The 144,179-nt window shown below is 41.8% G+C and overlaps 1 protein-coding gene and 1 long non-coding RNA gene across 3 annotated transcripts; one reads left to right on the top strand and one right to left on the bottom strand.

The window, feature by feature from the left end:
- Positions 1 to 34,374: 34,374 nt before the first annotated feature.
- WNT7B (Wnt family member 7B) lies at positions 34,375 to 130,782 on the top strand. 2 transcript variants are annotated; one of them, XM_026114099.2, is made up of 4 exons: positions 34,375 to 34,993; positions 89,077 to 89,303; positions 115,941 to 116,212; positions 127,438 to 130,782. In XM_026114099.2, the coding sequence occupies exons 1-4, from the start codon at positions 34,923 to 34,925 to the stop codon at positions 127,915 to 127,917; spliced, it is 1,050 nt and encodes a 349-aa protein (XP_025969884.1). In that variant the 5' UTR covers positions 34,375 to 34,922; the 3' UTR covers positions 127,918 to 130,782. The 2 variants fall into 2 exon arrangements, with proteins under 2 accessions (XP_025969884.1, XP_064373145.1); XM_064517075.1 differs by lacking the exon at positions 34,375 to 34,993 and adding an exon at positions 41,585 to 41,927.
- LOC135329189 (uncharacterized) lies at positions 45,032 to 79,579 on the bottom strand. Its single transcript, XR_010390541.1, has 5 exons — positions 79,417 to 79,579; positions 77,111 to 77,178; positions 52,547 to 52,637; positions 51,652 to 51,800; positions 45,032 to 46,926 (listed from the first exon to the last, which is right to left on the bottom strand). It is a non-coding gene; the product is annotated as an uncharacterized LOC135329189 (long non-coding RNA).
- Positions 130,783 to 144,179: the final 13,397 nt, after the last annotated feature.

Below are 144,179 nucleotides of genomic sequence, written 5' to 3'. Positions count from 1 at the left end.
ACTCCCTGCAGTGCTTATGCAGGAGTAGGAAGCAGAAAGGAAATTTCATTAATGATTAATAATTAAGAGAATTAATACAGAGCCACAGCTTTTGCCACTAAAAACAGATTATAGGTGCTGTACACAACAACACATTTGACACACAGAAAAGCAGATTTGTATCAGGTAGAATGCTTCATTTCTCTATGTAATACAAATAAACATGGCCATCAGCTGAAAAGTCTGGGCCAGGTATATGGTGATGGGTCTCCGACCATCCCGCTGTGCTGAGGTCAGCCTCTCCGAGCACTCCTTCCTTTGCTGCATTTAGAATTAATCCCAGATGATCCAGATCAGGGGGAGCTGAAACCCAGATTAGATACCACTCCCATTTAAAATATAAAAACATGAAAATTAGATTAGTATACTGTAGAAGCTTGTATAACAACCCAAGCCCATCTAACTGACCAAAGAAGGTTAAAGAAATGGCAGCAAGTAACGAAGAAGAGACCTAGCTAGGAAGTTGTTTTTCCCAGACTTGTGGACGCCTTACTCATTTCACTATTTTCTTTTACAAGTTTCTTGTCTTAGGCCTTTTAAGAAGAAGTTTTCTTTAAAATTTAAAGAAAAGTTCTTCTCAAGAATCAGCAATATTCTCTGGGGGTTGTTTGAGACAATTCTAATTTTACGGTTTCCTCTTGACATTGGATAAGGATCTTGGATAGTGTCAGCGATTTGGTATGTGCATAAGATCTTGGCCCTGGAACATTGAGTTGTCATAGCTACTTTGGATGGTTTCTAAACATGACCAAATCCACAACAGAATCCTTCCCAAGTTTAAAGGGCCCTTTTGCAAAAACTGGTTCTGAGTGTTTCAAAGCAAGTCTCACTGTTTTGCCTATATGTATCTGTACAGCTGATATGAAGAAAAACAGTCACAAAAATCAATAATGAGGCTTGTTAGAAAAGGGAAGGAGTCCAAGACTGCTCAAGAGCAAAGAGTGTTCCTCAAACAGTACATTTTCATGCTCAGCAGGGGACTTCTCTTTAAAAACCAAGACTCTGCAAGACTTCACATGTAATATAGTTTTTCAGGTAGAGGGTTTACCATTGTTCTTTTAAAAATATACATATTTTACAAATTATAAAATGGAGGAGGGGGGGAGAAAAGAGAGAGAGAAAGAGACTACAAGCCAACCAAGAAAAAAAGAAAATCATCATCTGAAATAGGAAAACGGTCCAATGCTTTGATGCAGTCAGTAAAATAAATTCTAGTTTGGTCACACCAGTGTAAAACAGGAATAAATTCATCAACTCCAGAGAAGCTAAGCTGGAATTATACCAGAATAGTCGAGAGCAAAACTAGGTCTTTAGTTTTTGCATTTTGTTCACCTTGCCTATAAGTTAACCAGAATCTTAGCTCAGTAGCTCATTTTCTCTGGAGGTACGTGGAAAACTAAGCCAGCTTCATCTGGGCCTAAAGATGGAAGAACGGTTTAACTATCTTTGGCTTCACAGCAATAATGTTGCTTTGGAGGCAAAGTTATACCTTAGAATGTGATATTCTAAACCTTCTAATACAGAAGAAAGCAACCTTCTCCAAATTTTGTTTTGCCCTAGATCTTCAGGCAAATCTCCACTCTTCCATTTTCAATGAAAGATGCAGCAGCAGAATAAATTGTGAACTCTGACTGTTAAAAGAAGAATGCAGATTGTTGATTCTAAAGGTAATTACAGAGTAGATAAAAAAGGAAATCTTGTAAGTGGAAACTGGTTTGGAACAAGCTCTTCAACAAGAACCACTGCCATAAAATGCTGCTATTGAAATACAAAAAATTATTTTGAAGTTAGCCCTATTCTGATTAGGAGGTTGGACCAGATTACCTCCAAAGGTCCTTCCAACCTAAATTATTCTATGATTCTAAATAAAATGGAATTTTTCATGTAAACATATTTGTTCAAGAGTTTTCACACTGATATTGATTGGATAGGTATTTACTACTATAGCAAAATAATGTACAAATAATCATAGTAGGGACTATTACTTTGCATATTTTACTTTTACTATTTACTTTACATTACAATAGGGACTATTACTTCCTCAGTAATACAAATAATAATGACATTATTCAAATTAAGTCTGCTCAGAGAAAAGTATAATGTATAACTCTTTTAAAACATTTTCCCTGAGATTTTCCACTGATGAAACGCCACTTTTTGGCCATGTATGTCACTACTTCTCTCTTCTCAAACGGAGTGCTCTTGTTGCATTTCAAAAGGCTCAAGGAAACAATGTTGTTGAAAACAAAATTTTATGAATGTTAGACAGGAAAGGCCCTTTGGAAAATGTTTCAGTGTATAACTTCTAGGAAATTTAGTCTTAATGTGGGATATGCATCACTCATGAACAGGACACTTAATTTTTATTGCCTTGTTGGTTAAGTTAATTGCGTTATAACTGCTAGCAATTTTTCATCAAAACAGGAGAGTATTTTACCATATTTTTTCCTTTTGCTCCACTGGAGTGCACTGGAAAGTATCACAAATGTAGACAGAGAGTCATTGTTAAATGGAGGTATTTGTGCTCATAAGTTCACTCTAAAAAAAAATGCTGTAAGCCAACAGTATAATGGAGTATTAGGGTGACATTAAGGTAAATGAGTAGAATTTGCCACAGTGAAGTAATGAAAAGAGGAATACTTTGGCAGCTTTAGGTTCAGATGGAAATTAGGTGAATAACTAATAATAAGTAAAGTTTTTTTGTACTGATTCTCTCATTGCACTTGTGTTCCTTGAGAGTGCTTCAGGGTTCCAGTTACAAATATTAAGACTATTAGGTGAGGTACTAAACAAATGCAACCACAGAAGAGCCATGAAGACTCCACTGCTCCTAGTGCATGTGTACAGACCTGATCCTGCATTACTTACCTAGCTGAAAACCCCACTGAGATTTGGGGAAGTGTATTACTATAGTCATTGCCATTCAACTCAATCCAATATCCACATATCGAATGCCTTTTTCTGTCAAGGAAAAGGTTGAAGTCAAAATGAGCTATTTTGCACTAATTTGAACTATAAATGGAATATTCTTCCCAATACATTTAGAATATGTCCAAAGAGTGCAATCTGTACAAATCTGGTCATTTTAATGCCTATGTATCTCTTTGTGCAGATACAGTATCAAGGCATCAGGTTTGATGGGTTTTTTTAGTGAATCTCATGTTTCTCCAGTGTTTTGATGAAAAACCCATTTTTATATCTTCATGCAAGTTTCTGAGTCAGCAGGAGTTTGGTTCCCCAAGGTAAGGAAGGCACAACTGGCTGTAATCACTTGCTGTAAATGTTTATGCTCACTCCTCCCCTGAAGAGAGACTGAACTGCTTTCAGCGATTAAAGGTAGATACCAGTAAACACTTTCAGGAAGCAATTACAGCCCATTTTCACTCCTCTTACTGGAGGAACTAAGCTGCTATTGAACCAGAGGGCACTGAGCTGCTGCTGATAGCTATTCTCTATCAGTTGGGACCACTTTTAACCCACAACATGTGAAATACTGATCTATACAGTATCACCACTGTCCTAAGAGAGGCCTGGTTAAGGTTTTCTTCAAGAGTGGCCCAAAGCACAAATAGACGTTTCCCAGCTGCTATTAAATGTACGAGTACCATTACAGGAATATTTTCCATTTCCTCTGCTTTCATCATGGCTTCACTGGTAGTATTTTTTTTTCCTCCGAAAAGGACACGGTCTCAAACTCTATGACAGAAAGATATCTTTCCTTCATATGGTTTTATAGCTTGAAGTTTTTGGCTTTGATTTCCCTGGCAGTACACCTTTAGACATTTCTAGGACTTCCACTGCTTACGAGGAGCAGCAAGGATTTCCTGAGACAACGAAAGTGCATCGCCTTTCTCACCAAGCTGTATGCTGCCCCCTCTCACTTTTACTCTTTCCTATTTTTTTTGTCTCTCTGCTAATCATCATCGTCTACTTGGAAATACAGATTAAAAAAATAGGTGTGCCTTCCTTCAGGTGAGGGCAGCTTATAATCAATATTTGTAATCCTGGAGCACTACATAAGATGCTGAAAAAACACCAACTGCAAAGACAGTTCCTGTCCTGAAGAGCTTACAACTGAGTGTAAAGAGACCTCAGCTGGAAACAACAGACCTGGAATACAAAATACAAAAAGAGACCTGTAGCAGTATTTGGCAAGAGAGGAGGTAAGCTGTGATTTGAACAACACTCTGATGTTAAAAGATCACTGATAAGACCTAAATGAATGCTACTCAGTTGTGCTTATCAAGCCAAAATAATTCCAGAAAAAATAAACAAACAAACAAACTCGTTCATGGAAATAGTGTTTACTTCAATGTGTCCCTATGGGTAAGACAGGGTGCTGGGCTGGATGCAATAGCAACTCCAAAGGACAGAGAGATTCAGGTTTTGAATGTCAAAATCCCAGTATATCTGGATGAGGAAACCCACTAGAACTTCCCAGGGTTGGACTTGTTGAGTGCTCTTTCTGCTACCCTTCTTCCTTTTAAACCTTTCTAAGGCCACCATGTAGGAGAGATGAAGCAAACAAGATCAGATCTTACAGTCCTCTGAGGTCCCAGAAGTAGAAGACTTTGCACAGCTGAAGAAGGTCGTTACCTCCTTCCATTTCCCTCCTCTCTCTCCCTACCCTCTCCGTATAGTTCCTCAGTACTCTTGGGATATTTTGATTTTAGCTTAACTACAACCAAATTCTGCGCTGCACTTCAGCACGGCTAAGCTAAAAGGCTCAATGAGGAAATGCTGCGGGGAAACATGTGCTTTGTTTCACACAGCTGAAGAGTTAAAATTATTTTTGTAAATACTGTAATGCATAAAAGCTGCGAACACCCAACTGTAATGTCAGGCTTCCAAATTTTATAAATATATTTGTCTCTCTTATTAGTAAACGTTACTTGAACAAAAATAGCACATTGTAACAGCCTAACAAGAAGCAGTCTTTCTGATGACGTTTGAGACGTCTTCGCTCCGCTGTATGGAAATATTTAAGACTTAAAAGATTTATATTACAGCATAGCATTTAAAATGGCCCAGTCCTGTTTCCAGTGAAGTCAAAGAGAGTTTTGCCATTAACTTCAATGGAAATGGCATAAGGGCCGAGATGCATTTTAACATGATTTTTTTCTGTTTTGTTCTGAGAGAAAAGAAGTTTCTGTGAAGACCAAAAAAAAAAAAAAAATCAAGTTATCAAGCGTCTTTCACTTTCTTGGACAGCCATTAACCTCAGTTGAGACCTCTATGAAGGTAAAGGTAAGTAGGCTCTGAATACTGCAGTCCTGCTACCCACAGTTCCTTAGGCATAAAGAAACACAGTGTATCGCTAAGTTTGTTATTGCAAAACTGCAATTACCTTTCAGGATTCTTTTCTGCAATATATAGTACAGTGCCTTATTTGCTCTGAGATGAACTAGTGATAAAAGCTGGTCCTTTAAGGGGATTGGAATATTAGTAAATTCAGCAGCCTTTGATACATTTTCTTTTTTTATGATTGATAAATGCCAAATTAAATAAGCTAAGAAATATATCCATAAATTACTAAAAATACATATTTTAATTTAATTAAATACATATTTAATAAAAATATTTTATTTATAAATAATATAAAATATAAATATAAAATATAAAATATTTAATTAAATACATATTTTAATTTAAATAAGGACAAACAGCATTTCCTTCAACTGAGTTTTTCCATCAACCTCCAGTGTTTTTTGTTAGTCTGTTTTCTGCTTGCTTTTTAAAATAATGTTTTAGATCATGCATTTCACATCTCTGTTGAGCCTTAATAACAGGCAAATAGTAAAAGCAAATTTGACTTATTGATAAAAAGTTACAAGTAACATGGAAATAACATGTTCAAATATCTATTTTCCTCTTCCTCCTTCTGTCTGTTTTTTCCTCTCCTGTCTTTTCAATAGTGCTTCTGCTACAGTGTCCTAAGTATTAATGTAATAGTAGAAGGTTTTCTCTGAAGTACCTTCCACTACTTTCCTTACTGGTGTATTTTCCAATCAGCTTGTTTGACACCTCTTCAAAGATCAACTTACAGCACCACACCGGTCCTCACAAAATGAGCGACTATCACCCAGATAAACAACATATCTGTCTGTCTTTCTAACTGCATCCTCTGGATTTATCTATACAGACATTTATTTTAAACTACTGGTTTTCAATGATTTATATTGGCACAACTACAAACTGAAATGAAGAAAAATAAGGATGAAAAATAGTGCCATTTCTCAGCTGCACAATTTTGTATCTTTTAAAGAATACTCAAGGATAACCTTTTAATGAGCTGGGGAACAGGTGCTTTTCTAGTTGCTAACTTGATGAAGGGCTTTCGTTTAAACTTAAGCATTAGCTGTTCTGAAACTCATTTTTTCACAAATCTTAAACGTGAATAATAATACTTCATTTCTCTTCCTTATAATTCTAAAAAAAAAGCTCAGAACAATAAACTGAGTCAGAAAGTACCTAGTGTGCATATGCACAGTGCCTGCACTGATGGGTTCTTCATCTAGTTCGGTAACAAAAATATATTGATCATGAATGAAGGGAAGTTTCTGAGCTTCCTAAAAGGTATATTAATAAAAAAGTCTGAGCACTTTTTAATGTGGTAGCATGCATCATATTACAACTCGAATCACCTGATACCAACATTCAGGCCTGCATGCTCTTTTCTCTAAAATATGTATGCAATGAGTTGCTTTGGAAATGCTTCTGTTGTAGTTTTTGACTTAGCATGTTTCAGAAAGAGTAATGGGGAGGGAAACAGGATAAGCAACTGAATTGCTTCCTGAATCTTTCTCTAGGAGTCAACTGCTCCTCATAACCTGGATTATAATGTTTGGAAGGGGACTGCTAAAATAAATAAATGGATAAGTAAGAAGATTTGCCCACCTGCTCGTCTTTTCTGTCCAGGACTGATATGTATTCATACCAGCAGTGAATAAAACAAGATATACTAAAAATGCTTCCAGATTGCTGTCCTGGTTTTCAAGTGAGTAAGAAGAGAAACACAAAAAATGCTCTAGCTGTAGTTTGAGGTTTATAATCCCTCAAATCTTCCATTATTTCCTGAAATACTTGCTGTTTGGTCTGAGATTACTTTCTCTCAAACTACTTTTTAAACTGTAGCCAACTCCTCTAGCATGGTATTTTCTTTGCCTTCAACCAGCCCCTGGTTTGAAAGCATGCAGGTACCTAGTGCAAGTCACAACGTACAATGATGTGTTTGCCATTACGCACAATGCAACGGGTAGGTCTGAAAATTAAGGCTCTAACAACACCAGCATCACCCACAGTTATTAAGGCACGGAAACAGTATCAGGCACAAATACCATGTACTTGCAACATGCCCGTGCTGCAATTGCCATGGGAAGCCTAACTTCGAATTGCCTCACTTCTGTGCGTTAAAAACTTTGTCCATGTAGCATTAATACCGAGAGGCTGGTTTTGCACCTTTTAGACATAAACGTGAACAATACAGGTGTTAAAGTGAAATCGTTTTGAACGTTTTACTTGCTTATTCCTTCGGCGTTACGCTTCCATGTTGTTCTGTTTAAAAAGCCCTAAGTGACCCTTTAAGCTCAAACGCAGCCAGACAAACTTTTATCCCAGACAATTATGAGGGAAAACACGGTAGTGTCACGCAAACGTGATCCAGTGCCTTAATTAGAACCAAGTTAGTGAAGACAGAGAGAAGCTGTAAATCTCCCGGGACTCCTTTTGGCGCTGCTGCAGGAGGCTAGAAGCCCTCGCAGCACTGTGAATACAACGGTGGCACAACAAAATAAAATAATTAAAAAAAAAAAAAGGCTTGCAGAGAAAAGCTGTTAGAATAAGGGCAGTATATTTCTAAAGGAAAAGGTAAAAGCCGGAAGCGTGAAAAAGCCACCAGGGCAAGAAACCAAAGAGTTAATTTGCAGCAGCACTTGAAAGCCCCAACGCCAGACACGCAGCAGACGCCAGCCTGGGAAGGAGCCCGGCGCCCTCTGGTGCGAAAGAGCAGCAGCAGTGGAAATTTCCTTTAGAAACCAGCTTTGTTGGAAAGTTCAGACAGATTAAAACGACTCTTAAACGTGCCGCGGGGACGAGGGTTTACCGCGCCGAGGGAGCTCGCCGGCCCGTCGGGGCCGCAGCGCCCGGCGCGGCGGTGATGGGCGCCCCGCACCCGCGCAAGGGGCGCCTTGCGGGGGGGGCTTGCTCCCCCCCCCGCCTTTGGTTTTGTTTTATTTCTGCTCCCGAGTCTCAAGTTGACAGGACGAAAGCCTTGAAAAATCAGACAGCGCATGGAAACATCGCAGGCTGCTGGGAATAATGGTTGCAGGGTGACAAACATCTCTCAGAGCCGTGGCCGCCTGCTTCTCTCCGCTCTGCAGTTTCGAAGGGAAACCTAAACACGCCCGGAGCACAAATGTGCTCTTTCTACATGACTTTAATACCAAACGGGCAAGCTCTGAAATAGGTGTTACCGAATTCAAGCAGAATCGACAAGTTCTGCCCCATTCCAGGTGGCACCCTTATTTTAGCTGCCGTGCCAGCGAGATCTCTCCGCTACCATGCTGAGAATTCGTGTTTTTCCGTCTTTAAAATGAAAGCTGGAGCGGATAAAAGCAAGTGAGCGGTAGCTACTTTTTAGAAACATATACACACACAAAGAAAAGCCTACCTACGAACGAAAGGGACGGGCAGACCAAAATGAGCGAGCAAACCGCAGGATCATTCCTCTAGATACCTGCTAGGGAAATGCACCTTGGTTTTAACACCCCCCCCCCAAAAAAAAGGGGGGGGGGAGCAGAGCGGGAGCGCATGGAGACAATTTCCCCGCTCCTCTTTCCCAGCTGTGTCTCGTTCATTCCCAACGCCTGGGAACAACCCATTTTTCAGTGAATGCACCCTGCACCCCTCAGCAGACCTGACAGCAAGCAGGCAGCGCTTTTCCGCGGCGGCGCCCCCCCATAGCAGCGGGGCTGCGAGGAGGCTGCGGGCCCGCCCCCGCGGAGGCGCCGTCCGCCCTCCCTGCGCGCCCGCGGTGCTGCGCTGCGCCCGCCGGGGCGGCCCGTGGTCCTCGCCGCATCTCGGGGCTGCTGGCGCTGCTAACGGGGTTTGCAGCTCGCCCCCGCCTGCATCTCTTCCCCTCCTCACGCTCTGCACAGCGGCAGCAGGCGCTGAGCTTCTCCCTCAGTTAAGGACAAGTTTGTATTTAAAAGGGGGCTTTTAAACAGGTGCTTTCATCTTCTCTCCTGATACCGCTTGAGAAAGTTTGGGGAACCACGCAGCAAGTCCCTTACGGCCACTCTGCTTTTTGCATACCAACCAAAAGGCTGGGAGGCTTCTTCCAGCACAACATTTCCTGCGAAAAAGAGGGTTTCTCTAAGAAAAGCCAGCAGGTTGCTGCTGGCAGCGTGCGGGCGAGGCTCCGCACCTCACCTACCTGCGGGCAGACGCACCCGCAACGCCTCGTCTGCCCCCATCGGACCGCCTCAGAAGGCAAAAGAGATTTTTGAAATTAAAGGACCCATTTTGCAGCCAGCAGCAAGTCAAGGCAAACTGTCACCGAATATATGTAGGAAGGGTCATGTGAAAGCAAATTTGTCCTATTAATAGGACACAGGAAAAGACGGAAGAGCAAACGCATGCCCTGGAGACAATGTGGGATGTTATTTGGGGTAATGGATTGAGAACAGACTTTGGAGCTCACTACTTAGTGGATGCGCAAGCACGTCGATATTTCGTGTTAAATAACATTTTAGAAGCAGCTACCACGGCTTTGCTGGAAGGAAGCGGGGCTATTTGGAAGCAGTAGTAAAATGGGGGGAAAAAATGAATACAGACGACAGCTCCCTGTTGGGAAGCTAATCAGCATTATAGATTGTAAACATTCAACCATCAAGGACTGCTTTGCCGCAATTAGTTTTAAATCATGAACATATAAATACAGGAACTAATTACAAGACCACATCGGAGTTTATCTAAAAATGACTAGAAAGTAAAAGACCACTCTCAAAAACTGGTTGTATCTTACAGTGAACCCTGTTGACACTAAAGAATAGTCGGCTACAAAAAAAAAAAAAAAAGTGTGGAGGGGAGAAACCCATGTCTCCAGCCTTAGAATGCAACACATAGTATGTTTCTAAAAATGCCGATCAGCTTATTAGTATTCTTTCTAGTTAAACATTACAAAATCGAGATTGAAATTGTAGCTGTTAAAGATCTCCTAGTAACACGTTACTGTAGAGGCAAAAGATCATTTAAAATACAACCTCAACAGTTAAAGAAATAAACATTTTAGATAGGAAGACTACGCCAGCTAGTCATTTTCCCTAATTAGAAATAATTGATTTTAATGAAATATTTTTACAACAGAGACTTCACAAACCAGGATTTCACTATTTTGGCTTACAGGTATTTTTTCGAATTCTGGCTCCCACTGTTTTTACTTATTGCCCACTTTGTGTTCATGTTTATTGCTATTTATAAGAATTTCTGGAAGGAAAAAGAATGTACAAGAGGACGAGGGGCCCGACCGTACTCCTTAAGTCAAAGACAAAATTTCTGTAGACTTGGAACAGAATGAGGCCCTCCGAGAATTATCGCTGGATGTCCCCTGTTAAAGAGCTGCATTTATTTTCCTTTCTCACTTCAGCCTTGAGCGAAGAGATTGACGCCAAGCCAAACACATATTACCTATTTCTTCCATGCGGATGCATTATGACTATCGTTTGAAGCTTGGAGGCGATGATGCCTTTCCAAGGCAAGAGCTGTTAAATCGGCAAGAAGTGCTGCTGCTCGTTTGCGGATCTGAGCGACCCAGTCCGAAAAATCCGCGTGATCTTTCCCTACCTTCCCCGCACACATCTTTGGCTTGTGCGGTGCTGGCGAGGCGGTGGGACCGAGCAAAGGGGACACGCGAGGCAACTGCCCGCTGCAGCGGTTGTCACCTCCGTTTTGCAGGGAGCATAGCGTGATCCCCCGGCAGCGACACCGACGGACAGACGTCTTATCAGGCTCACACACCTGCCTGTCCGCTAGTTCCTCAATAAGCGGGTGTTCCCACACGGTAGAAACAAGGCAGTTGCTTTGCAACTGTTCTCACCAAGGCAGAGTGAAAGAAACTTAAACTGTATTAGTAAGCACCCCGAAATATTTTGCTTTCATTCATGCTTCTGGTAATTTTGTTAACGACCCATTAACTGTTTTAATGATCCATATAATTTCCTCACCATTGCTCCGGGAAAATTATTATTTATCTGAAACTTCATTGCGATTTCCAGTCACTCTCCACTTACCGGGGGTATAATATATTCTATGAGGAATGCAAGAGTGCTCACAAATAGAAAAACCCAGAGTTGGTCAAACCTACTGAAAGACGAACACACACTTAGGCTCTCAATTCCATTTATAATATACAAATAAAAAGTATTTTCCCACTTGCTAAGCACTCACTATTCCTGTTGATCTCAGTAGGAGCTGCTGTATACTCAGCCCTTACGAAAAAACAGGCCATCTCTCAATAGAGGCCTAACTATGGATTTAAATAGCCTTTTAAGTACCTACATTAACAAACAAGAAACCCTAACGACTTCGTTTCAATCCCTGATTCACTGTACCACGCTCCGAAGATGACATAAACAGATGTGAGCACTGTAGAAACAGTGTGCAAAAGCTGAAGTGTAAAAAGGTAGGCAATCATATAGGAGAAATGATTATAGACGATGTTAGCACAGTGACAGCTGCACTTTATAGTATGATCTGCAAACTCGCTCATTCTCTTTTTAAACACTGAGAGTCTATTCCTAGAGCGGGTCTAAAAATACATACTCGGAGTGTTAAACTCAGTTGTAAATCGCTACAGAATTGGGACCTACCTGCGGGCAGCGAACTTAGAGAGCAAGGGCCGTGAACTAAGTATCGCATGGAAAAACTGCTGGGGGGCCGGGAAACAAGTAATGCCCTCCGACATCGACAATTTCTTTTTGTGCGGGTCTGGCCTCTGCAACGGATCAGATTTTTGCTCCAAGGCGGGTCATAAATAAAAGCTCAGTCCCCAAATGTTTAACTGTGATGTGTCTGAAATGCAGTCCTGAGCCTAGCCTGCATCTTTCAAACGCAGTAAAATAAATTAAGCTCCCGCGGGAACTGAAGAAAGCGCAGCCCGAACCGTTTTGAAGGGTAACAGCCGGCACTCCCCGCTCCTCCTGCCTCTGCTCGTGTCGGCTGGGCTGCGCAAAACCGCCGCATCGGGCCCGGCCAGTTTGTTCCCTGATTGTTAAACTAGTAACACAAATAGTTTAAAAAAATGACAACAGACCTAAAGGCAAAACGTTACCTCTGTCACGATCTCAGGAAATAAAAAAAGGGGGAAAAGCAGAAAAAGATTAGGGCCAGAGATCAGCAACACACTACTACGTGTTCGTAATTACTGCCCCGAACTGTTGCTCTTCTTTTCTTCCACTACGTTCCCAGCACGGAGGGAATGAACCTTTACTCGCCTTTTTGTCTGCAGTTTCTTTTAGATTTCCTGCACAAGGCAGGAATCACGTATCTCTGTACTAGGCCTCTTACAACGTCCTAAAATAGTTCAATGTTTAAATAACGGGTATACCGAGGATTGAGGTATTTTGAATGACATTTCTGTGATTGAAACTGCATCTTTAAATATATCGGGACAAATTAGTCCCGGGGTAGTGCAAAATCAGTAACAGAAGCAGCTTTTCTAGGCAGGCACTGTCTTTATTTCTAATATATACAGTGCTTAGTAAAACGGCTTAAACACAGGGAGCCCTCAGTGAATCTAAGCCGTATGATAAACTACAGTGATAAAATATGACTGTACCATTCCTTACATAATATCTCCAGATTCTTTTATAATGGTACATTCCTTAGTTATTAGCTATTTTCATGACTAATGACTGCAGGGTTGGCAGAATTAAAATGCACAGCCTAACCTAGGAAAAGTTTTAGATTGTGATAGAGAAAAATCCCAGTAACGAGCTACCTCTTCCAAAACAGTAAAAAATGCAGAGCTTCAGAGATTTACGCACCATCTCCTCTACCAATAAATTCGTAAAAATTGCGACATGGCAGCAATATACATGCTTTAAAATAATCGATATGATTTCAGCAAGCTTGTCTTTAAAATATACTTCAAGGGCCCCTGAGTATTGTGTGCTTTATTACATAGGAGATAAAGGGCTGATAGCAGCATTCTGAATTTTCATACTTGGGTAATTTATTGGAATTAACGATTTAAAAAACGAAAAGAGGTAAGAAACGAGAAAAGAGTCATTTCACATAAGCAGTATGAAGACATCCTTGCAATTTTAAACAGCTAGCACGTATAGGCCCCGGTTCTGCATTTCTTGCATACTGGAATATAATAACAACAATGGAGGGTATGATTACATCAAATAGCAATGAAAGCATTAATTCTGGAATTTCTGAAGGAGCCTAATGACTATTAAGAAGGCGACGCGATTTCTTCTTGCTGCCTGTTTTTTTTGCCCGCCCCCCGCCGTGTAACGAAAGCGGGGCGCAGGCGGCGGGGCGCGTCGGGCACCCAGCACCCCGCCGCGGGTGCGGAGGTTGCGCAGCGGCGGGGCCGCGGCACGGCGGCCGCCCGCGCAACCGCCGCCGGCGAGGCAAATGGCTCCGAGCGCGGTGCGATGGACACGGGTGATTTCTGCTACCCGCCTTACGTCCACAAGCAACTTCGATCGCAACGAGTCGCCACGAAGGAGGAGGAGAGAAATGGGATGTAACTGTCACAGGGCGACAAGGACTTTTCGCGCACACGAGCGCACAAAAAAAGGCACCTACAGCTTCCTCCACCCTGCTTCAGTGCATGCCGTCAGCACCAGCGCTGGAGTTTCATAGTGCCGAAAAGTACCCCACCCCACCCCCCCAAAAAAAGAAAAGAAAACCAAGGAAGGAGGAAATCGCCCCGGTCAAATCTTTATTCCAGACAGAAGACCTAACAAGAAAGTAAGCCTGTCACCTAACCTGGTGGAGGGTAGGGAGGGCCAGAAAGTGAGGACAGTGAAAATAAAGATGTCTGCGTTGTTTCTTCCGATCGCCTCCCTCTCTTGCCGCTTTTAGCTGCTCGGAGGGTTTGTGTGGTTGGGCGCCGGGGCTGCTTTTGATCGCCACGATGTGTATGGGGGGGGGGGGGGGGTGCAGATATACCCGTACTGCTCAACCGTTCTTCGGTCTCCCTGGCCCCCGAAGAGGTGCCCTCCTCCCCTGGGCCCGCTGGCGGCGGCCGCCCCATTCCCTCCCGCCGAGCAGGTGGTCCGTCAGGCGGAGGGCGCCGCGCACTAACGGCAGCGCGAAGCGCCTCGGGCCCCATGAGCGCGGGGGGAGGGGGAAATTTCACCCCTTCCTGCCCGCGGCGGGCAGCGGGACTCCCGCCTCGCTGTTTCCCCCCACCTGGCGGGCCCCGCCGCCTTCCCTCCATGCCACTGCCTGTCTTCCCTCCCAGCCCCGGAGAAAAAGGGCGGGCTAGGCGCGGCCGGGTCCTGTCAGTGTGTGCGTGCGGCCGGGGCGGCGGCGGGAGCCATCTGCCTCGTCGCTGCAGCGTTCGCCGACACGCACGGAGTGGGGAAGGCAGGGCACCGAAAGGGTCGAGGAAAGCCCCGAGCAAGCGAGGGGTGGAGAAAGAAAATGGAGGAAGTCGAGGAGAAGGCGGGTCGGGGGCCGGCTGTGAGCCCGGCAGCGGCAGCTGCGCCAGGTCCTGCAGCTGCATGGCGGCGGGCAGCGCGGCAGCGAGGAGAGCAGCGGCGGAGCCAGGGAAAAAGTGGGGGCACCCTCGCCCACCGTTTCTCTTCCCCATCCTGATGAGGACCGGGAGGTGTGTGTGTGGGGTATCAAGCTGGCAGCGAAGCGATCCCAGCTTCGTGCCAAGCGGGGAGATGGAGCCTCCTCCTCTCGCCTGCCTCCCCTGCTACTCACACACCCTCCCACTGACAATTGGTTTTCAGGCTGAGCTTAAACACAACGTTATAGCAACAACTCGCCCGCCCCCCAGTCCGTGTGTGGTCCGTCTGCACTGGAAACCCGCGTGCAGCCACGCAACGGTGTCGCCGCACGGGGGGGGGGGGGGGGGGGGACGGGGCTTGGGGCTGGCTCTGAGTGACCCGCGATCACCCGCGGGGGGTGCCCAAGCCGCCGCAGGAGCCCTTCCTCGGGCACACGGGCGGCGATGCCTCCCCGCTTCACCGGGTCTGTGCCGGAGGAAAGCCGGCTGCACGCTAATGCCGGCCCGAAACGGTTAAGCCCCTGACGAAACGGTTAAACGCTGTCTCGGACGGGCAACGTAAACAGCCGCTTCCAGAATATTCTCTGCGCGGTGACTGACAGGCTCGAGCAACGTGCGGCGGGCGCGGGGCGCCCTCTGCCGGGCGCCGCGGGCGCCGCGCCGCCGCCCCCCGCCGCGCCCCCCGCCGCTCCCCCCGCCGCTGCCCCGGCCGCTCGGGGCCGTGGGTCGGGCCGGGCTCCGCGGGCCGCGCAGGGGAGGCATCTGTCAAGGGAGTCCTGCCGCGCTGCCTTTGCCTGGGTCCGTCCGACCGGGGCGCCGGGCAGGCAGGCGGAGGGGAAAACGACCTTTAAAAAACGCATTATGGTTTAGGGGAAGAAATACACATCTTTTAACGCTGATTCGATCGCCTGCAGTGTCAGTGCTCCCCCCCCCTCCCCCGCTGTTTCTGTGATTTTTTCTCCAGATGGAAGCAGGTTGGCCTTTTCCCTTCTGTTATTTACCACCTGGGCATTTTAAGACAAAAATGCCGAATTTCTGGCTAAAGCCAAACTGAGCTGATGTGAAAAATCAGCGTAGAATTTTATATTCTGTTTAAAAACATGTAGCCACGTCATTAAATCTTTATTGATTGTTCATAGTTCCTTTGAAAGGGCTGTGAATATTGGATTGCAAATAACAAAAAAAATGTAAATTCAGCCTGTCTAATCCGTGATTTAAAATATTCTTGTGATGTCACAAAATGTTGGCTTATAAAATACTTTCATTTAATTAGGAAGTACTAAGCGGATTTCATCAAGGAAAAAAATGAGGAAACTTGGCTTGAATTATTTATGTGCTGTGAACTACCATGATTTCTGCGGAATCTTTTCAAGTACAAAAATGAAGGCTTTACTCGGTTTTCATTTTTAGGCCCTAATTTTTAAACTATTCAGGCATGCAAATTGCTGTGGACAAACATTAATTGTGCAGGTAATCAGGGTTTTATTCCAAGTTTACTCTTAAAAAGCAAGGATTATCTGATACTATATATATTATTCCTAAAACTTCCATATGCACAGGCTCAGTAAATAGTATTTTAAAGACAGTATTGTTTTGGAATTACAGAAAAGTAGAAAGGGGTGTGTATGAATTTGCACCCTTCATAAACTACAGAACACAACTTCAGTATGGTCAGTTAGAAGAACACTTCTCCACAAGAGATAGTAACAACCTCAGTCAGGATATGATATTCATTATTCACTTCTTTTTGCAATAATGTGTACAAAAATGTGTACCACATCTTATGCCATGAAAAATGCTGGAAGGTCAGCCCTCTTTTAGACTGGGAAAAATTAGGAGGAAGACCCTTAATTCCAAATATTTTTAAAGCTGAGCTGACCTCTGTCTTTGGATGCCATCCAGTACTTTCAGAATCTATCTCCTCCAAAAAGGAATTACATTTATTGCACAGCACCGTAGCACTTTATTTTGCTGCCCTGTTCCCTCTTACTTCACTGGCACTCAGACACTGAAATGGCGTTAAAAATCTCAGTTTAAGTGCCAAAGCACACAAGTCTAGCAGTGGGAGATTTTTAAATGGGGAAGCTCACTTCTGTGCATAAATGCTGCACTGTATCATTCAATAAACAATGCTGTGAGAAGGACTACATCATAATAATACCAACAGTAGGAACCATTTACATTTTAAAGTTTTGCAGTTGTAATCATAATCATATCCTTCGATTGGCAATCCCTTACTTACACTAGTTACACTAGTGTAGTTTCCAGATACAGAAGTTTCACTTTGTCTATAGTATGACTTATTCCAGTAGAACAATACTTCATTAAAAATGGCTTTCTCACAATCCTCAGACTAATATGTTTTAATGGAGAGCACAGCTTAAGTCCCTTCAAATAGTAAGAATTAAAACAGTAAGTGGTGGAAACCTGACAACTTCCAGTATGTATTGCACAGCTTCCCAAAACTCTTACTTGGAGTAATCTGCAGCGCCATCTTGTGTGAAAAGATGGACAAGTTTTTATTACATGTTTTGATGGTTGCCTGTGTCACTTGCAAGCTGTCAATTACTTCAGTGTTTCTGGCTTTAAGATATGATAAGTTATAAAATCAGCATGTATGAATTGACATATTTTGAATACAGCTTAATCATCAGTCCCTCCAATAAGTTAAGGAAATAAAACCATACTATAAAAGAATGCCTTTTTGTTGTAGGAAAAGGGAATTGTTGTGTCACAGTCAGAGGAACTGGATCTGAAGAGTAAGGAGTAATGTTACTTTATTAGTGGTCCAAGGAGAAGTAAGTCACTTTTTTAAATACCAAAGGAATATTTTAAGATGTTAAGAGTTAGAGAGACCTATGAAATTAGTAGTGTGAGTTCTTTGGAGGCTTAGTGAATCCTTCATTTTCCTTCCCCCACTGAATTTTAGTACCATTCCAATTGTTAAAGACACCCTCCAGACAATAGGGAGTGGTCCAGGCCATTAAAAAAGCTATTTTATTTCAGTCTAACAAAAATATACTCCATCAACATGCGTCTCATTGCACACACAGCAACTAGGAAAATCTTTTAGCTCCTTTCTACCAAAGTAGCTTCCTCAAGTCTCCCACAACAGCCACTCCTTAAAGCCGAAAATACAAACAAACAAACAAAAACCCCCAAACCACCTTTCCCATACCGACTAGTCCTGGCAGATATCTAAAAGGATAACGGGCCTCCTATTTTAATTGAGGTTTTATTATCTTAACACACTGACAAGACTGATAATTAAGCAGCATTTACAGTGTGTCAATTCTGACAATAATAAAAGGAAAAGACAGCACAGAGGGCACTGGTACAGCACGGAAAAGGTCTAAGTATTTTCTACACTTAATCAAATTCAGTTAGATGAACATTGTAAAGCAATTAATAATAAAGGTTTATTAGGGGCCTGGGCAGACATAACTTCTCAAAAGCGTAGAAAAAGCGATTTTAATATTAACCAGTTTCTGGTTAGTAGTTTTTAGCCAGCTTATAATATGGAGATTTTCCTTAGGAAGAACTTCAAAGACATCCTGTTATGAACAGAACATATAAGGCCAAGCTTATTCTTTGTTCTAAAGATAACTTCTGCAGTCTAGGGAAAACTGCTCAGAAAATGAACATGACTAAAAGAAATCACCACTAGAGAACCTGTACACTTGCATCTTCTGCTGACATTTTCTTGAGATAGGAAAGGAAGGGGAGAGAGAGGAAGAGGGAGATTAAGCCCACTAAAAAAAAGTCTGACTCAACCCTTTGTTTGTGAAAACATGATGAAATGTTAAAAAATACACACAAATTATCAAAAAATCAACATTTCATTCTTTTTGCTTCACTATAATGATAAGGTATCATATACTGTTGTGCTTTTAGAACAGTTTACAGGAGATTTAGAGAATGCACACACTTAAGACTTGCAAGCTGTAAAGCTGGATGCTGTGCTGCAGTTAAATCAACATAGCCACCATGGTGTAAATCCCGTGTAGATACGTAATATTGGTGTGACTTCTAAAGAAACTTCCTGCCTAGGGAGGGGAGAGAAGGGGGAGATCAGACATTGCTTCTTCTTCCTCATGTTGCCTTCATTTTCTCTATATGCATTGTTTCTCCTTCCCTAGGGCTGGAAGCCACTTCCAGCTTTGGGCGGCTGGAAGAAAGGCCAAGGAGCTGATCTTCAATTGTATGGAGTGAACAGCAACAGATGGAGAAGCAGGAGACAAATGAATTGTTCCTTCCCTTTCTGGATCCTTCCCTGGATTTAATTATCAAGGGGGGTTGTAGCAGTCAACTGATGGATGTGCAGTCTACCAGTGTCTGCTGGCTAATCCACTTTTAGGCTATATTAGATGGGTTGAAAAAAGATTAGACTAGATTAGATTAATTAATTGGATTAATTAACTGGATTAGAATAATATTCTTCTGTAACATAAAACAATAGTGGGAGAATGAGGAAGTCTGTGGAAGAAGTACTGCTGGTATCAGCAGAAGAACTTGAGGAGTCCAAGGAGTAAACCTGACCTTCGGTCACATTGGTATAGCACCACAGAGTTAGAGATACACAAAGAGATGGCCTGGTTCTTGTGAGATTGAGAATCACATAAAAGAAAAAAATGAGAGGCAAAAATTAGCAAGAGACCAACAGGATATTTGGTCTTGTGGTTTAGCTGGAATCCAAATAGAGGATAATAAATTTGGGTGGTGTGGTCAGTAGCATCTTGTAAACCCAGATGCAGAACACACGGAGAGAATGGTAAAAACAGTGACAACTGGAGGAAGAGAAGTGGAGAGTTGTAGACCTATCAGAAGAAATACAAGTGAGCTCCTTTAAAAGAGTATGTGAGATTTACACAGCTGGATATGTCTTATGCCATGAGAATTCTGTGTGTGTGTGTGTGTGTGTGTGTGTGTGTGTGTGTGAGTGAGTGAAGTTGTTTGTTATTAAATGCATCATGTGCCAATGAAAAGAAAAAAAGGAGAGAATAGTGCATAAACCATAATCTATTTTAACCCTGTGTATCCATTCTTCTGCTCTTACCTCTGAGTAATGGTTTACTCTTGAAGCAGTGATTTGGAGTTGAACCCTGAGTAAAACAAGGGATTGTCAGTATATCTTATGGTCCAAGGAAATTTGTTTAGTGTATAGGATTTTTTATATTTCATGCTCAGTGCAACAAAAACATTGGAGTGTTTTTGGCAGAGGTGTGCAAATTGTTTCCTTCTCAACGGTATGTCTTTATCATTTGGAATTCTTTCCTCTTAGATATGTCTACATATCAGTATTGCTGTTATCTTAAGTGAATTTATTCTGATTCAATCTACTCTTCCATTTTTTCTAAGAGACTGGAAAAGTACTTTTTCACAGACTGTTACACTGAGAAGTCATAAGATAGTGTCTTTGGAAACTTCAGCGGTCTTGGGAAAGATGGGCAAATTATCATTTTAGTATCCAATCTTTCTGAAGAGAGTAGAAACTGCCACTGAAGGCTGAGGCCTTGTACTTCCACAAAATTCCCTGAACAAGCCAACAGTGATTCAGGGAATGTTGGTACATCTCCCAAATATATATGGTGTCTTCAACAAGGTAAGCCTGATCACCTTACTTGTTTCCATCTCTTGGGGGAAACAGTAATTTTTTCCCCATTTGACCCGTATCAGTAATTAAACGGATAAAGAAAGATACTGCTTAGGTCAGTATGTGAGAACACTTTTCCCTCCTTTCCCTAGAAAGAGCTACAACTGAGGTGGTCACCGACATCTAGAGATAGCTTCTTCAGGAGTGCTTTCATTGCAAGTCGCCTAAGACTGGCCAATATCTTGCCCTTTATCTACGAAAGCATTAATAATCTTGTCAGTAATAACATCAAAACATCCTTGCTGTTCTTTGCAAGCCATGAAGACAAAGGTCTAGCTCACAATTTTGGCAAAACCATCAAACATCAAACATTCAGCAAAACCATCTCAAACATCCAAAGAGGATGGTAAATTTATATCCTTTGGCTTTGTTATTGCTGCTTTTATATCAGCCAAATGTACTGGATCCATTTAGGTTTCTCACATAATAATACCACCACTGTCCCTCATAGTACCATGTATGAGCAGATAACAAAGCATGTAGAGAAGGAACTAGCATCAGCATCCTCATCTGCTAGCTGAGGCAGGAGGCAATGATGGGAATGACTCATATGAAATCATTCAGGAGGCCAGTGATTCAGTGACAGCACTAGGCATGTCAAGGTCAATATAGTATCCCATTTTTCCAGAGAAAAATTCATTAATGTCATGACAAAAGTGATGAACAAAGATTAGTTGAGGTAACCTGTGAGGAAGAAATGTAAGGTAGAAGGCACCCACTTGCCAGTCTTTTGCGTTCTATGAGTAAGGGAAGTATTATTTCACGACATTCTCAGCAGAATGCTGTAAAAAACAAATACATTTAAAACAACTGGAACTGAGTTGGTCTACCAGCATCTACAAGAAGACCATCAGAAAAGTCACACCAGTCTGAAGGAGAGGTGACAGATTCTCATTTCAGAAAGGGAGCTAGCCATGGAAAATTATCACTAGAAACAGGGCCTTCTAGAAGTACTGAATTTGCTATAGGATTACACTCTTGAACCTAAGCTTTTATTTTTATTTCTTAAAAAAAAAATCCAGCTGCTGAGTTAAAAATAAATTCCTAGAAATGCCAAAGAAGTGCCTTATTTCCTGTATATTTTTAATATAGTTGTTCTTTTTATCAGAGTGCTTCTCTTTCGATTCCAAAATCTTTCTTTCCTTCACTCCCATTCGAAGTAACACATCTATTTTCTTTTCATTGCTTGCCGAGTCTCTTCTCCACCCCATTCTTCTCTTATATCACTGTTCTTTCCCCATTTCTCTGAAAATTATTACCTTACATTTTCTGTTCTTACAGTCTTTTTTGTCAATCAGTAAGTAGGTATAATAGCCACCCTTAAAGTCCTTTGAATACTTACTGTCCTATATCGAATTCTTCCAAAGCATATACTTATGCTACATATAGAAGACAGATTGCTCTGTATTATGCCACCAAAAAGTTTGATTTATTAATAGTGCAATCTCTACAAGAGCTGACACGATTCACTTCTAAGGATTGACAGACGATTAAGATTTGGCTTCCACGTTACAAAGGAGAAGTACCCATACAACAATAGGAAAGTTGAAAAGAAAGTTCTAGAAAATTGCATGTCATTTTTGTGTAAAAGTAAAAGTAAATGGACACCTACAGCTGTCAGCCCAAAGAGTTTTCTTTTCCCCTCTGCCTTTATGCCCTGTTGATTGTGAGAGACATTGTCTGTAGACAAAGTGGAACATTGCCTTTACAATCAAACCAAGTTATGACTTTCTAAAAGAAGGAAAAAGGAGTGCAGAATTCTAATCGGGAGAGATTCAGCCAAGACTCTGTGTTCGGTAAAAGCAATAAAAGCGTTTTCATTTATGGCTCATGGAGCATCAATAGACAATAGACAGCATAACAATCAGCTCTGGTATGAAAGATCCCTATTATGCCAAGCAAAGAGCAAAAGGCAAAAGACAATATTAGCTTCGTCACGCACGCAGACAATACGAGCCCATAATGATACTGTGAATGAAGCTTTGTATCACTTCAGAGAGAACAATTTACCCAGCCTAAGGCTCTCCTGCGTCCAGAGACTGTGCAGAGCGAATGTGAAGTTGGCAAGGAACATTCTGCAGTGTGGTTCCAGCCTCCCGGGCCCCGTGTGGGGTCTGGAAGGAGAGAGGGAACTCACCACCTGTGCCTGGGAACCAGCAATCCTCTATTTGGGTGCCAGTTTGGGGAGGAGGAGGAGACAGTCAAAGAGTCTGGATTACTAAATTCTTGCCTGCAGTTGTTCTGTCCACACCAGACAAAAAAGAAACATAAAGAAAAAGGAAGAATTATTGACGGCTCACATGCATTTGCATATATACAGAGACCTTATCAAACCATTTCCTAGCTTGAGTTATGTTAGATTTATATGGATCCATTTTCTTTGTTTGGGGCCCAATAAGCAAATATAGCTACTTCATAGCTATTCTTTTTTAAATAAAAAATCTCCATGGGCAGATGATATTGTCTCACCATTTTCTATTACTATATATGTGCAATAGCACCAGTAGTGTTGCTTATTAATATATATGTGTAATAGTATCATGTAAAAGTCACAAAGAATTTAGTCTCCTGTTTGCTAGCCCTTGTACGAACGTGTAGAAAAAGTCATTGCCTATGCTCAAAGAACAGGGAAAGAATTTATCTCCTGGTGTGAAACCTGTCTGTCCTACATTTTCTCCAAAGATCCCATAATTTTTCACTTTTCTGGAGGCACAGGTGCAGGTGCACAGGCGCAAGCACAGAGGCACCTATACTTGTTTTCCCCTCTCTGTTAAAAAAGCAAAAAGAAGCCTTGATTCTAGAAGCCACAGAGAACAGAAGGCTTTGTGTTAAGGCAGTGTGTTGGTGACTTTGTTTGCTGAACTCATTAAATAACTGATAGCTGCTCGTTACTTTACGTCTTTCCCCATCATGGTATCGCAGCAGCCCGTTCTGAGGGCATACCTGCACAGCACATGAATGTTTCTACCAGCACCTGCCAGCCCGGTGGTTTACAGGATTTGTTTTGCATGCTCCTGTAGATCACCTACTCCTCAGCTCTGCAGCCTTCGGGAGGGTGGGGAGGGCACGCTACCTGGACAACAGAGACAGGGTCTGTGTGGACCACACAGCGAATTCAGATAATGCTGGAGGGCAAGCGTCATGCCAGACAGGCAGAATGGGGGAGCTACTGCTCTTCTGGGCCTCTGCCCAGTAGATCTGTGCCTGGTTTAGAAATATTTTTTTCACATTATTCATAATGCATGTAAGGTATGTTAGGGCTGTGTTCAAAAGAAAAAAAATGCTGAGAAGCTTCAGCTCCAGTGGAGGTGATGAAAGAGTAGAGGCAGTCAGCACCACTTAGGATTTAAACCCAGGTCTCTACAGAAATCTTGTACTAAGATTAATCAGACACTGTATCGAAGCAAAGAGTTAAACCTGAAAGCTAAAGTGTGCACTTTTAAATGTCTCGTAAATCGCTTATAACTGTACAAAATACCGCAGGGTGCATATGAGCACCCCCACATGTAGCTGAACTGCAGCCAGATAAAATATCCTGCAGCCTTTGCTGATAAAACTGATGAAAGAGAGGCTTATTGTAAGAGAAAGAAAATGTAGGAAAGATTTGTAGATAAGTGATCATTATAATCCAGTGACCTTAAATTGGATGCATGTTGTGGGGGTGTATGTGTAGGACACAGACACAATTACCTGATGAATTGTTTAAAACTAAAGGAAAGAGTGTCAAACCTTTCTAGATTGTTTCAAAACTGACCATTTCTACATAGCTAAGTTAACAGATGTGATACAGTTATATGACGGAACTACAGTACAACAACAGAGCTAGGTTAGTCAAACTAAGAATGGATACGTGCAGGCAAAGATGAAAATGTCAATGTAAGAGGGAACAACAGTTTTGGAAAAGAGACACAAGGGCCAATAAAAGAAAGCTGGACACAGCTTTGTAAAACAGAACTCAGAAGACGTCTTCTTCATCCAGAAACCTGTTTAATGGGGCAGATTTTTTTACATTTAAGACACTAGAAACAGACTGTTTCAAGAAGTAGACTAATGAAGTATATCTCTGTACTGCACTGTACATTTAAATGAAATGCACTTCTTGCTAGGTAGGAGCAGTAAATGGCCCTTGATGATGGCTGGGCGGAAGATACAGGAAGCAAAACAGGCCAATATTCTCAGGTTTTAGGTTCACAGAACTGCAGAACGGTTGAGTTTGCAAGGGACCTCTGGAGATCATCTAGTCCAACCTCACCTGCTCAAGCAGGTCACCTAGAGCACATTGCCCAGGATTGTGTCCAGACAGCTTTTGAATAGCTCCAAAGAAGGAGACTCCACAGCCTCTCTGGGCAACCTGTTCCAGTGCTCAGTCACCCTCACAGTAAAGAAGCTTTTCCTCATGTTCAGATAGAACTTCCTGTGTTTCAGTTTGTGCCCGTTGCCTCTCGTCCTATCGCTGGGCATCACTGAGAAGAATCTGGCCCCATCCTCTTTACACCCTCCCTTCACAAACTTATGCACATTGATAAGATCCCCTCTAAGTCTTCTCTTCTTCAGGCTGAACAGACCCAGCTCTCTCAGCCTTTCCTCATATGAGAGCTGCTCCATTCCCTTCATCATCTTAGTAGCCCTTCGCTGTACTCGCTACAGTAGCTCCATGTCTCTCGTATTGGGGAGCCCAGAACTGGACACAGTACTCCAGATGCAGCCTCACCAGGGCTGAGTAGAGGGGGAGGATCGCTTCCCTCGACTTGCTGGCAATGCTCTTCCTGATGCAGCCCAGGAGACCACTGGCCTTCTTGGCCACAAGGGCACATTGCTGGCTCATGGTTAACTTGTCCACCAGGACTCCCAGGTCCTTCTCTGCAGAGCTGCTTTCCAGCAGGTCAGCCCCCAGCCTGTACTGGTGCCTGGGGTTATTCCTCCCCAGGTGCAGGACCCTGCACTTGCCTCTGTTGAACTTCAGGAGGTTCCTCTCTGTCCAACTTTCCAACCTGTTGAGGTACCTCTGAATGGCAGCACAGCCCTCTGGGGTATCAGCCACTCCTTCCAGTTTGATATCATCAGCAAACTTGCTGAGGGTGCACTCTGTCCCTTCATCCAGGTCATTGGTAAAAATGTTGAACAATATTGGACCCAGTATTGACCCCTGGGGGACACTGCTAGCTATAGGCCTCGACTAGACTTTGCACCACTGAGCATGACACTCTGAGCTCGACCATTCAACCAGTTCTCAGTCCACTTCACTGTCTAGCCCACACTTCCTGAGCTTGCCTACGAGGATGTTACAGGAGACAGTGTCAAAAGCCTTACTGAAGTCAAGGTAGACAACATCCACTTCTCTCCCCTCATCTACCCAGACAATCGGGTTGGTAGCTTTAGTATCATCAGTCCTATGCCTTTAAAAATGATGCCTGGACTCTCCTTCCCCCTAATCCCATTATCAGATTTTCTTAAAAAAATCAGGGTGGTTTTAAAAGATGGCAATTTATATGTGTTTTCTTTTCTTAGAGGGCCATAGTTTCTGGGAGGAGAGAAAAAAAATCACATTCACTAGTTTTTCTTGGTAACCCACATCTACTAAAAAAAATTCGAGAGGTTCTCATCTAATCTTTTGTTTTAAAACAGCAAGCATTGGAAGGCCTGCAGTTACTTTTTGAAATCTGCCAACAATATTCTGTCAAATGTATATTAATATGGGTCATCAGAGTCATTTTTAAAAACAGCATTCACAAAACTGAAGAATGACACTTTTATTCCAAATGGGAGGACACACACTGATACAGATTTACCTCTAAATGGTAAGCGGTATACAATAAAAAAAAAATTAATAGTTTAAATGTGGGCATGAATAAAGCTGACAAAGATCTGCTTTTATGCAGAGGTGATTATCAGGTCCTTTAATGAGTTATTCTCAGGAAAAAAAATGAATGACTGAAAGCTCAGTTACAAGGTATATATAATATGATCCAAACATATGGCTGCTGTTATAAAATTTCTTACTAGTTGCTGAAATTTGGTGAATATTTGCTTGATGCGAGGGCAAAAGATGCTGTTATGTGGTTTCCTATGCTGAATGTTCTCCTTTCAAAATGTTTCCCTGACACGAAACTGCACCTGATAGCTAAAGCTTTCTTATGAGAGAGCTGTGCAGTTTGACTCTAAACTTGAGGTTTCTGGGAAATGTAGTTTAGAAATCAGAAAGAAAAAAGGCAGCTTCTGATATGCTCATTTCCAATTACCTAAATTACAAGATTTTTGTATGCTTAAATTCAGTAATGATTTACTTGTCTGCTTGCAATTCCACAGAAAGCTGACAGAAAAGCATTTATCAGTTTATCTGAGAGATTATGTATAGTATTTTTGAAAGCAATGAGATGAACTTCTAAAGAGAATTCACATGATTAAGCTGTAAAACCAGCAACATATTATAGATAAAAAAGAGGTAAACTCATCTGATTTGTGGTCAGGCCAATGAAAAATTAATAATCTTTGTGTTGCTCAAAATAGAAATGCATATATTCTGCTTGTCCTTTCATGGCCTAGCAGTGGGAGAAGGGGCATAAACAGGAAGAGATGAGGCAGGGTAGGTGGAAACCTCACTGTACCCTGGAGGTCCAAATGTTGAAATCTGATTCACTTGAAGGAGAGCACCTTACCATGAGTTGTACAATTTTATTTATTGCCATTGCTTTCTTTTTTTCGCCTGCGTTTCTCAGGTTTCATTTAAAATGAGTATTCCTACTGTATACCTCAGCCTCAGCCTTTTATGATAAAAAGTAACTCCTTAGTGGGCCTGGAGAGGGAATCTAAAAGGCCTGCAACTCTAGACTCACAGCCTAACTAATAGGGATGTGTAATAGAGATGAAGCTAACACTGAATGAGGGGGCAGCTGCAGTGGCAGAAAGAATATAGTAGCAGCTGGTGATGTTTTCCATTGAGGAACTTAAGGGGAAGAACATTTCTCTCATATTTCTGCAAGGAAACAGAATTTCCCCTTAGCAGTGGTAGAAATGTGCTGTGTTTCCATCTACAGTCTCAGTCCATCCCTTGACACCACGGCCCCTCTGGCCTTATCTACACCGGGATGCTGCCCCAGTTACATACACGGTATGTGTATCCCTGCAGCCGCACCGAGGCAAGGATGCTGTTTGCCTTAGTGAGTTTTCAAGATTTGTTCCTGTGATGCAAACAATAATTTCTAAGCCATATTTGAAACTTACAGTAATGCAATTTCACTGGGACAAGAAATCAGACCAAATACGCAGCATACGGCTTTAGTCTTCAGAGGCTGACTGGCAATACTTACTTGTATGTAACTCATGGGAGCCAGGAAGAATTTTGCATTGAATGGAGTAGGGCTACACCAGAAGAAGATCAGTTAGGAAAACAGACTTGCTCCTATAGATTGCTTAGTAGTTTGTAGTTTCCTTTTTATTATTATAAAATTTCCAACACAGTATACCTGAGAAAAAATAGCTTAATACATCATTCAGCTGTCATAAAACTATTTATCCAGTCACCTAGTTTTTGAAAAGAGGTTTTTAAGAGGTAAGTGTAATCTGAAGAAAACATAACATCTTTCGTACTCATCTTTTGAAAACAGAGATAAATTAAAAAGGTGTTTGCCCACTTGGACATTTCTGAGAATATGATTAGAAAACTTACCTGGAGCATGTCAGTCACAACAAAATTTACCTCTGAGTCTTGATTTTCCTTTGCTGCATCATAGGTAGTTGACCTATGACCTAGAGACCTGCAATGGTTCCTAGAAAAAGGAAAAAGTTTCTCTTTAAAAAACATGAAAACAGTGGTAGAAGGTTGTACTGATTGCAGATTAAAATACTGTACTGAGTTTATTTTATCTCGATTCCAGGATAATCCTTGCTGAACTCTATATTCTGCTTATTCAGTTGGGCTGCCTTAGTAGGGCTGCCTTCAGCAGACAGCAGATTGGGTCAATGAAGGTGCATCACTCTAATACATTACTTGAAATAGGGAATGAAAATTCTCCATAGAGTTTCAAAACCTAAAGTTTCAACCCTAAATCTGTGAATTGCTGATCTAATTAAAAATGTGCAAAGGCTCTTTTTATTAGGCATTTTCCATGCGAGGACCAATGAGAGCACTTTTTACTGCAGTATTTGGATGAAATAGTTCACTTCATGAAACATACTTCAGAGACACCCACTTGGATACAAACTACATCTCTTTTGGCCAAGCTAGATACTTTCTGGAACTCCTCCAGGATAAGTCAGGCAGGCATATTTTATATCTTGCCATGCTTTATGAAAGAGAATAGAATTTTCTCAGCATAGTGGTTGAAAACAGTCATATAATCATAGGCATTATGGCTAAAAGGGCCCTTGAGGCTTGTAGCTTAAACTATGAAACAATTTTGTCTAGATGTTTACCTAACCTGATCTAAAAAGCAACCAGGATTAAAACTTCTGTAGCTTCTTTCTTCAAACTATCATGTCCTTACTTAACCATCTTTTATTGTTGGGAAGAGTTTTCCTAATTTTAAACTAATTTTATCTAACTGCAACTTAAATCCATTTACCCCCATCCCCCACCCCACAGCAATTTATTATCTTACCATCTTTGCACATTTGAAGACTTACTATCCTTTCTCTGCTCAATCTCCTTTTCTGTAAAATAAACAAACACAGCTCATTCGGCTTTTCTTCATGGGTCATGCCTTCTACATATCTTCCTGTTGTTCACCTCTGGGCCATCTGCAGTTGATCTACATCCTTCTTGAATTGTGCTGCCCAGAAGGAGACACAGTTCACCAGGCTAGGCTTACTACTGTGGCAAAGAATACAAGGATTAGTTCACATACAACACTGACATACAACATGCCAGTTTATTCACACCAGCTGGATTTAACTTTTTTGACACTATACAGCATTGCTGATTCATGTTTCAGCAGTTTAACTGCTGAATCTTTTTCTGAAGAAAAACTTTTAGGCTAACATAGTCAATGTAGATAAGAAGACAGTCATGAAGAACAGAAGAGAGGAGCTAAAATTAAGCCCAGTGCAATAAAGCCCGTAAATATCCATTTCGCAAGAGAGGCGTTAGTGTGAAAGTCTGTTAATTCCAGGTGGTGCTGGTGCTTCACACACGTATGATGTACCTAATTATACATTCCTGTGGTTTGAACAGTGTCTCTCAGCTTTGATGAGAAGGAAAGCAAACACAAATTTTCAAGCTAGGATTAACCTGAGAATGCAAAACACATGAAGTGACTAAGCATGGACACCTGTGTTCATTATTAATCTAATTTGGGTGTCTGATGAAACATTAGCAGGCTTAGGTATTACGGGAAGACAGACACCCTGAGAGGTAGAATATTCTGCAAGTAAGGAGATATAAAAGGGAGAAAAGAAGAAGAGGGATAGAAACGGAAAAGCAAAATGGGGCAGGAAGAGAAACAAAGGCCAGTGGTAGCCAAGCCCCAAGTGTTTAATTTGCCCCTTCCATCAGAGGAGTTTCATACCCTTCTGATGAATCAAACTCAAGGACTTTGATCCAGAATGGGACTCGGTATCAGAAGCTCACTGAAGGACAGCCTGTGTCTTAAGAAAAGCCCTGGAGGCAAATAGTGGGGTTGGTGGTCTCACAGAAAATGTGGCCGTTTTACATTTAGGGAATGGTTGGGTAAATGGGAGTGAGCCATCAAGGAAAAGACTTGATGTGCAAAGGCCTGGTAACATACATATAAAAATATTAAGGAGTAGTTGTAAATACATATAATCAACATAGACATTTGTTAAGAACATATGCAAATTGCATGGCTTAAGGTCCTCAGGTGTAAGATACCTCTCCTTCTTGAAGGTTTCTTATTTTCATTTTTCTTCTAATTTCTTTTTCTCTCTTTCGTTTTTGACCTATATTCTCTGTATATTTTTCCTGAGGAGCATTTTCACACGTTTTTTTTTTCTTAATGTTAGATGGGGCTTCATCTACCATTGTGTGGAGCAACAGTGCCAGCCAGTGGCTGGCTGGGATAAACGCAGGTGGATGTTCCCTTTGGGAACTGTGACAAGCATACTAGTTACCTGTGGCTGCTTTGAGCAGTAAGCAAAGAGGAGAACAGCATTTTCCTGTTGCAGAGGACTCACCCCTCTAGCCTGCATTCCCCAGGAATTTCACAGGGTCTGCCCTGATTTTGGACACTATGCTTGGAAATCAGCTCTGCTGAAAATTATGTGAACTGTGACTGATGGTTTACAATTCCCTTTCCCTATCCACACAGTTCACATGTCTAGTCGTAGAGCTGGGGTATATGAAAATTTTATATGTGAGCTGATTTGGGTCCCAGTGGGCTCTTCCCTCCCCATATTCTGGGATCCCACCTCATCCCAAGGCAGAATCTTCCCCCTGTAAGGCCCGACAGCTGTGGTGGTCAAGGCCAGACCAACAGTACTGCGTCCTTTGTGGCACAGCAGGCTTGAGGTGCAGTCTGGAATAAAACGAGACTCATGTCCACGCAAGTGAATCTTGCTCCTGGCATTTCCTTTTTATTTAGATTGTGTAACTGAACGCCCGGCAGTTACCTCCTGTTAACTAAGCTCTTGGACAAACTCGCAGGCTGACTGAACGTGTGGTGACTTCTGAAGGTTAGTTGGGGTTCTGCACTTGTGTGCAGGAAAAGCCTCTCCAGTTTCAGGGAATCTGGGTACATGCATTTGTGATGGGTTGCGAAAGCTGAAGTCTGATAGGCCTTTGAAAGATTTAACCACTGGAACCACATTATCAGATGGCTCTGGGGAGGCATGGGGAGCAGGCACCCGTGTGGTATGGATGACCTGTCCTTCTGTGGGTTTACAGGAGCAAATATTAAGCTTTGTTAGCAGAGGGTAAATGGACAGAAAAATGAATTGCTGATTTTTCAGTTGTCTATTTGAATGCAATGGGCCATGCCTATTATTTTGGGCGAGTGATAAGTAATAATTGTGCACTGGAAGAAAATTCATCAAATGTTTTCAACCGACTTCTACCAATGCTTATGTGTATTTTGTTGTTATGTCTTACTTTCAAGAAATCTTCTATCACTAATGAGGGCATGTTGGTTTAGAATAGTTCAACAAGCTTTCCATACTTTGCCTATAAAGTTAGAGTAACTATGTGAATTTCTGAATACTAATGTGAGAATTACCTATTTTAATATTCTAGAAGGTTTTTTTATTCATAGAATTATTCAGCTTTATGAAATCATATCTTCAGCCTAAGCTTTTAGCCACATTCAAGCTGATATTTGAACGAAAGGAAATCTATCATTTTTCCCTAGTCTAGCATCCGCAAATCAATTAACTAGAGATAAGAGTGGAATAAGTGGTCAGAAATAAAGAAGATTTTGCACCGAAGATGTTGTTATCTCCAAGCTAGTTTGGACAGAGTCTAGTTCTGTTTCTTCTGTTGAGACTTACTTGTTTTGCACAGAAACATGAGAAGACTCACCAGTTCAAAGAAGTAAGTGGGAGGCTTTAGCCTGATGATGAGGACGCATTCATTTGAGGGGAATGGAGGTAATCTGAGTTCCAGTCCTACTTCCATAGATTGCTTCTATATTTTGAGGGGAAGAAAAAACAAACCAAACAACTCCCCCAAACCACGAGATTACGTATATGAACAATTTTTAGAGAGGAAATATAACTATTAATCATTCTGCTACTGAGCCCCTCACTCTTTCTTAATCCCCCTGAGCCAATGAATGTCTAATTTCCGTATACAAAACGGAACAGCAAGAAGAAAAGAGTAGGAGAGGACCTTTCTGCTCTTTTTCAAGCCCTTAGCCTCCTCTGCAGAGGTCAGGGAGGCAGTTCGCGGGCAGACTCGCTCTCACCAACCCGGGCCCCGTGCACCGACAGCCCGGGAGGGCCCGGGGGCTGCGGGCTCGGGCTTCGGCACATCGGGGCGCCCAAACCCCCCTGCCCGCCCCGGGGCGCGCTGCGGCCCCGCGGGGGAAGCGCCGCAGCCGCCCGGCGCCGGGAGTCGGGAGCCGGCGCGGCGGGGCCGCCGCCCGCCCCTGGGTGGCGGTGTTACCCCGCGGGACGCGCCCGCCGCCGCCGCCGGCGGCCTCGGGCTTGGCCCTTGCTCCCGGGGCGGTGGGCGAGGGCGCCGGGATGAGACTCGCCTGCAAAAGCCGGCAGGAAAAAAAAAAGGGGGGGGGGGAGGGGTGGAGTGGGAGTCAGCTGCATCTCGAATGGCCTCCGGGTACGGGGTGAAGACTTGGGCTGGGAGCTCTGGGTGAAGTCAAGGAGACTGGAGAAATGGTTTTGCCCTTCTGAGTTTTCCAAAGGAGAAAGATGGCCTGTCTTGTTAAAAAAAAAAAAGAAAGAAAGAAAAAAAGTGAAAAATAATGAGGATGAAAAAAACAGTGGTATTGTGTCAGGGAAGAAAAGAAAAAGAATAAAGAACACTCATAGGAGAGCGCAGGAAGGAAATACTCAGCATTTTAAAAGGAGAAATTGTCCATAATTAAGCCTTAGGAAAAACGTAGCAGAAGCGCTCTGGAGGAGGGCTGGTTGCCTGCGAGAGCCAGAGCGTTGGTTATTGCAGACTGAGACGGGAGGACTGCGGGGGAGAGGCAGAGCGAATCCGCTCAGCAGCGAGAGCGCTGCGGGCTGCTGCGGAGCGGGCAGGCTCGGCCGTGCCTGTCTGCCCGTCCATCTCTCACACGAGGACTCCAGCTTCTCCCCTAGCTCCTCATGAGTTACCCCAGATCAGGGCTATTCTTTTTCCCTCATCCCTTCCGCTTCCCTTTCCCAGGGACCAGCTTAGGCTCTCTTCGCAGGGCTCCAAGGAGACCCTGTTTTCGGGAGCTGGGTGGGTGATGACAGGGTGCGGGCGGCGCTGGCTGCAGGAGTCATCTCAAAAGGACCTGCAATTTCACGCTGCATCTCTTCAACCACGGTAGCCTGACAGGGCTTTAAAAAAATCCTTTGTTTTCTTAGTCAAGATAGATACTTTACGACGAAGTTCTGTGTTCAGCCTCTTTTGCTTGCTTGTCACTGCCTGCTTTCCTTTCAACCTTTATTGGTGTGTGTTTAGCTGCTGCTCTTTAAGAGATGCCTAGAGCTATCTGTGTTTATTGTTATTACATGTGTATACGACAGTAAGTGTATAAGTGGGCATAGGTGCACAGGTTTATGCATCCATATCCATATAACTTTTCACAGCTCACAAGCGCTATGTGAGTGCTATTTAAGCGTGCATATGCAGGCAGATATATGCCTCCAGACAGGCACACATTGTGTAGTAGACTGGAACAGATAATTCCTCAGAATGTAGGAATAAACTGAGCAACTCTGAAATCAGTGAGAAAGAAAAATAACAAAAAGAAAAAAGAAAAGAAAAAACAAAACAAAGAAAAATAGAAGAAAAAAGAAAAGGAAGAAACAAAAGAAAAAAGAAGGGAAAAAAAGAAAAGCTTATGAACAGACTTAGTGTCTGAACACAGAGTGAGGAGTTTTCGTCTCGCCGATTAATCTCCCCAGGAACACTAAACTCAATATGCTAAACTTGCGTTAAAAGCCAAGTATATGTGTTTCTTAAAGAAGGAAGAATATTTTCTTGTTCCGGAAAATGAAATAATCAAATTTAGTGATAGGCGTTTGTAAGTGTACAACAGGGTCGGAATGACCAGAGAGAGATAGTCTAGACAGACAAACAGACACACACATACACACTCTTTCTCTCATATTTTAGGATACGGAGCTACTAGCAAACGGGGGTTAACGCCTGCCTCTTTTCGATTAGATAGAAGGGAAAAAAAAACCCTCTGAACAATCTCTTTTGCGAAGTCAACGCGTTACAAATCCAGCCGCGTTCCCGTACTAGAGGAAATGAAAAAATGCTTCAATCCGAGACGACGAGTCCTTTATTTCCCTTGTTGGATACGTTTCATGTGTTTTCCCAAACACTCGGGCTTAAGGACATGCCTTCTGAAACACAAATACACACATAACTCTCACACGCACATGCACACAGACAGATAAGATATGTATTAGTTCCTGACACATACGGGGTGGGGGGAAGAGCAGGAGAGAGAGGGAGAGTGAGAGAGAGAGAGATCCTCCTACCTGGAGCCATAGATTGCAAGATACGTAGTGTTACCTGGGGAAGTCAGAACAAGTAAAAACACATTGAACTTCAGGGCTCTATGAGGCAGTTGATCAAGATCAGTGCTTGCTCATTTTCTCCCTCAGACTGTCTGTCTTGGGTTTTTGTGTTACCGTTTCGAGCAGCTCTTTCCATTTTCTTCCCTCTTTAGCTTTAATATCAGAGCCGGCTTTGGTCACCATGGCTCTGGGAAGAGCTGCTTATCTGCCCGTTGTTGATTTTTTACAGTTCGGCCGGCTTTGCTTCTGGGTAGCTTCAGAAATGCTCTTGACTGGGATTTAACCGACAGGAACAGTTCGACTTTTTGTGCAATTTTTTTTATGGCTCAGTCCATTCTCTAGATCATGCACAGAAACTTTCGGAAGTGGATTTTCTACGTGTTTCTATGCTTTGGAGTCATCTATGTCAAATTAGGGTAAGTCCTTGTGCACGACAAATCTCCTTTAAGTCTTTTGGGTCACGTTATTACAGAGTTGAGAAGAAATATGTTGCAACGGGGAAAAAAGGGGGGTGGGAGAGAAAGGAAAAAAAACAGAAGCAGAAGTGCTTATTTCGCTCCGCGCCGTGCGTCCGAGGGGGCAGCCCCGCGGAGGGCTGTGCTGCTGGCGAGGCTGCGGGCAGAGGCGCCCGGCGAGCGGGCGCTGCCGCCGCGCTCAGCCTGGAGGGAGCCGATCGCGGGTGCTGACGGAGCCTTTTATTTGGGGCTGCTTAAGCGAACTTAAATATTATCTCTGGCGTACAGTATCAAAAAAAAAAAAAAAAAAAAAAAAAAGCCTGACAGAGTTAACTCAGCCGCTGCTGAGGAGACAATAGAGCAGAGCTTAAGTATTAAAAAAAAGGAGCAGGGGCGGGAGGAGGGGAATCCCTGCTCTGAACCTGCGCTCGGGGATTTGTTTTATGCAGGCCTAGACACAATTTGCGCTTCTATCCATCACACGGACGTGTTGAAATTAGCTTGACAACTGGTCCGGCTGCCTGCGCGGTGGAGCGGGCGGGCAGCGGGCCGGCTCCGGGCCGCCCGGCCGGGCCCTGCCGCAGGGACCCGCTGCGGGCGCCGCCGGCCGCCTTGCAGCGAGGGCTGTCGGGCAGCCGCCGCTCGCTCCTCGTTCTTTCACCGCAGCCGTCCAGATCGCTCAGCTATTTCGGCTGCCAAGTTTCTCCCTCTGACTCTCCCCCCTTACCTGTATGCCCTTATTAATATTGCTCGTCGCAGTAGGCTGACTTGAGTTGAATTTCCACATTCCTGAGCCCCAGCCGAGTCCTTACCTGTCGAGCTACAAACTCTTTAAAGATCCTGTCTTTGCATAGCTGCGGGATTTTTTTTTTTTTTTATGATCAAGAATGCATAAGGTGAGTTGCAATCTCAAAACGCTTGCTTCCCACCTCGAAATCAATACGGGGACTGGGGGGAGGGGGACGGGACGGGGGGCGCCACGAAAGGGCAGCTCGCCGAGACGAGGAGCAATGCCCGGCAGGGCCAGGCAGGCCGGCCCGCGGCGCAGCCCCCCGTCCTGGGCAGGGGCAGGGGCAGGGGCGGCGGCGGCGGGGCGGGGACGAGCGCGGCGCCGCCGGGACCTGCCGGGGCCGCGCAGCGGGGGCAGCCGCGGCGCGGCGGGCGCGGGGAGGGGAGGGGACCTGCCCCGGGCGGGCGGCACCCGGGAGCCGAGGGTTAAGAAAGCCGCTGGCCGCGGGGTCCCCCGCAGGCTGCTCGGCGGGCACGAGCGGGGCTTGGCTGCGTTTCTGCCGTCGCTCCGTTTCCTCGGCGCGGCTTTGAGCCCGCCCCCAGCGCCGCAGGTGCTGGCGCGGGGGCTGGCGGCGCACGGCGCTGCCCCGCCGGCGACCCGCGGCGGCTGCGCGGGCGCGGGCGGCGCCCTCCGCGCTGCGGGGCGGCCTGCGCCGGTGCGGGGCCCGTGTCCCCCCTGCCCGGGTCCTGGGGGTGGCCTGGGCGCCCGTAGGGCGCCTGGTGCAGGCGGGAGGGTGTTTCGGGGGTCTCCGCGGGGCTTAATGCCCGCGCTGCCCTGTGCTATCAGCAGGGACCGGCTGTGTCACCCTCCGAGCTCAGATTTACGGGGATTTAAATGCGGGGTGGATCTGGTGAGGCTGCATATCCGTGAATTAAGCGCCACGGTGACGAGGGCACCCCATCCTCTTCAGTAGCTGGAGGACTTCGTGCAACACGTCCCTCGCGGAGGGGCAGACCAGCTCAGAGAAAATGGTTTGCAAAATAATGGTATTGCTATTCGCTTTCCCTGCGGTTTTATTTTTAAAGGGAACAGAAGTTTGGGCACGTGCTACAGTCTGGAAGGCAGATTTCTTTTCGAGATTGAGTGTGGCTGTTTTAGAAGGGGATTCGGGGGAAAATATCGCAAGAATGCTGTTGAACTGAGCATGGAAGTAAAACCGAGTAGACAGAAGAAACAGTAAAAGCCCTTATAGAAACCCCATCAGATCCATCATCATGCCTGTAAGGCGATGAGGATACTTCACTTTCTCTGAACAATAAGAGAGAAATTTGCTCTGAGATCCAGGGCTACTTCTAGGCTAGGCATGTGGGATGCAATTATTTCCTCTTTCATCAGCCACTGGAACTACCATTTTGTTGAAACCATATCCTTTGAGTGTAATGATACCTTTTCTAGTGAGCTCTTTGCATAGAAAAAGCGGGGGAGAGATGAAGTGAGATAAAATGTAGTTTGTCTTCCAATGCATTAGCTTTAATTTGCAGGGCGAAGGAGAGAGTCATTGTGTCAGCAGTAGCAAAGAGTTCAGATTCTGCAGTTATTTTATGTGCTGCGGAGGACATGTTCATAAAATGTGGTGAAAGCTCCACTTTTTGGCCGGACAGTGACAAACATGAGCCTGAGCGGAGAGAAAATAAAGCAACACACAAGCGTCCACCCGGCTGTTGAACGGGGACATGGTGTGACATGACAGGGTCCCAGTGTCAGCTTAGCATAAAGCAGCTGCTATTTCCAATTAGGAGGTGAGAGTGAGCCTCCGATTAGAGAGTCCTCCCTCACACCAAATTTCCATTATTCCCATTTCTGTTTTGTATCCTGAGGGGGGAGTCTTGCCAGAGAGAGAGAGGCAGGAGATGGAGAGGCAGGAGGTATCCGTCAATACTTCCCTCAATGATGAGTCTGTCCCCATGCTGTTTAACCCGAAGAAGGGGACACGGAGGACAGCTGCGGTAGTCTCCGCGCTGCATTTTAGACGCTATTGCCTTCTGATGCCACCAGCAGCAGAAAAGAAGCCCCCACGGAGCAAACTTTGACTTGCAGTTTACATCCAGGCACTGAAAAGTAAGGCGCCTGAGACCCTGCTAGCACCAAATATCTCCTCGGGAAAATAAATTAGATCAAACACTGTCCTCGGCTAGCAGCCGGATTGAAACAGAAATCTTTCCTGCGAAGATCGCGGAGCAGACAGCTCCGCTTTAATTAATAAATATGTGGGACGTTAAAAATCACAGCTGTACCACAGATGCAAATCACAGCGGATGCTCTGAGGTTGACTGATGAGGCCATTGGAAAGATGGAGCCGTGGCTGTGGCTGTGGCTGTGCCCAGGCCAGGGCTCTGGGGCAAAACACAGGTTTCCTTCTTTTCTGGAGGCAAAGAAGGGGGGAATTAGATGGCGCTGTGGGAAGCGGAGAGGACCCGACTGCGGAAGGGAGGTCAAGGTGCGGCTCGAGGGATGCTCGAGGGATGCGGGAGGTGGAGCCGGCACTTCCCAAGGAAGTAACGAAAGGCGCCTGGGTCTCTTTTCGGGAAACTGGGCGGGGGAGGGGGGAATCGCCTTGCCTTTGGCGGCGTTTGCCGCAAACGCCAACGAAATCCCGATGCCCTTGCGCCCCGCCGGGGCCGCCGCCGCGGGGATCCCGGGCGCCCGGCGCGGGAGGGCGGCGCGGCGCGGCCGGGGACCCCGGCCCGGCCCGAAGTCACCGGGGAGCCCGGCCCGAACTCACCGGGGGGCCTGGCCCGGCCCGGCCCGGCCCGGCCCGTGGGGGCAGAGCGGCGACCGGGCCGCAGCGGCGCCGGGCGGGGCGGGCGCGCCTCGACGGCGGCCCCACGTGGCGAGTGGGGCCCCGGGGGGCCCGCGGGGCCAGGGCGGGGCCGGGCGAGCCGCGCTCCGTCCCGCGCTGCCTCCAGCCTCCCGCACCTTCGCGGCCGGGGACCCGCTGCCCAGCGCCCCCGGCCGCTGCAGCCGCCCCCGCGAAGCCCGCGGCGCTGCCTCCGCGTCCTCACGTTTGTCGCCAGCCAGACGCCGGCTCGTTTTAAGCGGCTCTTCTTTTTCTCCCCCGCTTCTCCCTTGCACTGGACTTCAACCGCCGCGAATCCGAGAAATACCCAGTTCCGACCGGACAGGAGTCCGGTGCGCTGCGCCCCAGACGCGCTTGCCGAGCCCTCGGGGGCTCCCGAGCGCTCCTCCGCCCGCCGCCCCCCACGTCTGGGGCAAGACGGAAACCGCAGCTGGCAATGGGCAGATAAAAGGAAAGGGAAGCACTTAATTCGTGCCTGCTCGGCTTCGTCTGCTGTCTATCGCATGGTGTCGGCAACCATTTCACTGCCGCTCTGCCTCTGTTTTATCTAGGATACGTATGTTTGTGGAAGAAGAAACGACCGATGCTGAAATGCCCATATTAGGCGTTACTGATAATACAATCACCTACAGTGCCACGCCATTTTACTGACGGGACTACATTCAATTTAAAACACGGCAACAAGTGCATCCCTCGCTGTCTCACACTGACATACGTATGGACAGAAGTTGTATGGAATTTAATACGTTATGAATAGTCTTATTATTGTTTTCCAACGTAATAACTGGTCCGTGTCTTTCGAGTAAAATTTAACTTCCCGAAAGCAAACGGCACGATTGGTTTATTTTCTACAGTTTTACTCCCTTTACATAGTTAATCCCTGGGTAAAACCAGCTTAATTCCGAAGTTACGGAGAATGGCAAACCACGTTCGTTTCAGCTAAACCAAGCCAAACTCTACCAGCCTCATTTCGAAGTTCTCCAGCTCCAGCGTTTACTTTTCATTTTTAGAATTCATTCATTTTCCCAGGCACATCCTTAAAAGCGGGTGCACATTTTAAAATATATCTGAAGCCAAACAAATGCCAGAAATAAAACATCAAAAATTGTTACCAGTTCTTCTAGTTCTCGCTCAGCACAGCTGCACCGACAGCCTTCTACATGTCTAAGAGGGAAAACGGGCATTAGAGGAGATACACACACACACACACACACACACACACACACACACACACACATATAGTCTATCTATCTATCTATCTAGCTTTCTATATACACACACGCACACACTTGAAGAAGAATAAAGAAACCAGACGATTCTAGAATCTAAATAATCGTAACAAGGCTTAAATCTCCATCGCCTATTAAACAAGATTAACGTTTTCCAAAACGACGTTCACTGGACAAGCGTATGCTCCTCGACTTGCAGCCCAAAGGCATTCAATGAAACAAAACCCAGTGAAGGCTCTTATGGTACACTCAGGGGAAGACAACATTTTTACACGAATTCTGTAATTTCGGTTCCACCTGACGGGCTATTTCGTTGCATCGCAGGGACAGCTGCGCCCGGGCGATGGGACTGATTAAGTAGAGGAGGTGTTCCCAAGATGCTCGGCAGAGTTTGGCCGAGAAAAATCCTTCGCTCATTAGGCAAATAACCTGAGACGAACAGTTCCTAACCCTACGGATAGAGAAGACTTGGGAGTCCAGTCCTGGCTGGCACTGCCATTAAATCGCCCACCGCGCACATTGCTCTTTCGGGGATTGTTGTCAAACCTTAACTCCTGGCAGCCGAAGCGCGCGGCTTTCCGACAGCTCTCCCGTCACTCCAACTTTTCTTTCGCAAACAACAACAAAAGACAAACACACAACGAGGCGAAGAGGAAGAGCGAATCGCCCCTACCCGGTTTCGCTGCCGCACCGTTTGCGGCTTCGCCGGGCGAAACGCTCCCCGGGCAGCTCTTCCCGCCCGGCCCCGGCCGCGGCCCCGGGGCGGCAGCAGCCCGGCGCGGAGGAAACGCACGGGAGAGAGAACTAACCTGCGGGGAAACGTCTCTTCAGCCTTGCATCTTCTAGGGGAAAAAAAAAAGAAAAAGGAAAGAAAAGAGGGCGATAGAGAAAGAGAAGAGAAAGCGGCTCTCCCTCCGGGGCAGCGAGTCGCGGGACTCGGGAGACGCTCCCGCCGGCGAGGCGCTGCGCCCCCCGCCCGCCCCCGGGCCCCGGCTCCTTCACACCAGTCCTTTCCTCCCCTTCTGTCACGCGAAATCCAACCCCACCAGGAAGCTACGCGTGTGTGTAGGTCTTTACTTCTCACTCCGGCGGGCTACGACAACATATACGTCTCTTTTTGGAAAGGACCCCCTGAAACCAGAGCTTCCTTTTTCAACACCAGGCGCAACTGCAGCCAAGCCCCCGCCGAGGCTGGAGGCAGCGCGGAGCCCGTCGGGGGAACTGGGGCAGCCTCCCATAATAAAGCAATTAACCGAGACTGGGGCTGGGAGCTGCCAGCTCCCTTGGGATGTGTCCCAGGGCGAGCCGAGGGGTGCCACCCCGCACGCCCGGGGCGAGTCGCCCGCCGTGCGCAGAGGCAGCGCTTTGAAAAGGCGCCGGGAAGCGGGCGAGGATCCCTTGCGGAGCGGGGCGCACCGAGAGGGCTCGGCCGGGCAGCGCGGCTTCATCGCAGCCCGGGCTAGATCCGTGTCTTTCCATTGTCATCCTCCCCTTTAAAAAAAAAAAAAAAAAAAAAAAAAAAGAGGGCGAGAGAGAGCGAGAGAGAAAAAAAGTAGGCGGATTGCAGTGACTGACTGCCCAATGGCAGCCCCGAGTCTCAGGAGAGTTGCAGAGAGAGGGAGAGAGAGAGAGCGAGGCACTTTCTGCCATCCAAATCCCTTAAGCCATCCTCATTCCAACACGAGAACCCACTGTAACAACTTCCAACCACTGAGACATGACAGGCAGGAGCCCAGAGGCAGCAGCAGCAGCGAGAGCAGCAGCAGCAGCACATACTCTGCACAGGGAGCAGCATTAGCACCAGGGGAATCCTAGACCCAACAATACAAACAAACAAACAAACAAACAGACAAAGCCCCCCCAAGCCCAAGGGACTGGATTCCAACTCAGATTCAAGCCACAGCTGACACCAAAAAGGGTGGGGAATTACGACCAGGGGGGGCCAGAAAGGAATAACCAAGGAAGCGAACTCCACGAGTGTAAACGGGACTCAGCCATGATCCTTTTTTCATCTCGCAGTGTGTTACTCTCAGTGTATTACCCTCAGATTTTCCTCATCCTTACCAGTGGGAGTTACCTGTAAGTGATCCAGATTTTTTTTTTGTTGTTCTCAAATACTGTTTGAAACGACCCCGCTAGCTACCTAGGGGCAAACTGGCAAAGCGAGCCGAGGGAGCCGGGACCAGCCGGCACGGGCGGCAGCTCCGCGCGGCGCGCGGTGGTGAGGATGGTGGTGGCGGCGGAGGCGCCGGTCGGACCCTGCCAGGGGACGGGGCACCGCCAGGTAACTGCCGGGGCTGCCCGCGGGCGGCGGCGGGGCCGCGGCGCGGAGCCGCCCGCCCGCCCGCCCGCGGGGCCCGGCGCGCCCGCAGCGGGGCGGCGCAGCGGGGCGGCGGCGGCGGCGGGGCGCGGGGCGCGGGGCGGCCGGCGGCTCCCCGGGGGACCGCGGCCCCGGCTCCTCCTCCTGCGCGGCCGGACACCGCTGCGGCTTCGCCGCTCGCCGGGCGAAGCGCGTTTCGGCGCGGAGCCGCCGGGCAGCGGCAGCCCCGGCGGCGCGGGCCGGGCGAAGGCGGCCGCGGAGCCGCTTGCTTTCGCTCGGGAAGGGCCCGGCACTCCGGCAGCTCGAGCTGGCTCCAGGAGCTTTTCCTTGTGAGGAAGGGGGTGGAGGTAGGGGTGGGGGAAATGAGAGTCGGTGGGTGGGACTGCAAGGAGTTTCGGGCTCTTTTTTTTAATATCTATATCTGTCTCTAACGTCGCGGTGCGTAAGTCGCGTCTGCGATTCCGCGTGGGCTTTGGAGGGGCTGTCTGCCGCGCCGCTGCCGCGGGCCCCCCGGCAGCTCCCCGTCCCCGCCGGGCGCCGGGCAGCGGGGCCGGGGGAACCCGCACCGCTCCGCTCCGCTCCGCCGCGGCGAGCCCGGCTCCCCCGCGGCGCTGCGCTGCGCGGGGCCCGGCCGCGGCGCGGAGGGGCTGCGGGGGAGCTGTCAAGCGCTTCCCGCACTCCAGGCAAGGCGTGAGCACGTTTGGGGGCAGCCGTGGAGAGAGGAGGGCGCTGGGGCAGCCGCCTCCCCCCGGCTTGCGGAGCTCGGTTAAAACCTGGACCCTTCCCCGCCCTTGAGCATCCCCCCCCGCGCCGTGGCCGTGGGAACCGGCGCGTCCCTCCGCGCAGGGCCCGGGAGAGGGGATCGGGCCCTGTAACGGGGCCGGGAAGGGCAGCGGGAGGGTCTGATGGGCGCTTCAGGCTCTGCCCAGCCCGGCTGCCCGGGGACCGGCCCGGAGAGGCTCACCTCTGCCGCAGCAAGGGGTGTAGTGGGGAAAACCTGCTTCACTACCGCAGGCCTCGCAGTCACCTCGTCTTTGGGGTGCGCACGGATTTCCCTTCTCTCCCACCCCCAGGGCGAGCACAGTTTTTCTTTTTTTTTTCTTCCCACGGCGAGTGCAAAATTTAAGCTCCTACCTTTGAACTGGATGTGGATTTATATATATATATATATATATATATATATATATATATCTTTTTCTCTCTGTATGTATGCACGCGAGCACATGCACACGCACATAAACAAGCACGTGTGCTCCTCTGTGTGTGTGTGTATAAGTGTATTTTTTTGCGGGCTATGGAAAAATATAACCCACCGCTATGCAAGAAAAGTAGGAATAAACACTACCCATAAAGAGAAACTAAACGCCTATTTCTACATTCTTAATTCCTAATGAAATGCACATGCCTTGGCTACTGATATTTTAAAGGCTCTTGATTTACGGAACCACGTTAGGTTTTATTTAGTGGGATGCTATTGATTATACCAAATAGCCAGAGCTGTCTGTTCCTATTCACAGGCGGGATACGTCTGCTGGTAGGTGACCACTTGCTTGTAAAAAAAATTGCAATGCTATCTTCTTTTCTAAGTAGGGGGAGAGAGTTGTAATAAATAAATAAACACACCCTTTTAATATAAACGCAGCCATATTTTTCTGAAAACAGTAGGAAATTACTATCCTACAAAGTTTTCCTTCTATAAATAGTTCGAATCTTGAAACAAAAGTTTTAAACCGCACACCAGATGCTGGGATGCTAGCGGTTTCCCTTGCTGTGTGACATAATTACAAGGTCCGAAAGCAAAAGCTATAGAAGTATAATAATAATACTAAGGCGACTGCTGAGGGGGAAATACAAGGGAAGCAATGCCTGCTCTATTTAGAGCTAACTGCTCCGAGAGCTCCGGAGCGCCGGTCTGCGACAATGAGAATCTGTCGCGAGCAAACAGCGCCTTTCCCGGTGCCACGGCCAGCGCATCCCGCCGCGGGCAGGTCGCTGCGGGGCGGGCTGGCGGGGCCGCAGCTGGCGGGGCTCTTGCCGCCCAGCAGAGCAGAAAGCAAAGGGATCAGGAGGGCGAAGCGGGACGAAGCGGAGCCCGAAAGCGGCGCGCCCGGCCCGGAGCCGGGCGCCTCCCCGGGGAGCAGCCGCCCTCCGCCGCCCTGCGCGCCCCTGCGCGGGCCGCGGGGCCGGGGCTCGCTGCGGCTCAGCCCGCGCCCTCCGCCAAGCGCGGAGCCGACAGGCAGTGGGAGCTGGGCACGCCGCGCTGCTTCGCCTCCCTCGCGTCTCAGAGTTGAAAGAGAGGAGTTATTTCAGTGCTTAATGGATAGTAGCCTAGCGAACTTGTGGTGTTTATCTTGTGGGTAAATATACTTCTCTGGCTTACTAATGGTAGCTTTTGAAGATTAAAGCATAGTAGAGCCTGTTCGAGTATTATCTTCTGGTGTCTGTTTCTGCTAGCCCTTGCTCTCTGGAGGGGAGGATGCTTCCCAAGCTGCTATTTAGTGCACTCTCAGGGACTGTCAATGGTTATGTTAATTTTGCCCGAGATCTCGATCGTCTTTTGGCTCTGCGCACGACTCCTCATCTTCGGAGCTGCTGGTGCTGTAGCGATAAAAAACTAAACCAAAGCGGAGAACTTGCAGCGGATGCGCAAACGGAGCGCAGGGTTTCCGTGCGCCGCCTGCGCCGGTGCATGCGAGCAGGGGGAACAGCCCGTTTATTCTGCTGAAAAAGCTGGAAAGCACAAACCCCACCAGAGGAATGAAAAAGGCACCGCGGCCTCAGTGTTTTGCGTGCGATAGCTGGGTAGAAAGTGAAATTATGAGAGACAACACCCAGAATTAATTTCAAGAAACAAACTCCTTTACAAAAATCGATGTCTATATTGTAAGTATGCTATCTGGAAAAGTCATCTTTTTCGGCATGCTTGCCTACTAACCTTTGGCCCTCTGAGCCACTGTAAACATTTTTACAACCAGAAGCAATTAATCTGTGACTTTTTGAAAAAGAAAACTGACTACAGATAAAATACCTGGTTGTAGGATGATTAATGTATTTTAATGCTCTGGACATATTTTGGTAATCCAACTACATATTTAAAGTATAAAACTGACATTTAATAATATCAATGTAATTAGTATAAACGTCTAAAAAACAGGATTATATATAATACAGTTTGGCACCGTTTCTTGCAGTGCATGTTTGAGTGTGCATGTGTCTATACACACATATAGATATATATTTAGCTTCTTCTAAAGAAGATGATGCTACTCTAACTTTCCATTCGCGTATGCCTTTCACTGTTCATCTTCCATAGGGTTGGATGCATTCATTAGCAACATGAGATTCAATTCTTAAACAGCTTATTTTGGGGATTATCTACCAGTATATAGACAGAGTTAATTCAGTTATGTGCTAAAAAGTGATTGAGAATAACCCATAAGAGAGAGACTGCGTGTACATAGCAATAGCTGCGTAAATATTCAAAGCTACTACACATTCTAGCATAACAACATAGCAAATAATGTATATTAGTGAGCAGATTGTTTGTACTGGCTGGTTACAAAATGCAGAGGGAGAAAAATGCATCTGTGTTTGGCATCTCTTCTGTTGATGCTCCCATGTCTATAGTAATTCCACTTTACAAGAGGGGCTTCTCCACACTCGTGGGAAGTGGGTTAGAAGGAATATGTGTTTTTCATGTGCCTTCAGGAAAATACTCTTGCTTAATCCCTAAAGATTAGGACTGCTGGAGGCAGTCCCTAAAGCTTGTCTTTCAATCTGAGCAGAGCAGGAGGGAGCTGTACAAACAGAGAAGGGACAGCATGCTCTTAAGTGCAGCCTCCTCAAGAGGATGGTAGGCACAGCGTTCCCATTAACACCAATCCATGTGATGGGCGCAGCAGTAGTCATGGCTACACCATCTGGCCCACTCTACCCGTCCCAGTTAGATCAGAGCTATCTCCACCTCTGTGATAAAATTGGCTGGTTTTGGAACTGGCCTTGTCCCTGGCTCAATCACTGGACTGTGGTGTAACTCCAGCTGAGCTACTTCATCTCTTTTTCCTGCTCTCACGCTTTGTTCAGATCATCGTCTGAAGCTGTGTGCTCTTCAGGGCAAGCTGTCTCGCTCTTCATCTCTATTTGTGCAGTGTCCAGTGCACAAGGAGAACTCTGTTGGGATCTCTACTGTTTCTGCATGATGCTATAATAATAGTCATTTATAAGAGGATTTGGAATAGGACTTCAGCTCCAGTGTCCCCCAGAGATGTGTTGGCTTACAGACAGAACAGGTGAACCTCGTAAGGACATGGACTATTTCCAGGATCACCTAAAATTAAGGCTATTTCTCAGGAGGAACAAAAAGGATGAAGACGACTTGTACATTGGGCTGTCAAAGTCATTGCAAGCTTGGCTTATCTGTCTGACACTGGCTGTTCGCATGTATCAAAGCTACCATACAGTAGAGTGTTGATTATTGAGATAAGGCTTCTAGGTAGCTCTAAAGGATATGTCCACCATTTCTATGAGAGGTAGCCCAAAACAAAACTCCATGTCCAAAACCTTAGAACTTTTGTTCAGCTCAAGCCTCACGGTTTATATCCAGACTGTAAACATCTGACGGGCAGGCCCTCTTCCTGGCATGGTCTAGGCCAGATACTCACGTTCTGAATATCCCTGACTTCAAATGCATCTGGATGTAGCTGCCTTTCTCCTGCCTTTGTGGCAAGTAGATTTGGGTGGTTAGATTTCTAGCACACCCTACAAAAAGAAAAAAGTAAAAAGTCATGATTTAAGTCATTATTAAGAAAGGCAGTGTGCAAAATCCAGAATTGGTAGGATGACAGCTTGGAATTATTATATACGCTGCTTTATTAACATAACATTACAAATGGGTGTAAAGTAACATTAAATATTCAGATGAATGAGTAAGATGAATTGCAGATATCCTAGCATATTAAACTATGCTACAAGGCTAATCCCTCAGAAGAAAATCTTTCAAAGGAGGTGTTAAAGAGCTAAACAAGGCAAGCTGCACTTATACAGTTAGACTGACAAATACATTTTATGCAACTGGAAAAATATGCCACATGTATCTGGCAATATGGCTTTCTAAAAGGAGAATGATTCCAAGTGTTTTCTCAGTGCATGGGGCTGCATAATTTAGACTGAAATGCTGTCGGAATGACTTCTAACCCCCCAAATACAACTTAACCCCCTAGTCCTCCCAAGTTACTGCAAGCAACAGAAAATGGGAAGAGCTATAGATCAGAGGCATTTGCAGATGCGCTGACAGAACGGGTTAATGTTGCAAGCCTGAGTTCTTCAGCCCATAACCTTTTGCATGTCATTTTACCCTCAGTGGCCTCTCACCAGTGTGTCTTCCACACATGCTTGCAAAACACCTCTACCTGCACTTGACAGATGGCTTTTTCTAACTTGAGGTCCATCTGTCTGCTTAATTCTTCTCATTCTTTTTGTTCTTCCTTCCTCCCTGATGCTTCTTCACGAGCCCTCTCTGCAGCACTACCTCAACCTGCCCGAGTTCAAGCATATACCTTTCATAGTATTATGGTAGCAATTTACATGAAGAGCTATGGAAAAAAACCCAAAAAGCAACAACAAAACCCCTGCACCCAGACTCCTTCTTTGCTGTCTTAGAATGAGACCGGGCACTAGCCAGGCCTCTAGTCATCAGAACAGTGGATCCCAGAATATCCACCTGAAAGCAAAATATCCATGACTTCTGGGCGCTGGGGTTTTGCTGTGCATGTGTGAATACACTGGCAAGGAGCTCAACAAATGTGTCACTGGCCGCTGCAGATTTACAAGCCCAGAATCACTCAGGAGGCTCAGAAAGATGGAGAGCTTGGGTGCAGGAGCGCTGCAGAAGGAAAGCCAGGGATGGCAGCCTCCTGGAGGGGTTTCTCCAGTTCTTTAAGGGCTAGCAGCTCTCTCTGCCTCTCCTTTACTCTCAGTTCCATCCTTCCCAAAAGGTAAAAGTATACATTTCCCCCCCACACTGTGGAGAACTGTGTAGGACTTGGTGGCTACTTCTTGTCAAGACAGCTCCTATGCATTTTCTCCTGCTAAAATGTTGCAGAGGGGGTATTACAAATACTTTCACTAATGCAAATGTGAAGAAATTCTAGATACAGAAGGTCCAAGTATTTTCTTAGGATAGTTCTCTGCCCATATGTGATATACTTCTGTGACTTCTGTCTTCTGTTACTGTCTAAAAGTTGTTAGGAAAACCTTTATATAAAGCACTAAATTCTCTTTTCCATGCATTTCTCTTAGGCTATATTTCCCCTCCAGAAGGCAGTTTTCTTGACAGTGCAATGAAGCTGAAAGTTAGCTACCTCATTCAGTTCTAAAGAAGTATAGACAGTTTTTCTAAAATTGAGCTAGCTAAGGCCAAAGTAGTTGCTGTCATCATAAAAAAAAAATTATTCCACTAGGATTTTACAGCAAGATAATTATCACCTATTAATTATTTTACAAAAAAAATCGTACCTTCTTTAGGCAATCTGAAGACAGGCTAAATTAGAGAGTTGTGGTATCTTTTTCTGGAAATAATCTTAATAGTACACACAGTTTGTAACCATGTAGCAGCTACAGTTTTCAATATTTATTTTCTTTTCAGCCTATGCCTGTGGATCAGATTTCCCTGGTGGCAGAAACCCACAAAGGATAAAATTCACGTTTATGCAAAAATCCCACTTCATCATCATAGTCTTTGTTCCAGCTCTTTGTCCAAGGTCAAATTTCACCCTGAGTTCCTAAGTAATTAGGAAAAAGGACATCCAGTGGTATTGCAAGTGTGCAACTGAGGGCAAAAGCTAGCCTCATATGTTTAAAATGTGGCATAGGAACTTTCCTCTGTGAAGTGCCACCAAGTCCACTGATGACCGTACTGTGTCTCCCAAACTGTTTATTTGTGATACAGCCAATCAGTGGCATCATCTTCCAAACTGCATGAACTCCAGGCACTTTATTGGCAGATTTGTGGTTTCAGTATGGAGAGATGCACAATGCAGAGATGACACTGATGACTTGCTTCTTCCATCTGGACATACCTGGAGTGCATCACAAAGTCATTCAAAAATATTTTCTTCTGGAGGGCCATCACTTTAAATTTGTGCAGCATTTGGCACGTTCTCATATCCTGCCTTTTCAGGCCTGAAGGCACCTCTCACCGAGGGTTACATCCCCAGTCCAGTAAGTTACTGAAGCGGGAGCGACTCTGTTGAAGTCAACAGAGTGCCTCTGGTGCAAGCGAGAGGAGAGTCAAACATGAAGCCAGCATTAGTCTTGTTCTTCCAGTATCCATTCTAGCACAGCCTTGGCACAGGCTACCATATTTCGCAATTTAAAGGGAATGTGGCCATATTTCCCAAGAATATACAGCGAAAGCAATATTAATAGGAGGCTATTCCTCCATGTCAGAAAAAAACCAAAATCAGTTCTAGGGGCTACTGAAAGAATCATTATGGCCTCTGGTGCCAGTAAGAGCTGACATAAAAACAAAACATTATTTATTTTTTGAGGGGAGAAGCACTTCAAAAGCACTGTGGCATTTGCTTGTTATGTGCAAGGCAGTGTGGGGCAGCCCAGCTTTCAGATCTGGAAGTAAGCATAAGCTATAAAGATGTAAACCACTGCCTGCCTGCAAGTAGGGCCTGGAAAACAATTTGAAGTGTATTTAATTTAAAATTGTTTAAGCACAGCAGTTCTGGAACTGGATATGATACCCACCCTCCTAATCTGGCTGAAGTGAGACATAACCATAAAATGTGACTACTATTTAATAATAGTGTCTTTCATTCAAAGATGGTAAGTGAATTAATCCTCCCGATATTCAAGTGAACCGGGCAAGGATCATTTCACTCACCGCTGGGGTGGATTGCAGCAGCTGCCTAATGGCACGCAGCAGAGCTGTATGTGCACGCAGGACCAGAGCTGCTCCTGGCAGCCCCAGCAGCTGCCCGAGGAAGCACCTGGAGAAGCCCACATCCATCTCTAATTGAGCTGGAGCCTGGCCAGGGCAGTGGGATAGCCCCTCTACAGGTTACACTTTTGGAGGCAGGTTTTGTTTTACAGTGAAGACAGACAAGCTCTGAGATTGAATGGGTGCCTCTGACACTGAATAGCAGTATCTTAACTTCTGCTCCCCTCAGTTTCCCACAGCTTTAATGGGGCAATAATGAGGCTGGCATAGCTAGGGAGCAGGGGAGGGGCTGGGCAATGAAGGCTGCCGCAGCACTTTGCAAGGGGAAAACGCAGCCTAAGTGCCATGTCATGACTTCCAGTGACTCTTTTCTGACCACAAGCAGCAGAGACGACATGATGGCGTCTTGTCTGAAACATGGCATCGCTACCAGCCACTGTGCCAGCCTGGTTGGTGCGGCAGTCCAGCCTCGGGGAGTGGGCAGGGGGAAAGAGCCATGTACTGAAGTTGTAAGCGTGACCTGTGATAGGGCCTCCTCCTTCCACGGGACTGTCCATCCGTCCACCCATGGGAACAGGCAGGTGGGGCTTGGCGGAGGACAGTTGCTGGCATTGCGGTGCGAGGTGGCTGATGGCAGCAGGGGCAGCAGGCAGGACATGGTTAAAGGAACGTGGAGGGGAACGCCAGCATCTCTCATGACTCCTTTGGCCTCCTGCCAAGGAGCCATGTGACTGGTTGGTTAAAAGGCTCCTCTCAACCATGAGATACTTTTTTTTCCCCCTCTGGTTGTACCTTTTCTTCTCTGAACTTAAAAGAAAACAAAACATACCCACAAAACTTTCCACGTTAAAGTTATATTGTAGACTGATGACTCAGGGTGAGAAATTCAAGGGGAATGAAGAGTAAGGGGAACATTTCTGAATCAGATCTGTTGTGCTGAGCCTTAAAGGAGAGGAAGATTCGCTGGATGGAGAACAGCACTACTTTACAGCACAGTGAACAGACAGCAAAGAGTAGGGCTTAAACCTATTCCCTGCTGCTGTGGGCTAAATCTGTCAGGGTAACTTCAAATACAGTGGACTTTGATGCTATCATAAGGGCCAAAGGTGGGGGTGCAAGTAAACAAGGCTTCTTCTGATTCATAGTAAACCCCTTTTTCTCCACTCCCATGCCCTAAAGGGTACATCATACAGCTTTACAGTTTGGGGTTGTTTTCTTTCAGTGGCACCTCTCATCACAGTATCCAAGCACCGCCCATAATAATGAGATTGGCACATCCCTACTAGACTTCCTGGAGTCTTTTGTTCTTTCCTCCTCTGTCTCGGGGAAGCTCTGTTGAGCTCTGTTGAGGGGAGGTGCTTTTGAGGGGAGGGCTGGGGTCAAGTTATTGTTGTTAATGTCATTCTGGTTATGTTGCAAAAGATATATCAAAGAGGAAGTTCTTGCGCTGTGACCTAAGGTCATCAGAGTCTGGATTAGTCTAATCTCTGAAAGTTCGTTCCCCAGACAGATCCTTTCGACCGAGAGTAACTTACCTCTGGGCTCAGAGCTTTGTCCTGTTTTTTACGATCTTCGTTACTCCAGAGAAGCTCAACAGGCTTGGCAGAGGCAGAGGTTTGGTCTCTCTGCTGTTGCTGGGCCATGATCTGCTAATTGCTGTAGAGGTTAGGCCTCACACCTTGAACTGGGGATGAAAGAGAAGGGGAGCGGTGCGAAGGGCTTGTATGCAGAGGCCATATGCACAGAGTAACCTAACCTGGACACGTGCCACCTACCTTGAAGTCTGCATGCTGTTTTCATGGTCAGACCATTTTGGTAGTCATAAAGCCTGCATCTCACTTTGCCTTTGCCCTCTTTTGGGAGGGAAGGGCAAAACATTTTGAAAATTGCCAGCAGGGAGCTCATCCACCTCCTTGGAGCCACTCGTAGGCTCCACTGGGTGGTTGGAACAGCTATGGCTGGAGAGTGACAACTTCAGGGACACTGTAGCCGACATAATGCAACCCCCAGTCACCGCCAGTAACACACAATGCAACCTGCACTGAAGATGTGAGGGATGCAGGACAGGATCTAGAAATGTTTTGCTCCTCTGTAACTCCCAAGTGCAGCTGGGCTTCTGAGCTGAACCAAGGCACGGTCTCCGTGTAAATACTTGATGTTAAGGAATGCACTTGGGACAAGTGTGTGTGCCTGCCCCGGTGTACTCCTTTCCCCACATCAAGCCCGTGGTGTGCCAAAGCCAGCTCCTCAACAACAAGACTTGGCAGGTGGCCCCTGATGAGATAATCATGGCCCTAGGGCATGAGGAGGCATGAGGTGCAGCCAGGTGCTCCTAATCTGTCCATGGGTGTGATTTTCTGTGGTAACCACACCCTCAAGTGTTGTCTTACTGCAATTAGGAAATTTGTTCAGTTTAGGTCAAGTACTCACATTAGGGTGCTCTTCACATCTGACATGTGTTGGCACAGTAGGAGTGTGTGGATGTCCCTGGTCAGGCAATGCACGGTGCTAGGCTGTATACCTGCAAATAACAGAGAAGAGATCATAATTCTCATCACTTTGTTCTGTGCTTATTCCCAAGCCTGGACCTTCCCTTTCTGTTTCCTCTCATGAAGACTCACCAACCTGAGCACAAATTCAGGCACAAATAAACAAGTGGGAATGGGTCCCTAGGACCAGACACTCCATTTCAGGTGTGTCACGGACAAGTAACCTTTCAAGAGTTTGAGACTTTTGCTTCCCAGAGTTTCCATTTTACAGAGAATGCTTTAAAGAAACAAAATGCACAAACACTGCACTGCAGTGAAGACCAAATGGCCATGCCTTTTTGTAGGTAGGAAATGCATTGCTTTCGTAGGCTGGCCTGCATTTCATTCTCACTATAGGCAGGTATGGAAGCTATGTGTTGCAATCTCTCAGGTAGGGAAAAACATCAGACAGATACTCATGCAGGTTCCTGTCTTCTTATTAAAGACTTGTTGTTATAAAGCCCCAAAGGTGATGAGGTTCCCTGGCTACTGCTGAGGTGAATAGGAAGTGGTGGGCAGCTGCTTGCAGAATTGTTTCCCCATGTCTTTACTTGGGCAGAGCTGCCGTTGCTTGCCCCGTCTGTTGCTTTTAATTCCAGTGCTGCCCAGGTCCCTCACTACATCTTTGGGGAAATCTTTCTGCATGTGCACTGTGGTTCTTACTCCAACCTTGCCCGGTTAGGCTGCAAGAAGGGGACGATCTCTCTCTACACCTTTGTACAGCAAAACATGTGCAAAGTTCATGCGATTTGCCCTCTACTCAGCCTGGTTAAGTGCTTCCCAGTACACATAATTGTAAAATTTTGGCTCCATCCAAACTTTGCCTAAATGACTGCAGGATTTGGCTTGCAGCACTTTGTTAAGACACCGCTATTTATTGGAAAGAAATGATATAAGTCCATCAGCTCACCAGGGAAGATCTCCCCTGTAGGGTAAGGATAAACGGAGAGTATTTTACCTCTCTGAAAATAAAAACACTTTCAGTGGTAGCAGAAGTCCTCAGTTTGCTTTTCTTCATACGGCACAAATATGTTTTCTGAGGTGTATCCGATCTTTGCTTATATGCTAGTTGCTATTGTATACCTAATTAGAAATCAGCTCTAGCTTTCTGACAATAGCTGGCACAGATTTTGTTCACTCTAAGACATCTTGTGAGATAATTAAAGTGATGACTGACAACACGATACAGTGAAAGGAATGTTTCTCAAAGTGGAGTCACTTCTATAGGTTGCTTGTACATATTTTGTTAAATGCAACCCCAGTATAACTCCCAGGAATTCCCCAGGAATGAATATAGCCCCTTGTTTTTCTGAGAGCTAATCCTGAAAATCTCTCTATTTCTGACTCCTTTTCAAATTCATGTTTAAACACATGTCCATGAATATAGTGCTCATGAAGGGTGCCTGAATCACAGCCCTGGAAAATGAATTCCTCTCCTTAGCCACAAAACCAGTGCAGCACAAGCAGAGGGTGTGTGAGCTTCCCCACTCCACCCCATCCTCGTGTCTCATCCATGACCTAGAGGGGCAACCTCTAGCTAGGCATAAGCGGGTGGCTCAGTCTCTGTACTTATTTAATCCTTGGCCAACCTGCTAAGGCTGCCAATAAGGGTGCCAATTGTGGTGGTGGTTTCTGTGATGTGGACAGTTGTCCACTGGGAACTGGATTAAGACCATCAACTCATTTCAAATACTCTAGGCCACAAAGCATCTGCCAAACGGTAACCATTTTTCTGGTCACTACTGACTTGGGTCATGTTTGGATCAGCGATGAAAGGCTCCATATCCCAATACCAATCCCCTGAGCCATACAGTTTCCCGGAATAATTTTTTTTTTAAAGAAGGACAACATTTTATATTGTCCTAAATTCCCCTTTGATCTGCTGTTTTTCAGTGTGCAGATTAGCCCTTTAAGGTATATAATCTTCATTACTTCATTATAAGGGATTCAGGCACAGGGAGAGATTGCGGAAGATGGCAGGTGGCAGATCCATGCACTGTGATCCAAAGTGAGCTCTCAAAGATAGGAGATACACACTCTGGCGCCTCAATTGCCTTTGTATTTGGACCTAAATCTGATCTTACACCTCCACACTTACTGAACAGTTCCTCAGCAGGGAAACCATTGTGAAACTGAAGATCACACCACTTTCTTCTTTGCTCTTGTTCTTTCTGAGATACCTAGGTATCTATATCGGATCTATGGCATCAGCTAACTTTGCTGGTAGATCTTCCAGCTGTTGCTTATATTGTCTGTGGTCCCTCTGACTACAGTCTCTGAACCCATTACAAGATTTAGCACCCCAGGTTGTAATGAAATGCCTTATTTCACAGATACTGAACTCACTGAGCAGAGACTCATTGAACATTTGGCTCAAATCATGCAGAGGCCAGGGGACTGGAGTGGAGTTTTCCTGATCACAGCCTAGCCCTCAAGCCGCTCTGCACTCCTTCTCCTCAGCATACCTGAAAGCAGAGCTAGGACGAGCTGAAATTCTTAATTTAATTGGCAATGAATATTATTGCCTCCTTTGGCTGCATGTGGATGCTCAAAAGAGATTTCATCTGAGAAAATGTCTAGGATAAAAACCACATGGTCAGCATGCTGAAGAAATGTCATTCTGACCTTTCTTGACTAGTATGAAGCTGTACAGTATTGCCACCACCTCCCTTGAGCTGAAATAAACCTGAAGAGGTGACCGTTTTTTTAGATTTTTTTTTCCCCTAGGGAGTAATTTACATTTATGCTAGCACTAGAGCGCTACTTTGCTTGCATTAGTTGTTCAGAACAGTGGGTCACCTACCATCTTCCCTATAATATGTGGAAGTTAAGCATACTGTCATATCGGAGGAGTGACTATTAAGATAGAAAATCCTGGGCAGATCCATTACAGTTATGCATGATCAGATGCGTTATGCAGAGGGAAAAAACTGATAAGCTATATTAGGCATGGAGTTAACTGCAAGGCCCTGGTAGAATTTGCTTTCTATCACACAAGAAAAGTGCCAGGAGCATATGGGTAGATATCTCACAGGGGTTTATTGCTATTAGACTGTGAAACATATATTTTAGACTTCCTTTTATTTTGTTTAAAATAATAAGCAAAAAATTATTTTAATCAGTGTATCCTTCCACTGTGAAAAGTTGTTTCTATTAGGAGAAATAAAAGAAGCTGTAAAGAGTAGGGAAAAAGATCGGGATTGAAAGATTATATACAGAGATATAGATATGTATAGAATACATAATTCTTTAATTCTTAAAAAAATAAATGTATCACTAAAAAGCCCTCTCTTTTTAAGTTTCTCTGCTTATTTGGAGTCCTTTTATGTGCAATTTCTATTTTCAGAACAGAAACTTCCCTTTCAATAGCAGCTGAGGATCAAATACAAGAAAGCACATGGAGAAATCTAAGCGTGCTGGCTTAGGAGAACTTGTAGTTACATGCATGTATTTAGGCAGACCACCACCCAAATCTAGAAGATGTAGGACGTATGCAGTGCCCAGCACCCTTGTCTGCTCTTCCCTGAATACAAAGGGATTTTGACACATGATTAACTCCTTCCTAAACCAGGTCTTAAATTTAGGTGGTAGCTCTCAGTTTTACTTTTTCACTAGCAAACACATGAAAAGTGAGCTAAAAGAGCTGAGAGCATACCGTATTGGTGAAATTTCAGCTTGGAGCTATGAGTTTATATACGGCGGCTTTTTCCTCTCAGCCTTTTGCCTGTGTACAAAGGACCAAACTTAGCGTCCCAGGAGCTTAGGGATGGTGTATGAGGGAAGTGAGGGAAAGCAAGGGCTGGGGACCTGCATATTCCCAGTGCAGAAGGGAGAACAGAGAGAAGTGCAGGGTGGAAAGCAGAGTGAGTGAGCAAATTAGGAAGAGGAAAGGCGATGAAATGCAATAGCAGAAAGGAAGAAAAATTGGAGGTTGGGGAATTATGAAAACCAGAAAAGACGGAGCTGGAGAATGAAATGGCCTTTAGGATGGCTGCCAGACAGAGAAGCAGTTCTCGGGAAGTTCAGCCTCTAGCCTAACCATCGTTTAACCTGTGTGTTGGCCAAAGCCATGGCCCTTTCAGTTGATCCAAAGTTTAATCACCTGAAAGTGCATTTTTGCGGCTCAGCATCAGGAACGTAGCCTGGAAAGGAGTGTAGTCTGGAACCGGCAGACAAGCACAGAGGTAGGGAATATGAGCAGAAAGCACGAGCAGAGCAGCTCAAGAAACCAATCTCACCCAAGAGACACTGGGCTCTGCCGCTGCCTCTGAATTGTCCCTGAGGAGGGATGTGACTGACCATCACTGGGGAGCAAGAGAGACAACAAAGGCCAGAGCAGACTACTTAGAGGGCTAATTTCAGTAAGCAAAGGATGATCCCCTTTTGAGGAGGGAGGGCAGGGGCAGAGGTGCAGGAAGGGGAATGTAAAAGAGGTGAGAGACAAAGCACAGTTTACATCAATAAGAGAATTTGGCTTTGGAAGAAGATTTTCTGCGTGGCTGCTCCACATAAATTGTGCTTAGCTCCACAGTTGCAGGATTTGGGGGTCTGGTGAAAGGCTCTTGAATATAAACTCTCAAGGACACTTTTACTACTTAGCATCCCAATACCCTATCACCCACTAAATCTAAAGTCCTAATGTCTTATGGAGGTGCACTTTGAAGTTTAGAAATGCAATAATGATACAATAATAATGGGGCCATGGATTAAAGACTTTGTTTACAAGATTTCATTTGTGAGTATTGGGGTACTAGGGAGAAAATGCAGTAACCTGAGATCCCAGAGCAGTAGTGCGTAATGTGAATACATACTATCACAATTCTTCAGTCACAGCAAACACTGGGTAATACTGGTGTGCAAGTGTGAACTCAGACAGTCTGAAGGATGCTCTGCTCTTCCTTCCTCTAGAACATGAATTCATTTCAAAAACCAAGCTTTCAGAGAGTATAGCATTGTTTGCATGCAGCCAAACCATGATTTCTCTCAAATTAAAGTCAGCTCCTTTCTTGCCATCTCTAGAACTCTCTTGAATATTTCAGCTGACTAGGTTCCTGTTTTTAAAAAATATATAGGAGCTATTGCTTGGCACACAACAGAGACCTTGGCTTTTATAGCATCCATGTACTATTTGTTTTAGTTGCTTACTTTGTAGAGTATTTTGGGATATACCTTTATTTATATAAAACTAAGTTCAGTACCATGCATCTTTCACATCTTTTTCTTCTTTTCTGTTGCTTTTCTTATGCACACAGATATAAATATAAATAAAGATATAAATATAAATAAATATATGAAAAGCAGTTTAGAAGCTATAGAAAGACTCAGAAGAAGGCACTTTATGACTTGGAGTGATTTTTGGATATTCTTTTTTGCCTTGTTTAGAATTCTCCTTCCAAAGTTTCACCCAGTATTAGCTGAAATGGATGCCTCATACACACATATATTATTTCAATACATGTCTTATAAGCCTGATTCTCAAGATTTCACTCAGCAGTTTTCACTAAGGACTTATATGCACAGACCTAAGACCAGGCAGATGTTATTGCAAGCTGGCTATTTTATCTCATCCTTTTGAGGAGCTTAAATTAAAGTACTTGAGATGAACAGAGCCAGATTGTCATCTGAAGCAAACTATTTCACCAAAACTAATCCCAGTGTAGCTATGCCAGTTTGAATCTTGTCCCTATCATACAATCACAAAACTGCATTTTTCTCTTTCTCCCTCCCCTCCATGCGCTTCATCATTTTCTGTAAAATAAAATGATTAAGGAAGGAGATAACTGACAGAGAGGCACCCACAGCTGAAATGAGGCTCAGAAACCCCCTATGGTCCATATTGGTGGATTCTGCTCTTTCGAATGAACCTGAAGTCATCCACTCTCACTGAGATGTGAATGCAGAGCTATGTTACCCAGAGACTAGGAAGCACAATCTAAATACCTAGAGAGAGGCTTACGCATGTGTCTAGAAACACACGGTTGCACACGCATGCAGTCACCCAGGCAGAAGAGTAAATGCTAGCTCTGGCGCTTCCAAGCTGAGAACACATATCTGGGCAAACATAGGTTATTATAACTCTGGACAGCAAACCACAAAGGCATTCAAAGAATCACCACCACAACATTTTGCAGAATATTATTACAACTGTCACCAGCAGTTCTGTCAGAAATCTGAAAATTGCAAAGGACAAAATTTAACTACTGAGAGGCAAGGAATTTTCAAAAATTGCCTGGCAGTAGGCAGGCACATTTCAGACCAGATAGACAGAAAAATGCTGGGCTTTGCTGCTAACCACCCTGCAGAGCACAAAGGCAAAACTAATATCGGAATGATACTCGTCTGCAGCTCTTCCCTTAAGACGCTGTCTGCGCACATTCTCATTAGTATTTATATGTCCGCTTTCTCTCTCCCTCTGTATTGCACCACGTCTGGAGTTGGACTAGCTCCAAGGACCAACTTTAACACAGCCCTTTGTCAAAATCTCCAGTCTCACTAGAGCTGTAACTTTGGAAACAGATTTGAATTTTATGAGAGAGAAAGGAATGGAGTGGATAGGCTCATCTGGCCTATACTTGCAGCAGCACAGGCAGGTTGCCTGTGAATACGTCACAGCATCAGTGGTACACTGCAGTTAAACTGCATTAAGAGACCTGGCTGTACATCGCCTCTTGTACGGTTAAAAGGCTTATTTTACAAATTTATATATTCTTTATTTTATATATATAAAATACATGGTATTTTGCATTGCTCTGGATTTTCATTATGCAGTATTAACCCTTTCTCCTTGTCTCCCTAACACAAGAAGGAGTCAAGAGGACAAGCAGAGATTTGGACATAGGGATATAGAAGTTGGAGCCTCTGGAATCCAGGAGGCTTCCCCAGGAAATGTTTTTGGTGGCTCAAACCTTTTGGGCACCTCTTAGAGAGGAGGTGGAGCCGGGCTGTTGTATAAAGGTGGAGAACTTGAATTCCTTCTTTCAGTCCCACAACCAGCCACAGTGCTAAGGAATCTCTCCATTCTGCACCCGTTTTAGCTGCTACTTCATCCAAAAATGATCTGGAAGCACATCTCTAAAAGCTTCTGATTATAGTATTAGGAGTGAAATGCTTAAGCACACCAATTGCCATTTTTCAGGACAAGCAGATTTGCAGCATAAACTGTGTGGCTCCCATTTCTCTGAGCGAGATTATTTCAACCTTTTTGTAGGCTTGAGGTAAAAGCAAGGTTACAGTAGTTTGTATTTGGAAGAGCTGGTGAAATAAATATATTCAGGCTCAGAATGGCACTGCAGTTTCCAAATAATGAGCAGGGGCATGTTAATGTAGGTGGCATCAATCACTGCCTGTGTGAGAGCCTGCCAGTGGGTATGCACAGTGTTGCTGGATGTGTGTAAGCTTTTCCCAACAAAGTCTTGTTGCCATTATCAGCATGTATTGCAGGGCTGGCTTTCCTGGAGCCCCTTGCCTGGGCATGAGCAGGTACTCCTGTATCCTGTGATGAGATTGCAGCCTGACAGTGCCCAGAGCAATACCATAGCCAGGTCTGCCCTCTGCACGATGCCTTGCACAGAGAAAGATTTATCCCAGAATTATCTGAGAGATGTATAAAATATATTATTTTTACGACTGGCTATGAGTCATTTTTTTAAACCACCATGAATTCAGGTACTTTTCTGTACTCCAGCACTGGCATTGTGTTTGAATCCACAGCTGACACTACCCTGAGGACATGGCAATTTGCGCAGATCAGGAAGGTGAAGTTCAGCATCACATCATCTCACCTAGTGGTGAGATGCCACACAATGTGGGATGTGATATTTTGTTATCTAGTGTAATTGTTGGCAACCATGCTAAAATGCAGTTATCTTTTCATATGGGTAAACAATCTCTTACTGCACAGCGCAGAGTGAGAATGAAAACATGTTATTAATAGGAGAACTCTTCTTGAATCAATCTAAAGCAGCTGGCTGTACAGAAGTGCGGATTCCCCCAAAGCCCAGAAATAAGGTTGTATAAGGCCTAGAAATGGCCAGAAGACAATTCCTAGCTCCTCAGTGGTACAACACACCGATTTCCAGTGGTAGTGACATGATATTACACATCAAGCCTGTCAGTGGTCCAAGCCTGACTGTTGCATCTCTGACGTGGGAAATGCCATATCTGGGGGAAATATGTTTATTTTTGTACCAGTGGTTTTCTAACTGCTGCTTAGGTTAGGAATTTTAGAAGTTGCTCCAGCAAGCCTGGGTTAATGGACTGAAAGTATGAGAGGTGCAGGATAAATAATGTATTAGGTAGTTCTGTAGCTTAGCAGTTGGTATCGCCGCAGCGTAAGTGATATCAATGTGTGTGCTGAACAAAGTAATCTTTATATCAGGTTCCCGCCTAGCTCAGTTCTGCGGGAGGCTGACATTGTGTGGCCTAAATTCAGCAAAGTACTTAAACCTGGGAGTATCCCCTTGACCCTGATTTGAACTCAGTGGGAACATATACATGTTTAAATTTTTCCACATGCTCTTAAGAGCATGTCTAAAGTCCATACCTAGTGTGCTCCATGGGGCAAGAATCAAAAATCTGAGTGTCGCCAGCAACCACTGGTGACGTGTGTGCTTCAGTCACAGCGCACTCCCTGGGGTGGGCTGTTGCTTCACCAGACTGTTTTCAGTTACATTTTTTTCTTCTGACCAGGGCCATTCAGTTTGTTCCTTTGCTCTCAGACCTTTGCTTGGACAGTTTGGGTCATATTTTTAAGAGCTGCATGGGTTCAGACCTCTTTGGCAAATTTGCCTGCAATTATCAAAATGGAATGGGATAGACCTGAATGTGCAATATTCAGAATATGTAACATCACTCAGATGCCAAAGTGAGATATGAACTCTTTAGGAAATCACACTGCTCTTGTGCTGGAAATCTGTCTTTCAACTCTTTGGAATATCTGGGCGATAGACAGACTTCCTTTTAATAATCTTTCTCTGCTATCATCCTTGGCACTGTTAAAAGCTTGATGAAGGTAATCGTTTTCATTGAAAGCCTAGAGAATATTCATTCACTCACACATGTGCGCTACTGTCCGTACATCTAGCTGAAGATGTCTGCATTTCCTGACTACACTTACAGTGCTGTCTCCATTCCCGATGCCTCAGCTGACAGAGATGCATCCACAGCTGCCTCATCACACCATTAGATGTGGCACAACCCTTTATTTTCTGTCTTCTCCAGCTCTGCTCTAGGCAGAGTCACTCCTTCCCCTCTGTACCGTCAGTTCCCAAAAGCTGGAAGTGTTCTTTGTCATTGGAACATTTGGTATTTCTTTATTTTTAAGCTGGACCTCTGTAATGTGATTGCCTATGCAAAGTAACTTCTAGCAGGGCTAATCACTAGCATGGGTGAAGTTCATCATCTACAACCCAGCTGCTGATCTAGCACAGAAGGAAAGGGAAAAATGTGCACACAGGCACTGTGCTGTGCAGAACAGGGACACTAAGACAACCCCAGTGACAGCTGCTACTGACCCCAGTTTCCTATTGCCAGGCAACTACCGCAATGAGGACAGTCATTTCTTCGGAGTCCTCAGAGACTCCCATAGACTTAAACAGACTTTAGATAAGGCCACTTTGTTTGATACAATCATTTGCTTTAATGGGATGTGTCAAATTACTCCAGTTCCCTCCTAGTTTGAGACACAGCTGATTGATGTGTAGGGTGGGGAGGTTGCAGAGGGAGGGAGAGAGAGGGAATAGTCTCCTTTGAAAGCAAATAAATGCTACCACTTCTGCTAATTGCATAAAAGTCAAAAGCTAAGCCATAAATGGTAGTGCAAGTCTGAGATTACTGGACAGCCCTGTTATTCAAATGCAGAATACTGTATGAGGCAGATATAGAAGAGCTTAGTGTTAGAAAAGGCTCTTATCTTCACTTGTTAAGCCACTCATGTGTTATGACAAGTCATCCCCAGCCTAACAAATGAAGATTAGCGCACCAAAAGCAGCATTAAAAAGTAGAGATACAGAAACTGTAACAGTGGGCCCAAATGGCCCCTGATCTTTGGAGAGCTGACACCTCAATCCAGTCTTGGCTCAGGCTCTTTTCTCATGAAAAGTCTGAAATCCATCTGTCTGTCATGTACTGATGAACATGCAAAGTAATTTTTTGATACAAGAAGTGACCTCCCAGTCCAATTAACCTAGTGAAAAGACTCCTGCTGATTTCAATAGGCTTTGGACCGGGCCTAAGAGTGGCTGATAGTGTGCAGAGAGCTTTAACATGCCCCAGAAGGATGGCAGATATCACATCTTCTGCTCATATTTGGTAGCTCCTATTAAAGCAGGCTGCCCAAGCATACCAGAGAGGCTCCTCAGAGATGACTTGCTGTGGAGTGGCAGAAAATTGGCCTCTGTGTTAATACTCAGAGTTGTTTTCAAAAGTGAACTGGAATACGTATTTGTGTGTGTTAAGATTTTTCCTTCGAAAAATTCAATATACGGAAACGGCAACTGCTCCATGATAAGAGGTTAACAAAGAGAAGAACAAAAGGAGCTATCAAAGGCAGCTGTGTGTTGCAATCCATTCGAATGTTTATCTGCAGCGACATGCAGAGGTGGATTCATACAACAAAATTTAGGCAACTAAGAGAGGCATTCAAGTTAGGAGCCCGGTCTTCCTGGATGCCTTGTACAGGTAATAGAGAAACAGGCGGGTCTGGGGGTAATTCAGTCCACCTCTGCTCTGAATCATCACAGGAAGTGGCTAACTCTTTCCTTGGTGGCAGAGAGAACAGAAGGCACCTGGCTGCCTAACTCAGGCACTGCTGGGAGCATTGTGAACAGCACAGAAAATGGGGCCCAATACAACTCTACCAAATATCTCTATTAAATTCCTTTTGAAATGAATCAGACCTACTCTGGGTACCTGGCATGGTGAGATGCAAGAGAGCCAGAAGGCAGCAAATGGGAAGCTATAGAGGCAGAGGCCCAAACTCTGCTCTGTGCCCCTGCACAGATTCAGGACAGCACATGAACGCCATGCAATGTAGGGAAAATGCACCACTGACGGTCTTGTGCTGTCTGGATTTTTGGATTGATAAACAGGAGCCCCAGCAAAAATTAAAATAGTCCTGCTGTGTTGCTCTCGGACATTGGCTATTGGACAGAGAAGAGTGTTGGTGGTGTTAAAAAGCAACGTTTCTTGGAAGGTGGGATAGTGAAGACCCACTTATACCAGTCCACTACTGTTCCTGAGGCAAAGCAAATTCTCAGTATTTGTTATAGGTTACCAACACCACGGTCAATGTACAGTTGAGCAGGCAGAACAAACCTGTTTTCTAATTAAGCTAAAGGATTTGGCAGCGGTATGGGGAGAGGGAACACAATCCCTAGAGCCGCCTAAATATGCTTGGGACTTCTGTGCAGCAAGAATGAGTCACAGGGTGGGACAGGGAGAGAGAAAGAGAAGCAAGCTCAGATCTGGGAAGGTAGAGAGTGTGGGTGGAAGGCAAATACCATGGATGAGCAGAGAGCTGCTGTATGAGTCAATTGAATCCTATAGATATTAATATTTATCATAAATACCAAAGAGGTGTTAGAAACCACCAACCCAGTAAGTAGTAAATCACAACAGTTTCTTGTGGTTAGAAGAACAAGAGAGGAAGATGTGAGTGAAGGAAAAAGAGATAATAGGACTGTGAACACAAGGGAAAGGGTATCATGGAAGATGACACAATGGAATATAGATTAGCAGCAATATGTGGCATGGACAATAGGATCAAATGATTAACTTTTCCAGAAAGATGCCGTGTTGTTTTTCTGGTACTCTCTTATTAAAAGGGTGCTAGAATGCATGTATATACAAGAAAAACCCTTCTTACTCAAGTGGCTTTTCTTTCCATAACTCCCTAAGTTTTGCACACAAAACATTGCACTGGAGAATACTTTTTTTTTTTTTTAAGTGCTATTTCATGCTAGTATTATGTTGCTTCCTTGTTTTGGTTTTTACACAGCACCAAATATGAGGCTTACAATCTATGCAGAAGTATTTTTAACTCTAAAAGTTGCTCTGGGGGAGCTCTGTCAATGTGGTGATCATGGTTTACTATTTTTTACTTCACAGTAACATATCTCTTACAAGGGGTAAGGTATTTTCTGGAAGAGAGACTGCAGTGAATTTCAAATATAATTATCAGTGCTGGACTTGAAACCTTCTCAGGTAGTTTCACCAAAATCTACAGGTTTAGAGTACTATTCAGAATGGATATAGGCGTGAGAATCTGGGCCATAGTTTTTATAAGTTAGTACAATACATACTAGCTGATGGAGAGAGGGAGAATGTTTACTTGAAGTTATAGGAGGGGTTGTTATCCATTTAATTTGGCTGAACTTCAACCAGTTGTGTTCGAACTTTTCCTATTATGTGATTGCCTCCCTAATTTCAGACAAGATAGGTTACAGAAGAAGATACTGCCTTCACCGTTGTGTTCACCTGCCTTCACTACTATTTCTTTCATCAACTCTAGAGTGCTCTTGAACAGGTATTTGTAATTGGTATCAGGGTTGTGCCCAAACTGGCATATAAAAGCTCCAAGTTTGCATTAAAATTTCAGTTTAGGAGCTAAATTTTCCAGACAACTTTGAATCCTTAGTGTGCTTTCTGTCTGAGTACACATTAGCATATAGTCTTTAATTTTGTGGTCACATTTTTCTACAGGATCCCTGCCTCAGCAATGTACACTGGGGAATTTAATGAAAGTGCCTTTGGGTGTGTAGGATCTCCTTCACGGGTTGCTGGAAAGGAGAGGTGTGTTGGATGAGCACAGGATTGTGGGAGGGGAGAGGGAAGGTATTGGGAGTGAAGGGTTTGAAGGCTGCTGCTGGGAGCTACATTGTGTTCCTTCCCCTATCCTGACTCTCCATGTATTGCTAGCCAAGTCATTTAAACATCTCGTTTTAGTTAGAAGTAGTAGCTGGCCCCCATATTTGAGTGCTTGATTTGGATTCCTAGGATGCGACGTGCTGAAGTGGGGAGCAATCACAGCTGCAGCCGAAGCCAGTGGGATCAGTATTTCAGACAAAGGCATCCTAAGACATGCCCAACTGAGCTCCTTGAATCAGGGAATGCTTTGTAGCTAAATCCTGCTAAAACTGTAAGGTGGGAATAATTGTATCTCCTCACCTCAGAAGGGTATCGTGAACTGAATTTTCTGTGATTCTCTCAGACATTGTATTGATCAGCACCATACGAAAGCCAAGGTGAAGCTTAGGATTCATCAGTAAAATGGAGTTTGAAGCACTAATAAGGCCTAGGGTGTACCCAGGGAACAACAATGAGAAAGCGAAACAGCAACTGCTCGTGAAAGGAATCCCATCCATTCCTGTTAACTAAGTGCAGAAGAGATCCCGTGGAAAAAAATGTTATGTTACTATTGAACTGAAGGCTGTGTCATCGTGCACACACAGAAGACAGCCGAATTAAAGTTTCACTGGCTGTCTCCGTTCTGGCATTTCCTAACTTCCAAGTGCTTGACCTCATAACCTTAAAATGTTATTTTGGAGTAGCTTTCTGTCAGCTGCTATTATATAATGCTTAGAGAGGTTAAAATGGAAAGATTGATAGAATGACCCAGAACAACAAACTGATGTAAATTGTCCTTCATTTACATTTTAGTGCAAAAGTGCTGTTCATATTTGATTATCTGAGGCTTCCTATATGACTTATCACTATATATTAGCTCAGTCACTCTTAAATTAGCAAGCTAATTGAAGCCTGCTAAATTCTAAAACTTAACAGTTTTGGATTTTAGAGACGTTGCCCAAATTCATCCCTCATATTACTCTAATGACTTTGGTATTTGGCTTATTGCACCCCTTTCATTTTGGAAGGTTAATCCTGCTAGCCTTACGCACAATAAAAAGATACATAGACTTGGCTTATTACACTGGACTTCTTTGTATTAACAATTCAGTAAATGAAGAGACATATTTGGATGCCTTTGCAGGGTGAAAAAGAACTACTCTGTGCATTGCAGAAGAAACAGCAGCTTTCACAGGGCAAATTAAAGCTTTGCCATAGAGCTGATGGAAAACTGATAAGTGATGCTTTCACACGACAGTTTGCTGAGGACTGCATCATGCTTACAAATTCTTGGTTAAATCCAGCATAGCCCTTAAGCTATGTGTCTTATTAAAGTAAGGTATATTTTTAGATAAAGACATTAGATCATGTTGTAATTTCTATAGCTGGCTATACTGCTGAGAAAGTGTGGGCCAAACCCTGTCTTTCGCAGCAGAGGGAAAGCAAGGTGTGTGGCTGGGTACATGTGAGTACAGGTATGTGCAGGTGTTTGTGACAAAGGCAGAGTGTTTTGCTTCTCTTTTTTTATTTTTCAACTTTTTTAATGAAAAGGCTTGTAGAAGGTGCAGCCTGCAAACCCGCTTGGCTCCGTTAGGCCAGTGGAAATAAAAACGGGTGATAGCAGAAGCAGGATATTGTGGAATACGTCTAATGGAAGAGTGATGGACTGAGGTTGACCAAAGCTCATGGGACAGAGATTCCCTCAGCTTCCTGGTGATCAGTCCAAATTCTGTCTAGAGCAACATTAGTTGGAAGATGTTATCACATCACGACTGCTTGGTGGCTGAGGTGAAAATGAATGTGGTGGCTTGAGAGCAGTAAGTAACATTCCGCTTGCCAGTGGCAGCACCGAGGCCAGGAGAAGTTAACAGTTCCCCCTCAGAGGGGCCTCAGGGTTGTGGCTAAGCTCGTAGAGAGGGTAATGCAGTACTCACCATGCTTTGCAAAAAGGAGAGTGGGCAGCTGGGAAGAACCTATGCCATGGGAAGCAATGGATTAAATTCCCTATCTCACTGTTTAGCTAGCCAGAGGGAAAGCAGCAGGATTAGTTAGTGAGGAAAGAGAAGGCAACTATATCTTAGGATGCTACTGCTAGGGTCATAGGGCAGAAAAAATTTCATGCTGCAGAGGTTTCAGTTTTCTTTTTGACTGTCATTTGCTTTCCTGTGAAAAACATTAAGGTCTGAAACAATGACTGAAAGCTGAAAACTGAACAATTCTAATTTTTATGACAGATAATTTTTTTTTGGTAGTAGGAGTGATCAATCACAAGAGTAAACCACGAAGGAAAGTGATGGGCCATTCATCTTGGCAAGCGTTCACATAAAGTCTGGATGTCTTTCTGGCATGTGCTTTAGTCCTAGGTTTCTCAAATGAGTAGTTCACGAGCTCTTTGAGAGGGGTCAAGAAAAGGATTGAGATGGCGGTTGCGCTGGCCATGGCATGGCTGAGTAGCTTCAATTTGTTGGCAAGAGCTCAGCTCCTCCAGATTGTGGGAAGGACTTGCAGCAAGCAAGGAAGGAAAAGAGAGCAAAGCAGAAGAGAGAAGAGTTACTGCCAAGTAGGGAGTCAAGGCTAATAAATTCATCAAACTTCTGCTGCTTTTATACTTGAGCTGTAACTATGAGAAGAATCTGAGATATGGTATATCCAGTAAGTCCTCCTTGTCTCTAGAAGAAGATAATGAACACACAGGATAACAGTTATTTTAGTGTTAGTCTGTTTAACATATTTTACTTTGAAAATGGTCCTTAACATGGTATTGCTGAGCCACTTGAAGGAGATATTTAAAGGTTTTAACACCTACACAGGTGGACCTTCTCTGGAGCTGGGAAACACTGACATACCTTTGGAAGAGGCGAAGAGGTGGCTTATTTTAGAATTACTACCTTGGTAACAATGTCAGCTCAGCTAGGAAAAAGCACAAGGGCAGCTAGCAATACAAAACAAAGCCCAAACCCAATCTCTCTCTCCCCTCCCCCCCGCAAATGAACAGCAGTAACAACAACAACAAAGATCAGGATTACTAAAAAGTATGTGAAAAGGATAATTTGGATGGCAGAGGGAAGCACTAAAAATGACGGTACTCTCTAATTCCCTTCTTTGCTGTCAGCTTATTCATTACTGACAGTACATATGTGGGAGTCAGTTGGTATGTGCCTTCCAATTAATATTTCACTACTAGATTAATGCCTAGCACTGAGACCTTACCATGACAGAGATTACAAGAACAGGCAAGTCACTGTCCTGGCCCACATACAGTCTAGGAAGACAAAATAGATGAAGATTAGGAAGCAAGAAAGAAGTACAAAGCAGTGAAGCAGCTTCCCCAAAGATGCACAGTGGGTCAGGTCAGAGCCAAAAGTAGAAGCAGGTCTTGTTATTTTGGTCCAGTATCCAAGCCACTAGAGAAGTGCTCTCCACTTCTCCCCTGCAGACGTCTTGGGAGAGCAGGTTACTAAGTAAAGCAAGCCCAGGCTCCTATTCGCAACCATGAGACTCCAGGTGTCCTGCATCTATCTGATGCCTCCCTCAGTGAGCCTTACTCTGTGCCCATGCTGCTCTTTTCACATCTTGAGTACCAGCTCACTACCCTTGTTCACTGCTTTAAAGAGGTATCCTACTGTGACCTACCCTGTTTAAAGTGCATTTCACAATGGGGCAAATTGCCTGACTCCCGGGAAAAATCTCTCAGATTCTTATTACAAATGATAGACATATGGGATGATCTGTCCTATCATTTCCCAGATATGACATTATAGTGCTAAGATACCTCATTCAGAAAGACAATATGAAGGTAAATGAGGTAAAATCCCATACTGAATATGCCAGGGAGACTACCCATGCTGTTTAGAAGTTGTAAGCCTCTAAAGCATGGAGGACGTTCAGGTAGACAACTAAGAACTTAGTCCAGTGTGCTGCACCTGCTTGGTTTTGATTGTGTGTAAAGGTGTACATCTATTGGAAACTACAGCTAATAATTTTCTGCAAACTGCTGTGTGGGTTTGTGACCACTTCCTTTTGCATTGTACTATAATAGTCACATTCATTTAATCCAAAAAGGGAGAGGAAAATTCTGCAAATTTCAATAAGCACTGAGGAACTGAGTAAGAGTTAACTTTACAAAGAAACTGAATTTCAACAAATTCCACTAAGTTAAGACAGTAGAGATCCATTTAAGATATTTCTTCTTCTTCTCCAGTGACAGAAAAAAACCTCTTTTTCGTTTAAGGTTCATTCGAAGCTTTGTGAAGTGAAAGATGTTTGGGATGAATTGCCACATTCAAATTCAAAACAAACAGGTTTTTGCATAGTTCTGTGCCTAAGTATTTGCATTTCTAGCAGTCCCACATTCTCGTCTATTGTTACTGCTAGGAATGTCCAGGCCCTGATGTTTAAGAGCCTAGACTTTTCTTCATTTCCTGTAGGACAGGTTCTAAAAATGACTTGGTTTGCTTGTATAGTGTTTCACCATGCTCAGAGGAAGATTCAGAATGTGTTGGTGGATCCCACCGATATAGCCCATGCCATTTAAGAATAGCCCATAGAAAATAACTCACTGCAGCAAGGATAAGTTTCGTGTCGCTACAGCAACACTAAACTAGTCAATAAAGTTGCCATACAGAAATCACAGAAGTTTCAGTTCCTGGCTACAGAAACTCACAAGATCTTCACAAGGACCTACTTCTCCATGTTTTTTCAGTCATCTTTACCAGCATCAGGTTATGATTTGGCTGCGTTTTACTTAACTTTCCTTATGACTTAACACAGGCCAGGACAGCTTAAGGTTGCAAGTCAGCAACTTACAATCAAACCCAAGGATCTCAGCCAGCAGGAAGGCAGTCTGTCAACAAGAGAAAAAAAAGAAAGCCTCCCAGCAGTCTACCATGCTTCAGAGTAAGGGGTATTTAATTGAGGTCCCACTAGCTTGCAAGAAAAACGGTTTGAAAATATTAGGTTAATTCTGTGTGAGTTCAAGAGAAATATAGCAGCTTTGAAGTACAGATGATATTGTTTGAGTCTACATTTACTGCAGAAATTTAAATCCATAAAGATGTAAGGGCATCACAAGGAATCAACGACCGAGAAGAAAAACTGCTAAAGCAAATACAATACAGCTTTTTACTTTCACACTGTTGGTTTAAATCCTGATGAAGCTGGTAGTGAAATGGCCAATGTGAATGAGCTTGACCAGCATTGGGATAATTTCTAGGAGCCCAGAACACCACAGCTGCCAGTATCTGCCATTGCCTTGTTGACAAATTCCACACAGAATTCAGGGACTGAATGGTTATAGAAAAAGAACTACCTTTTCACTTTCAGGGGCATTTTTTCCAGGTCAGTACTGAATACTGCAGTAACTGGGCACTGAGAAGGAAATAAGGGAAGGAGAACATCAATTTCTAGAAACTTACCCAAAGGAACAGACCAATTCTTTTTTCTCTCATGCTCACACAAAAACTATACACGAATCGTGTCTTGGAAGAGCTGGAGGAGAATCTCTTATATAATTGGAAAAAAGCCATCAGACAAACACCCATAATTGAATAATCTTTTTTTTTTCTTTTTTTTTTTTTAATCTTGGCTACATAGTGTTTTATTTTCCTTTGCAGTTCTCATATTTGCCATGCTTAGTTACCTGTCTCAGAGACTGTAGGAACTAGCTCAATCACATCTGCCACAGCTGCCATGTTTACACCTTGCAACAGTTGGTATAACCAGACTCAGCTTAGCTTGAGTATCAACAGCAGCACAGCCCAAGACTGTGTAGCCTGGCATCGACTAACCTCCCTAGTACATACGCAGCTTCTTTAGACCAGACTGTGTTCCCCTCTGCCAACTTTACATTGCTCGGTGGACTAGCTAGCTTAAAAGTATCTCATATAGATCTCTCCCCAGGTTGCAGTCACAGCAGTGACCACATTATGGACATAGCTGACATCCTAACAACGGAGGGCAGCAGGTTTGCTGGAAGAAGTCTCCTTCCCCTCAGAGTTCCAGTTTGCTCTGGTCTCTCCTATCTCACTCTTGGCAGATACTAACATTTCAGTTTGGGTTTGCTGCAGACTTCAGCGAGTAGAAGTGACTGTAGTGGGCTGCAGGACGTTAGGATTTTGTGCCACCCAGTTTATTTTATTTCTCTCTTTTGGATTTATGTTTTCCTTCTAAATGACTGATTTTATGTCATGGGAAACATTTCTTATTGATGATGATTTTTTCCTCTGTGGTAATGGTAGTGTGTAGAGATAGAGGATTCACTGTGCGGAACAGTGGACAGAACTGAGACTAACTCCTTCACTAAGAAACTCACTGTCTGCATTTGTGTCTTTCACCGATAAGGTACAAGAGTGATTTTTTTGAGCTAGATAACCTAACTCGCTATAGAACTCATCATGACATTTGAATATGCGATACATCTGTCCATTCTGAAGGAGTCCTGAAACACTTTACAGTTGTAAGCCTTGTTCCTGTCAAGGCTTACACATGTGCTTAATTTTATATTCACAGGGTTGTCCCGCCGAGCCATGAAGTTAAATATGAAACCACACCTAAATTCCCAGGTAGAATCATCCAATTCTGAATGGGAAAATATCAAAATGCAAATTTTATTGCATTTATTTGAGTACTTGCCAGGTTTTCTGCCCCCAACGTTGCTGGGAAAAAGCTATGTTGGTCATTAGGCACATCTGTTCTCAACTACTAGTAATCTATTGCTCCCTACCAGAGTGTGGCCATTATATGTGCAAATGCAGAAAAATAGTTTAGACAGGAAGGGAAGAATATAATAGTTAATATATAGTTAATCCTTGCAGGAATTTTACACAGACAAATATAATCATCTAATTTTTCATCAGCCCTCTGTTTCAAAAAAAAAATGCCAGAGAATTTTTAACACCACAAGAGATCAGGCCCTCTGCTGCATCTCTGAAAATGCAACATCAAAATGTAGTACATGCATAATCATGCACCACCATCTATTTTGAGTATGAATTATATCCTAAAGGCATTTGGTATCTCCAGAGGAACTGGATTTTGGGTTAGCAAGAGATTGCATTGTTTTGTTCTACAACAAAGACATTGATTCTTGTGAGCTTTTGGGAGTTGGTTTGTGATGTTTGGATTGTATTATCAGGATAATACACCATATGGGTTAGTTATCAGATCCTTCATGAAGCTTTTTTAACAAAAAAGCAAAAGGGGTGATTTTCTTACTCTTGTACTTATGTAAGGCAGAAAGAATGCTGTGGATTTTTTTTTTCCCTGGGTAAGGGGAAGTTTTGAAGCTTAACAAACAAGATGCTTAAGAGGGATCTAAAGTATACTTTAAGACATGGCATTAAGGTACTATTTTATAATACCTTTTTTGTGAAAGCTTTCAAAACATTCTCTGCTATTTGTTAAAGTTACTTACTGAACAAATATGTGTGACATTCACCCACTGCATCTATTTTTTTCTTTAAAATAAAGACAGTACAGCATTCTGTAAGTACTTTTTAGAATACATGAGAAGTCACAATAAAAGCAATCAACTTGGAAAACACTAACCACCACAGAAGGAGCCTTATGACAACCTAGTTTGAATAGCATGAACTGTAATTTTGCAGTTTCTGGGGGTCTGTGGGGTGGGCTTCCCCACACAGAGAGACAGCTTGTGTCTCATGGTCAAATTTTCAAAATAAGTAAGATTTCTGTTGACCCTCCAAATGGGTGGCCAACTCATCACAAAGAATTGTCTGTTGACTGAGTAGATTTGTGACAGGGGTGAGTGGTCCTACTTACGGACTGAACCCATGACCTTCTAATCCTATCTCATAGGTAGTGCCTGCTAGATTGTTCAATGGTCATTAGACCTGGGTGAACAATTTGGAGGAAAAATTGAGCCAATCTGGGGATTAAAGATCCAAAGAACCCAAAACCCAACTCTCAAACTTATTTTTGGTTTTCAGTTTCTGCATAATTCTGTATTTCAGTGATGTGCTTTCCTGTGCTGTAAGTTTGCTTTGCCGTGACAGTAAACTCATTCTGGATTCTCTAGGCTAAGCTTGGAAAGCTCAAGGACACAGCACAAGTGCTTTGTCTCTGAACTGGTGAAACTGGGGTTTAAGGATTCACTTTGATGCAATAATGTAATGGTAATCCAATAAAATCAGGCAGTTTGATTTTTTCTAGGGACGAAATGCTTGGAAGTTGAATTAAAAAATGTAAACACTTGCTTAATTCTAGAGCTGTTTGCTTACAGTGGCATCAGAGAAAAAGTTTTATACCATATTCTGTAGAAAATCCATGAATTATAGCACTTTCAGAAGAATCTAATGATTTGGATGCTTAAATCTAACTCCACGGGCCCCCTGAGCATATAGACTAGCTTAGAAATTAAACAAAGAGAGACTGCTTTTCAGCCTGAAATTCAAAGACACTTTTCTACCAATACATGTCATTCCTTACAACAAAAACAGACTTTTCTTTGACTTTGTTTTGAGACACAAGAGAAAGTCCCAGTAAGGCTGGAAGTGATGCTACCTCATTTCTCTTAACCATTTGACAAATCTCCAATTAGAGCAATTCTGATCTGCAGTTATTCTAATTCTCTGATGTGCCATGAAAGCAAAGCACATCAAGCCTACTTTTGCTATGACTTACTGGGAAACTCTTTTCCTCCACTGTAATTCTAGATATTCAATACTGCAGTAAAAATTACTTTAGATTTATTCAGTATTGGTGGGAGCCAGCATAGGCAGTATTTCTTAGGCTCTTAAAATAGATGTTTTTAATACATGACCTTTTGGATTTTAAGTATCTAGCAAGGATATTTTTACTTGCCAGAGGTTATCCTGTTTCAGACAGTAAAGGCTTTAATGTAAATATCAGACATAATCTATGCAAATTGTGTTTCTACACTTTTTTACCACACTTCACCTCCATCTGCCCCACATTTTCAAAATCAGAGGCTGCAACTCCCCTTATTTGCAAATCAAAGGAGTTGCTCATAACCAGATGATAATTGCACAACTGCTACTGTTCCATTAATGAGGCAGTGAGACACAAGTTCAAAGAGTCAAAATATTTTTGCAGGGTCAGTTTTACACAGCTACAAGACAGCCTCAACACTGGCTCTGTGCAAGAACTGGCAAAGTCAGAAGCAAGAGAAACTCACAGTAAAATATAGAATAAATAGGCATTTTTCTTCAGGTCTCAACTCTCTCTCCTCCCTTCACAGATACCTGTTTCCAGATTTGGCACTTTTTTGCTTTGTTTTCCTCTTAGACTGCTTACAGATGAGGCAGAACTAGAACAAATCCAGCGGGAGCAGTGTTGTTGCCTTTTCTGCTACATGCCATTTTGGACTTTGATATGAAGGAAGGATGACTATTTTGGGATTTAGTTTGGGATGTGGCATAGGTGAGTGAGGAATGGTAAGCGTGTGATAGATAAGAAATCCATTGGTCCCAGCTGTAGCTGGGTATAAGGTCACTGCCTAAATTAGAGCTAGCGGGCAGCCCAGGAGGAGTGGGTAGCTGCTAGCATCCAGAATGGCACGAAATGTACACAGTAGCAGAATCAGTCATCTTATTTTTGTAGCCCAGTAGGAGGTGGGGAGTGTATTTCTTTCAGTGCCAATCATGGTATTCAGTTTAGCTTTTTATGCAAGGAAGACATAGACCAGGGAACATTAAGAAGAGCTATAAAAAGAATCAGAGATCTGACAGAAAAGTTGACTGAGTTTTGAATGAGTTTGAGGAAAAGTTGAATGTTTGTTCTGGAGAAGATTTATCATAAATGCAAAAGATGGTGCCAGATGTCAGTGGACAAAGTATTCTCTGTCTTCATGGGGTGTCAGAACAGAAGTATTGACTTTAATTGTGCTAAATTTAGGTTAGAGTGTAAGGGAAAACTGGTGTTTTAATGGACAGTAAAGTCCAGGAACAGATTGTTTAGGGAAGTTGTGGTGGGATCCCCATTACAAGTAGTTTTTGTAAGGAGTGCTAAACAAACATCTGTCAGCAGTGAGAAAGGTATAGTTGATCCTGCCTCAGGGAAGGTGGATGGACTACTAACCTCTTAAGGTCACTTTCTGTCCTATTTACTTGTTTCTGTTGTTAATCATATACTGTCCCCTTGCCATTCAGAAAGGTGTGATTACCACATTGCTTTCTTACAAAACCCTCTCTGGGGAATGCATCTCATTCAGTCTCCAGCGTTTGTGGTCGTGTAACATCCTAGCGGAAGCCTTTCACTGTAAGCATACAGGAGCCAGTTCTGCACACTGCTGAACATACTTATCGCAGGCCAACACAGTGCGTTGGCATGTGCTTAGCTTAAAGATCCTTTGATATACGTGTTCTGCTGATACACTTAAAGATAAGCATACGCTCTGGTTTAACAGGGTTGGCTCTACACCTTATGCAATGGGATGTCACATCCTCCAGATACCCACTGGGGGAAAGTAAGAATGCAGGTTACAGATTTCGAATCTCAGTTCCTGTCCATGACTGTCCTTGGCTATAATCACGTCCATTTTTAACTAACCTCGCTTTCTGCATTACATGGTTACAAAGTCCTATGCCTTGTGGTACAGAGAGTGACAGTGCCACGGTGCCAGAGCTGGGCCCAGAATCCAGGTGTCCTGACACTGCATCCAAAGCCACATCATCCAGAAAAAAACTACCTTCCAGTACCCATGTCACATCACTGTGAAATTCAGTGACACTGATAATTGAATAATTGATACATTAAAATTGATAATTGAATAGTGACATTAGATAATGGAAAAGTAACATGGAGTTTAATGATACTTAAATCATAGGGTTTTATATAAAGCCAATAAAGTTTTGCAGACTTCAGTATAATCTAAGATGTTATTTTTAAAGTTTTTCTTCTGTAGGATGGTTAAACATAATTCAAACAGAAATGTTACATTTTTCTATTGAATTCTACTGCATTTAAGGGTAAACTGGTTAAAAAAAACTAATCAGGGGTAAAAGAATGATAGTACTGGGAAAAAACATATGGAATATTTCTGTTAACCAGGAAGGATTTTCTAAGAGTGTAAGGCTGTCAGGAGATGAAGACTAGCGTGTGGCTCAGAGATTACAGTTCTGCCAGTCACTCTGGTTCCTCACCAGGATTTTTCGGCATTACTTACCCTGCCCTGAGTGCTTACGGACTGACACTGCATGTGCCACACCATCTGGGTATATACCCAGTAGATGACATTTGCCACATTTTTATGTAGCTGTTCTAGTACCATCTCTGCTGGCTCAGCTGTGAATCCCAAATGATTATCATCACTTACCTCTTCAAATACATTCACCCTTTGGATCACATGGTTAGAAAAGGATCTCTTTAAATTATCAGTTACAAAGAGAATCAAAGAAAAAGGCATGCAAAATACAGCATTAAAAGAGGAAAACTACACATAGAAGCCCATAGCCAAACAGCATCTTCAGTATAAAAACAGGAAGAAGCTGAAGTGGAATGAATATATACCATAAGAAAAAAGCATAAACTATTTTCCTGAGGGATCAGAACTTCACTTTGCATGATAACCGAAAGACAGTGGGAGCTTTGCTAGATGCAGAGAATGCAGGCCTACTCCATGAAAGCAGTAAGCAGTTTCACTTACGGTTAGTTATGATGTTGCAGAAGATTGCAAATGATTTTGTCACTCGGAAATAAAGATCACCAAACACACTGAAAACAAAAGGCAAGATCAGTTAGTGCACAAATAGGCTATTAAGAAAACATTTATTTTTTACAAGGGCAATTTAGTTGAATATTTTCTCAAAAATATGTTCTAAATCATTTTTTATCCTTGTTTTTTACCTTTTGTTAAAACTGTACGAAGACTACTTAATGCAGTGTTTCTGTGCTCTGTAGTTCTTAGGTACCTGCTTTAGTGCAAAGCTTCTATGTCTTAGCTACATTTGAGGATTTAATGTTTATTATTCTTTATGTAGGGGATGTATTCTGATACATTTGCTTTGGCTGACTCACAGTTTAACAGCAAATTTCCCATGAAACAAATAGGACTTCATGAGCAGGAAAGCACGAAGGGCGGAAACATGCACCTGGCATACTGAAACCAGTGACAGGTCACTTGCGTTCAATACGCTTGTCCTAACAGCATTTCCCTTCCTTAAACCTAGGCTTTGCAAGATATTATCGGAACTGTGCTGGTTGAAAGGGACTTTCATGGCACCTCTGTTTCAGCAGTGTGCTTACATTGCAGCCACCTAGTGAGCTCATTTAAAGCCATAGCAAAAAATTCATGGTTGCAAAACCTGTCCAGGGAGCAGGACAAGCACCCAGGCAATCAGCCCATGCTGAGCTCCATTCTGGAGTGGCTACACTGCAACTTCTGAAAGGTCATTTGAAGCTAGTTTGGGGATGTCTACCTGACGCTGAGGTCACAGCGGGATGATGATGCAGAAGTACCCTGGTCTGAGAGGCAGGTTAGCTGTGTAAGTACGCTGTACATTTGTGACACCAGGAACAGGAGGGAAGCTGCATCTGCCACTTCGTTTAAAATTAAAGAGAGGCTATTCTGCTGTTTAAGCAAGCTTGTGCCTGCATAATTATGAACTCTCTTTTCGGTTGTGCTGACCTGCCACTGAGTAACATGTGATATGGTGTTTTACATACTGGTGTTTTACATACCTGACGGTACTAACCAGGGAATTTGGAGGGTCTTCTCAAGCAATAGAAAAATATCAGAAAGGGACAAAATAGCTTGATTCTAAAACCGGAGTGCCGAGGAGAGACTGCAACGCAACTACTTGTTTGAAAAAGGGCAAAGAATACCTGCCTTCATACCCAGCTAGGTAAATGGTTTATGCTTCAGGGACTTCATGTTTGTTTCCTAGTTTTTTCCATATCTTGGAAACAATGTAAGTGTCTTCCCTGTAAATGAGTAGTGAACACTAGAGCTAGTAAAATTTGAGTGAAGGAGGGGAGATGAAGAAAGAGAAGTGGGCCAATGACCAGGAAAAAGCGCAGGGACCAAGGCTCTGCAACCAAATTGGGAATATGCCAAGAAGCCAGTGATCCTCTGGGTACATTTGGGCACTGGTAGGGAACTGTCCAGTCCTTGCACCTTTCCTTACACCCTCCGTATTTATAGAAGAGAGACTGCTCTTCCCCTGGTTGTGCTGTGATCTCAAAGGTTAATAAACTGTTCAGAAAAATCAAGAGAAGACCTTATGCTCTTCATCCTCTCTGCTGACAGACAACAATCTTGCCTTAAATGGGATGATTAGGACAGAAGTGCACAGCAGTGCACTTTTTGAGCACTGTATTTTGAGCAATACATCCATTTCAGTAGTAGAAATATGCCACTAAGTAAACCTGCCAGCATAAAGCATATGGAGCTCTTGTTCTCATTTTATTGCTAACGTTATACAATCTGATACTCCGATATTTCATGGCAGTAACAAAGGTTTACCACCAAATAAAAAGAAGAAATAAATCATGACTCAGAGTTTCTTGGTGTATTCAGTGTATAAAAAAATTAATATCACTGACAAAAGGCATGTAATTTTTTTCCTTCTGCCACTAATTCAAGACTTCTGTCTTTAAGAGTCATATTGGTGTCAGGCAGACAGCCTGATTTGTGGCCATATATCAGTGCAGAAATAGCAACCTCCCGTGGTCATTTAGTCCAAATTACATGTTGTATGTGAGGTCAGTATGGCCTCTTCACTTTGCTTACATGAAAGCACCTCTTAGACTACTTTTTATGCCTTCCCAGTTGTAGCTTAAAGCCACATACATGCATCTTCACACTTTACAGATGCTGCAACGTAGTTTTAAAATTAACATAAAATAGTAAGATTTCCAACAGAATGGCTCATTTGGTGTAAATCAGCAAAAGTTCACTGAATTCAATCCCACTGACTGCCCAGATCTTGGCTAACAAAAAGGAATTCCCACCTGAACCACCACAGCAGTAAAGCCAGATTATTTCCTTTTGGAAAGCAGACATCTTCATTTTCTGTACATCCATTATTAGATACATTCCTCTTTCACTTCACATATCATGTCCATGGAAGTCCTATGCATACAAAGTCAAAAAATGAAGCTATATCCTATACATACCTGTTAAATGGAAAATATAACAAAAGGATATATTTTTAATAGGTTCCACCAACAGTCCATCTTTAATATCTAAAAAGCACAGATGCATACCCGCTATTGATTAAATGATATTTTAGGGTGAACTAGCCAAATGGAATACACGTTTCTGCCCAGCAAAACCGTACCAGGCTTGAGAGCCACACCATGACTGGGTGCCGTTTCCTCAGATCTCACAAATTAAGGAGGGCATAGTCTAGCCAGTTCTTGGACTGTGCCTGAAGGACTTCACCTTTATCTTCCCCTTTTAACTTTCTCACAAGGGAGAGCAGTCTGACAAACTTTGGACAAAGCCAAACATACACTCCAGTTATGTGTAATTAAGACTTGGAGCTGATAAAGTTTGGAAAACGTCCATATTCATGCATATGTAATGGAAAGAATTCATTCTTTCATGTTTGTTGTATGAAAAATACAACAAAAGCAGGGTATTTTACATCCTGAAGTGTGAAATTTTTATTTTCCCCTAATACTGAATTGTTTTGTGTAGACACATGTGCCGCTTATTTCTTCCAGCCATTTCAATATCTCAAAGTTGGATTCCCCCACAGTGGAAACGCAATATCTCACCAGTGTTATTCAGCAAGGTAATTTGCTTTCTTCTGTGGTGAATCCCTATTCAGCAAACAACTCCTTAACTTCCTGTTAGATATCAGCATGATTCTTTGTAGTGATAAAGGAAAGGAGAAATGGGCGGAAGGAAATAATAACACTAAACAAAAATAACAAATGCAAGTGCTCAGAGTGCACCTTGGCATTCAGGAATGGACATTTTTGTTACTGATGATGGAAGTTGCTCAGTACTTTGCAGGCGTGATAGCACATAACAGAGGTGTCTGGATGCCTGCAGAACTGAAATGGTAGGTCCTGTTAACAGTGTATGTATATAGTCATAAGAAAAAAACTGTATGAAGCAGAAGTATTTCAGTTTGATTTCTAAATCTGATAAGGTCTGGGGTTTTCAAAAGAATCAGCTAGTTCTGTATCAACACCATTTTTCATTATATTTAGTAAGATAAGTTCAATTACCTCATGTGCTTCACCATCTCCATCACTGCAAAGACCAAAGTAGGAATAATCCAGCCTTTCACAATTTGCCTTGTGCGTTCCAGGACAGCTGTTGCCTTCTCTGCAGCTTCTGACACAGGCCACAGATTGCTAAGACCTATCAGTTTACTCGGGTTTAGCAAATCAAATGCTTTTTGAAACCCAAATTGCTTTGGAATCAGTGTTTCCCACACTTCAGATTTTATAACATCCTATTTTAATTTTATGATTTTTGTATATACAAGATGTGAATGTTTTCTGACATCTAACAAGAATGCCCCTAAAATAATGTGAGTATAGACAAAAAAGAAAGAGCTATTTATATAGGAGTTTGTCATGCAAATTCAGAATGCCCTCTGTAAGAGAATATCTAAATGTCCAGTTCTGCAGTGATCTATATGATAGGAGATATACATACCTGTGAGGCATTTCTGTCTTCCATGAGTCTTCTCTTGCTGTAAACATTTTCTTATAGCCATCAATGTGGAGGAATGGCTTCTAAATTAGTACATGATCACCAAAGATTACTATCTCATTGAGATTATCAGGACTTCATATCAGAAGGGCCTGCTTTGAATCAAGTCTTCATGCTGGTCTGTTCTAAACATGACTGAAAAAAAAAAGAGAAATAAACTCATTACTTTTTTATTTTAAATAATTTTAAATAATTCTTTTGGAGAAACATTAACACTCATAGGATAAGACCTGTTGGCTCTTGCAGATGAAACCGGTGGCTAACATGTCCTGAAAAAACTCTATAAATTGGCCTCATATATAATGAGATAGTAGCCTGAAAGGAGCTGAATGTAAGTAAACTGCAGATGTAACATGTTTCCAAAATATCCGGTCACATAGCAAGTGCTGCCTCACTGAAGGATAATTAAAAATTATTTTAGCAGACCAGCCATGGATCAAATTAGCTATGGATTACTTTACAATCAGACTGGAATGTCATTTTGGGAATAATTCTCGAGGACATCCTGCCAGAAATACTTCTCAGTCATAGATGTTCTTGCTTTCTCTTGCTCTGGCATGATGAGTAAGACTTAACTAAAGGCCAGTGCCAAGCACTAATGGTATCTATGACATCTAGTGAGTAGGAGAGTCAATTTTTGTCTCTAACCACTCCCATCCCTCCTATCTTGGCATAATAACACTTAGATCAGGATTAGCTCAGGAGCTAATTGAGCTTCTGCTATCTCGCTTTAATGTAATGTAATGCAGTAATGGGGCTTTTACCCTGTCTGTTTTGGCTAACAGCATTCACACCTGGACTGCTTCTTCTGACGCGCTGTGTAAGCTTTCTTTTTGGTAACAGATTCAGCAGAAAACAAGTGGGGTAAACGCAACATTGGAAGGCACTGCATAAAAGTGTCATCTCCAAGCAGTTGAAAGCGCTGGGACCTGAGCCTACCCCTTGCCAGCGCCTGTGCTTGCTGCTGTGGTGCAGGCTGTGAGCTCAGGCCCTCGGCTCAGCACCTAAGCCACAGCGCTGCCTGCACTGCGACCTGGGGACACCTCTCTGCTATGCAGTTTCTGCCCTCCTTTCTCTGGAAGTCTAATCATTTTCTGCTGGCTTCATAGCAGCAATTTTGTGCCTCTCAGCTGGCAGATAGGAAAGGGCATGAATCCAAGGCTTTTTTACAGTCTTCCCCACCATGGTCCCATACAAGGATGTAATGTGGATCCTTGTTCTCAGTCCTCCCTAGAGCATTTATTTAGTCGAGGGCCCAGTGCGCCCTTGGGTGAGCCATCCCTCAAGCTCACCTATCCTACCACTTCCATTCTTGAGCATGCCATCAATCACACTATGTAATCTAGATGGCTTTTTCTCATGTCCTCCAAGAAATCTCCTCCTGCCATTTAATGCGAATGATTGCGTTGCTACCAGTGGCCCATGAGTCCAAAGACTCAGCTTGGAGCTCCAGCAGAGATCAGTGCACCACAGGGCAGTACTGAGCAGGCTTATTTGATTTCCATTTCAATAACACATGCACTGAACAATGATTTCTTAAAGCCTGCTGCGGAAAACAAAATTGAAAGCATAAACATATGCAGATGGAATTCAGAGCCGGGGAAGCTTCTGCCAATTTCTGCAACTTATGCATGCTCAAAATATTTACTTAGGAATCCTTAATTAAATAAACCATTCAGTAGTGGTGTACTGTTTCAGATGTGTCACAATGTCACCACAAAATATGTCAGTGGTTGCTTTTAACAAAGATTCCATTATAGAGCTTTTTATCAGACACTCTGGGGTAAGTTTTCAGAACAGTGCACAGAGATTTAAGCCGTGCAGCTCCTCTTCTGCTAATGGGATTCGTGTGGCTAAATTCCTTCATTCCACGCTGAAAACGAACCCCTACCCAACAGCAACTTAAGGTGCATATCGAGTAGCACAGCTAGGGGTGACATCACGGTAACCCTAAGTGCGCTTATTCAAAGGACTTACAGTAAGGCTGTCTCGGCGGCTTGGGGGGAAATGTGTACTGCACTGCTTTGTGGCCAGGAATACAAATTAGCAAGGGTGTTGGAGAAGAAGGTGTAGCTCCTGATGCCGCCCATGGGCTGTAATAAAATGTTATTTGTGCAAGGAGCAAACACAAATTGAGATGAATTTTCAGGGCAGATGTTTTTTAAAATGAACTGAATTAAGTGCTTCGTCTGAACGAAATGAGTGGATAGTTTAACATCTCTTTCCCACATCTCTTTTTGTTAAATAATTGTCAGAACCAAATTTTAAGGTCTTTGGAGAAATCTCAGTGCACACCTGTGTCTGTATTGGAGCTTGGGGAGAATTGTGAAGACTGGTTAGCTACTACCATTTATACATAAATATTTACTTCTATTTGATCATTTTGCCAAAATTCAGGTTCTTCTGAAAGAAAACATAAGAATTCTCCTCAAATAGTGCATGTGGTGGTACAACTATCCATCACAGGGTTTTATTTTATTTCTTTATATTTTCTGCTTGTCGAAAGGTTTTAAGTGCTTCCAAAACATACTGTTTAAGTGACTACCATTCTATATGTGATATTCATCTGAAGTTGCAAGGGCATAATAATATTTGAAATCAATGAAATGACTGATTTGAAATCAGTTAAACAAACACATATGTTTGTAAATGCAAAATAAGGCCTCAAGAGATCTATTTATGAATTAGAAGTACATTTCTCTTCTGACAAGTGATACTGCATTAAATTTTGTGTTATTAAAATTCACACGATTTTTAGGCCTCAATGTTTAATTTTTGAAGAATTTTTAGAGATATTTCAACTTTATGAATTGCTTAGAATATACAACTATTCACGTTATTGTGATCTTTCAAGTTTTCCAGATAATTTTGTAAAAAGGAAAGCTAGAGCTGTGTAGCTCCCAGAGAGAACACACAACCATAATGGGGAATACAATTTGAAGGAGAATTTTCACTTTTTGCAACAATAGTCATCTGCCTTTGTACACTTAAAAAAAACAAGCATTATTTCAGATAATTAGCTGGAACCTTGTCTCCTACTGCCACAAATTTTTGTTTATATCCAGACTATGACTGCAGAAGTAGTTATTTTTTCAAAGAATGATAAACTTGGCAGTTCAGCATTGCGATGCAGAAGCCAGGCCTTCCAAAATATCACTGCTTGCATTTGGTTTGTTGTAAGTTTGAATTGCAAGGTCCTATCCAAACCCAGATTCAGATCTTCAGGGTTTTTTTTTTATTTTGATTCAACTGTTTATAGCTCAGTTTCAGTGCTGGCATTTCCCTTGGATTAATGATGGATGATTAAGGGAAGTAAAGACTCTTCATAAGGTAGCCACTACCATTACTTACTTTGGAAGTGCAGCATGGTCCTACTAATACTGTTTGACTGGATAACTCACGTGGATGACCCAGTGTACAATTCCAAAATGTGCTCAGGCTATCGCAGTGTGGTCTGGTCACAATTACAGTAAACTGCACCAGAAATCTTAACAAAACACTGCACTCAGGATTTCCTTGTGATAAGAATCAAGGGAATTTGCACCACAAAGAAAGATTAGATGGGAGAAGATGCCAAAATGTGGTGTGCGGATCTGTCTTTTGACAGTTATAAAGCAAAGCATTCTCCATCCAGAAACAAATGTAACCTTCAACCTGCCAAGGGCCAGGAGCGCAGCACAACCCGTCAGAATGTGTGACAGACGCTCAAACTGAGGGACGCCGCAAGAAATAGCAGAGAGGAAGCTTGAAATGCTGCTGGGTGCATTTCTTTAATATAAATAAAGTTTTTCCAAAACCTCAGTTTCATGATTCAGCATTTCTATTGGCACCAAAATTATAGTAACAATTTAAAAATAGGCTAAACAAGTCCGAGGGAATATGCTGGTAAGTTCAGACCAAAGAGGAGGAAGTCCCTGGAATAGTAGTAGCAATAAAAGTAATAAATAGTAGTAATAAAAAAAATGAGCCCCCCCCCCTTCCCCAAGTAATTATAGTTTAATGCTTTTAATAGGAAATATCTTAAAGCTCTTTGCAAACAAGCAGTAATTACAATATCCTCACAATACCTTCTGAGGCAGATATGATCACACTTATTTTATGGATGAATAAACTGACGCACTGTATTAAAATACTTTGACCAAGGCCTGCTGGAAAAACAATGGGCGACCAAAGAATACACTCTTTAACCCAATTATTAGACAGTAGCAACGGGCATGGAAGAAGCAACCAAACTGAAAATTATACATGGAGTAGCTACTGTAGCCAACTCTTCCCTGTTTTCCTTTGTTTTGTAAGTCACGAGTGTTTGCTGTCCAACTGGAGATATAGTTAGTGGGAACTGCTGTGGCTCAGCAGTTTTTAGAAAAAATGATGTCTAAAAGTTATCTCAAACTGGTCGCTAAAGACGAGAAACACTCAGAGCCACAGTCCTGTTACTGGCTAATGACAGACAGCCACCAAAAGTGGCCTCAGCAAGTCACTGGCGATCTGGCACCCAGCAGACCAGACTTGGGTACCACTTCTTGTGTACACCTACAGAACATTGACTCCAGTTATGAACATTTGTACATGTCCATTCCTGAGGACCCAACCCCAGGTTCCCTCAGGCTTAGGTTTTCTAGACAGGTTGGTGACTGAAGCAGTGCACCACAAGGGGTCCTCTGCTGCAAGGCTGGAGCTGGGGAGGTCCCACAGGCTGACTCATACAACTGCAGCAGGCCTGGGAGCTTGCTCCATCCCAGAGATGCAGTCAAAGCCACCAGGAGGGCACTGGTAAGAGAAGGGACACAGCCAGGAGAGCTGCTCCATATGCTGAGTCGATGACATAGCCTGGGATTTTGCTGCCAGGAAGCCCTGGCTGCTCTAGAAAAAGACTAAAAATTCATCCTTTTTCTCAGCTGATCCACTTTCTGTGTTTATGTAGAAACATTCTGACAGACATAATATAACTGGTCTGTATTCGTTCCGGACTCCATCAATCAGAAAAACTGTTGACTAAATTGTAATTACAGAGTCCCATGTCATCCTAACTTCTTCAGGTTATACTTGCATTTACTGACTGCATTTATTGCATTTATTGACTTCGCTGTTAACTAAATGTGGGAGGGCTGCTCCTGCATCATTTGAAACCCATCAGATTGCAAGGGTAACACTGATGGCAAGGAGGAGGAGGGCACGGTACTACGAAGAGTTGTTTTATTCCTGGCGGTGGTGATATGTGAGCCCAAAGAACACAGCTTGACATTCAAGTCCTGGGATGAATTTGCAGAGCTAGTAGTTAAAAACTTACTTTTCCTTGAAAGCCCAGTGAATTTGCTTGGGAATCATTAGGACAAATAAGCGTGGAACCTAACAATGTTATTTACAGCAGAGCATTTCACTTTCGGAGCACAACTGCATTTGCGAGTTGCCCTCGCTGCTGCCTCCCTGTAAACGGAATCCCCTCTGTGAACTCTTCTACAGTCTGTTTGTTATCCATTATGTATAGTGTGTAACTGCATTACTAATTTAGTTTGCTGAGAATTCAAACTATAATGTTTTCTTAGTCACTGAGAGAGGCATCCAGCTCCTGCTCTTTATATGAAAAGGTGCAATGCTGTAGGATATTATGCGGATGGATATACTCATATTCTGTGCAAAATATCTTTCTCTCATCATCACTTGAAAAACATAAAAGCAGCGGACCTGGGTACTAGAAGGATTCAAAAAAGGATCCTGGCATTTTAAAGTGATCGAAGAGTGTATGTTTCTGAATACAGTGCATCAGTTCTAAAGGAAACATTTTTCTCCTCCTCACTTTTTACTGCAACATTTTGAGAATGTGCATCCCGTATTTGGTGGAGACTCCCTGACTCACAGAGGGAAAAGCTCCATGAACTATGAAATAAAACAACATTCATACTTTTCAGTATTGAGAAGAGCCTGACTTTTAAAAAATCAAATATTGATATTTTTCCCTATGATTTTCACTTTCTTGGAAAGTCCTGATTTAAAGACATCATCATTTAAATATTTTATACTGTTATTTAAGTAGAGGTGGGCCAGAAACAAAACCTTAGCTCAAAACCTGCATGAATCTTGGTGACTCATTGGTTCCAATTTATACTCCAACTTTGTTCCTCAGTACCCAGAGGAACATGAATTAAAACTAGAGGTCCGAGCACTCATATTCCAACCACTGTGAGTGGTCAGAGCTGCAACTACATTTTGTTCTTATTTTTGTTTAATAGGAAGTACCATATGGCATGCATGCTCTGTGTTTGCAATACCTTGTCTCTATATCTACAAAACCCCAAACCATAAATAAAAAAAATACAATTGGCAAATTTTTTATAGATCGTTAACTTTGGAAAAGATGCACAAATATCTATTAAAGGCAGAGTGAATCATCATGGAATTTTCATTCCACAGTAAAACTGGTATTTCATTTTGACCAGGGAAGAGTTCTTCGTTTCACCCTTTTTGCTCTGGCTTTATTGAAGTTTACTGAAACAGCAAAATGAAACACTGATTTTGTTGAAATGCAACATTTCTGTAATTTTTCAGTTATCTTTGAGATGAAATTGATAAATTCTTATAAAATGCTTCAAATTTGTTCAGTCAGCATTTTCTAAAAAGAGCATTTCCAGTGGGATATTTTAAGCACTAACATTAGTGGCTTAAGTGTATGTTCAAGATGGAGCAAAAGGTAATGGGGAACTTGCTTTTATTAACCTATATAAATGGCAACTTCTCTTACTGGGAAACTTGACTTAAACCCCAAATGCTGCAGCACAAGCTGGGAAAGCATCTTTACACTTACTTTATAGAGAGAGTCAACAACAGCATTGGCTGGGAAAATGTAACTACCCATACATTTCAGTACCTGGTCTGGGACAAGCTAAAGCGGGGGAGCAGGTCTGCAGAGCTACTGCACTGCAGCCAACAAGGATCAGGCAAAGATCATAAATAGCATCTCCAGGCATCATTATGGAACAGGACACCTCAAGCCCACAGCAGTGTGCTGGCAAGGCCTGTTTTGCTAATGCAGCTGTACTGCTCTCTCCACTTTTGCTAGCTTGTTCAGAGGCAGTTCAAGCATCCCTGCATGGTACTGGATAGATGTGACCTGAGGCATTACTGAATGTGTAGCCATGTTGTCTTATTTTTCCAAAATACTACTACTTAAAACATTGCCTGTAAAGATGTTGAAAAATGAGCCTGTAAAGCTGTTGAAAAGTGAGCTGAAAAATGAAAAAAATAAATGCACTAAACTGAAAACAGGTGCAAGTTATATGTAAGCTTTATAATTTCTGAAAATATACTTGAAGAATGAGAACTACAAATGTTTCTGGTCTGGATGGCACATATTAAGGATCACTTATATGTACTCCATGATATTTGCCAGGTCTGAAAGTACTGTTATGCTAGTGAACTTCCATTAATTGCTCAGTACTCTGAGTGTAATAACGGGCAAGAGGGTTGGTAGAGTCAAGTCATTCTCTAAATTGCTTTCAGTGGTTTCAAATGAAGGCTGGATGAACTGGCTGCAGTAATTAAAATGCTGAGCCTGAATCTAAGTAAGCCATTCAAAGCAGACCTGAGCTTCAGAGATTTGCAGACTTCAATTATCCCTTATTTTCTGCTTTTAAATATTGCTTGCTTTCCACATCTCGTTAGTTCACAGCTGCGTGTAGGACTGGAAGCCAAAGGGCCAAAATTCCATGAGGGAGCTTGTCCATGTGGTGTTTCTGGCACAAACCAAACTAGGAATTACTGCAACATTTCCAAGCCCATTTGCCAGACCAGAGAGGTTGGGATAAGTCTGCATAATTATAGGAACCAAACTTCCAGCCCTACCCTGTTTGTCCAGTGCCTTGCCTGCCACACAGCAGTGTGCAGCAAATGCAGTTAATGGTCTCAATTCAATTCTAATGTGTCTTTCTGCTTTTCTTCAGAGCTTTGTCATCTGTGGTGGCTTTAGGAGCTAATATAATCTGCAACAAAATCCCAGGCTTGGCCCCTCGACAACGAGCGATCTGCCAGAGCCGCCCCGATGCCATCATTGTGATCGGAGAAGGGGCACAAATGGGAATCAATGAATGCCAGTACCAGTTCCGGTACGGGAGGTGGAACTGCTCCGCACTGGGGGAGAAAACGGTCTTTGGACAAGAGCTTCGAGTAGGTAAGGGAGTCTCTAAACAGTGCTAAAATGTTGCATGGGGGCTGTTTGTCTTTTAGCTTTCTCATTGTGGTCCTGCAAAGGTTTATATCCCTCAGGCATTTGCCTGTTGGAGTTAAACAGTGATGCTCCCAGAACAACAGTGGTCTTCATTTTAACTTTTCACTCACTGGATAATATTTTGCAAGAGAGAAGAAATCTTTACTGCTTTCCAGGTTAAGTTTTCAATATCTGTGCGATTTCACATCCAGTAATGACCCAGATGCCTGCACAGGCACCTAAGGACACAGCCATCACATCTATTCTGTTGTCATGACAAGTGTGGTGCATGTTGTGGCTGGCCAAAATGGAAATAAGATCAGCTCCAAAAAAAAACCAAAAAACAAACAAACAAAAAAAAACCCCACAGACCCCCAAAAGCTTAAGCTGTAGGAGAGTCCCAACTAACTGAAAGAAGTATAGCACACGTGACATTGGCCTTGCAGTAAAAAGTGATACTTTTCCATTGTAGCGTTACTATCCTATTGTAAAGAAAATATTACAAATAATTCAAGGTGGGAAACATATTCAAAGAAAATAATACAGGATCTTGGCCTGACAAACTTTTAGCTGGCAGAAGTTAAATGATCACTTTCCACTTACCTTATGTCCTATATTATTTCATAGGGAAGATTATGAAAAATTTTTCCAGCACAGAGAATATTACTTTCCTCATCACCTGACTCAGTATTCTGACCCCATTCCCTGCCTTCCCTCTCTCCCCCAGAGGTTGCCCACTTATCCTCATCCATGCTGTCTGTTGTTCAGTGTTAGAATATCATTTTGTGCTGCGTGGCTCTCACAAGGGTACTCAGAATGATACAATTCAGTTTCCTCCATGGAGCTGCAATCTGTTCATATTGTATCAGATTCTTCTTTGGGTGATTCTTCCTTGAATCCAATGGTTCAGGTGAGTTTTCTGCCTGTAACACAGTTGAATGTGGTCAGATGTAAGATCTCTTTAAAAATGCATGAAAAAATGGCAAAACATTTCATCCCATTTGCGCAACGAGGAAACAACTTACATGGTGCTTTGGCTGTTACTGGAGATCAAGGCTGTGATTTTTTTCTAACACAGCTGTGAAATGAACATTAAAAGCTGAGGTATGCTGAAGATAATGACTGAACTGAGTATTTTTTCAAAGAATACGCAAGTCTGAGGGTCTGACTGAAGTTGGGGCATTTTAAGGACATAGTGGCTTAGTTGTAAACTGGCATAATTGAGTAAGTCCACTGATATCAGAGGAACTGAGTTACCCCAGCAGAGAATCTGTTTTATAGTCTGCAACCACTCCATACTGAATCACAGAAGGGGAGAGGGCTAAAACTGATAATAATCCCTTCCCCTCCTGCTCCAAATTAATGGCAAAGGAAAATTCTGAGCTTTTTGGTAGAATTTTGTTTTGATGCTGAAAAACTAGTGGTGAGGCAGGAATTTACTAGGCATTCAATTTTACTTGTCAGTGTTTCTTTCCACACTTCTCTTATGATATTTCTAATTCTGTTCAGAGCATGCTTCTTGCCCAATTTTTGTTTCTTTAAAAGACTGTAACTAGAAGGCATTAAACATCCTCAAGACACTACATACAGGAAATAACCTAACATTTGACTTTTACCTTCAACTGAAATGAATCAAAAAAACACCCCCAAATTAAAAAAAACACATTTAGTCACTTGTCTTGGCTATTAGAAACATAGGTCTGGTCCTCCTTGGTTAATTTTATGCTTGTCTGTCTTCAGTTGAAAGCCAAAGTGATGTTGCTGCCAGAAAATGTGTCAGTGCCAAGCATGCTACAGTCGTACTTTTTTATGCTTCATTGTCTTGATCTACCAAAGCCTGTACACATGCCCTGACCATTAAACAAGTAAGTTCTCCTAACTTCTGGGAGATCATTTACGCCCTTGAAAAGTGACACACTCTGCAGTTCTGTACCATTGTGTCATTGCTAAACTTTTTGGTTAAAATGTTTTCACCCCTTCTGCTTTCCTCTTCAAGCTCAGAGTCCTGTGAAGCCTCATCAGCTCCATGCGCATACTCATGAGCAACAATCCTCTTCACCGCTGAGGCAGTCCTTTTGTCCTCAGAAAGCTTGAAGTGAGCACAGTCAAATGCCTAAAGAACACTAAAGAGTCATGCCTCTGTTTTCATTCTGAACATTTCTATACAAAGTAAGAGCCACAGGGAACAATAATTATTTGGCATAAGGACAGAACAGCTATCAGGATTGTCAGACCATACAAGGCTCAAAACCAGGGTTTTCCTGAGCCATTGTTCAGGTCACATTTGCCAAAATGTTCACCAGATTCCTGACTTCTTCACCGAACCTGGGTGGTTTCTTGCAATTCTGAAATAACTGATGTGGAATTTGGTGAGTTCTTTTATGACTTAACCCAAACACAGACAAAACTTGGCAGTTGCAGCTGAGTTTTGCTTTGACATTTGTTGGGTGTGAAACCACACAGACTATAACCCATGGAAAAAGTTTACATGACCCCTGCCAGCTGAGCCAGATGAGTTCCATGCAGGTCTTATAAAGGCTTCCATAATCCACATGTCTTTGTTTTATTAGTGGAGTAGCACCCAGAGACGATGTGGTCAGTATCTGGGAAAAGGATAGGGTTTAGGAAATGGTGGTGTTACACTAGTGGAGAAAAAAAAATAAGTGAAAAAGGGGACAAAGTTAAAAAATATAATACTTAAAAGGTTCAAAAACTTGTAAGCATAAGTATTCACATGTGTAACAAAACACATCTGTATCTGACAGATACAGAAACATTAAACCAGACATTTGGTTCTGACTGAGCAGGCTGAAGAAAGGATTAAGACTAAAGAAAAGGAAAGGCAGTATTTTGATTGCTGTTGTTATTCACTTCCCCCAAGGGAAAACTCGTCTAGCTTCTTCCCAGAACCTCTTAGGGAGATGAATAATCAAGGCAAGTTATTCAGGTTGTAGAGAAGACCTTTCTTTAGCTATAGGGCCAAGGCTCTACCACTGCCACTGACTAGTGAAAGTTTAAGGGTACTCTAATCTGCACCCCAATGCAACACCCTCCTCCCACCTCCTCTCTCCCCTCCAAAACCCCCAAACTCACCCAACTTGAGGTTTTTCCAACAGCTATGCATCAGATGCAACCAGCCACCTCTTCGATGCCAGTGTGGTCCAAGTGTGTACCTCTGCTAGCCACAACCAAGAAGCAACCAGAAGGTGTGACACAAAACCAGTTGTCTAGCCTCATGTCTTCCAGAATCCCACTATGCCAGGGGAATTCCCCAAAAGTTAGCTATGCTGAATTAGAGCTGAGATCTTTTTTCTAACAGGTACTTCAATGAATGGGTGGTGTATCACCCATTTAATACATGGGGTTTATATTAAAAACAATGCAAACATGTTGTTCAGAGGACAAAATAACAACTGTAGCAATTATGTTATACATGGGGCATTCATATTTGCGTGAAAGATTTATACCAGCCAGAGAGAAAAAGTGACAGAGATCTCCAAATTAGTAGCATGAACAAAGGATGCGGCATGTGATGAATTAGCTGCGCATTGTGTGTAGGGTTTTTTTTTTTTTTTGTATATTTATAGCTGGGAACATTTCCATAGTCATGCTGCCCCCAAATAAAAGTGTCACTGCTACACTCACTTTACTCACCCTGTTCCTGTACATGCTTGTATTTGACACCTTGCTGCACCCATCTCTAATATTCATGCCAGCTTCTCACATAAAGGCACTTTTACACTCTCCACTCGCTCCTCTTGCCACAAGATGCCTTCTTTGACCAATGAATTCACAAACTAATTGGTTAATCATGTATCAATCAGTATTATATATTTGATACCCATCATTGAAAGATTAATGTCCTACTTACCTGTTCATGCCAAGGCTCCTGATTTGGACATGTATAGACTCTGGTCCTCTCAGGTTATTGAAGCAAAAGAGCTTCAGAGCTGAGGACTGGTCCCAGTTGCCCCAAATGATGGTTGGAGCAATCTCTTGTAAAGATACCTCTAAAACATACAGATCATTAATAACAGCTGGAAGCAAATAACTCCTTGGCAGCAAATAAGTAGGCGGTGTAGCCTCCAAAGCATACAGTCAGAATTAGTAACAGAAGTGAAATCTATAATTGTTTGGAAGTGCACTATCCTGACTAATCATTTGTGCATTGATTGTTACCTCTGCAATTCTCCAGATTGAAGCACTCACAAACAGACTGCTCTTGGCAGTGTTAAATCCAGGGCAAAAATGAAGCACAGAAGATAAAAGTGTTTTTGAAAAGCTGACAAGGTATCCAAAGTAATCTGTAGATGCCTACTTTGTCAGACTCATGACATGGCAAACAATCAGCTTTAGTGGTGTTCTCATGACTGTACTTCACATACTACAGGATGTCTCAAAGATAACTTTTCAGACACAGCGTAGGGAAAAATAACTCACTGAGACAGAAACCTGATAGAGAAGAATCAACAAATCACCAGGCAAAAAAACCAAGAGAGTGCTGAAGGTTTTGTAAATCTCTGACCTTCTATATGGATTTGTAGATATCTGACATCTCGAAAGGATGCTTCTGCAGGGAGGTTAATGCTTACTTGCAGTGAGGGGTTTAAGAGAAGAGCAACATTTAAGGATCTTCTTATCACCATGCATTTGCTCAACTTTCACTCCACACTCCAGAGAAAAGGGGAGGGATAGGAGAGAACACTACAATTTTAAGGGCTACCATAATTGATGCATGGATTTTATGAACTCACAGGTGAAGAGCACATTATAAACTATTTTGAGAAACACTGTCAGAAAAAAAAGTAGAACATCATGGTTATATACACACATTCACTCATGCACATAAAAGCACAAGACAGCTAAGAAGACAAGCGTAATTTCAAACGGAAGATTAAGGAAGGGAGGGGAACATCTTCTGAAGGAAAGATACTCATAAACAAATGCTAATTTGTATATTTATACTGGAAATAGAGAGTTAAACCCACATTGGATGCTAATGTTTTAGCTGTGGGCCTAAAGAGCATATCTCTTGAAAGATATGTAAGTGATGGCATCATGGAGAAATGGTTGGCATTTTATCATACATGCTGTGGGGGTGTCAGTCATTCTTGGTTCAGGCCATATATAGGCTTAATTAAATTTGGATTCAGATTCACATATGAATCCAGTTGTTTTTATTTTAGGCTATGATGGTGGTTTAACCGAGATGCCAAATGTTCACAAAAACTTCCAACCAAAAATGGGAGGAGTAGAGAGAATCATTATTCTCCAAAAATGGACATTCACATCCAGGCAGATACATTGATCTAACACAGTAGTGTCTAGTATGGTACGAGTTGGCTGACTCGGAAAGCTTGACTTTTGGTACAAGCAGAAAACTTCCAATACATGAAGACAGGCAGCATTCTTAGGAATGTTTTACAACCATACTTGTGTTATAATGCTATCAGCAAATCAATAAAGAGAACCATAAATGAATCCAGATAGTTTGCCCAAAGTAAGTACACTTCTATCTCTCTATTTGCCCTTTTTTCCTCCTGCCATTTCTTTCTTTCTTTCAGTTACTTTATATTCTCATTTTCCAATTTTTAATCAAATTACATTGTGAGTTATATATTTATTAATGTTTAATAAATCAGGTTGACTCTAAGTATATTATTCTAACATCTGTGTATTTATTATGAGAAAATCTATCTTTACAGACTTGCATTAGATCCAATAAAAACAATATGGGGGAAAGAAAGGAATTATACAGCTGGAAACAATTTGGAGGAGAAAAATGAGTTGGAATTAGATTATTTTAAATGTGATACAGAGCAGGGTAGACCCTTTACCAACGGAAAGGCAGTAATTATCTTTGTCATAGCAGTAGGTGCTATGATTGGTTTAGGCATTTGTCAGTTACTGTGAACCTCAATTGCACAGTGGCCTCCGGACCTAATGCGGAAAGATTTTTGGTCTTTTGTTACTATCAGAGAGCACGGCCCCACATTACAATGTCCTATTAGCATTTAAGCAAATGATCAAAGAAACTCGTTTTCACTGATTTGAACTGGATAGCTGAGTTGGTGCTAGGATCTGATAAAAAGGATTTCAATGTGAGAGGTGGCTCCTCAGGGGATGGCATCAGCTTTCCACTCCTACTGAAGCAGGCTATTTGGGAGGGCAGGAGAGAGGTACACAGGATGTATTCAATCAGCTGCAATCTGTGCTAAGACTATGCACAATCTACAGAAGACCACATAAGACGGATACAAACTGGTCCTTTTTTACGAACATGGCTACCTTGGAATGATTGTTGACATCTATTTTACATACTGTCATGTTGAGCCACTGCATTTGCAATAGCGTGTTTAGTTAAACTAGTGGATGGTATAAATACCATGGCAAATTTAATGAGCTGTAGCTTATGCAAGTATAGTTATTAACAGAAGTGCAATGGTGTACCACAAGGTGAATAATCCTTGGTTATTTAGAGACAAAGCGATTTCTCATTATTAAGCTGAATTAAAAAAAATAGTGAGACACAACACATATCAGCTGGGTAACTGATAGGCAGGCAGGCAGAGGCAGCCATTAAAGAGACGAAAATACAAAACCTGAGGAGCTCCTCAATCTGCTCATTTTGCAGGAAGAATATATCAGACTGTCTCAAATACTCATTGCAAAGCCGCCTATTAAATGTCTCAAACAGTGCATTCCTTTTCACAACTGACTTAATGTTGCTAGAAGGAGGAACAAAAATTTCTTTAATCTTAAGGACATCAAGTATATATGTACTAACTTATTAGATGTATTTTATATATATTATTATTGCAGAATGATTTCAGTTATGTCACTGATGATCCCTTAAGGTGCATTATAAAGATGATAGAAAGAAAGACCATGCTGGACTGGAGCTGGGCTATTCCACCTAAAGAACTGCATACTTATATTAATTACCCTCTAGGCACTAAGTTAGTGTAAGGCATGCAAACTGCATGCTTTGTACTTACTAGAAAACCTACCATAAGGCGTTAGCACAGCTTTTTGCAGTGTAATTCAGTTTGATGGAAAGCTAAAAAGGGGAGCAAAGCTGTCATAATCTAGTTGTTACAAGGTAAGGTAAATGAGAGGGCTATTATATTTTGCTTTATCATCTTTGCAGGAAATTAAAGAGCAGATTCAAACAGTTCATATTTTCTGACTGTAAAAAGGTGGATAAATGTTTTACTGTCAGAAGCAGCAAAGCATGAAGGTAACCCAACCCTGAACAAGAAAAGAAGCTTCTCAGCTGGCTGTAGCAGATATTGGGAAGGGTTGGTTAAAAAAAGTTATGAAACAACTACTGTGCTAAGAATTGCTATTATTTTTACTACTGAGGAGACAACCTGTTATGAGAGTAGTGGATTCAGACAGCTCTTAATTTCAGCAGGCATTTGGAGGCTTTAAAAAAAGATAAGAAAAATGCTTATATTCTAAGAAAGTACTGTCTTACTAAAGAAACATCCTATTATGAGAGGGGTAGGCTGAAGATCCTCCTAATTCTGAGCTTAGTCATGCATAATTTCATAATAAATTAAAGGCAATGTTTCATGACTGCTTTGAGGAAATATAAAATGTGTGATACTAATTTGTTAAATCAAATGTGTAGACATAGCCTTCTTTTAGGAAGCATCTTAATTCTAAATATTAAAAATTTTAGATTCTGAGTATGGTTTTGCCATACAAAATACAAATACATACATACTCATACAAAAGTGGTTGCACCACTTTTTGTGGTGCTTGGATGACTTTTTTTTTTTTTCTGAAGACTGTCCTTGTATCATGGGCCAATTGTATTTTGGCTGTTCATCATGAAACTCTTTTTCCTAATCATTCCAAGGTGCTGAATAGTTTTGCTTTCAACAGAAGTGTGTGTGTCCAGTGGGTGAACCAGTTCTGAAATTCTGAAAATCATCAAGAATCTGAAAAGGGGGTTTTCCCCAGCTTAGTCAATCAATTTAAACATTTGTGGGTGATAATTTCTCTGTGCATGAACAATTTCCTTATATGCCAGCACCCCATAATGGCCCAGTAAGACTTAATTAATGCTTTTAGAACACCCTGAAAACCACAGATGAAAAGATAACATGGAAATGGACAGTACCATTTGTAAATTATGAATTGCCAGCAGTACATTTTATTTGATTTTAGTCTAAACAATGTCCTTTTGCTACATTAATTTCATCATCTCTTTTTGTCTCCCTATAAACAAAATTTGTCTAGCATATATAATCTGTAACATATATAACCATTTTCAACCATAATATACAATTTTTATATTCTGCAATTTATAGTCTCTACTATCTTTTTGTAAGGTACTACTACTACTGTCTAGTTCAACTGCAACTCGTTTGTTTTTTTTCCTCAAGGGCGATGACTTTGAGAAAAGAATAAGTTCTCTTACATTAAAATATCATTGTTGCTATTTAAATATTTACCTCTTTGGCAGAATGCTTGCTTTAAAAGGCAGATATCCTTATTCTAAATACAGCACTGATATGGTAATACAATTACTTCATGAACTCTGCATGGCTTGCACCTGGATGAGAAGTGGTAGATGTTAACCTGAATGAAATCTGGAATTTCCATCCTGAGGGGACCGCTAACTTTTAAAACTTTGATTTTATTCCATTCACATACAAAAGTGAAGTTTTTCTTGGAACAGATGTTTTTCTGTAAATGTTTTCAAACTAAAACACACTGATATACCTGACTCTGAACAACTTCATTTTGGCTTATTCGTGCACTTCATTTTAAATTAGTTCTGGATTAATTTTCATTGATTTAAACTGATGCAGAGAATTGTAATTTGGGAGACCCAGGTCTCTGTATCCCATGAGCTTTGCTCTCTCATCCTTCCACATCTATTCGAAGTTAAATGATTCCATAGCACATCACACTGTCTGATAAGAGACATTACATAGTACAACATATTGCCTTCCTGTGACCTTGGACCTACGGCTAAAAAAGGGGGCATTATGCTCTCAAAAGACAATGCACTTGCCTGAGGATGCAGGTCAATACTTGGTTTCAATGGCTCAAAACAAAATGGACTTGCATTTTATTAAATGGAATAGTTTCTTTTAATTGGCAATATAGAAAAGTAGTATTTTTTTGGAGGGGGGTGGATAGTTATGGTTTTGGTGTTCTGCGATCATCCTGATAAAACTCTAACGAGCTGTAGTGGAAAATGCTTGCTGCTATGTGTAACGTGGTCTTACAGGCAGAGTCTGTAATGACCTGTAACTCTTTGATCCTGGCATGCTCAACACTGGCCCACATAAAACCCTCATTTTCAGTTGCATTTAACTTTATCTTCAGCTGCTCAGGATAAAATTTTCCATGTTACTGGTCTGCCTCGGGATGAGTGAGTCAGAGGTCCTGTGGAGAAGATAGTATGCAAATTCTAGACTATTATTTAATTAAATACTATACCATAATTCGGACACAACAGGGCTAACTTTGCACAGCAACATTAAGTTTGGCATTTCCTTGCTTTCAAGTGCCTGAGTTGGCACATTAATGTTCCTTAATGTCATTTTTTCATGTCAATATGTAATAAAATTGCTGGCTACAAATGATCCATAGCATGCTGATTGAATTAGTTATTTCTAGTGTCCCAGTCCTATTGGTCAATGACTTAGAACGTAATACACACTTAGGAAGGCAAGTAACATTTAAAATTAAATAAAGTCTAGTGCTGGGCCTAATCCAAAATCACAGAAGCCAAATTCTGGTCCTATTTCAGACAGAGTTTTTGCCACTGCTTTTACCAGAGCCAGGATTTTACAGCCACTATAAATGTCCCTGGCTGCTGAGTATGAGCTTAGAGCTGAATTTCATAGCAGGGACTTACTTAGAAGCTAACTGATAAAACGGAAATCAACTGTACAGCATTTCATTTTTTACTTACAAAACAACTATGCAAACAGGCAGGCAATGGCAAATCTTGTCACTACAAGAAAAATTCTTTATGTAAAATAAAAGTTAGTGCAGGACAACAATTAACATCCTGCAAATAACTTGGGGTTCTAATGACTTTGAAGATTCCTTAAGCTTTACTAGTGTGGTCACTATGCTGTCAAAGCAGCTTCCCTAGAATTAAAGATGATAGGTTTGGTCATCTAGTCCAACCTCTATATCAAGCAGGATAGACTAAACATAACATTAGACCTCGCAGTTACATGTGTAACAGCATCCCTCCCTTTCCTCTGTTCCCGGGGATACTTTCTGTTTGGTAAACCATCTGTTCCTAAATTGAAAAGCTTGAAGCACACAGAGAGGCATTTACAAACATTACAAAAAACACAGCAATTGTTGACCAGTACATTTTGGTTTGCTAACAAATGTATTAGCATTCATGCTTAGATCGCTGATCCATGCAGTTTGCTGTCCTGCCTCTAGTCACAAGCAATTTCTTTTTCTAATGAAGTAGTGGCACATTCCAAATACTATGTCTGACAAATGTATTATTTTCTAATTGAGAAAATTTCTTTCATGAACGTCAGGCATGGCTTTTTAGCATTGCATTCAACTGCACGTGACTGTAGTTTCGTTCTTTCTTACTTCTTCATATTGTATGCTCGTAACTATGAAGTCTAACATTATTATTAGAGATACGAGAGTCAAATTAAAAAGAAAGCGAGAGAAACAAAGAGGACTATATCATCTATTGTTTGGAAGCTTGAAAAGATGAACCTAGCCTCGTAGTGCTAAAGGTAGCTGCTCTCTCAGGCTTCAAATTAGCTAAGCACTTAAGTTGTGCTCTGTTTACTCAACATCTGCTTAACTTTAAACCCCATGTTTTAACTCCTATTAAAGTAAAAGGGAGTTTGAAAGTGCTTCACTTCAAGTGCATGCCCAAGTGCTGTGCAGAATACAGAAGTCATAGTGAATGCCAGCATGCAAGGTCAAGCTGAGGGTTGATCCTTCAACTAGTAGAAAGTGTCAAACCTATCCAATTCTGATCAGATTTGGCCTTAGGATTTTAAATGGATCCAGCAGGCAACTTTTAACCGCAGGTGTAATCAGTTCCTATCTATGATGATCTCTCCAAGCTACACAGGGTTAACCTCAGATTACTGGGACTGTGAAAGAAAGGTTTCCTAAGACTTATCCAATGTTGGTGTAAAAAGTGGACTTGGATGGCTGATGTGTCTTTAAGTAGTCAGTTCTCACTCCAGAAAGCCAACAGGTACTCTGAGAGGAAGGCAGATATATCTCCAGATAGTAGCTCAACAAACATGGATACACTTTGATGACAATAGTTAAAGACAAATTACTGTAGACTGTAAAGCTTTGTTCAAGTTGCTAAAGCAAACTAAGCTTACTCATGGGTGATAATGTATAGGATGATAACCTGTTCACTCACTTCTGTATGACAATATGAAAACTCATTCTCTGACTCAGCCTCCCCCTGTCTTCTTCAGGAAAGGTCTCCACTCAATGTCCCATCTGGCAGGGTCAATGCAGTCTTTCAGGTTCAGAGGGGAATGGCACAAGAGGTAGCAGTGGTTTCTGCCTCTATTGCTGAACTAAAGGGCTTCAGACAACAGAGGCAAAAAAATGGGGAGTCCCTTCCTCACTTCTTTCCTTTGGTCCAGATTCATACCACATAGCTCCAGGCATTTGTATGAAATGTCTAAGATACGAACCTAGTCAGCTTGTATTCCTTGTACGGTCAAAAGAGAGAGAGAGAAGCACTTCCAGAGGGTGATTTGGATCTTAATTTGACTGCACGACTGTCTGGAGGTCCCTGTTGACTATCCTGCCAGCTGAGACTCCCTAATTAGGTATCAAGCCTGCTAATGTCCCATTTTGGTTTCAGTCTATGAAATTTTTTCTCCTCCCCACATGAGTTTCTCAGGGGAGCATTTGGAGGACCTCTAATAAAGTCATACCTACTTACCCCACATAACAGACATGGAAACATGCCCTTCATTGAATGTTCTGGCTATCCTTGGTACTCATTCACCATTATACCTACAAAAATTGTCTTAACCAATGACTTTCAGGCAGATACTGGCAAGGAAATGTGCAACCACAGGCATACATGCCGCCACTGCTATTTGGAAATTTAAGAACAAGTGGGAGTCCAAAATTACCACCAGATGGTGCACCTATTTAGCAAGTGACAGAGACATGCTCCAAGAGAAAGGGCAGCCACTGCCTCCAGCAATCCGTCAAGCTGCTTCCCCTGCTGCTTATTCTCAGTTATGATATAAATTGAATGTGTTTGAAACATGGACCTGCCACTCATATTATTCTGTTAAATTTAATATGGAGTATGTTTTCAATCTCTGCAATGGAAGCCTTTAAACTGCCTGGCTAGTGGTATGAGGAAGTGGGAAAGACTATAGCAGATCTATGAATGTGTGTTGAAAGAAGGGAAGAAAAAGAGATGGGCCAGAAGCAGGAAAAATCAGTAATGGGGAATGGCAATGAGAAGGCTCCAAAACCAGAAGTGGTCAGTACAGAGCGTTGTGCATTGCTGTTTTGTAAGTGGGGCTAGTTCTGGTTATTAATGGGTAAGTGGCTGGGAGAAGGTTAATGTCAGGACATTTCTGAAGGATATTCTTGAGGCGAAAGTCAGTATTTTGGAGGACTGCCAATGCCAATAACCCAGCCAGAAAATAAACATGGAATATTTTATTAGCAGCATAACGAAGATGGAGAACTTGTCTAAACAGTGAAGTTCTTTTTCTTCCCTAACTACTTCTCATCCCTAAACATTCGTGGTACTCCATACTCAGATAGAGATTAGCACAAGTTGATAAGTATATATTTTCTGCTGCATCTCTTACAATGTCACAAGACCATGTGTATCTTTCACCTTGATTTGATCTAAATCAGTACATTATCATGTGTAGGATGTGACTATGTTTCTCTTCCCATCCTACTTTCCTTCTTGCTTTTACGAAAATTTTAAAGAAGAATGTAGGTTACTGGCAATTCCTCATTCATGAACGTTACAAAGTTGATATAGAAGAAAATGTTGTGGTGAGTGGATAGTCTCTCATTTCTTTGCACAGATGTGTCTTTTACTGCTTTGTTTTGTTTTGGTATGTTTTAAAGGATGTCATAAACAGTCTTTAATCTATTGCCAGTGAATGATTAATTAGAAGGGTTGTTCTTTTAATTACAATGTAACCAGTAAGGAAAAGTCTGAACTGAAAGTTTCCTCTGAGCAAAAAGTGAAAACATTTGAATATTCTGTGGATAAAATAATTTTTCACTCTCTTTGTCCAAGCTGAAATGAAGGTGACATTTAAAGAAACTCAATAAAATTCCCATCCTTTCATTTTTCACATACCCTGTGGTTCCTCATTCAATGTGAAAACTATCAGTTTATGGTTAAAGCATGGACCAGGAGATAACAGACTTGGATTATGTTGCCAGCTGTGCCATAGATGACTCTTGTGACCTTGGGCAAGTTACTTCATATCTCACTAGGCCATAATTTCCCTGTCTGGAGACTACAGATGGCTAATTTCAGTGGGGAATTGAGAAGCTTAATTAATGTAGACTAATCTCAGTGGGGAGATGTGAGGTTAATGAACATTGGTAAAGTACTCTGGTATCTTCAAATGAAAATGGATTCTGTTAAGGTCCTTTTATTTGACCAAGAAGTGAAAAACAGAAATATCATGAAGGGATTTGTTCTGATAGAAAGTGGGTCTAGGCCTGAAAAAAAGACTATACTGAAAAATGGCAGTAGAAGGCCTGTTCTTATAAGATTACTAACCCAGTTTACAGAAGAGGGAGGTATAACTTTAGGTAGTTATCCACAGAGAGTGTGAACTCAAATTTCACAAAAAGAAAATATTCCATGCTTACATGTAATGTTAAAAAGAGACAGAATACATCCCACAGGAACAGTAACTGCTAGTTACTTATTGTATGCTCTCTGCTCTGTACGTGTGCTGTGATTCTTGGAGTAAATCTTCCTGTCCAAGACGATCTTTTTCTAGCTACTGGTGCACAGTGACATCCTGACATCAGCAATGAGGCTTGAATACTTTCTCTGTCTCTTTCCCTTTCTTTTTCTCCTTGCTGTCTCTCATTTACTTTTACTTCAGCATTTCAGTAATGCTGAAACCAAGTTCCCTTCTCTTTTGTTTGCTTTTCCCTTGTCCACTGATCAACCACGTTGCTTTATTTCAGACACTGTAATAATAACTACAGCATAAACAGAAGCTCTTAGCAGGAGAGTTAGCTGGGATTTCCCTGCCCTCTTACACAATCATAAGTTTCTGCAGCACCACTTTTTTGTTTGTTTTCAGGGATTAATGGCAATATTCCACATACTACTGACATAATGAGGCATAAGCTTCATTCAAAGAATGCAAGACACTGCTTTTTAAAAGACCCTGGACTACTGTGTTACTAGATGTGGACACGGAAATTTCGAAAGGCAATAGACTACCCTCAAATCTGAGAGCTAGTAAGATTGCTGGTGGGTTTTTACATAGCATGAGGTATTTCCATGAATATTGTGCCCTTCTCAAAGTTAAATTCAAAGTGTCTGCTTTGAATATCTTATATAGCAGCGTGTGTACGCTGTCACTTCGTGTTAGACAAAGGAACACTACTTCGTGTGATAGACAAAAACACTACTTGATACAATATAGCCTAATCCAAGACTTTCCACGTGAAACATTTGTTTTGTTTTGGTTTTAAGACATTTGCCTTTCAAACTGGTCTGTTTTAATTAGAGCTCAACCTGAACCACAAACGATGGATTTGAGCTTTCCCAGAGTTCAGTGGTGTTCAGATCTGGCTTTTGGTTTGGCCCATCAGAGAGATAGGGTCAGCTTCAAAGTTCAGATCTGGAAACAAACTTCTACAAAGCATGGGGCTGTAAACATTATTTAATGAGACCCATACCTCATTTTAATTGTCGATTTGCAGTAGAGACACTTGCTAGCATTTTTTAAAAGTACCTTTATGTAAGCAGTGTTGGTTTGGAACACCAAACTATCTATTTAAATACTCTAGTATTTAAACACTTGAAAGGGAATTCTCTCCCCTGTTCCTGGTCACAAAGCCTAGATTCAGGTCTGAAGTTGGAGTACCTTTAAGTTCTACAGTATTTGCTTCTGAGCTTGGTTTAAAACTCATCCTTCACTTCGAGGACATCACACCTAAAAACAACAGTAGCTCTTTGTGGACTAGAAATTTGATCTTTTGTCCTCATAACATTTTGACTTTTCAGCTGAAAGGGTAGTTAACTCACAGTGCTGGCATCCACTGATCTGTCCCATCCTCATGTGCGAACCTCATGTGCAGGTGTGGATCATCATCTTAGGATGGGCTCGTACAATAGCTGGCAAAATACAGGCTCAGTTAATTGACGTTAGCACCATACAAACAATAAATAACAACCACTACCCTAACAGATAAAATAACCTGACTGGTAGGGATAAGTCAGTTTCAGATTAGACAGTGATCCAGTATGTTTCACGATGCCTGAGAATATTAAAATAATTGCTCCTTATTTTTCTGAATCTTGTCACTTCGTAACTCCTGTCAGGACCAGAAGCTCAAGAGCTGAAATACTGTAAAAAAGATTTTGCTCTTGTGATGTTTCCAGGCTCATTTTGCAAACCAAAGAGGTTTGGATAAGCATCCAGACTTTGTATATTTATCCAAAACCCTTTGAGCTTTTTACTCTTTTAAATTTCTTTCATATGTATGATTTGTGCCACATCTTGCTTACTGGGGCTACAAACTAGACTACCAGGCAGAGACCCTTCAAACACGAAAAAAGGATGAACATCATTACTTGAACCTAGCTCTCCTCTCAGAAAGACTTGTAAGGCAGAAACGAATGCATCAGAAGTGTGAATGCAGCCACACAAGCAGTGTAAGAGCACTTGGAAAATATGTAAACAAATTTGAGAGTGGCTTCCATTCAGCCCTTTCACCAGAATTTTCTCCTTTGTTTTCCACAAAATTTAAACTCTCACAGGTGACACCAGTGACTGATGACATGCCTGCCCAGCTATTTACCCTATACCTGCAAGATGCAATCTCTGTAGCAGAATTACCAGAGGGAAGGCATGTTCATACTGATGCATGGCAAACCCAGCCTCTCAGCTGAAACCGCCGAGGAAGGGCTAGTTTGGGCTGGATTGGGAACTAAAGCAGATGAGACATGGTCCTTCTGCTACCATGGGCAGTAACTGGGGCATGGTAAGATCCTAAACAGCCACACCAAGACTGACTGCATCTCACCTGTCAAGCCCTGACTTGGCAAGATTGCACCAGAGAAACACATAAAAGAATTCCCAGCAAAAGCAATCATTGCTGGTTGCAGGTGTCTTACTGGTAGAAAAGGAACATTGTTAACTATTTCCAAATGGGGACACCAAAACATTTAGCTTCTCTCTGAAACAGAAGCAAACGCAACCTCAGCAAAAGCTCTGGTAAGACACTTAAATTAGTTATTTTTTTCAAATTAAAAGTAAAGCAAGGGCATGGATCTAACCCTGCACAGGTATGGTATCTGAGGAGATGTGAGTACAGGGTGCCAGGAGCAAGCCTTAAATACCATGCACTTCTCCTGTATTGATGGCAGGCATGGTGATGCTGAGCATTGCTATGTCCAAATCCCTTTATGGCTCTGACAACAGTTGACATGCTAAAACAGGATGTGAAGAGTAGAGAAGAGACTCCCCAGTCCCAGGGAACAGTGTGGCATTCACGGAGCTGTCCTGCTCCACCATTTAGCTGCACGCAGGCATCCTCCCTGGAAACCCCGTTGAATTTGTGTTTCAAATGTGAGGCGAGAGCTCGATAGCTGACTTCCTCTGTGGCCTCCCCAGGAAGGGACTTCAGTGACAGGACTACTTGTTATAATATATTTCCTTTTGCCATAGGGATAAATGCCTTAATTTTCTTGTGTCCCAGCTCATCAACTGTGAAGCAGAGCTAAGAGTATTTCCCTTCTATTCTCCTCTCCAGTTGAAAGACTCAGCTCTTTAAGGCAGGGACTCTCTCTTGCATAAACAGATTTGTGTCTAACACCAGTTTCAGTTGGGTATCACTTAGCTGTATGTAATTCGAATAATTAAAGCAAAATGGTACTGGCGCACTAAGAGAATCTGCACAATCTACTGAGGTAACATTCATGATTTAACTAAATTGCCTCAAGAAATTCTGAACTGAGAGCTGAAATGTCATCTGTAGCACCCATACACACTTGCACACACAGACATGCACCCACAGACACTCTGGCATGCCCAGATACAAGAGCTTAGTGCTTACAGCTACCCATAATTCAGTGAACCCTTCAAAAGGTGTTATTATTTAACATGTTTCTACAGCAAAGCACAGGTGTGCACAGTGATTTACAAAAGAACACAGACATGACCACTGCCCTCAGGGATTTGTTATCTAGGTTAGAAGTGACATAACATAATACAGGAAAAGATGACTTCATGCAAATGGCAGTGCAGATTTATTTTTAAAGAAATGTTCTGCACAGTGTATTTATAAATCAGACCATTTAAATGACTGAAAAGCTTTAATTAAAATACTGACCCAGCAGAGTCCAAGCAGTAAATCCACTGAGAAGGTCTGATTCTGCAAGGCAATGACTTCTTAACATTAACATGTGGCAGTGGGGATGACAGAGTGTTTGTGAAATTGGGTCCATAGTAAAGTCAAATATAATCACAGAATCACAGAGTAATTTAGGTTGGAAATTTAGGTCTCTCTTGACAGCCAAGGAGACTACCCACTCTGAACTGCTTGATTCACTAAAGGCACATGAAAATCTCAGTGACCTAAAAGGTTTGGTAGCACCTTTCTCAGCAGTTACATCCTGCTAAAATGGAGCATAAACTTGACTAGAAAACTAATTTGCTTAAAAAATGTAATAATACTTTCTGCCTCTCCCTGGTGGAATTTTTGTTTTTGCTAGTTTTTTTTTGGTGATGTAGAAAGCATATTTCCTATTTCTTAAATTAGAGTTGACAACCTTTCCCTTGTTGAGTGCCACAGATCTCTCAGAAAACTTTAGCAGGCCATGTTGTAATGCAAAAGCACTATCAATAACAACCTTAAAGGAAAAGGAAAAAAGAAAAAGATATGTCCATATATCTGTAGATTCCTTTCTCTTTTTTCTTAAATACCATTTCGTATCTCCTTGTGAAATGCCCATAAAAATAGGGAGCATAATGCAGAGACAAATCCTGCACATAAGAACTGTTATCATGAATGGACTGATATGACTGAGTTATTATAACAACACCTGATTCCTCATCACCCCATTTCATTTAAGGACATTAACATATTTTAGGACCCATTTTTTCCAAGGCGTCTTCAAGAGTTTATGCTCTACAACAAGGGGTGCAAAGAACTGGAACAAAAATCAATACTCTGCAAGATGTTTCCAGCTGAGCGCTCACATATTACGATATATCAAAACACTAGTCATTATTAAAAAAAAAAAGCCAATACATTCAGCAGGGAGCCATTAAGTCCCACAATGAAACCTGAAGTAGATCCAGGAACAGAACATAGAGAGGAGACTCTCTCTCTGCTCCAGCTATTGCTTCCCACATACTCCTTTGACGGTATTAGCAGCAGCATTGTGAAAACACAGCTGACTGTGACACTGCACGGACTTTTCTCAATGGTACGGTGTATCTGGAAACTTCCCCTCATGCTTTGTGCACTGTGTATTTCTCAAGCCATAGTCCTGTGCATTCTTTAAACGAGTGCTCAGCACCATGTTTTGACTAAACCTTGACAAAAACAAGCAGTGGTGCTTTTGAATCAAACTTAATTTCCCCATTTTTGTAAGAATGAGATACAGACAGTTTGTTAGCTATGAGTTAATAAGAACAGTTTGCTACAACAAATAGAGGTTTACAGGTGAGAGCCTAAAAATTACCTATTTCTCCAGGCACTTTAAAAGATCTTCCCAAAGCTCATAGCTAGCTTACTAAACTCACATGTGCTGTCCTATAAAACTCTGAAGTACATGCTGCCAAAAGACAGTCAATAACAGAATTATGCTGACTTTAGAACAGTAATTCTGACAATTATTTACAGTTGCCAGGAGTTAGCTGAATATGTTTATGGGGTAAATTAAGAAAAACAATCCTGTAAATTGTTGGAAGCCTCATTACAGAAACCACTGTGGAAAGCACCACCAAGCCTTCAGAGAATGACCATGAAATTGGAAGAGTGCTTGAAAAAATGTGAAAAGTAGAGGCACAGTAAATAGCTTCTTTTAGTAGACATGCTTCCAAAGGTACTATAAATAGCAACAGCAAGGAGCTGCAAAGAGGCAAGTGTGAAATAAATCTGGCTCATGTACAGCCCATTCTGAAAGAAAATTTGACAAACCCGCACGAGCAACAGAAAACAAACCAGTTGAGAGAGTGATTTTAGAGCGACGGCCAAAATTCTGGCACCTCCAACCCTAGTCTAGAGATGAAAAATGCTGAATAACAGAGGACGCTGTGTATAAACAATTATGTCACAACACTATGCATTCTCAGTTTTGAAATCTGCATCATCCTCTGTCCCTCCCAAGCATAACGTATAACAGACATAAGGGACAGTCTACAAAGAAGCTGCTTAAATTATGTTAAAATCCTGATTCTCATTTGTTTAAATTCCTATTTAAATCACCTATTCCTATTTAGTCACCTATTGTGATTAAGCAGACCTATTTGGATGAAACAAATACAATCAAACAAAACTATTTTAATTAAACAGTAACAAGAAAGAAAGGTTTTAGGCAGGAAACAGGAAAAGAATAAATATTGTAAAGGGAATGTTACCCAACATAGTAACTGGAAGATGCCATTAGATTTCATCAGGAAGTCCGGCTGGAGTAACAGCTATTCAGTCTGCATCAGGTTCATCATTCTTGAACCCTTCTGAATGCAGAGGCTATGAGAAGAACCATATGACCGTGATTGACTGTATCTGTTAATTTGACAACAAGCTACACAGTAATTATTCAGTCAATATTTTGTCAGTGAGTGGGAACCCCTCCCTCCCCCCAGTGGTCCACTACTCAGTGTATTGGACCTCAATGGAGAATATAAAGGGAGGACAATGTCAAGAAGGCCAAAAAAATTTTGCATCAGCCTTCACTGAAAGGGTCAATGGTGAACAGATGCTTACAGAATTGATATCATCAGTGGAGGAATACAATCTCAGTGTTAGACAGAAAGAAGTATTTATCTAAGCTGAATGTTTTCTAGTCAGCTGTCCCTCATCTCAGAATACTTAATGAAGCCATTTTAGAGCCATTAGTCCTGACAGTCATTAGAGCTGAAAACTTGTGGAGAACTCTAATTAAGAAGAGTTGAAAAAACAAATGCATTGCCTTTGTCTGAATGAAAAAAAGAGAGGAATTATAGGACCAGTCAGCTTAACTTCAGTAAGTGAAAAAATATGTGAACAAAAACCCATTTGTAAGCTTGTAACTAAAAACAAGGAGATGAGTAACAGTCAACAAGGATCTGTCAAGAACAAATCATGTCAAACCAATCTAATTTCCTTCTTATGCCACCCAGATCCTCAGAGGCAGAGAAGCAGCAGTTTATACCACATATCTTGGTCTTAAATGAGGCTTTTGACACTGTCTCATATGACATCCTCATAAGAAAACTATGGAAACTGTAACCAAATAAGGGCGTACTCTCTGGAAATTGTACTTGGAGGGTAGCTACCAAAACGGAAGGAGGTACTGAATGGGTTTCCTTGCGATCTGTGCTGCATCTGACTCCAGTCAGTATTTACATTCTTCACTTGAATGAGGGAATAAGGAGTGCTTATTAAATTTAAAAATGATGCCAGGCTGGGAAGAACTGCAAGGAAACTGGAGAAAGCTTGGGTCAAAATTGAAGATGATCATGAAAAATTGCAGAAATGGTCTGGAAAAAAAAGAAAAAAGAAAAGAAAGAGGAGGTAAACAAGAAAGACAAATAAAGAGTTATATGTGGGAATAATCACTTGCACAAATGCAAGATGGAAAACATCTGCCATGATAGCAGCTGCACAGAAGATGACCACAAACTGAGTAAGAGTCAAAAATGTCCTGCTGCTGTGCAAACACCATATTGGCATGAGTAAACAGGAGTGTAGCATGCAGGACATGTGAAGTGCTCCTTCTGTTCTACCCAGAATGGGGAAGACCTCAGCTGGAGTGCTCGGGTGCATCTCTGTCCCTGCACTGCAAGAAATGTGCCAACCAGTTAACAGAGTCCAGGCGAGAGCAACAGGAATGATCAGAGGTCTTGAAACTATGTCCTACAAAGATTGATGGAACGAGTCTAGAAAGTGGACAAAAGTCTTTAAATGTTTAAAGGCTGCTGTTAGAAGAATGGAAAAATCAGTTCTTTGTAGAGTAAGAAGCAGTAGGTTTACATTCAGTGAGACAGTTTCAGGTTAATATTGGTAACACATGTATGACAACAGTAGTCCTGAGCACTGGAACAGGCTGTCCAGGGGGCCTGCAGCATCTCCACCACTGATGGTCTTTAAGAGTGGATAAATAAAAAGCTGTTATGAATGACATCTGTATTATCAGCCTATGTTGAGGGATGGTTGAGGGATGGACTAGATGATCTCTTGAGGTTCTTTCCAGCCCTACTTTTTAACGGTATTTTATGCTTTTACAAACTACAGTGTTCTGTAGTTCTTACATGTAGCACTGGGTGTAGTAAATTAGAGGACTGGAAAAATTATCCCTATCCTTGCATTCAGCTTTTAGATTATAAACCAAGAAGCCCAAGATCAGTTACACTGAAAATGCAAATAGAGAAAAGATCTGCTCCAGACAGTGAGAAAACTCTCACCGACTTCTATTACCCTTGGATCAAACTCAAAGAGAAGAGTCTGTAGTATTTTCTTTGAGAATTGTTAAAGAATATGTTGAATAAAATACAAAATTACTAAGCTTGCCAGCAAAGAATTTCATCCATCCCTACCTGAGATGCTACTGTTTAATTTTAGTTTGCTCATTTAGATGTATCTATTGTTTTCTGTCCATAAGAAATTACTAATGTGTCCTCTGCTTTCACTTGCAAAAGAAGACTTGTCCAAAAGGATTGGTTTGGCAAAAAAAAATCTAACTTCTGCCATGGTTGATTTCCTCTTACCACTGACCTATATTATATTTTGTCATATAATCAAAAATCCACTGGTGTCTACAGATTGTGTAAGTTTGTTTTGTTTAATAGCAGCGTGTAACTTTTTTTCTATCATTGTTGACGCAGGATTTAGCAAATTACTGTCTAAACGGTATATATTCCACAGTCTAATATTTCAAGTTAAATTATGGTTCTAACAGCTGACATTCAGTAGCACTCTTATTCATCTGGCTGCTGACAGGAGACATTTCTGAATGATGTGTGGAATAATAATATCCTTATCTAGTTACTCAGAAAAATAGATGCCTTGCTAATAACTATGAAACAGTTAAATATTTAAAGCTGCACCCACAGCTGAATGATCAAAATATATATTTAGCATACATGATTCTCAGCTGATTGTGGTTATATGCTGCTGAATATATATGTATTAGAATGTAGTAAACTACAGCAATTATGGAACTTGTAATAATTTCCACATTAGACCATACTAAGTTTAATGCTCAGTTAGCAGTCTAAAAGTCAGTCAGAGACGACATCTAAATTAGGGCTAAAGTATAGGCTGCTCCAAGAGCAACAATGGATAAATAGACTCCTCTCACCCTATCTGCCAGAAATTGCTCATTGTAGGAAGCAATGATCTAACATCTGTTTGTGCAAGCAGAAACTGCCTACATTAGTGGGTATTAGAGCATGTTTTAAATACAACCTGCAGTCAGAATGCAAATGAAGTCAGGCAAATGGTAGCAGCTCTGACTGGCAGACGATATGCAAGAATTCTCTCATGCCCTGTCAGATTGAAAGAAGCAACTGTCACCATCTCAAAAAAAAAAAAAAAAGAAAAAAGAAAAAAAGCTTCATTGCAGTTGGTATAGATGGTCACCTTCTATTGGAGTTTTCACATCACAGAATTTCTGTTTGCTATTCTGTGTTTCAGAAATTAAATCAGAAATGTCTTCTTTGACACCAAGGAAGGCATTTCTAACACTGAAATGGATGAATACAAGGGTCACAGTAAGAGCCAAACAGTGTCTTTTCCATCAAAATCAGAGCTCACTGGAATTATTCCAGTCTACATGACAGAAAGCTTTTTTTAAGTCAAACAAGGAATTTTTCTTCTGAGACACAGACAGTGAGCAAATATAATGCCAAATTACTGGGCTGATCATGATATTTACCAGGAAAAGAAAAATCCAGCTTCAAGTTAGTTGGGTCAAATCCCAAATCTGCTGCTATTTGTAATAGTCTCTCTCCTTTTCATGAATGTTTTTGCAAAGTCTTGGCTTTGCCTCATTGCAGAACAGGAATATTTTTGAATATTTTTTCTGAATCTCTGAAAATTTCATAAAATAAAATTATTGTTCCCCATTCAGGTATCACAGCAATCATTATTTAAATTGTTTTAGCCACCTGAAAAAGACTTCCTTAGAAATGATTCCATACGGTGACATGCTAATGGAAGGCTCTGTATAGAGCAGATACATTATTTGAGCACAGAGGTTTCCCTTTCTCCTCCATCAGCATTTTCTGATAGACTGTATTGATCCTAGGTGTTTAGAAACTGCTGAGGTAATGTTTATACTGAGTTCAAGAGAAGTTTCATAACATCCTCTAATTAAAAAAAAGCCAAAACACACCCCCAAACCAAAGAACTTAATTCTTAGCAGATTCAATGGGTACAAGTGAACAGCATTTACTGAGACGCCCTAACTTGCAAAAGGAATCCAAGTTTCAAGACAGATTTTACTTCTGAGCCTTTCTTATTTTATAACTCTATTGAGATGCAACAATGATCTTTTCAGAGAGTCAATACAGTTTCCACCTGGTGTTATCCCATGACTCGAGATAATTTCACTACTCCTATAGCTCTCAAGTGGGTGAAAGAAAGGTGCTTTCCTCTGGTGCTGAAGGTAACCAAGGGTATGAGGGGGAAGAGAGAGAGAGAAAAGAGGACAAAGACATAGAACACTCTTTAGTTTTAAACAACTGATCAAGGGAAATGCCTCATGAAAACTCCCGGACGGGTCACTGACAAAGTGGCCGTTACAAAATGGCTTACCTTCTACTCCAGATACATGCGGAATATGTTGAGCCTACAGATAAAAATGAAGTAATATGTCTCTAGTCAATCTCCTGGTAAATCTATCGAACTATATTCCATGATAGGAGTACATTGCTATTTCTTGTAGGCTTCTCTGCACATATTTCAAAAATGTCTGAACTCCTCAAAAATCTTCATGAGGAAGACTGCATTCTCATTTATTCTCATCCTGAAGAGGAAGGAAATCTCCAACTTTTCTAATATCTAGTGTTTACTATATCTCATATTTCCAGTTTTTCAATTTATTTTATATTTATATTATATTTATATATAATATATTTTCCAATATATTTTAAAAGGAAATGAAGAAAGAAATCCTGCAAGTCAACAAGATATACTTTAAAATATGGGTCTTAGCTTGACTTCAGCTGGAGAGTGAAGAAAAGAGGAGTGAATATTGATCTGCATTTTTAAAGAACATACTAGGAACTAGAACAGAGGTTCCCAAACTTCCCAAACTTTTTTGGAGTGCTATCAACCCTCAGAATTTCTTGTGGACCACCAGGCATCATTATCATCAAACTTTTAATTGAAAACACTATTAAAAACAGTGTTTAATATGGCTCTGCGGATTAGCTGCAAACCTTTTACCATGGCCTCCTGGACCACCAGTGTTCTGCGGACCATGGTTTGGGAACCACTGAACCAGACTACACACATAGTATACCCCAACAAAACATTTCTGCGTCTGAGAGCAAAGTCAGTCCTTCTATTGCACAATCTACTCAAATAATATGCAAGTGAGTTTAACCTTCTCAGTACCTGAAGAACACAGCACTCTTATTTTTCTCTTACCTTCATTTTCATTTTTATTGCTTTGGAGAAACAAGTTAATGGAGCCAAAAAACAGTTTATGATTGCTTCTTGTAGGATCTCTCTCAAATCTAGCAGTGGTGTAACCTTTCAGGAAGCTATCTATGAAAATAAGAAACATAAAAAAACCCCACATTGTGCACAGGTCATTCCAGAACAGTTATGATATCTGTGAATCCTAAAATAAAAATTTAAAAATAGCTTCTAAGGTTATTTCTTTTTTTTTCCTCTGGAAGATTTCCCCACCCCCACCCCCTTCCCAAATCCATTAACCATGTGAAAGCTCTGTGTGTGGTCATTAAAGCATTTCAGCAACTTTCTGCAAATTCTTTACAGTTATTCTTTGGCTGTGCTACAAGAAGATTGTCTGTTTATCACCAGATAAATACACGGAAGATGATGATAGCCCTGGGAAATAGTTTTGTAGGGAAACGTTATAAAGGAGAACAGCAAACCTGGAGGACCATGATCCAGCCCTAAATTAAGTCAATGATAGAATGCAGAGTGGGAAGCAGCTGTAATGTCCCTTTCAATCATTCTGCCACTGTATCTCTTTGCTTATGTATCCCAAAGGCGACTCAGCCAACCAGTGTCTAATAAAGAAATGGGTTCATTCACCTCTCTTCATATAGTCAGTATCAACAGCTGTAATATGGAACTGGGAACAAGGAACCTTGGCAAGTAGTGGCATCATAAAAAAAGAAAAACTGAACTTTACACAAAAACAAGCCTATGCTTACATGACGGTATCTCAGTTGTTTCAGAGAGGAAATAAAACTGCCACAGCAGTTCACTATGCCCTGTACACTCAAGAGCTAAGATAAGGCAGAAGTTTGATTCAGAGTGTGAGTGGGAAAGAGGAGTTAGAGCAAAGCTAATATGCAAGAAAAATCAGCAAAGGAAAGAGCTGCTCTCTACCTTATCTTGAAAGAAAAGAAGTGCCTACCTAAATCCTGTCTTTACAGGCCTCTTTTGCTATACTTGGCAGACAGCATTAGCAAAGGGCAGTACTGGACCATTTATAAAGATGGATGAACAACCTTCCCCATTTGCGTCCTAGCCATCCTGCATATCTGAAAGGGTCTGGTGTTTCTTAACGTGTCTGAACACTCATTTCTCCCACGCAGTGCCAACTCTTAAAGCCAGCTATTATCTTCTGGTGAGCATTGCCATTAGTGACTCGCCTATTATTCATCTGAAATACATACAGTACCATTCATCTAGCAAACCTGACTAGATACCGTACAACCAAATTGTGTTGCCTCACCTCACCAATGTCCAAACGCATTGCCCAACTCCCCTCCAGTTAAGGGGGTTAGATGGGACTGTTGTACTGGTGGTGCTTACCTGGGGCACTAAGCCCCAGTCTAGCCCAGCATTTAAAATATGTATGTAATTTTTTAAGAATGAGAAATATACATTAGCAGTGATGCTCTCCTTACACTCCCACCTGATGACGCGGCTATACCTAACGTGTGTAGTTTCTTCAGTAAGTGCTGCCTTTCTGCAAACCCACCAGCTTTTGGCTTCTCTTCACAGGAAGCAGGGAAGCCGCGTTCACCTATGCCATTACTGCTGCCGGGGTTGCGCACGCCGTCACGGCTGCCTGCAGCCAGGGCAACCTCAGCAATTGTGGCTGCGACCGAGAGAAACAGGGCTACTACAACCAGGAGGAGGGCTGGAAATGGGGAGGCTGCTCTGCAGATATCAGATACGGCATTGAGTTCTCCCGGAGGTTTGTGGATGCCCGAGAAATCAAAAAGAACGCCCGGCGGCTGATGAACTTGCACAACAATGAGGCTGGAAGAAAGGTATTCTGGAAAGGACGAGGGATGGGGAAACGTGTGCTGGAGGAAGGGGGGAGGTTGGTTTGGTCTAAAGAGGAATTCCCTGACAATTCACCTCTTTCTCTGCTGGTATCCCCCACCCACACCAAATTACCTGATAGTGTTTAATGCTTACATTTTGTTGTTCCTTTTCATTCTGAGCTGACTATGTATTACAGCTCCTGTCGCTGTTCCTGTAAATATTTCTGCTTCCTAAGCCTTCTTTCCAGTCCCTCCACTAACAGCCAAGGACTTTGCCAGAGCTGTCTGGGATAATGACAAACCTTTTCATCTCCTTTGCAAAAATCTAGCAAGAGATAATGGGCTTGTGATGGGACAGGACTGGACTGCTGCATGGCTGAACTCCCACAACACTAGCAGCTATTTATTCCATCCAAAACTAAAACACTTCTTTGACCACAGCTCTAATCAAATACATCAGAGCAAATGCACAATTGTCCACTTCTCCCTGGTGGAGTACAAACAGCTGCATGATAAGTGTCACTTTGGAAGAAGAAACAATTGCATGTCTACAACCATGACTGAGTTGCTTGCAATTGAAACAATAAATTGGCATAGCTCCATTATGTTTATGCCCATTGAATAACTATCCTCACAGCTGTCAAAGTTTGCCCTTTAAAAAGTAAAATAAATCCTTTGATACAATATACACGATCCTCAAAAGAGATTTTACTGATCTCCTTCAAAATGTTTTCACCCAGGTAAAAAAAAAGTGCAGCTTCTACCATCCAGTGCATATATATTGTGTTGTAGGAGACTCCAATATGCTACTCCTCTCCATGCAGTCCCCAAAGTCAGGCTGGTATTTTCTTCTCTAAAACAATGTGTGTTTTTATTCTACACCAAGCACTAGTTGTTGAGGTCAACCTCAGAGATGGCTGAATTGATGGTGGCAGACACAGTACAATCATCTTACAGTCTGTATTTTGGAGAACACAGCAAAACTTCCAGGGGATTGCAGTCAGTTGTGCACTGAAACTGAGGGGTTTATATGGGCAGTTATCCACTGGGTGGGGAAGTGTTACATAAATTCAAAGTGATGAAATAGACCAAATGTGGTGCATAATCTCAAGTGAAGAAACAGGATTCAGATGTGAGGGAGGCAACTGATTCTGAAGAGCACAACAGAAAGCATCCTTAAGAGTGGTGCACTCTTCTTCCCTAAAACTGCTCTGCCAGGTGGGTAAGAGCATCTAATGCAGGAGTACCACTGCATGGAAGACCAGTCGCAGGCTCGATCACCTCCCTTAGTTGAGATGTTTCACCTCAGCACCATGCATTGTGTTTGGAGGCAAAAGCAGAAGAAAGCCATTTGTTAAACTTGCAATGGAGCACGTAGTACTGCTTAGATGGGTTATGATCCCTACTGAAACTGGCAATCTCTTGTGGTACTGTGGGCACCCCCCCGCCCTGAGATGATACACATCCCATTTTGAACGTTACAGTCTATACGTAAAAGAGGGCCAGGGGAGCAAAAGTGGATGCACAGATGGGGAACAGTGAAGTCAGTTGCCCAAGGGCAGAAAGCAGATTAGTATCTGAGCTAGGCACTGATCCCAGGTCCCCCAGTTCTAAATACAGTCTAGTAACCACCAGACCACATTTCTGATTCTTATTAAGCAAATTATATTTTTACTGTTCATCAGAATTTCATAAACAGGGGGATATAAGTAAACCAAAGAAGTGTGTGTTTGTACAAATATTTCTGGTAGCAGTATTCATGCAAATGCATTTATTTTAACATTTTTAAGAACTTCATTTTCTGCGAACTTTCTTGCAAAAGCAAATGATATCACTCACGTTAATATTTCTGAGATATGAAGAAAAAGGCTTGTAAATACTGACAAAACAGGCTTTTCCCCCAAATACAATTCTTTACAAATAGCGTTTTGGAATTCAGCCACTTTGTTGTTGGTGGTATTTTTCAGCAGTCATTTATACCTATATATTTTCATTATAATCATTAATGCATCATATCATTTTGAAGAGCTAAGGTTGACCGAAACGGTTTGATGAAATTCTTTGTTTTTATTTTTGTTTTTTAAGTACAACTCTTCAAATCCTGAGGAATGTGATCATATAAAAGATGGTTTGAGGGCCATGTCTAGAAATAATGTTGGTGTTATGACATACATTCCCATGAAATGAATATGCAAAGTTGTAGAGTATATTATACTTGGTGATTTTGGTTCATCTGAGATCATCTGGTATTTGTATAAATTAGATATTCTGAATTTGAGGACTGACTGAAACTTAAAGTTAGAGCAAAACTCTGGAAACATGGGTACATTGTGCTTGTTTTCTGGGTTGGAACTTTATGAAGCTACAGAGTTTTATGCAATTTCAACCTGAAATCACAAGTCTCTTTTGAGAATCCGGATGAACTTTAAACCTCCTACTTTCATCTGATATTTGGCAGCTTTGGGGAGCCTGGGTAAATTTGGATTAGACTGTGAACCTGAAACAAAATTGAAATGAGGAGCTTTGCTTACATGCAGATGTTATTCTGACATATTCTACATGGTCCTTGTTCACACTCCTGCCAGAAATACTGCATTTATGGCTGCACAATTGCTTAAGTGTAACACTGAATTTACATCTTTCTTCTTTCCTCTTCCAAAATCTCACAACAACCTTAGGGTAGGACTGACAAGACGGTAAACAAGATAGATGCTTTTGTAGCTTCCTACAGAGAATCTACAATGAGAATGGTTCTGTCAACCATTAATATATTCCTTAGTTACAGTTCAATCTTATCAAAACTAGTATTAAGGGGGAAAAAAACCCCACAACAACTTGAATATGAACTTTACTCAGTTCAGTTCCCCAAAGTATTATATTCCACAGGATGTCTGCTATTTAAAAAAAAAAAAAAATTACATCTATAGCACTAAAGCTTACCAGCCCTTGCTCACACTGAACAATCCTTGCTCACATTGAGTTGGCTTTTTGAGTTGGGTAAAATCAACAATATATAGCCCATAAATTTATTATTTTAATATTAGTCTTCTCTATAAATCCCAGAGCTGCCTCATACAGAAACATCAGGAATGAAAGGACGCAAAGAGCCCCCAGTACCACCTAAAACTATTTTCAACTTGCTCTGAAGTCAGGGGAAGGCCCTCAATGACTTCATTAGACTTTTATCAGGTGTCGAGAAAACCATTACTAAAAGCATTATTCAGGAGCCTGGTCAGCATTTTCAACCCCAAGGCAACAATTTGGATACAGTATTAAACCACTGCAAGGAAAGTTTCACAGACTGTGGCAGGAATTTTGCCTGCGCTCAATCTCTCCCAACGCCTGTCCCAGAATTGCATCTTCTCCTCTCAGATATGCCTAGGAGTCAGAAACATTTGTAACTATAGCAGTGACTGTAATGTTTTGCTATCACAGGGATGTTCTCAAAAGCTGGCCTGCTGGTATTTTACTGTTGTTAGAAATAGAGTACAGAGAAATTTCTTGTTGAGGAAAAAAACAGCATGCTGCATAAATAATTACACAAACTTTGGAAAACAAATGAAGGGAAAAATAGTTTTGGAGGCTGTTTAACTTGATTCTGGAGCAGGGATACTCAGCACGACATTCTAATAAAGTACCTCCTTGGAAAAAAAACAGATATTTAGGCTTTTCAGGGAATTTTTGGCGACTGTGAAAAGACTGAATCTCCTAACTGCTCTGCATTGCATTTCTAAGAATTGTTTCAGCTAATGACAAGTTTGTGAAGCTTCTAATATGTTTGTAACGAATAGCACCAGCGACAAAATAACAAACTTGCCATCAGTGCCATTTGGAAGAAATAAAGGCTTAGGGACTCCTGGTGACATGAGTTACTACTGATGGAAGATTTATGCTTTGCGACAAAATAGTGCCATGCTGTGTAAAAGAGCAAAGTACCTAACTTCACTATTATTTTTTAAATGTCTGCTACGGTTCAGAATGGAAAGTACAAATGTGGGAAACTAAGCCTCCGCCCGCCCCCTTCCCATGGAAGACTAGCATAAGTCTAATGCAAAAGTTGCTGTGAAAAGGGGAAAGAATGGTTTGTTGCAAATCTGAATGATTACAGAGAGATCTGTGGGCAAAACCTTGATAGAGTAATGAAAAATTAAATACCAACAAACCCAAGTAAGCTTTAATGCTGTTTTATGAGACAGCTTTCCACCATGTATTTTAGGAACAAGTATCTTTATTCCGGGATAAATGAACTTAGAAAGAGTAACATCTGGGAATGTATGCCATTAATCTTAACTGACCTGCTCTCATCGGAAATCTCAATTAGAAAAATGAAGCATTTGTTTGTTTGTTTTTAAGGGGGGAGCTAAAAGAACAAACTGACAAATTGGTAGCAGATCACAGCTTTTACCAAAAAGAAGAGAATAAATGTTTCCAACAGTTTATCAATTAGGCTCTTACTATAGACAATGACTGTGGTTCTGTGGAGAAAAAGCTGGCCTATTTTTTTCCCTTCCAGAAACACACCCACAACACTGAGTGCCAGAAACTCAGCCTGGTACCATCCCAATATTTATCCCTTTGTAATGTCAATGGGTTTTTTTTGTTGTTTTTTCGGAATGCCTGGAAGATGACAACATCTTATTTTACATTTGAAACAATAAGAGTGTGGGGACAAAAAAAATTTCAGACTCTCCTTAAATGAGATTATTCAATTACTTGGGACAACATTTCCATCTAAGCCATGACTAGTTCTCACAGTTCCTGGCGCCACAGAACTGTGGTACTGGGAAGGGTTTTTGCTGACATGCTTTGGCGGTAGGACAGCTAATGAGGTGATTTGCTGGTCACCATTCATTATATATATATGTATGTATGTGTGCGTGTGTGTGTATATATATATATAGTGTGTGCATGCATATAATTATATATATTTATATATATTTATATATGTTGTCTATGTGTGCCTAAAATATGTAACAAAGTGTTAGCTCAGTTCACCCCACGCGAAATATTTAAATTAATAAGCTCACCTCTGCAGGATGCTCAGCCTGCCTTAAAAGGTTGCAAACTGCCCTCACTGTCACCTAGCTAGAGCTAAAGGTTAGACATAACCCCCAAAAAGAAACTCTGGATGAAATGCACCAAAGTTGCAGTGGTGGCTGAAGTGCAGTTTCAAAGTGAAAGCTAACTGATTTTATGCTCCTATACGCCTAAAATGTTCTTCAAAATGTGACTTTGGTTCCTAAGACATTTCAGCGATTTAAAGAATGTGACTTTCCAGGTTTTACAGCCCTCAGCTCATCATTTGCTGAAAGTTTCTTTCTCTAAAATAAATGAACTATTTCACTGCACGTCCATTGTGAAAATACTCATGAAAGAAAAACTCTCGATAGCTGTGCTTGATGGCATACTTTCCACTTTCCCACTTAAATTGATCTGCAGACAGATATAAATCCAGCTTTAAAAAGTTCAGTGTTACAGCTTGGGTGGGTTAGATGGATAGCTAATGCTTATCCATATGTCCTGAGTATGCAAGCTTTGGCTCAAAATCTCATGAGGATAGTTCTCCTGCTTCCAGTTGGGCTGGATTTACTAGCCTATTTTTTTCTTCCAGAAACACACCCTTAACATTGACTGCCAGAAGCTACATCTGGTACTATCCCGACATTTTGCTTGAAAATTAGAGGGGGAAAATAGCCAAAAATTTGAGAACTTGCTAAACAGTTTTATTCTAGAAATGGGCATGCCCATACATACGATGCAATGTCTGCAGGACACACATAACATTCATGTAGCAAAATATTACTGCACAACCCTCCCCCCCAAACTTGACCTCTCTATATTGCTTGACCTTATAAAAACAACATGAAATATTTTCATCCCTTTAAGATGATATTTAAAATTTTATCTGCAAGCTTTACAGCAAGTTCAATAGAAAAGATAGTGAAATATTGCAGTCACACTTGGGTTTGGGATGATTTAAAGGGTGCTTCTCAAGATTTTTGCTTTTGACATTTCACTGAAAAAATAAAGTTCAGAAAGTTTTGACCCATTGCAGCAATTTTTTGCTCAAAGTTAATGCAACTCTTCAGAAACTATTTTCTCTCTTCCAAGAGGTAGGGAAGAGGCACTGCTGGGTAAGGCTCTATAGCCCATCCTCCTAACAGTAATGACCTTCATTTCATGGGCAGCAGGTTCTAAAATCCAAGGCTTATTTTCCTGCTAGCCATCAGGAGAATCTGGGTGAAGAGAGAAATGGGCCTTCTTCAGCTTTTTACATGCATTTAATGGGGATGCTGTAGGAGTGGGTGCCTTACCTTGAGAGGCAGGTGAAGGGCAGGAGGAGTTGAATTCAGGCTCCACAGCCTTGCTTGAGTCTGGCCTGTTGTGGGGGAAAGCGGTCTTGCTTTGCAGCTGGATCTGGACCTGCTGCAAAGCAGTGGCTCCGCGCTCCCATCTAATGAAACAGTAAGAAAAATAGGGGTGTGACATGAGAGAAGTAAACACAGTAAGTCAGTGCCTCATCTCCCATCCTTCGAAGTAGAAATACTATTTTGATGCTAGATGGAATGGCTTCTGACTGGAATGTGGAAGAGAAAAATATGTAGCTGAAGCACCCATATTCCTCTCTTGTTGGCTTTGTGCCTAGTTCACAGTGAGTGTCAGCCTTTCCTTCACAGGGCTGGGTACAAGCCAATGAGATGTGACATGAACTCCTCTATTTTCGGTTCTCTGATATCCTATTAATGAAGAATATTTTAAGGATATTTGTATTAGAGGAGTAGCATTATATCCTACTAATATTAGAACCTCTAGCTATTCAAGTCCAAAAAAAATAACAAAACAAAACCCAATTTTGTTTCCCAGATTGATCCTTGAGATCAGCATTTTGACAGGAGTGCTGGACCCCAGGCTACACCGAGACTAAAGTTAGACAGTGCCCATGTATAATCTATAAGCCAGAGGCTCTCATGGCTGCAGCTGCTTGAGTATCAAAGGCAACGATGACATCCTAACACCAGAATCCATCTCTTGATATTGGTATTACTCAAGGCAAAAGTTGATCGCTAGCATATTTGATGGGGGAAAACTCCTAAAGTTTTCTATTTCTTTTTGATACTGCAGTCAAAAAATAATATGGATTTTGTTACATTCAACATCTGGTCCAAAAATGTGCATTTCCACTAAGGAAAACACAAACCAGAAAAGTCAAGCCAAAACAAACACACACAAAATGTTACTATTGTTTTTACATATTTTATCCAGATAGTATTTTTAATAAGTACAGAAACTGTATCTGATGTTATGCAGTTGGGTCTAGATATGAAACTTGAAAAATGAATTTCTTTTCATGCATATCATTTTGTTTTAATCAGTCTTTGCAAGGTTTTTGTACTTAACTGGCAGCGGACAACCCTCAAATTGCATTTTCAGTGTATGATTTATATAGGTATAAAAATGTATGGAATAAAAAAGCTTGAACATTGTATTTCACAATTCCTTTAACAAAGTAGCAGTAGTAGTTAGAAAATTTTACTTGGCAAGATCATACTGGAGTGGGAGTGGGCCTGTATGTGGAAAACGGACCTAAAGAATGTTCCTACCATTAGTCTGAGGCAGCGCAGTGCAGTGATGGGAATTTGCTTTGGGAAGTAGATCTCGCTGTAAACTATTCAAGATTAGATATGAGGCACTGACATATGACAAATGAAACTGCTGAAAGAGTGGGTCATATGAGCTAATGATTTTCAATCTTTAATCAGGCACCTAACTTGGCATAACATGTTATATTTGAGTAAATAAGTACCTTTAAGGCTCAGGGTCAAAGCTTTGACGGGAATTTTGCTAAGGACAGTTAGGAAGGAAACATTAGTTACTCTTCATTCACAGCATCAAGTGCGCAGGGTCAAATTCTACCACCTTGGCCAGGCTCAGTGCCCCCTCACTTGCAAGTGGGAAGCTCCTTGAAATACTCAAGGAATAAGGTGCTGCTTACCATATAAATGATAAGCTACAAAACAGTAGCGTAGCCTGAGTAGTGTATAATCGGGTATATCTATATGACATCTCATTGGGCTTCATAGACATACCTCCTAGAAAGCTGGAGGGCACCACCTTGTCAGCAGAAAGGAAAGTTCAGCAGCATCTGTGGGGAAACAGAAAACATCTTACTTTGAATCTGCTTAGTTTGGGCCTTCTATTCCCTGACCTCCAAGTTTTTGGGCACAATTTTATACCCACAGCTGACTGTGGGCACACAAATTATAGCATTTAGGAATTTAACTACCTGATGATTGGGCCTGCACTCAGTGTTGTAACCCCAAGCATTCCAAAATCATGAGAGAATGCTCAAAAAAAAAAAAAAAAAAAAAAAAAAAAAAAAGACCTGTGACATTGGCTTCAGTATCATGAATTAATACATTTTGAATTCTTCTAGGTTTTTTGAGCCTATAAGGCTTGCATTTTAAATTTTTTCCACAATCATAAACATAAGGAACATTTCAAAGCATACAGCAATCAGATTTCTGTGTCTATACAACAAAATCAAACATGAAACTGGACTTTCAGAAAAGAAAAGAAAAAAGAAATCAAGGCAGGATAAAGTTTCTGGAGATTGTGCTACAGTGTGTATCAGGCTGTGCATAATGATAGCATATCAACCAAATACACACATGCACACAGACAAACATATATTTGCACATGCATGCCTAAACATACATATATAAAGATATCAGCTAGGACACCACAATGGGTAATATCTTTGTTTTCAGGAACAACACAACTTTCTCTAGTAGACAGAAAGCACATCAAAGAGAGATACTGAGACTCCCTGGAACAGCGTCCAGGGTGTTGAGCCTGCACAAGAATTAGAGAGTCTTGCAAACTTTACCTCTTCTCACTCTCAGAGCAAGTTGCTGACTTGGCCTTTTCCATCTAAAAAATCAACATTACAAACACGCCCAGAACCTGACAAAACACATACTAAACCCACAAACCTGCTCTTCACCACGATTTCTTACTTGGGTAGAAGATGAACTCAAATCAGGTGTGACAGGATTGGTCTCATTGCTAATGCTTTCCAGGAAGTCCTTAGATCCTGTGGTGCTCTCTGGTGAAGGTGTGGAGAAGGTTGCCGCCATCCACTTTTTGCTGTAACTTTTGCTGCACTGCGTGTTGGCTAGTGGCTGAAAGTGCGCTGTAGAAACAGGCTGGTTTAGCAAACCACACTTTAGAATTATCAAGCAATGTTTATAAGCATTTATTTTTTTATGCATACATGCACACCTAAATACCAATAGATCATTTTCACACAAATTTGTGGAACAGGTTTGGAATCTTGTTTGGGGGTCTTTGAAAAATCACATCTTCCCACACAGACACGAAGTAGAGACAGAGGAACCTTAAAAGACCCCAGAATATTTCTCACAGCCTCCCACTACTCATGGCCGGTGAAATGCTGCCACCTCTGTGGCTCAACGTGGCAAATATTCTGCCTTCACTTTTTTGCACAGGGAAGTCAGAAAGGTGACACGGCTCTTTAGAGAGCAGTGGACTTCCCAGCATCCAACAGAAAGCAGCGTATAGCCCCCTTGATTTTCTTTTTAGAGTAGCTGCAGCTATAAGAGCTTCTTTACAAAGGCAGTAAACCTTCTTGGGAATCACTTTTTTCTGCCTCTGAACACTGAAACGTTAACTTCATCTTGACCCAGTGACAGCCTGCAGTTCCAGAAAGTCTAAGGTATTTTTGAACTGGATGCTCAGCTGTCTTATACTTGCTACTGTATGTTGGCAAGGGAGAACCAAAACTAAATACTCTCTTTAATATTGAAACCCCAGAAATTTGGGAAAAAACAAAACATACAATTTAAGTGAAACTCGAACAACTCAGGAGGGTGCCCTCTATTTGCAGGGATAACCAAAGCTGTACAGCTTTTATTTTAAGGCCAGTTTCTTAAGCAGTAAGCATTTTTTACTTCCCTTCTGCTTCATTATGCCATTGTACTCAGATTTCTGCCCTTTTATCCCTTGCCCATTTCAGTCATGTTCTGGGATTTGCAACGAAACCACTATAGGAGATGGTCTGCAGCATCAGTAATGCTTCAAGATGAGCCCAGTGGCTCATATTTCTTTGTTAGCATCCCGTTGCAAGGGAGAAGGATCAGTCTGCTTTGTTCTTTGGCCTTGCTTTTCACAAGCTACTGATGACTGTGGGTGTAACAGTGGTCAGGCTTAAGCGGTAGCGCGAGAGCAGAAAAACACAGAGTAGCTTCCGTGGGGCTATTTCCCCCTCCACCTCACACGAGAAGTAGGAGGCCTCCGCTGGCGCTCCCCCCGGGTGCACGCCAGCAGGAGGAAGGGAGCCGGGTGCCAGCCACGGCACAGCTGAGGCGCAGAAGAGGCTGAAGTTAGGACACGGCTGGGAGCTGAGCTCCCACCAGTGCTCGGATCCCTCCTAGCGCTCATGTGACACTAGAGTAACCTTTTCTGGTGGCAAAACTGCTACTGAGCCCTCAACTACATCCACTGTGGGAGAGAGTCTTTAGGCATTACCGCAGCAATGGATTTTATTTCCCCTAATGTTGCATCATCAGGGCCCTGGTACAAAGAATATATTTATGGCTGTGCATTTGCTTGATTTGCTGCAAAAAGTCCTGCTTTTAAAGGTGGTGGTTTTTCCTGTGGGTTGAACAGTTAATACGTGTGTGTGCTATTGTCACAGCTGGTACAGCTAAAAGTTTTCACTTTACAGTGACCGTGAAGCCACACAACACAGATGAAAATTAATGCTGGTCAAAATCTTTTAAACATTAAATTAACATTATTTAAAGGAATTAAAGTTAAATATTCTGAATCTTTTTTATTTAACCTTATTTTTTCCATTTTCAAAATAAAGGCGATTTGAAAATCTTTTTACATCACTGGAGTCCCATGAATTACTTTGTTTCTAAAACCACGTCTTCTGAAATTTAAGTAAATCTTTTCCATTATTTGAAAACATAATGCAAATATTTTCTTATACAATGACAAAAAATTGTATTTCTGATAAAGCGTCATGTAAAACAAAATATGTTATGACCAATTGCCTGAGAAGCAAGAATATTTATAAGCATGCATTTGAAAAATTTCAACCAGAGTTAATGAGTGTTGATATGAACTAACCGACTGAGATTTAGGCAGTCTTGCAATATCATTTTCATCCAATAACAATATGCAAATGTCTGTACATGTAGGTTCTCGAGGAGAGAATGAAATTGGAATGCAAGTGTCACGGAGTTTCAGGTTCCTGCACAACTAAGACCTGCTGGACCACACTCCCTAAATTCAGAGAGATTGGATATATTTTGAAAGAGAAATACAACGCTGCAGTGCAAGTGGAGGTGGTACGAGCCAGTAGACTAAGACAGCCAACTTTCCTGAAGATCAAGCAGATTAAAAGTTATCAGAAACCAATGGAAACAGATTTAGTGTATATTGAAAAGTCACCCAACTACTGTGAGGAAGATGCTTCCACAGGCAGCGTTGGTACCCAGGGACGACTCTGTAACCGTACATCTCCCAACGCAGACGGGTGTGACATGATGTGCTGCGGAAGAGGTTATAACACACACCAGTACACCAAAGTGTGGCAATGCAATTGCAAATTCCACTGGTGCTGCTTTGTGAAGTGCAACACATGTAGCGAGCGGACAGAGGTGTTCACCTGCAAATAACGGCATCATGTTCAAATGAACAGAACACATCACCACAAGTGAAGAAAGTGGAGAACAACAAACAACTACAGCATCATTTTGCACATCTAATCTTCCTTGGGAAAAAAATAAAATAAACCAATCCCTCCCCACTACTTACACTTCTAAGGATGGTGCATTTTGGCTGGCTAGCTGTTGTAACTGCTTCGGAAATAAGGGCAACAGGATTAAGGTGACGTTGACAACCACATGAACCTTTTTCTCTAGTTTGTTTTTTTACTACAACCTGGGTGTTGTAGTAGTTCTCCTAGTAAGCGTTTAAGTTATACATATCAGAGAAGCTGACTGCACTGCAGCTCCCATGAAATTTGAAAGAAAAAGACATTGTCATATTTTACAACAAACAACCCCAAGCCTTGTGCAAATAAAGACTTTTTAAAGGAAATAAAATCTTCATTGACTACAACACAGCAGTCTTGCTGCAAAAACCTAAATTTCTAAGAAAGCAGGTAGAGAGAAAACTACAACTGATAGGGAGGCAAAATCTGTGATGGAAATAGTCCACTATCAGTTTGAAAAAATAAAGTTCACAAAATTACATCAGCTGCCAGTGACACTGGAACTCTTTGAATGAACATTAAAAATAATTATTTATGTTTTTAATAGTATCAAAAAATTCTAAGCACTAACGGGTAGCTATGTCTTAATTCTGTACTAAATGTAAACTTATTGGAACTCTGACTTTATGATTTTTGTATTTGGTTCTCCCTAAGTTCTTCAGTGCTACTGATCTGTTGTCACTCCACTATTAGAGAGTTCAATTACTGTAGGCCTTAAGCAATTATCAGAACTGAGCAAAAAAAATCATGCAAACTGTGGTTACAAATGCTTGATAAAGACTTTTCCCACTTGCCTCCTGAATAAGAATGACTTTTAGATTCAGGCTCAAGGCGTGGAACACCTACCCTCAGCGCACTGTGGTGAGTTTTAGGACACAAAGATGTGCTTCAACAAATATCAAAGGTTTTGCTTTGCAGTCAAATGCACTGGCAGGGTCCCTACGAGCACTACGTTTCCCCTTTTGACAGTTAAAGCTTATTAATTATTACCAATAGTTTTAATAACTTGTGCTCAGTCTGGACTGGGAAGGTGATAAAAATACGGTAGCTGGACTCCAGGTTGCTGCAGCCTATGAGCTGTGATGGCTTTATGACCATAAGAAAGCTAAAATTTGGGTTAGTTTATGTCACCGTTATTCTATGGTTGGCAATAACATACCCCCAGTAAATACATGAATATTAAGAAAGACGACGAATTTTTAAACCAGCATTCAATTCTAATTCACACACCTTTTCCCTGAGAAGGATTAAAAAAATTCCTCCAACATTTTACTATTGGAAAAATCTAATGCTTTTAACCCCAAGAGCCAGATATACCCACTTACAATTCAACACATTTAATCACGTTTGCTTGTAGCAAGGATTCCTACCTGACTTTTAGAAAACTTCAATTAAAAATGTCCTAATGTTTGCATATCTGTATATCTACATTTGTTTCATTTTACTACTTTTAAGAAGAGGTTGCACAGCCAAGAGGCCTGCCTATGTGACACGGAAGCACTTGCCACACCAGAGTGCTCTTGGGTCAAGGAGGTGGTAGAGCTACAGCTCCATCAGTTCCCATGCTGAGCATGTGAATAACCTAGGATAATCTCCCTAATTTCTGGGCCTATATTATCAAAAGTAACTAACGATGTAGGGACCTCAGTTGGAACGCTTATGAGGACCTGCCTGTCTGACAGCAAGCACTCACTCTCTGAAAATCAGACTCCTGTAACGAGTCTTGCATGGAGCAACCCCAAATGGAAGCACTCATTCTTTTGTTTTTGCTGTTGGTTTCTAAATACCAGCTAGAAGTTCAAACTCAGCCTTGGTGTGAATGAGTGTGGTTCCACAGAAATCAACAGTGCCCCCCAAAAAGGCTAGAGTCACTTCATATAATTTCAAGTTCCTTGGATTCATGGGTATTGTTGTTGAATAATAGTGATATACTGTACTTTCACTTCATTCTTGACAGGAAGCAAATAAAGCTCCCAAGCACAGTAATGCACAGTCTTATGGTACTAGATACTGTAAATATATTAGAATAGTATTTGTTAAGTACAGTTGAGGAATCCAATTAAGTTATATTATTGTATATCGTTTAAATGTCTATAGAGTATTTTAAATTATTGTGAACTACACTGCGTTAAAAAAAGAAGTTATATATTATAACACCAACCACTCTGAAAAGTGGACCAAAGTGACGCTTTCTTAAAAATAAAAAAAAGAACCCCCCACCCCCCTATTTCATATAGCTGTTTCAGCTGTTCTTCATTGTAACAGTCCTACTATTGGACTAGCTGTCTACAACATAATGTTTCAGAGCATCATATAAAAACTTTGCCCATGTGGGGGTGTGGCATTCAGAGAGGTAGTATATGGCACAAAGCAGGGGCCGACCACAGAAATGCATGGACTTTGAACTATGTCCCAAGAAAAAGCAGTTTGGGTCAGAAAACTCCATTACCACTATTGTATGGAAACAAAAAACAAAAAACAAGACATCCTTTTAACAAAGGTGTCTATGAACAGAAACAGCTTATAAACAACCGTATTTAAAAAAAAATAGTAGTTTGGTATCAAAGAACTGTGACAATAGAGGTTTGAATCCTACCAGCAACACAGCATGGTTTAACTGTACTTAGCCATGACAAAGCTCAAAATACTGTATGTTATGAAAGAATATAAGAGCAAAGATCAATTGTTTACTATGTTAATGTTTTATGGCAAGCAGAAAACAAAGGATGAAATGTGTTTCTATTAAAACTTAACTTTTCCCCTTACAGCCCCCTTTCTTTTTGTTTGTTATTTATCTAGAAAAAAAGAAAAAAGGCAACAATGCCTTATGCAAAGGCTGTTTCTGTACAGTCTTCTCTGGATGAGAAATGATATACAGTCTCCAAGTCTGCAGCAGCCCTTACGCTTGTGAGAAACAGTAATGGAAGCTCCTGTGTTAGATATCAGTCATCTACTTACACCAGTGGCACAGCGAAACTTGTACTAGCAACAAGCTTGATCCTACCAGAGACTTCTGTTGGCTCAAATGAGAACAGAAATGAAAAATTTCTATCTTTTTTGATAGAAAAAGGCTTTTGATAGAAAAGAGCATCAGGCTCCAAAATGGTTCTCTATCATGCACCTCACGTTGTAGATTGGTGAACAGAAAAGGAAGAAACATATAGGAGAGGCCTGAAGTCCCCAACTGAACAGGATATTTCCGCACTTACATATGCTTCAGTTTACTCAAGCAAGTTACAGACACATCTAGAAAGCTAGCTGAATCAGGACCTAAAAGATCTTACACCATTTACTTTGGTCAGAATAGTAGCAATCTCCTTGATACTGAGAACAGTATCTTCCTATATGAAATCTAAAGAAAATGCACAGTCTTTGTTATATTTGCTCCTCAGGGCAGATATCCAGCTATAGATAAAGGTATAGCCAAATTCCACATGAACTAAATCCAGAATAACTTCATTAAAATGAACTGAGTTGCCCTGGGTTTATACCAGCATAAGTATGCACAGAATTTTACCCACAGACGCCAAAGAAAACACTGCACCTTCTTTCTAATTACATCATGGGAAACTTGTTAATAGAGCTGGAGGAAGTTTTTATAGCAAACGGTCATATTACAGTCATTTCTATGATGACATCTGGAAAGTCAATGAAACTCATCAAAAGGTTTGCAAATCTTTTAACAAATCTAAAGCATGCTGTGAGTAGGTCACTAACGTTTCAAATACGTATTTCCACAGATTTCTTTCTTCGTTTATTTAAGCTTAAAAACCAAAAGCAATATTAAACGTAACAAATCAAGACCTTCCCTTATACCAACTTTCCCACATGAATAACTTGATATGCCTTTCACTATTGAAGGAAAGAGTATCTCGCTCTCAGTTCTTGCATACAAAACCTTGGGGTTCACCGGACAATGCTTTCTGTAAAGCTAGGGATAATTTGCATTCGTGGCAGTTGTCATAACTGGCTGGAATGACTGCTCACTTCCTTCCTGAGCTGCAAGAGGTATTGTTGCAGCGACAGTTCCCACAGAGAAGGCAGTACAGTAGAGGGTACAGTGAAGACCCAACGGTGTTTTCTCAGAGTGACAGCACCAACGAGAAGCAGGCTATATATGAATAAAACTTTATCTAAGGGAAAACACCGAAGGGGAGAAGCAGAGAAAGTTGTAAGCAATTTCAGTCTGCAATACTGATTTTGTAAAAAACCTCCTGCAGCTAGAACAGACCACACTGTATGCTGAACTTCACATACAAAACTTTCTTTCCTTTAAATCTGAAGTCTCCATCTGCATCTCTGCAAATTCAGAATGATTTGTGGGAAAACAAGTACACACAGAAGCTGGCAAGTATTTTCCTTTCAATGTTTTAACTGTTGTCAGGAAATTGTAGGGGGTCACTTTCTGACAGATAAGATACAGTTGCAAATTTAAAATTTGCATTTTCATAATCATTCATAAATCATGAAGATTTATTTTTCCCTGCAAATTCCTCCAGAACAGAGATATATGCTGTAAAAAAATTGTTTGATGGAGAGCAAAACTAATATATGGCAGTTGGTTGTAATGTGTTCCAAAGAACACTGAGGCAGAAGAAATAATACTGCTGTAAATTTAAGAGCTTTAGTTGTGGGGTTTTTTTAGTGATAGCAATACACTAAATATTAATTGTTTGGAGACCCTAGTGTTATTCTATTTTATAGAATGGTCCTTTTCATGACTTGGTACTACAAAAGATCCTAAAAATAGGAATAATAAAATTTACTTTTGGTTCTTGTTCTCACTAAAAATGGACCAGCAGATAAAGAAGGAATCCAGCTTTACAGCATTTAAACTTGGCATTTGAACTTGTGCATAGGTATTAAAGCCAATGTATTTGTTTTATAAGTGATCCCAATCAAATGCCACCACACCAGATACTGCAAATGTTTGCATCTAAAGCCAGCCATGTGATTAGCCTCTGCCTTTATTTGCCCAGCAATTTAGGGAAAACCAGAATTTTAGATCCACATTCTATAATTGCGTCTATACAACTGAAAGGAATTCCCAAGGAGATTACAAGATTTTGACCTTATTGTTTAATTCCAGCGGCTGAGAATGAAAAGAAGCATTCCCTAAATCTTTGGGTAAGGGGAAACCCAAAGGCATTCTGAAGACTATTCACACCACTCAACTTAAAAGGCTGGCTAAGTGAGCTGACAGTCTCCCTGGACTCCCTTCATAATAGTGAGAGCAAACTTGCTCCAGGGGAGGAGTTAGTTCAGCCTTCTGTTCTGATGGACCCTATCCTTCGCCGCCTTAACCCGAGAAAAACCCTAGGGAGACAAGCCAGCTAATTTATCGGTTTAAATTAAGCACCAAAAATTGTGTTGTGTGAATGAACTCCCATTTCCCCTCTATTGTTTGCCCTAACTGCTCTTGGGCACTAATTATATTTTCTTAACGTTTTTTTTGTGAGAGCTTTTTTGTCTTACAAGTTATGGAGCAGACATGGTGTTGTGTCAGTAACATTGGCTTTGCCTTCCTTTTTTACTATTATACTGTTCTTGTATCTTCCACCTAATCTCTCACTTCAGATATGCATGAACTATTTCCCCGCAGAAATGATTTCACAGACAACTGTAAAAGCCACACCAATGTCCAATGATTTGATGAGGCCAGTTCTTATAATGCAGTTTGCTTATTATTTTGACTTCCTGTTAAGAATTGTGCTGTGTGGATAACTTTAATCCAAGGAGTGAACATTTATTGGTATTATTGCACTTGTTATGAAGGATGCTAACAGGCATGCGCTGTAATGCTTTCCTGCTTATTTTATCAGAGCCTATCCATGCTGCTTTCTCTATTCTTAAGCACATCAGGCTATGCTGAAGTGCTCCCGCAGCAGATGCATCCCAATTACCTGCACTGATTGCAGCCTGCCATTAGAGCCAAGTTCAGCCTACAGCTTAGACTTGTTAAAATGACAGTGGAGCTTAATAGTCACATGTTGTTAGCAATGCTAGCCATCATGCAGAATACAGTTACGTGTCTCAACACCTTTTTGAGTATTATAAGTATTTAGTATTACACCTTTTAAAGACACAGACATATATACATACCAGTACTTAAAAAGGATTAGCCTACCCAGGGATAAGAAAAAAGGCACTTCTCAAATTGCAGTGTATATCCCAAATAAGAAACCTAACATACACACATATAATACATGTATTTCCATACACACACATATAAATATACATACATTGTGTGTGTGTATGCGCGCACGTGCGTATTTGGAAAATATCCATGTCAGATACTCAGGCGGTTTCTGTAAGATCCTTCTTCAGTTTTTCACTTTTTAAAGGGACTGCACTTTGTAGTCTCTGATTCAACTACAGGGATACAAATTGCATGCATTCCCTTGTAGATATGTCATCAGCATCATTATAACATATATATATATATAATTTATTTGTAGGTCTTTTTGTTTGTAGGTATCAAAAAAACCAAATAACTCTCATTTTGCAGTTGGAGAAAATGAAGACGAGAGACGTTTGCGTGAAGCTTCTCCCCCACTCAGCTACTCAGGAAGAGGAGGAAGCGTGATTTAGTTCCAAATCACTCGCCTAAGGCCCCAGCAAAAATCAACAGTTAGGGTTGCAACTCGGAGGTCCTGGTTTTCAGTCCTAGGCTCTGATTACCAGCCCTAGCTGCTGTGGTTACTGGAATGCAGGAGAGCGTCAGTCGTGATGTATAGACATTGGCAAGCACATCACAACCCGTCTCCCCTATCTCTCTCTTTAAAAGATAAGCTACTTAGTATTTCCCCCGGCTGGTATCAGCAAACATTGTGTCATGATACACACTTACTTTGCACCCATGTTAACCTTTTGAGCAGATGCAGGCACTTCCAGTCAGAAAATCATCACCACTATGTGCATTTACAGTAATGAGTCAGATAAATGCTTTCTCTTTTTGAAAGACTAGAAGCAATGCAGCAGGACAGGTTTGTCCACCCACTGCATTTTGTTCCAGCAGTCCCAGCACAAAGCTGCATCTGGTATCAAATAGTCTTACGAAGCCAAGATGCAAAGCTCAAACAGTAGGTTAATGTAAATATATAATGGTGTGGGAAAAAGCCTCTTGTTTGTTAACATTAGGTGATACAGAGTATCTGTTGCTCAGGACAAGGAATCAGAGAGTTGTTGGATTTTGCTCAGCAATGCTCAATTGCCTTTTTTTATTGAACAGGTTGTTTTCTTTTCTGTGTGTTTGTGTGTGTGCGCACAAATGAATTTGAGAAACATTTCACCTAGTCAATGTGTTAATAAACTTTTCATTTTGTGAAAGAAAGAAAAATTAAGAACCTCCTTAAAGGGAACCTAAACAAGAAATACCTGGGGATGGCTCCCAGCAGCATGGTAAGAAAATGTGTGCTTTGGAAGTTTCAGCTGACTACCTAATCCAAACCACTCCTGAGGAAAGGAGCAAGAATGAGGAAGTAAGTTTGTGGTCACCAGCTTCTCTGCCAGTGATATCCAGTACATAATTATTACAAGGCTACAGTTCAGCCAACTTTTGACAAATGAACTACCAAGAGTTCTCTCCGCATGTTTTCTATTCAAGTGTGTTTAGTCATAAATACTTGGTTCTAATGGCCTTTTCTTAGTCAAACAGAGCCACTCCTAAGCATTAATAACACATTTTATTCTTACTATAAGCCTCTGAACAAGATTCTTTTATTCTGGTAGAAGGTCTCTTTACAGAAGTCGCGTATTCTAGATTTTATCCACCCACAATAATTTTGACTGATTATATCCCTAGCACTCCTCACCTCCAAACCCTTTGCAACATTACATATATTCTGTGCTGAAACATTTCTATGAAGTAGAAATGATCTCTCTCATATCCAGTAAAATTATCACCTCCATTTTATAATTGGAGAAGCAAAAGCAAAAGGACGCAGGCAGCAGGTTAGAACACAGAAATTCCTCATTCCCAGCGCCTTTGCTCATACTCAACTTCCCTGTTCTTAAGGTTCGTAAAGTGGATATTTCTGACTTCACGTAATGATCCCTCACAAATTTATATCTAGAGCTATCACCATTTTAGACATATCTCTAAATACCAACTTTTAAAAATGAAGGGCAGTATTCATTCAACATACTTTTGCATGCACAGAATAGCAGGTCATATGCCCCTTTGGGAAAGGTCACCTTAAGCCTAAATGAAGATTTGATAAGTCAGATGCCCTCTGTTAGTGTCTGGACACCTTTTATAGTCTTCGACTTTGTATGAGCATCTCAATATGCATATGTAAAAAGAATTTAGCAAAAGTATCAGCATAGATGATTTCTGTCTTCAGGTATTCCTCTTTTCTTTTTCTCCCCACCCCAATTATTCCCTCTTGCCGTAGTGAGAACAAAGAAAAATCAAATTTTTGAAAAAACAACCAAATGGGTGCTTTTCCAAGGACCTCCATTTGTTTTCCTTTAAAAATAGTATCCTCAGTTTTCTGTTTGAAACCTTTTGCATTCAAGAGATGCCTCTTTTTCCCTAGATGGGCACACTTGAGCTTCTTTCTCCACTTCAGCTTTTTAGTTCCACTCCCTCACAATCTGATACCTGTTAAAATGTCTCTACTCAAGCTGAGACAGATCCAAAAAGTACTTGTAATGGGTGTTGGCCACAGTCCTGAAAGCCTTTTTCTGGCACTTCAGAGCAGTGAAGTGTTTGCCTGCCTCCCATCATCTTCAATTGGGAGAGGAGGGAACTGAACCTACCTTTCAACCATGGGTGCCTGCAAGGTAAGCCCAAACAATTTAATGATTAATAAATCAAATCAGGCCTTGCTCAAACTCTTGACCGGAAACTTGCCAAAGGTAGTGACGGTTATCACCAAACTCCACTCAAATTCTACATCCGGAAGGGATGGAGTAGAGAATGCAGTGATCAAAAGGAGAAATTTTTCTAAGTCCTACTTCAAAAATACTTAGATTCCTCTGACACTCACTTTTGAAAACCTTATCCTAAATAACTCTTTTCAATTTTTAAAATTTCAAAACAGTTTGTGTTTAAAAACATTTTATGTTTAGCAAAATTCCCATATTCTCTTCTGTAACTCAGCTATAGAAAATGACTTCTAACCATGAGATTTTCAGGATTAGCCTCAAAAGAAAATGAACTATAGCCCACACACTTGACAGAAGCACCAGAATGGGGGATCCTACCCCCCATCCTATTTATAAAAGTAGTCACATAAAGCTTAAAAAATTAAAACAACTGAAAATATGAAGTCTGTGCAGAACAATAACCCTGACACTGAAGCTGCTCAGAATATAGTCACGACAGTTATGGGGTCAACAGGGTTGCACACATTCATCTGTTCTGTAACATATTCACAAACATACCTTAGAAAAAGAAGAAGAAAAAGCTCTTCTAAGAGGAGAGACCCAGCATTAAAAAGGATGATTCCTTCTTGAAATGTCCTTTCCATACAATGTAGTTCTCAAATTCCAGAACGTGACAGTCAGTTTCATAGCTCCTCTCCAGTACCTGTGTCTAGCAGCCAAACCTCTTGACTAGGATGAGCAGAGGCAGATGTCAAAGAAAACTGGAGGGGGTGTGAATGGGGGGAACAACCCTGTAAAAGAGTGTCGCACAAAAAAAATATTTTTATTGATAAAAAAGATTAATCAAGACCAAAATAAGGTTGAGTTGGGATAAATCTCACAGACCAAAAAATCTAACTATTTCTGAAATCATAAAAATGGAAGACCTACAAATGACAAAATATTTTAGGTTAGGTTTTCTGTTTATTTTTCCTTTTCATTTAATTCTTATTTTATTTATTTTAACAGATTTAAGCTAAAAATTCAAAAAAGGAAGAGAAACAAAATACAAAAATATTCCACAATTATCACAATGAAATGTGTTGACTGGTCCAAATCAGACTTCATCCTAGATTCAGAAATCCCCAAATTGTGAATTTTCATGCCCACTTGGAAAGAGTATGGTTTTCAGGATTCTTTTTTTTAGGGGTATGTGTGTATATGTGCAGGTGAGACAGAGAGATAGGGAAATCATTTTACTCACAGTTTAAGAAATAAGCCATCTTTCTGAACATCACATATATTCCTTATTCTTTCTTCCTCACTTACTTCGGTAGAAATCTGATTACACAATAGTTGTATACTTTCATATTTCAGATCCTAAAGACAAGTCCTCTCAGACATATAAACATATATTATAAAAAATCATTCTTCCAATTTAGGGCACCCAAAACAAATAAATCTGGAACATACAGTCACTGTCATCTTGGAGATATATATATATATATGTATATATAAAGTCAAAATGTATCAAGAACATTTTCTTCAAAGGCAGCAGGAATTTAAAGCAAAACAAGAAAAGGTAGGAGCCTAATATTAAAACAAATCCAGGCTGTCATATTCTCTCACAATTTTGAAATAAACACAAGTGATTAAGTATGAGCTTATAGGCCAAACCTGAGATTTCATTTTGAAATATTGTCCAGTAACCACATAGCTTCCCCTTTTCCTGCCTTTGGAAAATCCTGGTAAAGCTCTATCCTGAGGTCAGATGTAACAGATGACACTTCAGGGAGACTAATTTAATCCTGGGAAGCTGGGGAGCGTGGCACGTGTAACAGTCTATAGACTGTCGTGGCTTTTCAGCATCTTCCAGCTGTCTGTGCGGTACAAAAATAACTATATCAACAGGCATTCATTGCTATAGTTATTTTCAGCCACAACTAGGGCCTAACTAAAAATGTTTTTCTTCTCCACACCTTCAGGTGTTGACTATTTCTGCATCCTCTGTGAGAAAAGATGGCAGAACACAAGTCCTAGTCTTATTTGGGGAGCTACGGGCAAGCTTCTGAAAAAATACAGCTCCAGTAGCAATGTGGTCATTTCTGATTGTTGTGGCACTGGTGCACTAGGACACTTGGTAACCTGTAACAGCACGACTGTTTAACAGCGCGAAATGAAATGCAGTAGGTGTCCCACCAGCACAGAGTCCTTCTGAAGTGACATTGCACTCATGCCATGATGTTAACAGCTGCCCTACTGAACCCCATAATATTAGCTTCTATTAATGTGGAAAGTGTTGCTGCCTATTTGTTTTCTTTGTGTGCATCCAAGAGCTGGCAAAAAGTTTATTTCTTTTCAAAACCAGGGACAAATCAATGCCAAATAACCAGGCTGTGAAGAGAGTACGTTGCTGCACATCTTCCACATAGACTGCAGAATTACTCCAAGTGTGGGTAAGGTAAACAAACAAACAAAAGCCCATCATTAATAAAGTAAATATTTTATTCGTGTCATTTTGGCAATGGCATGCATCAGGAAAGCAAAGGCACAAGGGGAATCCATTCACTCATTTAAACTGAAAGGGATTTCTCCCCTTGGAAGGCTGCCTCAACGGAAACAAACAGACACAGTATAGACTGAGGCACCGGTGAGGCGTAAGCCCTAACTTTCAGCACACCTCGCTCTGTAGCTTACAGCTCACGCCAAAGAGATCATGTTTGCATACTCAGAGCATGAAGAAAGGAGAATTTTTCCAAACTATTTTAATGTAAATACAGGGGCGTCTACGGCTAACCAGCATGGCAGTTTGACTGGGATGACTGCCAAGGAACAAATTTAATGCAATGTATTTCATTTACTCCTAACAATGGATAAATGGCACTCTTTTTCTTTTTAAATGGCATACCCACTGCTGTCTACGTGTCTGCCCACAGGTGTTATGCAGTATGAACACTTACATTTGTTAACATAAATTTGTTCGCCTGTGTTTGCTCCCCTCTTCTAGCGTGGCTGCTAAGCCAATCAAACTTACAAAACTAAACAAGTACAAACACTTCTTGCAAAGTGTGTGTGCAGCAATTAAAGCACACCGGAGTAGTGTGCAGAGCTTTAATCACGCTGGCTGCTGGCCAAGGAATTGTAGACATGAACTGTGCTTCCCCACACCAGGGGAAGGAAGGAGGAGGAATTGCCTTCATGACTCTAGCAGAGAGAGACGTGTTTTTCTCTACAGCGCTCCTTCATTTTAGAGCTGTACTCTTGTCCACACGTTTCTACCTGTCAGTGGATATTCACATGAATATTCTAGTATTTGCTTTCACCACAAGTATTCTTGGAACCGTATTAAATAGTAGTAATAGCCCCATTTTTTCGGGCAATTATTTTTGTCTAGCAAACGAGTTCTATTGAGATGAATTTATTATCTTTTTTGAGCAAATGCTGACAGCTCTCTGTTGTTTTTGCTCTATTCATGAAACTTCAGGCCCAAAAACAAACAGAGAAATTATCTTGCTATTATACAATAACAGGGAAAAAACCATAATTTTAAAACACTGAACGAAGCTATTTTATCAGACTATCGGCTTAAAAATAAGCATGTTGAGAGACACTTTGCTGAATTGCAATTGTAATGTTCTGCACCTTCTGTGACCAAACCCCAGCATTGTAAAGAGGATGGTAAGGAAGTAAACTCAGCTCATGCACTTTTTCCTTCGGTTGTGAAAAAAACCCACTGTCACATAGCTCACTGCAGTGCTCCCCATACTTCCAGTTTTCCACTTACTTTCCTATTGCTATGAAATAACTAGAAGTGCACCCCAGACATTAGCATACAAATAACCACACTGAATTGTTTATAAACATCAAACATTATTTATATCTCTCACACACACATCACCATGGAAACAAAGTAATCCTCATACTATTAGGATGCAATTTCTTTGCACAGTAAGGGTGAATGGCAATTTATCTTCGTCTGGGTGGTTTCACATTACTGTTTGTTGTCATAGATCTCCCCTCCCAAGCACCTTTTGGATCTGAAATTACTTTTGATTGCTGAAGAAAACTGTCTTGGTCTTCTATTGATCTAATCTTTTGGAATAGAAAACCACACCTGACAATACTGTTTTACTGCACAGAAGTGCTGTGAACAGCAATGGTGATTCATGGCGCACAAACCCAGGAATTACTAACCCCAAAGAAGGCCACATGTAGGCCACTGTTTCCAACCTTGCCGTGGCTGATAGTCAGTGGTTGCTAACCATCTGCTTGGTGGTTCATAGCATAAATGAAGTAGTATTGATTACAGATTCCAAACATGTAAAAAATTAGCATGAAGAGACACCTCACTTTATAAGCCTTCTAGTCAGGTCAGGGATTGAATGGCTGAAAGAAATATTTCCCTCCTCAGAGAAAATAGAGCATATGCAGTACAAATATTTAAGGGTAAAGAGAGCTTAATCAAATGAATATAGTGGTAGAGTTTCTAAAGGATGTATATGCCTACAGTTATAGATAGACATCTCCTGGGATTTTCTTTTTAATATAACTAAGAATGTAAGGCATTGAGACCATTACTTTCCACCTGGCACTTGGAAAGGAGGCTATGATCCAAAGTAACACATTCTTAACCATAACAGTGCTAATGACAAGATTATCACACCTTGGCAATAATAGCTTCCTACTTGGTTATCCCTGCCTAATAAGAGCCCCCTAAAAGAGTTAACAGAAAATGGTTGATAATTGATCACAGCATCACAGCAGACTGTAATAACCATGGCTGGAATTAATCATATATGTTTTAATACAAGAAAATGTAACAAAATTCTCAACTGAAATTAACAGTCTTTTCAGTCACGATGTGTAAGAATGGGCTGATAGTATCCTTGAAATTTTATTAAAAAGTTCACACTGAGGCTAATTTAGCAATACTACTGCAGCTACTGTTTTGCCTGCATCAGAACTGTGAGCTTACTCCAAAAAAATTGTATGTTCAAACACTCATTATTGCATGAATTTAGTTTATCTCTCAGCTAGATTTCATAGGAGTTGACCTGCATTCTGTCTCATTAAAAAGTGCTCCTGAATTCAGAACGGTGGATTCCTTTGTGCAATCAGTGCTAATAACACTGAAAGCAGAATGGCTTCTATATTTCTGACAGAGGCTCTTTTTCAGAAGGGGAAAAAAGAGTCTTCTCTCTCCTTGCAGATGTAAATACTGCAAAGTACTTTGGGAGCCTTTAGGATAAAAACTGCTCGAGTAAACACAGGGTATAATTATCATCATCTGTCATCTCCACAAATCCATACATTTTATATTCCACTTAAAACAGAAAAAAAAATCCTCAATGGGATGTCTTCCAGTGAACCAATTTAGCTAATGAGAGTGAATATCAATGACTGCTGGTTAATCAGAATGGTATTAGCATAAATTTTACTTAATGAGGACATATTTGGCTGGTGCCAGGAGCAAAATGGTATTGAGTTAGAGTGTAAAATGTAAAGGATGGGTAAATTTTAACTGAAAAAAAAAAAGCAGAGCAAATACACAGAAATGTATTTGAGGTCACTGTTATACTAGTAATTTTTAAGCAACCCAGTATTTTAACCTCACTTGAGGCTTTTCAAACTTTATTATTATTATGGAATCTTATCAACCCTTTAACTGTGATGAATAAAACACCCTAGGGAACAGCTTGACAAGAGATTCAATTGAACTCTCTTAACCTCATGTTGATAGGCAGGTCACTAAGGGAACTTGTTCTCTTTCTAATTTAAGGCATGCAATACATGCGCTCTGCTGCACAACAAAAGTATATTTTTCCTTTGTGTCTTGTGTAAGATTCTTTTCTGAAAAATGCCCAAATATTACTCTCAGCTTCAAAACGAGCAATGTTACATTGCCCTCTGTCTGCCTGTTAGCAGTCTCGGGTGGAAAATTCCCTTCTGCTGCTATTGTCTTGAAGGAGTTAACTTCTAACAACATCCAACTGCTGTTATGCACAGTGCATTTCTTCTTCTTTATATATGATCCATATTAGACAGTCTGAGGAGCCTGCATGAACATTATGAAAGATTTTTGTCTACAGTAACATAAAGGGGTTAGAGTTCAATGCTCTCACAAAATATTTAATCTTGTGAAATGTTATTTGTAGTGTCATTCTTGTATATACCTGCTTTGAAATTCCTAACCTTAGATTCTTCTATGTAAAGGAATATAGGGCACAAGTGTTCTTACCTTTGATATACTATAGGATCTAACAATATTTAACTGGTGAAGTCATTTTTGTTTCCAAACCTGTGTCTCAAATATGCTTGGGAACGTGGAAACTCACAATGCCCTTATTCATGACATCAAAATCAGTTCCATGGTAACACATTGTGATGACAAAATACACAGATTGCAAGGTCACAAGTCACACTTAAGAACAGGCAGGGGAGAAATTGTTAGTTTAATGAATAACATTAGCCAATTCCAATCGGAATAAAAATAAAGGAAAAATAAAGTGCCTAAAGTAAACGCCCTTAAATGCACTTCAGAACCATTTCACCTTAAGTAGTTCTTCAAAGGCAGAAGGTTTCCACAGGTTTCACCTCTGCAGCAAACAGAAAAACATGTTAAAAATAAAAGAAACTGGCTGTACAGTAATAACTGCATGAGTAACGCTTTGCCTGTATATGCAGAGAGAAATGACAACTGCAGGGAAGAAATTTCAACAGAAACAAAGCAATCAGCCTTAAAATTTTCACATTAATTCCAAGATAAACTCTGCAAAGCAACTAATGATTCTTCCACTTCACAAGGACTTGGTTTTCACACACAGACTAGCCACTTTCAAACATAATTCTTGTATTTATTTCCTTGGTTTATAGTCAGGTATTTGAAATACTTGTATTAATGAAGTCAGCAACAGCAACATTATTATAGCTTCTTCAAATGTATTTGAAGAGATTTCTTCATTGCTTATTTACTAAGCTCTGTAAAAGCAATCCAAACATACAAATACACAGAAGTTTAGCATACACAGGCTTACTTGCAGATAAAACTGCAAGCTCAATATCCAAGCAACTGCCAAACAACTTAAAAAATGTGATATTGACATCAGATTTGCTTGTAACTTCTCAGAACAATTATAGGAAAAGTTGGGAGTACTTAAAAACAAAACAAACTAAAAAACAACCCATATTTGTAGTTAAGGGAATGTTCTTGTACATAGACTATATCTTAAGCGTTAGATGATTCTTCCACAAAGAAGTTATGTCACTGTACAAAAGTTACTGTACAAAAAGTAACAAGAATACACTTGAATTGATATTTCCTTCTAACTCTCATGGACGAAAGCGTCTTTAAAA

The sequence above is a fragment of the Dromaius novaehollandiae genome, chromosome 1 (genome assembly GCF_036370855.1).
Source record: "Dromaius novaehollandiae isolate bDroNov1 chromosome 1, bDroNov1.hap1, whole genome shotgun sequence".
NCBI lineage: Eukaryota > Metazoa > Chordata > Aves > Casuariiformes > Dromaiidae > Dromaius > Dromaius novaehollandiae.
The sequence above is the reverse complement of the archived record's forward strand: the minus strand, read 5'-3'. Positions and strand labels throughout refer to the sequence as shown.

What these genes read in the sequence shown, in the direction of transcription:
- WNT7B (XM_064517075.1), top strand. Translation starts at nt 41,845, where the DNA reads ATGATCCTTTTTTCATCTCGCAGTGTGTTACTCTCAGTGTATTACCCT. An exon ending in TGGACAAGAGCTTCGAGTAG is followed by an intron (nt 89,304 to 115,940) that starts GTAAGGGAGTCT and finishes TTCTCTTCACAG; the next exon opens with GAAGCAGGGAAGCCGCGTTC. An exon ending in ACAATGAGGCTGGAAGAAAG is followed by an intron (nt 116,213 to 127,437) that starts GTATTCTGGAAA and finishes CTGTACATGTAG; the next exon opens with GTTCTCGAGGAGAGAATGAA.